This window comes from Cyprinus carpio, chromosome A25 (assembly GCF_018340385.1).
Source record: "Cyprinus carpio isolate SPL01 chromosome A25, ASM1834038v1, whole genome shotgun sequence".
Classification (NCBI taxonomy): Eukaryota; Metazoa; Chordata; class Actinopteri; order Cypriniformes; family Cyprinidae; genus Cyprinus; species Cyprinus carpio.
In genome coordinates, this window is record NC_056596.1 from 19,845,735 (window position 1) to 19,989,913 (window position 144,179).

Genomic DNA, 144,179 nt, shown 5'->3' on the forward strand with positions numbered 1-144,179 from the left:
GGTCATAGAATGCGTAAATACGTTGATGGTCACAATAGTGACCGCTGGGATAACAGTGAATTTAGGTATAGCCTACAATATAAACCTAATTTCAGTTGTTAGTGAACGTTGCGCTAAAATGTTGCAATGACAAAATATTGCACTAAATTAAAAGTTCAAATGTTACAAATTATTTACAATACTGACGTTGTAATACTGGTAGCAGTTGTATAAAAAATTGATGATATATTTTACAATAAAGTAACAATTTTGAAATGCGTTGATGGTCAGGCATGGGCAGTATTTCAGATACATGTATTTAAAATACGTATATGAAATACAAAATAAGTAAAAAATCAAATGTAATTTGTATTCAAATACATTTAAGATCAGTAGTTTTGTATTTTCAAAAGACATAAAATACTTTGTGCCAGTCATCCTCTTTATCAGGGTGCTGATTTCATGCATCAACTAGTTCATCACATCCCAACATTCATCACGTGAGCTGCAGCTGTACAGCTCCATTCAGCACTGAGTGAGTGACTTTTCTGGGATGAGAGAAGGTGAGGATGTCATGGTCAGTTGTACTTGTTGATTAAAGTTAAAATAGTGCATCATTCAGATTTGCCTTCAGTTAACATGAAAGAATAGCACCAACAAGGGAAAAAAATAGAGTTAGCCAATCAGTTTTTATAGATATTCGGTTGTTGTTCTTTATCAACTAGCTTGTCAAATGTGTTTAAAGCATTACTGCATGTTAGGCCTGGGTTATATGACAATACATATCATGGTGATGATATAAAGCGAGTGAGTGAAGTGAAGTGTGGCCAAGTATGGTGACCCATACTGGGAATTTGTGCTCTGCATTTAACCCATCCACGTGCAATTGTTAATGTTGTGCAGTTTTTTGTGCGCACTAGGAGATGGAGTAGAATGCAGACAAGTAGGCCTACACTTTTGACTTAAAGGCCTTTTCACACGGGACGCGGCAAGCGGTGGAATCACCACCCAGCTTCCACTTGCTCTCGTAGTGGAAGCGGTTTGTACAGATGAAGCCTTGTTCATACTTTCTCCTGCCTCTACGCCGTGAACGTGCTGATTGCACTTCTCTCTAAACGGTTGTGGCTTTTTTGAGACTTGCTTGACACTTTTTACACTTGCTTGTGACATTAGAACAAAACATAGGCTGCTGTATGAATATGATAAAATATATAACACTAAATTGAACAATACTGATTATTGATTATAATACTGATACAAACACTGATGAATGGTACACCACAAAACATCTTCAGCATTTGGTTTTATTGTTCATAAAAATTAAAAAAATTAAAAAAAACTTTGAGCAAATATAATTAAATGTTATTTAAATGAATTCTAATTTAAATAATAAAATGTACATTTTAGATAAACTTTTTAATTTGAATAAACTTTATATAAAACAAAATTTCCTACAGGTCAGGGGAAGGAAAGAGGTATGTAAAATGGAAACTGAAGTTTCTAAGCAGTTGTACACATCTAATTATTATTATTATTATTATTATTATTTTCATTCAGAATAGGTCCAGCCTATAGGGATGCCTACATTGGATAGGGTCGCCGTGATTTTGCCAAGTAAGACAACATCTTTTGATGATCCTGGATCAACATTACTGTACAAAAATATAGACTTAACCCAATCCCTACCCCTGTACATAACCCTACCCATAATTTATTCCTAAAATCAGTGGGAAATGATAGCTGATTAACAAGAGTGTAGAAGCACCTAACCCTGATTGTAAACCTAAAACAGTTTGTAAACCTGAAAAGTTATATCTCAGTTCTGATTGGTTGATTGGAATGTTGATCCAGGAACATGTTGTACTTGGTGAAATCATGCTCGCCATTGGATGGCCAGTTTCACATGTATTTCGTGTATTTTCAAAATACAAAATATTGTATTTGTATTTAAATACATTTTTCCACACAGTATTTTGTATTTTTATTTTAAATACATTTTCATGTATGTATGCCCTTCTCTGTTGAAGGTTGTATTTATTTTTTTTTTTTTTGTCTTTTATCTCAGTATTCTTGAGTGTTGTATAAGGATTTTTAGGCATAATAGTAACCCTAGAATGTGATCAAACAATTTAAAATAGCTGGGCTGAGATATATAACAACTCATAAAACACACAGTTTCACACACTTTTCTCCAAAATAAATAAATAAAATAAAAAATAATTATTGATTATTTCAAAGAGTAGCTAATGACACATCATTTGGTTATTTTCATGTCTGGAAAAAATGTGGGATTAAACGGGTTAAAGCAGGAGTGTCCTGTCCTGCTCCTGGAGGGCCACTGTCCTGAAGTGTTCAGCTCCAACCCCAATTAAACACACCTGAACAAAAGTTATCAAGCTCTTACTACGCATACTACAAACTTCCAGGCAGGTGTGTCAAGGCAAGTTGGAGCTAAACTCTGCAGGACACCGGCCCTCCAGGACCAAGTTTGGACAGCCCTGGGTTAAGGGTGAGTGTTAAACTCAGCAGGACAATGAACCTTCGGGACTGGAGTTAAAATAGGGGCTCTGATCACCATCATCAATGGATGGGTAAAATAAAGGGCTGTGGCATTTTCAAAGTACATGTACAGTCATAAGAGGTACAGCTTTTTCTGAATTAGACTTGACACCTGAAACACAACCAAAGGCATTGACAGAAAACAGAACAATGTTCCTAGTCAAGAATAGTCTCATAATTAGGGAAGTTAAGTAGAATTTATTCCCATAAATACATTTGCAGCACAAATACAAATGCAAAATAAAGATGAACTGAGCGCTGATGAACTGAATATATGAAATGAATCTCTTAAAACAGCCTTTTTTAGAAGCAGCTTATTTTCAAGTTAAACCACAAGTTTATCAGACACTTGTAACTAACAGCTTTTGGTTGTCTATTTGATTATTTGCTGACAGCACAAACCAGCAGTTTTCCTCACATTCTGGGAAAACATGAATAGGGAAAAGCATAAGTAAGCCTGGGCCTAAGGGCACACACCCAAACCCCCTGCCAAAGTGATTATTTTCTTATTTGCAATGTGACTTGAACAACTGCATTGATTTTTCGTTAATGCTTGTTTTTTATAATAACATGTCATTTGTTCTGATCCTCTTACAGACTGGCTGATCATTTTACTCGTCATTTTGGCCGTTTTTTTCATTCTGTTTGTCTGTGTTATGGTAGCCAACAGAAAAAGGTATGTTGTTTTAATGCAGATATTACAGCCCACAGTGTGTTGCCTACTTGTGTTATGTATTGCTAATAATTCTGGCCACTGTGTGCAAGTGTGAATCTTGAATGTGTATAAAGGAATGTTTGATTGACACAGCTATCATAAAATAAAGTTGCTAAAACAGTTGCTATTAAGTCATACCGACTGGTTTTAGAAAACATAATTTAATCGCTGTCATGCAGATGAAAATATGCTACTATTAATAAGATTTTCCATATGGAGATATGGATTTGTTTTTTTGAACTTAGTTTTGTGGGTTTAATAAGGATTAGTGTGTGTTAGTTTTGAAATTGTTGATTTTTGTGTATGGAACAGGCTAAATGTCTTTAAATCAAGTGCGCTTAAATAAATGAGCTCCAAAAGAATAAATAGACAGTAGTGTCAACAGCTAGATTTAAAAAATAAAGAAACACAGGAATAAACTATATGTTTGGTTTACACTTTCTAACTTTAAAACTATTGGATTTATAAAATAGCTGCCAGTAATTTATTAGGTAGGTTCACAGTGTTATTGTGTTTTAGTGAATGTGCACATTTTTTTCTATAGATGGTGTGGCAAGAAACAGACTCTGATTATTACAAAAGAGAGCAGAAGTGAAGAAAATGCTGCAGCAGCTTCATTGATTAAGGAGCAGGAGATGGTCAAACTCGTGAACACTGAGAAGATCGGAGAGGACTCAGAGTGTATCAGCATCAGTCCAGAGAAGTGAACAGAGACAACCCAGAAGGCATGAAAGGAGAACACAAGCAGTTTTACGCTGACAACTTACAATACCGAGGAATATGCCTCCATTAATGCTGAACTAATGCACAGACAATCTTTAGATAATGTATGATTTATGACGATCTAAGCCATACATTAACAATTACATCAGCATATGATAAAGTGTATGATTAATAGATTAATACATATAGGAATTGCTATTAATTAAATGTGTCATCATGGATTAATTCACTATCAACTTCTAGCATTAACTAATAGTGTAAATCAATGTGTTAATTACCAAAGCCATGTATTCCAATTTCCAGTTGTCTCATTTAAAAAAATTGTTAGCAAATAGTTTGCTTATCATTATGTCATGACTTAGTGAGACACTTGACTATTAACGCTGTTAACTAATTATTAAGTAATATGCTCCTATGGTTATGATTTTAATCAATTTGCCCATCCTTCAAACACATTATTTGACATTACAATCACTGCACAACTGCAGGGCACAAGATTTATTTAATTTTTTTCCCTGTGTAACCTTGAATTGTATTTTTTATTTATTTAGATAAAAAAAATCACAATGCTTGATTAAAAAAAAAAAAAAAAAAAAAAAAAAAAAAAAAAAAAAAAAAACTAACTAATATAAAGTTCAAACATTAAAGAAGTGAACTGTCAGTAATTAAGAAAAAGAAAGAAAAAATCAACAACAAATAAACAAAAGAAAGGTTTGAGAAAGGACTTCTTACCTGTTCTCTCACATCTTCTACAGTAGTTTCCCTTCATGAGCAACACTTTTACCTGCTACTTACCACCATCTAGACTTCTCTCAACCATTTATGTTCGTATGCTAATTAGGGAAGTCATAACAATAATATCTTCACAAATTATTAGATAATGATTTATTAAATCAGACAGCTGGAAGTTAAAATACATGGCTTTGAAACATTTTGGTAATTCATTCACACTGTTAATAGTAGATGTTGATCCATGATGACATTTAATTAACAGCAATTCATATATGACTTAATCTATTAATCAGATAAACTATTAATTGATGATGCGGCAATAATTAAAGAATAACTTAATTTCTCATGAGTCATACATTAAATGTGCATTAGTTCAGCATGAATTAATGCATGTAAGTGCACACCTATTGTAAAGTGTTGCCAGTTTTACATCATGAGAACATGAGCAGAGAAAGAGATCTACGTACAAGAAAACAGAAGAAATAAGATGGACATAGATTTGAAACAAATCAAAAGGAGGTTATGGATGTATGTCCATTCTGAGTTTTTAATAGCAACCTACTGTATGTGTGTGTGTGTGTGTGTGTGTGTGTGTGTGTGTGTGTGTGTGTGTGTGTGTGTGTGTGTGTGAATGTGAGGCATCAAGAGAGCAAACACATCTATGTTGTACTTTATTGTTTCATCATTCTCCATCTATGTTTGCTTATTTCTTAATATTAATTTTATATTAAAATATTAAATAACTAGTTCATTTTAATTTTATACTAGAGTTTGTGTAAACTAGTAGCTTTCCAGTTCCTTTGCTTGGTATAACACTGGTTAAATCAGTGCTGGTCGGATAAGTCGAATGATCATTGAGAAAGAAGCAACTAAGATTATTCAATAAAGTCGTTACCATCACTTGGTCTACTTTCTGCTCGTCCTTTCCCTTCTCTTCCATTCTTCTTCCATTACTGCAAGAGTAAAGTTAACATGACAATCAGCTTCACACTGGCATAAAGTTGGCTTGACGTTGGGCGCTCTATATTCGCAAATCTAGGGACCGTCTCTAAAGTTACATGCGAAGCTACTATACACTTCTCTAAACCTCAATAGCATGCAAGGAGAATGACTAACAGTCATGAAAAACAACTGTTAAATGTTCACCCAGGTGTCAACTATAATGCACACCTTTTATATTTTTTGATAATTATTAAAATAAACTCTAAATCATATGGAAAACAATTGCTACTTTTCAATACCGAATGGACTTAAATACAAATTTGAAGCTCAATAGCATTTGAACAGAATGACTCACTTTCATAAAACATACTGTAAAGTGTTCATCTAGGTGTCAACTATAATGCACACCATTCATATTTTTCATAATTATTCAAATAAACTGTAAATCAAATGTAAAATATTGCTAATTTTCATTACTGAATGGGCTCAAATTTAAAATATGCCATAATTTGAAGCTCAATAGCATTTTTGAACAGAATTAATTACATTCATAAAACATACTGTAAAGTGTTCATCTAGGTGTCAACTATAATGCACATCTTTTATATATTTCATAATTAATCAAATAAACTGTAAATCAAATGTAAAATATTGCTACATTTCATTACCGAATGGGCTTAAATGTAAATATGCCATATTAGCAATATTTTACATATGATTTACAGTTTATTTGAATAATTATGAAAATATGAAAGGTGAATTATAGTGACACCTAGATGTTAACAGTTTTTTGTTTCATGACTTTTTAGGGTATTCTCCTTGACAATGCTATTTTAGAGAAGTATAGTAGTCATATGTAACTTTAGAGCATTCGGTCCCTGATTTGCGAATATTGAGCTTTAACGTCAAGCCAACTATGGCCATATGTACATTTTAATGCCATATCAAAATATGAAAAGTAGAGAAGTCTTGTCCAGAGGTCCATAAAAATCAATAATCAGAAAGTGCTGCAATATAGCCGGATGACACATGGATGTTTAACAGTTAACAGTCTGTTTTCATAGACAATTTTAGTCAGTTCTCAGCTTGCAATGCTATGTGAGACGTTAGAGAAGTGTATAGTACTTTCGCATGTAACTTCCCCTAGAGACGGTCCCTAGATTTGCTGGAAGAAATATCGAACCAACAATTCCAACGTCAGCCAACTGCTTATGCCAGTTGTGTTCACTGCTTTGAATCTTGCACAGATACTGGCAAAAATGTAATTCTGACAGAGTGCAGAGAGTAATTCAAGTCTTGTAAAGAACTAAATTTCCAGATTCCTTGTCAAGAATCAGAATCAGAAAGAGCTTTATTGCCGAGTATGCTTACACATACAAGGATTTTGTTTTAGTGACATGATTTAGATGTGATGATTGTCTGAAGCCTGTATAGAATCATGAATTGGTTTGGGTTTTATTGTTGTGTGTGGTCTGTATAGAATCACGGCAATTCATTAGCTGATACAGTAATCCCATTCCAGCTCTCAGCAACTGTTTTCCTGAAAAGCTGTTTTCCTTTTGGTTTAGTTTTGAGTTGATTTTTTATAATTTTATTGAAACAGCAGTTCCCTTTCGATTTCATTTAGAATTCAGACTATATAATATTATTGAAACAGCAGTTCCCTTTCGAATGGGAGCTCAAGCTGCGTCCCCTAGAGGGCACTATGGAGAAAGAGGGCACTATGGAGAATGCCTCCAGCATGACTGTGTTTGTGAATAGTGAGTCTGAAGCATATGAATGAACTTGACATGAGTGCTCGTGGGATTTTGTAAGTTGTTTTGACTTTTATTCATTCGCAGAATATGAATTCTTGATATCAACAATTCAATTTTCACTAGTAAAAATGTTAATTCTTGATATCAGCAATGTTGCATCACTTACAGTAATCAAATTCTTGATATCAGAAACTAAATTTCAACTAGTAAAAAATATTATTCTTGATATAAAGAATTCAAATCCTGGGAATGGCAATAGGCAAGCTGTTTTGACTTTTATTCATTCGCAGGATATGAAGTTGTGATAGCATGAATTCAGTTTTCACTAGTTAAAATGCTAATTCTTGACATCAGGAATTGGATTTTTACAAGTTATAATGGCACGGAATTACATATCCACTAGTAAAAATGTTGATATCAACAATGACGTCATCACTCACAGAATACGAGTTCCTTATATGAAGATATAAAATGTGGTGTTATCTCTCAGAGTATGAGTTTTTTTTATGTGGAGTTTTGTTTTTAATTTTGTAAAATATATTATTTTTATATCTATTTTTGTTTTCTATAAAAAAAAGGGGGGTGCCCATATCTGCCCCTTCCTGTGATTTCATTGTCTAATTGTATTTTCACTAGTTAAATGTCACCATATCTTTCCTTGATTTCAACAATTGATTGTAATATGATTGTGATTGTTACTAGTAAGAAAGCCATTTTAGATATTAGAAAATATATTGATATCAGGAACACATTTTCAGATGTCAGAAATAACAAATCTAACATACTGAAATACATTTACAGATATCAAAAATTTCAAACATTTCAACTAGTAACAACTTAATTCCTGATATCAGGAATTCACATTTTTACTAGTAACAAAGTAATTATTGATATCAACAAAGGCAGTTGATATCTGAAACTGACCTTGCAACTACTGAAAATAGAATTACTGATATCTTAATATTTTAACGAGTAGACATTAGAAGACATTAGAACATTAGAAGACGACCTTCACCGCTGGCTCATTTACCACTTTCCATCCAGGGCAGAAATAAACTACTTATTCTCAATGATCCCAACCCAACCTACTCTCACTTGGTTCAAATCTTTAGACTCCATCATCACCCGATTCTACTGGAAAAATAAACCACCACGAATAAAATTAAGCACTTTACAAAAACCCAAATCTTTAGGAGGCTAAGAAGCCCCACATTTTTACCATAACTCACTAGCAAACCAACTTCAATACATATATAACCGGACTCACCCCACTCAGTCACACATCATATGGCTAGATATAGAACAATCACTATGCGAAAACTTGCACGTCAGACATCCCATTTCTCAGTCAGTCCAATAAACACCACCCATGCTTCAAAGCCTTGACAATAGCGTCGGCTGGTGGATCACCAAATCACAAACTCCAATCAGGCTCCATCTAACCTCACCCCATTTTGGAACAACCCTGACTTCACAAGCAACAAAAAAAACAAACAAAAAAAAAACTAAATTTCCATAGATGGGCAGAAAAGGGCATCACACATATTAATCACATTTTTCAGTATAACAATCTGGTCTCATTTTCCTACTTACTCCAGGAGTACGGTATCAGAAGCAATCAATATTTGAACTATTTGCAACTCAAATCCACTGTTTCATCTCAAATCAACACATGAACCATTAATCTTCACCTTCCTCCCGCAGTAGCAGATTTAGTTAATATATACTCCCCGAAAAAAAGACTTTCCAAAATATACAATATTATAACCAATTCAAATAAAACAATAACTTTACCAACAATCAAACGTGAAGAAGATCTTTCTATTGCTCCTGAAAATGCCAACCTTCAGCTCATACAGTATAAGACTCTTCACAGAACACACTACACTGGGGAAAGGATGTCTAAAATGGGATTCATTATTATCAATGGGATTATTATTATTATTATTATTATTATCATTATAATTATTATTATCATCATTAATACCATATAAACATTGAGCTGATGTTGATGGGAGGATATTTTGTATAAGGACAGTAAAGGTTTAATGAAGAGCATAACACTAAATATATATACTTAAAATATATAAATATAACTAAATCAAATCTGCACCCAACATATACCACAGATGTTTTTAATGCATCGCATGCAGATTTTAATGCACCACACCCTTCTTTTAATGCACCACCTCAGCTTAGGCATACATACATATACATATAGTAATTTTAGCGTGAATGTGAAAAAAAAGCAAAGGAAGAAAAAAACAAACAAACAAACAACAACAACAAAAAAAAAAACATGCACACTGATACAGAAGCTAGGATAGCTGTGGCATGTGATGGGTATGTGTTATTATTACATTATTATTATTATTATTACTTTTATTATTATTGATATTGCTGTTTCCGTCATCACAATGTGTTATTGTTATCATCACCATCTTTAGTATTATTATTATTATTATCTTTATGCATGCTAGCACTACTTAAATACTACTACTATTCTTCAGATTTTCATTGCTTATTTCCCCCTCCCATTTCTATTATCATTGCTGTTCTACTGCTGTTTTCGTGTTTTGTGTTCACCTAATGTTGTATGTTTTGCACTCTTAATAAAAAAATGTTAAATGCAGTGATGTTCTTTTAAATATAAATATATATATATATATATATATATATATATATATATATATATATAAATTTATATATATTAACAAGTAAAAATATTTTTACATGTAACAAAATATATGGTAATGAGTTTATGAATATTACTGAGATCTGGGTTTTACTTAGTTTCATTCAGTTTCTTTTTATTTGCCACCAGGTCCTTCAGATAATTAAATGAAAATGTATCATTTATTTTATCATTGTCATGAATGTAAAAAAATAACCTTTTTTCATATGTTTGTTTTTTGGTTTCATTACACTCTTGATGTCACATCGGATGACCAACAAATTGGGATCTTGCTTAGAGAGACCAATCCATGTAGAGTGTAAACTATATGAGCCAATGCACCTTGGCATGCGATTATTGCATCCAGCTTCCGCTGATCACAGCGTGAGTATAAGTAGGCAGCAGTAGCAGCGCATATTCAGCTTTTCGCTTCAGGGCATAGTGGTACAGTATCATCATTCTGCTCTTGACCTTCTGCTTGATGAGTGATCTGCAGATCGAGTACATGCACACTCTTCAGAAGCTCTTGTGCTGGTGGTATGGTGCTTCAACGGCTGTGGTTCTTCTTGTGTCGAGTAGTTTGCACACATCAGGCTCCACTACCCCCTGTTTGTGTTGCAGGCGGCCATCTCCCCTGTGCACTTCAGCACACTAAAAGAGTGAGTTCTAAAAGAGCATTTAGGGGTGGAACGTCTTTTCAAATATGACCTAACATCCGTGCGTTTCTGGAAGCAGTCACTACCTGTCGCCAGGTGATGGTCACGATCGCTGCCTCTCACGTTTGGGCATTAAGCATGCTGAGGTGACTTTCGTGGACGAGTCATGCTCCCATTGCGGGAAAATGACCGTCTCTGAGTTGCAGACCAGGCTCTGTTTCCTGCAAAGGGGCAGGGTACCCGTGCCTCTGCCTAGATCTAAGGTTCCCCTTGACAGCAGTGGTCGGTTGCAATGCAGTTGTGTCCTAATACCATTGCCACCTGGTGGGGCAAGCCCTCGATCCCCTCCCGGGTCTGTAGGTACTCGTCGGCCCTGACCGGCAGTGCTTATGTGGCCTGCGGAAAAGCTGCCTCTGCCCTACATGCCATGGCGTTGTTGCAGGTTCATCAGGCCAAGGCACTGAAGGACCTGCATGAGGGTAGTTCTCAAAGAACTCCGTACTGCTACTGACCTCGCGCTACGAGCGAAGTAGGTCACTGCGTGGTCTCTGGGCCATGCAATGTCCACTATGGTGGTCCAGGAGCACCATCTCTGGCTGTGTCTGGCTGACATGAGGGAAACTGACAAGACTCTGTTTTTAAATGCCCCGTGTCTGAGACCGGCCTCTTCGGTGACGCAGTGGAGAATTTAGCCCAGCAGTTCTCCGCCGCACAGAAGCAGATTTAGGCCATCAAACAAATCCTGCCCCGGCATGCAGCTGCTGCCTCCACCCGGCCACCAGCAGCAGTGCCTCAGTCTATTCGTCGGCAAGGGCGGCCCCCTGCCGCCGCCCTCGCACCGCGCAGCAAAAGCAACAGCCTCCAGCAAAGCAGCGCCGTGGAGCCGGTTACAGAGCAGCTGCCCCGCCCATCCAGGCCCCCAGCATACCTGGTGGCAATCGCAAGAGCAAGCGGCCCTGAGACAAGCGACCCAGAGATGGAGGGAACTGCTCTTTGGGAGATGGTGAATGCACCCCTCCCCCAGGGGAGGACCAGGCGGAGAGTCTTTTGTTTCTTTTTTACCTGCCACTAACTTCACGGTCAGTGGTACCCAAAACCTCGACAAAAGAGCAATTTCTTCTATTTCTGGGTCCCCAGAGAGGACGGGGAGTTTGGCAATCAAACGTACTACTCACACACCCTCTGCCCCAACGCAGGTAAGTGTTCAGATCGGCAACAAGACGCCCGGGCCAGGACTCTGCTTTCGTCCTCGCTGCCCCACTGCAGGTACGTCGGTGGTTCCGTTGGTTGCCATTGTACGGTTTCTAGGAGCCTGGCTAGTGCTTTCCACTAGCGCCGGGCCCTCACTCGATAAATCCGTGAGAACCGGTAGAGGGTTGGGTTCCATATGTAGAGACCTAAGTGGATCCCATATGTGTAAAATCCACGGTATAGCCTCAGAGTCCGTGTTTCCCAGGCAGACTTTCTGCTATTTTCCAAGAGGGTAACAATCACCTCTAATCTTCCATATGCACCTAAACGGTTGTTCGTATGTGTAAGTGTTTCCGAAACCTCCTTCGGGAAGGATGGTGCTTCCGCACCGCCCCCTTCCAAAGTTGTACGGGTAAGTTTTTCCAGTGTTATCCAGTCTTATTGAGTGGGTAGTGCCATAGCAGCAGTAGTTGGTCTTCTTGTGGTAAGCACTGATCTACGCCAAAAAGGGCGCAGGAGGCTTCCACAGGACACTGGAAGGGGCAGTACCTGTGGCCCTTTGGTAGGGGTCCCAATTCGTCGGCCATTCAACGTGACGTTGAGACCGACTGAAAGGGAACGTCTATGTGCATTGGCTCGTTTAGTTTACACTCAAAGTGGATTGGTCTCTGTTGTAGCATTTGGACCAATCAGACACACAACTATTTGTTACATTTAACAAATAATATCTAACGCCTCCTCATCTAACCAAAGGGTCTATGGACCCTTCCCCCAAAAGGAAGCTATCACCTCAAAATGGACAGAACAGGCCCTTTGGTTCCCTAGCAACCAAAGGCACACTATCTGATAACACTAAGTTTACGACACCCAAAAATGTGGCTAAGCCACTCTTAACTCAAGTCTCTCAGAAACAAACACATAATGCACATAAAAAGGGACTCTTCTCCAATTAATTCATAGAAAAACATTTCTTTGAATTAATTCACATATACTTTATGGCATTGTGTATACTGTTACTGTTCTTGTATATTGTGTTTTGTGTATTGTATATGTTTTATACATGCTTATGATGGATCACTAGTTAATATAACCTCATCTATATGATGTTTGGTATCTATGAGTTCATATTTTCATGATCTAAATGAGAGTGTATATTATATGTTGATGCCTATGCAACACATTAGTTTTATAAGAATCTTAAAGATTCATCTCTTGAACCCCCCCCCCCCCAATCTAATTTCATATGCAAGACAACAGACTAGCGACAAAGGGTTGTTCATTCATCAAGATACTCTGATTCGAACTGGTCTCATCAATCCACTTCAGCAGAGACCAACTGGAGCCCCAAAGTGCATCAGGACTTTTTATCAAACAGGCGAGACTTGCAAGTATCAAACTTAGTCTTATTAATTGATACATTAAGGTATCATATGCACCTTTTACAAAGGTGTGTTTGAACTAAGAAACTGATGTTTCCTTCAGGCTGTAGATCTGCTGAATATCAAATTGTACCATAGCTTCATGTCTTTATTTCTCTTCTCTTTACTGCTTAAGCTTTAACCCTTTTTCCTATGCTAACTGTGTGCATGTGTGTGTGTGTGTGTGTGTGTGTGTGTGTTAAACTAGTTTAAGTGTTTATGTAGTTAATAAAGTCTTATTTGTATCACACCTGAGGTTGTTCATAGTTTGCTCATAACTGAAGTCCCTAATCATGCAGATTTTTGCTACATGCTTTGAGTAGTATTGTACAGTAAGAAAGTTATTTTCTTTAACCAGGAAATTAACATTTTTAGAATTGACAGACTGTTGACACTGAGAGGTCAAATAAATACTTACAGCGGATCTAAATATTTATAATTACTCATAACTGGTTATGATTGATTATTCATATTTCCCCTTTGACCTGATTCGTTACATAATTGATGGAGAAGAATGCGGGCATGATAAAACAAAGGTTATGAGCTTAAAACACTGTCAACCTAAAAGTGTGTGCTTGATAGTCCAGGGAAGAAAATGGCATGACTTGAGATACTCATTTGTGTCCCTATTTGCTGGCTTGTTTAAATGCAGATAAAGTAGGGGCTTGAATTGGTATCACTATTATGATTGAAAGAGTCTTTATGCATTTCATGCTTAATGGTATCAGTGTAAGGTTAATCTGATTTTAGCGAAGAAACCCTAATTTTAGTATTAAAGTGTAAATCTGTCCTGACGAAGAAACCTCAGCTCAGCAGTCCAAACTGTACCATAATGCATTAATCTGCTTTAGTGAAGAAATCACAAAATTGCAGTATCGTTTAAACTGTTTCTGACGAAGAAATGTCAGTACAGTGTTATATAAAGTTAGATTTGAGTGATGCTCCTCTTTCTACAGCATCAAGGCCTTATAGATTATAATTAGATCGATGCAATTCATCTACACTTTGACTGTATGTATACAAGCCTAGCAGCCTGGTGGTCATTACTGTGTTTCACTCGCTGAGTGAAACTAAATTTGTAATACTGTACTTCAGTATTCATTTCTGAGACACACATAACTACATATATGTTTAAACCGGCTTTAACGTACAGCAAACCTGTTTTGTTATTCTTTAAACAAGTGCAAGAAGTTTATTGTGAAATTAGAGACGCACTCACAGAAGTGATTATTTAATGCAACATGTCTTAAAGGACTGAACGCACCACATTTTAAAACTGTGGGCAACTTCTTTGAAATAGGCAGACACTAAACTGTTTGAATTGCACTAGCATGCATTGGTTACCATGACAACTTGTCATAGCAAGTGCTAACTCCACATAGCACACACGTCACCTGGTGGTGCCATGTTGTAAACAGACCACCTTAAAAAGACTTAGCATTGTTTCATCTTAGGCTAAGCTACCGAATAGCTTTAACAATTAGGGGTTAACATCCTTTACTTGAAGCTTTTAAATACAGCATGTGTGTATACAGTGTGAAGTCATTTGAATTTAACCTAATCCCTGGTTTCTGATTTTTCACTTTCTCTATTCTCTGTTTCCCTCTCTTCAATTCTTCTCAGCTAATGTAACAAACTCAGATATATGTTTCCTGAATGCTATTGCTCAGTTATAGTTAATTAAATCTAAATTTAATTACATTTAACTGTTTATCTAGAGAAGAATTATTAAGTTATTGGGGGGTTTTAATAGCACAGTGAATAACGCTACAACGGGCGGGGCACACACATGGTATGGTCTAAGCATGGGAGCTGAACACGCAGCATCTGTGACCAACCATGGTGTGTTGCCCAACACACATCTTGCAGTTAATCACTAGTGCTACTGATTGTTCCTAATAATCAGATTGATTACCCTGTTTTAATAATAGCAGTCAGCTATTTTTAAATCCATTTACATTCTATACCCCCTTTTGTTCCATTTTGGTTTGATGTTCTCTCTGAACCTCAAAAAGAAGCAGAGACAATTTTATTTCTGATTTGTTTATTTTCAACATGTGCTCTAATTTTATGACCCTGTTACACAAGTCACCTAGACCAATACTAGGGCATAATTATAGTCCTGAGCACCAAGTAATAACCATAATCTGAATAGGATTGCTCTCCTCTTCCTTTTCCCTCCTCTACTTCACTTCGTCAGAGATTGAGCCTGTTGTGAACTATCAGTAAGTTCTGAGTGATAATTTGACAATAAGAACAGTCTTAAGTCATCAATTAGAACTCTGCTTATGCCCCTTTCAGCAAACATATGCTGACCCAAACCTATCTTAGCATTCTGCTATCCACAGCTAAAATAATAACAGAATACTTCACCAGCAAACCACACCTGGCAAAACCTAGCTGTAAAACCTAGCTCCACATTCTGTTTGATCTTGTATTAGTCTCTCGCCCCTTACTCTTAACATGAGTTTACCAAGATGTTGCAGATGCTCAGTCTAAATGCCCAGACGGCAGACCAAAAGGACTGCCCAGGCGTTGTGAGGAACACCCATCTACCAAGGGCTGCAGACAACTGACTGCATCAGAGCCGTAAGCAACAAGAAAACAAGGGTACTACTGACTCATGACTCAAGCCAGAGTTATGACTACAAAGAGATCACCAAGATTAGTCTGAAACAGGAGGTAAAGGATCTCAAGCAACAGATCACAGATCCCACAAGGACCCCTGCGGAATAGAGTTACAGGAGGAAACCAACAGACTTCAAAAGGCTCTGACAGCTGAACAACAAGAGCAGCTGGAAAAGGCAGCCAGAAAGGACCTGCAAAAGCTGGACAAAACTCAAGACGAACTTGACCTGTCCAGAGAGAACTCAGGTACTCTTATAGGCTGCAAAAGGAACCACAGTAGGAGAGATACCCTACTCCCTCACCCTCACTCAGCAGTGCAAATTTCCTCAGGCTTGCTACGAGGGATGAGCAAAACTATGAGGGATGAGGTAGCACTTTCTGCTTAACAACTTAGCAGACAGAACCATAATACCTCCAGCAACCACAGAGAGGAGGGGGTCCCTTCCAAGCATCCCTGCAGCAGTGCATGATGTGACCCCCAGAGACTTTGACAAGCTAGCCAGAAACATACCAGCATTCACATAACCAGGAAAATAATAGTTTTCCTACTTTATGTAGTACTAGCAGTAATTTAGAATGGTGGCATCATTGTAAACATTGCTTGCAAGCAGACCCAGTAATCAATCTTATGCGTCTGTCTCATAAGTTTTAATAACTTCCTATACATGGGCGCAAAAGCTTCTGATCAAAATCAGATGAAACTATAGCTTGAAAGTGCCTTCCTACAAGCAGTAGAAAGTTTTCAGTGCTATAATGTGTTTAAATCGGACGATAAGAAACTTACCTGATTTTAGCGAAGAAACCCTGATTTCTGTTGTTAGTAGAGGGTATGACTTTTCTGACGAAGAAATCTCAGATTAGTAGCCCATATAACTGGTACCAGAATAAATCAGTCTGATCTTGGGCGAAGAAATCCCCGCTTTCAGCACTGTTATAGGTGATCTGAGCGATGCTCCTCATTTCACCGATTTAAGGCCTTATTATGTGTTACGTATCATTGTATTCATAGTGACCCGCTCATGTGAAAATTAATGGTGTTATTCTAGCGTAGCTAACTATGAATTGACCATTGCCTGTGAAGTGAACATGCTGTTTTGGTTTGTGAATGAGTTGCATGTGACGTCATGAATGAGCCCACCTCATCTGACATCATGTGAGTTTCCTATGCACGCTGACACCACAGACCAATCGCTGCTCCGCTTGGGCTGTGATGTGAGCTTGCATTGGTCTCCTAGCAACATGTGACCCCTGAAGTGTGAGCAGACTCTTCTGGGTTAATCTGATAACAGCACTCACTTTACAGGCCTTTGTGTAAACAAAGAACTTCGTGTAGCCAAAGCCAACTCTTTTAGCAGCCATACAGGCTAAGCTAAGCCCTTTACCTCAACTGCTAGCTGTCAGCATCTGACTGACACTTAGATAGGTGTGTGTGTAAAGTGTAACTCTCAAAACACTCCTCTCTATCTTTCTCTCTCTCTCTCTCTCTCTCTCTCTCTCTCACTCTTGGTTTCACTTCCTGTTTGTGCTAACACCTGTTAGACTCAGATTTGCCCCTCATCACATATGTTGGTTCTGTTTGTGTTATTTTTATTTTGACTTTATTCTACCTCTCTGTCATTCCATTTCATTTATTTACTTTTTAGCTTGAAGGTACAGATTCAGCTAAGATGATTCTAATTAAATCTGAGATTTAATTAAATCAATTTGTTTATTTTTAGTATTTCTTTTATTCTCCTAAAGCTATTAGGACATTTTAATTTCAACTTTTCCTTATTTTAGTTATCTGACCATCACCATCTTCCCTCTCGGTATAGGTTAGAGCAGTTCTAGCAACTGTTGTCCCCTTAATGAGTTGTACAGGTTTTAGTAGCCTAATTCCTGCCGATTACCTCCCTTTCACCAGGCCCCTGAGCAGACTAGAAACACTTCTTATTGTTTCTGTTTATTACCTTGAGGTGTTTGATGTGTCCTAGCTAGCGCAGCTAACGGTCTCCCTAGGTTTCATGACCATGCTACATTCCTTTGAACAAGTGATAACTGCTTAGTCATATCTCCTAGCTTTAACTAAATAAGGAAAGCCCTTTCATTTTCCCTCTGTCTCTTTCTGATTTTATTTCAGTTTTGTTTTATTTGATACCTTCATAGTGACCAAACCTGTGAACTATCAGTGCTTTGAGTAATAGTTTGACCACATGTATGGCCCGGTCATTACATGACCCCTGCTTACAGCCACATCAACAAAGTTACTCAAACTCTCTCTTTGTGTTCACAAACACAAAAACACAGCAACCTACCTCACTAGCTGCCCCTCACCAGCTATTTACCTTACGTGGCCTATGCAGCATCCCCATACAGATAGCTTTACACCTCTGTACGTACGTGCATTTGCCTTCTGTCTCTCTCTATCTCTGGTGTTCCCACAAGTGTGCCAGTATGTCGCAGACATTTCACAGACATCCAGCCCTGCCAGCTCAACAGGACCACCTGGAAACCCAGCAGAGAACTGTGATGGACATCCTTTAGCCCAAAGCAGCCAACAACCTGCAATGGAAAGACTGTGACAAGTGGATGCTCAATTGGTGAATGGAGAGAAAGGAGGGAAAGGAGGTTAAGGAATTTCGCAACAGAAGGAAATCACCAGTCTTCAGGAGGCTCTAACAGCTGCTGGACACCAAGCGAAGCTGGAAAAAGCCATTAGACAGGACTTGGAAAGAGAACTGTTTCACACAGAGACACTGTTAAAAACAGCGTATGTGGAACTTACTGAGAGAGACACCAGAGCTGAGGCCTTAGAAGGCCATCTGCATGCAGCCAGAGCTGAAGTTCAAACCCTGACTCAGCAATTCTGCAACATTAAAGAGGAGCTTGACATGGTTCAGAGAACTAAAACAGTCTTGCAGACTGCGCATGGACTCACGTGAAAGACAGCCTGCTGAACATCACACCGCCAGCAGTGCAAGCCCCCTCACCCCGTACAGAGCTGCGAAGGGGGGAACCGAAGCCTTCTGCTGGACACTTCTGCTGGACAAGTTTTCTCCCTTAAAACTCTGCAGGTGCAGAATAAAAACTGAATTCAGGCGAACCGAAACAATGTCTGTGAATGCCACCTGAATGCAGCCCGAGCTGGAATCCAAGTCCTTGCTCAGCAACAGAAACCCTGAGGACATCAAAGGAATTGATCCTGAGAGTGGCCTCACCAGCAGCTTAAACAAGCGTTCATAAAGGAATTCTCAGACCCAGAGTCTGAACATGGACTGATCATTGCCCTAGACACCAAACAGGGCAAGCATGAAAATCCCCATGCTTACTACCACAGACTTCGACGAGCTTTTTTCGGAGCTCGCAATTACCCTGGCATGGAGGAGGACACCAGCTTCAAGAGCCTTTTCCTCCAAAACCTCCATCCTATTGTAAGTCACCATTTAGGCATTATGGCCTGTCACACAATGCCTATTCAACAATTGCGTGACCTGACATAGAAGGCCTTTAACAAGCACAAGGCCTCCACCAAAGGTGTGTGTAAGACCCCACTGATTCTGAACTACACATCCCAGAATCCAAAGCAGACACCAGAAGGCACCCAGCATTGCCATAATGCAAGGCCCTTCTGCAGAAAGCTGCTAGCCAGCGGAGGACCGAGCCATCACCATGACAACAGACCCAGGTTCCAGACCAATCCCTGGGAGAAGCCATGGAAAAGGGCATCCTCATCCTGCAAACACCACAAAATATCCAACAGCAGTCCACCACAACATCCTCCTCCACACCCTTCACACAGGTGCCGAACGGAGGCTACACAAGAACAGCTGAGTTACTTACGCCTACTTCTGAGTAACAGGAGCTGCTGACACTAGCAAAAGAGCTCTTTGAACAAAACTCAACTGAGTACTAGGAAGGACAAACTTCTGACTCCTTGCCTGACGCAACACAGCATCAGACCCCTCCAAGGGAGGAGCATCCATTGAAACCAGTCGGCACCCCAGAAGCAGCCAGACACATTGGATGGATCGACGACAAACAACCATCTTACCTAGACCAACTCACTTCAGGATGACAGGTGACACAGCATTGACATCGGCCGCATAGGCTCAAGGACCCACACCTTGCTACAGCATACATCACCACTGCGCACCACCTGACAGCATCCACTACGGCCACTCCTGGAGGCACCAACAGCCAGAGAGCCACCACTGTCTCCCAGCCGTGAGTGGCAGGTGCGTGTCCAATTTCTCTGCACCTTTGACGTCACTCGCTGTTGTCTATTGGACGGACAACAACGTTCGAAAGGGGGGAATTACAGTATGTAGCATTTGGACCAATCAGACACACAACTATTTGTTACATTTAACAAATAATATCTAACGCCTCCTCATCTAACCAAAGGGTCTATGGACCCCTTCCCCCAAAAGGAAGCTATCACCTCAAAATGGACAGAACAGGCCTCTGGTTCCCTAGCAACCAAAGGCATACTATCTGATAACACTAGGTTTACGACACCCAAAAATGTGGCTAAGCCACTCTTAACTCAAGTCTCTCAGAAACAAACACATAATGCACATAAAAAGGGACTCTTCTCCAATTAATTCATAGAAAAACATTTCTTTGAATTAATTCACATATACTGTATGGCATTGTGTATACTGTTACTGTTCTTGTATATGGTTTTTTGTGTATTGTATATGTTTTATATATGCTTATGATGGATCACTAGTTAATATAACCTAATCTATATGATGTTTGGTATCTATGAGTTCGTATTTTCATGATCTAAATGAGAGTGTATATTATATGTTGATGCCTATGCAACACATTAGTTTTATAAGAATCTTAAAGATTCTTCTCTTGAACCCCCCCAATCTAATTTCATATGCAAGACACCAGACTAGAGACAAAGAGTTGTTAAACTTCCCTCCAAAAGGTACCATTCCTCATTGGCTCACTCAAATCCTGAGGGTGTGACATCAACCCCCTATATAGATCACTGATCACCAGATCAGGCGTCTCTTCTAGATTCAGGAATTCCAGGAGAAGATGCTGAGCTAAGAGCTCTCAAAACCACGCTAAGCTTGTGCCAGGCTTCGGCCTTGACTATTCATTCATCAAGATACTCTGATTCAATTCAATTCAATTCTATTCAAGTTTATTTGTATAGCGCTTTTTACGATACAAATCATTGCAAAGCAACTTTACAGAAAATTAAGTTTCTACAATATTTAGTAGTAGCTTATCAGTGGTGACTGTCAGTTCATGTGCATATGGCAGAAATGTTCAGAAAAAATCAATAAAAGACATAAACAAACAGACGATTAACACTATTAACAGCAATTATGCAATCAAACTTATAGCAAAATGTGGTAGTTCTGTATGTTGTCTCTGGGTTAGCATCATCTGAGGTCCTCTGAGGGGTTGGCATCATCTCTTCTCAGGTGTTCAGGATCCATACTGGAGCTTGTGTAAATCCTAGTTACCACGGGATGTAAATCCCGTGGCAAAAGAGAGAAACAAATAGAGACATAATTAGCGTAGCTGCTGTTCCAGCGAAGTAAAATTAATTAGTTTAACCCAAGCTAAAGAATAATAATGCGCATTTGATCAGATATAACTGCAGTCCAAAATTATGAGATGCATTATTTGAATGCTTGGCCAATGAGGTGTGTTTTTAATCTAGATTTAAACAGAGGAAGTGTGTTTGAACCCCGAACATTATCAGGAAGGCTATTCCAGAGTTTGGGAGCCAAATGCGAAAAAAAGATCTAATACCTTTTTTAATGGACTTTGCTATCCTAGGTACTATCAAAAGTCCAGCATTTTGTGACCTTAGGGAGCGTGATGGGTTGTAGCGTGGTAGAAGACTAGTTAGGTACGCAGGAGCTAAGCCATTAAGGGCCTCATAAGTAATTAATTTTTTTTTATTTTGTAACTGATACAGAACTTAATAGGAAGCCAGTGCAGAGACTGTAAAATTGGGGTAATATGATCATATTTTCTTGACCTGGTAAGGACTATAGCCGCTGCATTTTGGACTACCTGTAGCCTGTTTATTGGGGATGCAGGACAACCACCTAGCAGTGCATTACAATAGTCCAGTCTAGAGGTCATGAATGCATGAACTAGCTTTTCTGCATCAGGAACAGGTAACATGTTTCTAAGATGGAAGAATGCTGTTTTTGTAACATGGGAAATATGGTTTTCAAAAGACAAGTTGCTGTCTCATATAACACTCAGATTTTTGACTGTAGAGGAAGTAACAGTACATCCGTCTAATTGCAAATTGTAATCTACGAGATTCTGTGTAATGTTTTCTGGTCCAATAAGTAATATCTCTGTCTTATCTGAATTTAATAGGAGAAAATTATTGGTCATCCGATCTTTTACATTTTTAACACACTCTGTTAGCTTAGATAATTTTGAAGTTTCACCTGGTCTTGTTGAGATATATAGTTGAGTATCATCAGCATAACAGTGGAAACTAATCCCGTAATTTCTAATAATATTACCAAGGGGCAACATGTATATTGAAAATAGCAGAGGACCTAGGACAGATCCTTGTGGCACTCCATATTTTACTGGTGATAAATGAGATGACTCCCCATTTAGATAAACAAAGTGGTAGTGATTTGACAGGTAGGATCTAGACCATCTTAAAGCCTGCCCTTTGATACCTGTATAGTTTTGTAATCTATCTATGAGTATGTCGTGATCTATGGTGTCGAACGCAGCACTAAGATCAAGTAAAACTAGCAATGAGATGCAGTCTTGGTCTGATACAAGAAGCAAGTCATTTGTAATCTGTGCTATGATGGGGCCTGAAACCCGACTGAAATTCTTCATAAAGATCATTTTTTTGCAGGTAGGAGCACAATTGAGCAGACACAACTTTTTCTAAAATTTTAGACATAAATGGAAGATTTGAAATGGGTCTGTAATTTGCCAGTTCACTAGGATCGAGTTGTGGTTTCTTAATAAGAGGCTTAATAACTGCCAACTTGAATGGTTTTGGGACGTGACGTAAAGATAACGATGGTTTTTCTGCTACAGGTAACAACTCTTTCAGTAATTTAGTGGGTACAGGATCTAATAAACATGTTGTTGGTTTAGATGCAGTGATAAGTTTATTTAGCTCTTCCTGTCCTATAGTTGTAAAGCACTGCAGTTTATCTTTGGGTGCGATGGAAAAACTAAAGTATTAGACGCTGTAAAATCTACATTTGTTATTGTATTTCTGATGTTATCTATTTTATCAGTGAATTTATTATTTTTTTTTTTTGTCGAAATTCATAAAGTCATTACTATTTAACTGTTAGTGAATATTTAGATCGGTTGGCGTCTGGTTATTTGTTAATCTAGCAACTATGCTACATAAAATTCTATGAGTTTGTGGATATGCTCGGCCCTGGCAGTTTTTAGAGCCTGTCTATAGCTGGACATACTATTTGAACTGGTCTCATCAATCCACTTCAGCAGCGACCAACTGGAGCCCCAAAGTGCATCAGGACTTTTTATCAAACAGGCGAGACTTGCAAGTATCAAACTTAGTCTTATTAATTGATACATTAAGTATCATATTCACCTTTTACAAAGGTGTGTTTGAACTAAGAAACTGATGTTTCCTTCAGGCTGTAGATCTGCTGAATATCAAATTGTACCATAGCTTCATGTCTTTATTTCTCTTCTCTTTACTGCTTAAGCTTTAACCCTTTTTCCTATGCCAACTGTATGCATGTGTGTGTGTGTGTATGTTAGACTAGTTTAAGTGTTTATGTAGTTAATAAAGTCTTATTTGTATCACACTTGAGGTTGTTCATTGTTTGCTCATAACTGAAGTCCCTAATCATGCAGATTTTTGCTACATGCTCTGAGTAGTATTGTACAGTAAGAAAGTTATTTTCTTTAACCAGGAAATTAACATTTTTAGAATTGACAGACTGTTGACACTGAGAGGTCAAATAAATACTTACAGCGGATCTAAATATTTATAATTACTCATAACTGGTTATGATTGATTATTCATATTTCCCCTTTGAGCTGATTCGTTACACTGTAAGCGAGATCCCAATTCGTCGGTCATCCGACGTGATGTCTCCGTCCCTCCTTCAGGGAACAAGGGTTACAAACTTAACCAAGACGTTCTATTTCATCAAATGAAAAATACAATAAGCCTTAAACCACAATGAAAAATAAAACCCTTTTTTAAACATTAGCTTTTATTTACAGTTACTACTTAATATAAAGTCATGAATGAATGCTTTAGTTGGAAATGTGTCCCTACTAATCCTTTTATCATTAAGTGTTTATTTGGTAATTGTATTTTACTGAGCTTTTGCCCGCAAAACAACACACAATAGAATTGAACAGAGACTAAATGTTATCTCAAAAGAGATAAATAAAACGCTGTTTTATTTTTAAATGTATAGCACTATATTTAATTATGTTTGGAAACTTGCACCTTCACCTTCAGTATCCATGACTGAGGTGAGACCCTTGAGAAAGGCTCCAAACCCCCGACTGCTCCCTGGGTGCTGCTGCACCACTCTGGGTGTGTGTTCACTACTGTCACACCGTGAACATGTCAGCACACGTTTTTTTCTGTTTAACACTGTAAAGCTGCTTTGTCACTTCATAAGGGACATAAGCACTTAAATTATGCATATATCCAAAAGGAATTCACGATATCTGAAATAACAATTTTTACTAGTGAAAATTTAATTTGAACATGTAAGAATTAAATTACAGATATAAAGAAGTATGTTTATTACAAGTTGTAATTTCATAGTTGATATCATAAACGTATTTCTGCAAGTGATTGTCATTTTTCATGCTGAAATACATTTATCTTGATTTAGCTAGGCAGTAGGAAATACTTTGATAAATGGTTGAGCAACTGAAACATATCTCTTTCAAAATTTGAAGCAGTTAATGGTACTGAAGCAATTTAAAAATAGTTTACCCAAACATATTGCAGTGCATCTGAATGAGCAGGAAGTAACTGAAGTTTGTGCAGCAGCAGAAATGGCAGATAATTATGTCTTAGTGCATCAGGAGCTTTGAAGAGCAGTGAAGCAACTGGGTCCTCCAAGGCAATTTGAGGAAAGTTTTACAGAAGAGTTGCTTGATGAAGTGGTGGAAATAGCAGATGAAGAATTCAAATGTTCACATTTTTTAAAAATATTGATTGAAAATGTTTTTTTTTTTAATATATATTATATTATATTACATTATAATAAATAATTGACCTAAAAAAGGTAATTTATGAGCAATAATTGTTAATTTTTTTTAATTATATTGAATGTATCTAAACTGAAATGTGCAACATTTAGTTACATCAAGGGTCAAATCAAATCAAAAATACCATATTAAAATTAAAAGTTACACACTTTTTGTGTGTGCACGCTCTACAGGTCTGGTATAAATAATGTTTTTGCTCAGACCAAAATGTACTCCCAATAGAGAAAAGTTTTGTTCAGCAAAAAAAAAAAACAAATAAAAAATACAGGAATGGCTTGAAAACTCTTTCCCTGTAGCTTTTGTTTCTTGATGTGACCCTCAGAGTTCTGTTCTTGGCCCACTGCTCTTTATTTCTTATGATGCAAACACATGCTTAGTCACATTATTCACTGACATAGACTCCCTTTAACTTTAATTGCTTATGCACACTACATTATTACACACCACTGTATTAAATACCCTGTCACGTCAATAATAAAAAAAGACTTTAATTAGTTATGAATCAACATTTATTAGTTATAATAACTGTATGTACACCAATGGTACAACACATATTGATATGCATGAATACACTTTTATTTCACAGCTATGAAACAGGAAATCATTTATTTTACCACTTTCATTTTGAATATAGTTTCCTCTCCGTTTACATAAAAAATCACATCACAAAAAGGGTGAGAGAAAAGAGGAGCAGATGAGTTTACATATAAGATCAGTGTAAGAAATACAGACCATCTATTAATGATGGTTTCAGATGTAATCAATCGAGAAAGAATAATAAACCTGGGTTATTCTAGAAAAAAATGTTTCACAATTGCCTGAAATTTTTGTGTGTGTGTGTGTCTGTGTGCGGTTTTAAAAATATATCAGAAACATTGAAAAGAAACATTGGAAAGTCAAGGACAAGACAGACAGCATGGGACTGAGAAATGTTTTACAGATACTGTGGATGTGGCTCAACAGAGACTTGTGTGTGCTTTATATCATCAAGTATACTCAAATTCACATTCCAGCATATCTTATCATAACTTTAAGATGTTACATATTTTTGATGTACATATAACATAAACATATGTAAGACTATCACATTAAGACAATATTTTATTGTATAACATCTTCAAAAATATAGCCTGAATATTTTGAGATGCTATAAATAATACACAAATATCTTCTTTTTGAGTCTGATGTTAGATTACATAGAAATGTAGGGACACATAAATGTATGTAGGGAAAAACATTCCAAACATAGATCAGATAGAATAATTGATATGAAATTGCTGAGAGAGCAAATCTGAATTAAACTCAAGCAAAGTACTACCTTTCTATACTTTTCACTATAGTATTATCTTATGCAGCACAGAGAGGGTATTCATTTCTATAGGATTACAAAAACACTTAATTAAAACTGTCACATCAATTAAACACCATCTCAATGTTACCTACAATCAGTGGCTTCGCTAGGTTTTCTTGGCCCCGTACCCCTGTACAGCACATTTCATTGGGTCAATATCCCTCAGTAGGAATCGTGGACTGTGATCCCCTCAGTGGGGGTGGATTGGGGGGAGGAGGATGAGAGGACGTTGCACTTGGTCCCGCTGTTCCCCCACTAGCGACGCCCCTGCCTTCAATATGTACACAAAGTGTGTGGAGACACTTTAAAATTCATGCTTTTTAAGAAACTGGGGCAAAAACACTAAATGTCCATGCATCTAACAGTGATATAAAACACAAGAGGTGCTCAACGCTCAATGACCAAACAATCTCAACAGTCTCAAACATCTGCCTTTTGATGGGCAACACTCACAACATCTAAAATTCACATTATGTTTCTATATAATGTGGCAACACGAACTTGTGCTCATATGGCATTTATTCTCTTGGCAAGGGTTAAAACACTGGAACATCAAATAGCTGTTTAGTATTCAAGGAATCATAGAGAGATGTCTCAAATTCATTAGACATATTAGGGGTGAAATTCTATTGATAGCTTTGTTTAGCTTTGTCAAATACAGGGTAATGCTTAGAATCATCAAACAAATATACAAATTTAAAAAATAAAGGCAAAAATTAGAATCCTGTGATCAAAGATCACACACGGGGAAGAAGTGTGCTCGTCTGAATGTATCACTCATTTGAAAGAAAAAGTACTTTTTTTTGTCTGAATCTCTGATTGGCATAGTGAGGTATGTGTATTGGTCAGTCTGACAGGAAGTGATGGAAAGTTGGCCTATGAGTGTTTTGCAGCATGGTGAGTCTAAGAAACAGTCATTTGTAATATGAGGGAAAGATGCTGTCAGGGATGAATAAGAGGATAGAACATCCAGAGGTAGCATATTGGATCAGCTCAGTTATAAAATACTCCTCTTTATTGTGCTTTAACCCTTCCATTGTAATACTACTTGGCTTCTTAGTTAAAGTTGTGATTTACAAAAGCTTACAATAAAGTTACAATAGCCTTGGGCCAGTGTCTCTCTGAGGTAAGAAATTCAGCTCATGGCAAATAGATGTCCAAAAAAAAAAATAAAATAAAAAAAAAATTGACATTAGTAGTGAAAGAAATGAAGGCATTAGGTATTTAAAACTGTGTAAACCTCCTTAGATTATAAAAACAGGTAAACAGTTCTCTCCAGCAGGCTAACTGGGCCTTAATACAAATGATCTCTGTCTGCATTAGCAATGTTTTTTGTTTTTTTTTTCCCTGACAAAATAATAAAAAAAGTATATATTTTATATGCCTGAGTATACCTTTGTACCTTTCCAGTGGAAGGAAAAATAGGCTAAATGTATACTGTTTGTGGGCAAAGGCATTTAACTACTTTAGATGGGTTGTGCGCTCTCAACATACTGGACATATTAATAATCATAATGGAGCTGTTAATAATGCCAGTCCAAGTTTAGCACACACCACACCAAAAATCATATAAAAATAATCATGTTATTTTAAAAGATGCACTTCTGGAATCTCAAAAGAATGATGATTTTTAACACTGAAGCCATCACCTGTATGTTCACTGTATGTGTTCAGGCGTTGTTTTGGTTATACAACATAAATAGACAATTTGTGCTTTATAATGAACTAAACGTAAGGCATGCATTGCATATTTCAGTACTTCTGAATGATGCAAAGGGCTCTTGTAAGACCTGAAATGGTATATATAATGGCCTGAATGTGCCTGAAAGGTTTTTGTGCTATTGTGCCACTGATTCACCAACATATATGCAAGAAACACCATATCATCTGTTTCCTTGACAGAATAGAGAAAAAAAAAATAATAACACTCCAGTGAGCACTGTGATAAAAGGAGCTCCAGAGACTTGTGCTTTACCTTCCATCTGTGTGCAGTCGCCTCCGTCCCTACTTTTGTATCCTAGCAACACCATATTACCCTTTTGAGAAGTGGTTGTAAGATTTGTTCGGAGCAAGAGGTGCTACAGTGTTGTGCAAGGTAGTTCAGCTGTCATAGTGTAAGGCGAAGGAACTAGAGGCAGACGAGCAGGTTTCTGTCACTTTCTCATACAAAAAGCAGTGGGCGATTGCTCTGCCAGAAGCTATGTTATCTGTCTGTTCTCCCTCTGAAACATTTTTCACCCCTTTTCAAAATACATATGTTTGGAAGTTTATGTATATATTTATTAGCATCACAAATAATTTATGTAACTGCCTCAATAACATTATGTCAGCTGCATGTGTGAGCTTTTGGCCTCATATTCTTATGTTACATGAGACAATATAATATTGTTAAACATGTTAGAGTAAAGAATAGAAACCATAGAAATAAACTACAAAACCCATTTGTTTTATATGCATGAATATAGGTTGTTTTTCTCTCTCTCTTTTGGGGTTCCGGGGTTTGTGTGCTTGCATTAATCGTTTTTCCAAGGTTCTTCCTCAACGAGTGTGTTCTCCGCAGTTGAGCCATTTGTGGCTGCCAAGGTTACCTGAAAGAGTTATCGACAAATTTGAGGTCATATCCATGTGAATCTTCAACAGTAAATGTAAGATCTCTCTGGAGCTTTGGAGCAAAGAATTCTGATACTTTTAGCAAAAGTACAAATGTAAGAGAAAAGATATTTTGATTTAAAAAATGTAAAAATCGGATGGATGGATGGATGGTTTTATCTCTCAGTTCTGAAAGTGATCCCAATAATGGAACAATTTTGTATTGTTCCTATGTGTTGTTACCATTATTGTTGTGGTGTGGAGTCCACTATATGCTTGTTGTCGTGATGTATTGACAGATAATAAAGTTTCAAGGTCAAAGCATCTACTCCGTTTCAAGTGAGAATACCATCTCAACAGGGGTTTATGAGCACAATTCAATTATAGCACACTAAGCTCTTAAAAACTACAAACAGTGTTAAATAGACTTTCTGGTTACAGTGTCCCAGACACCAATATTTTAACAATTCATAAAAGATCAATTACTCTCAGACCAAGTGAGATTTCATTTGGGAGATTATGGTTAAGACCATGATTTTTCGGTAGTACTACACAGCACACCATGTGCATACAGTAAATTAGCACTGTGTGTTGATTGCTTTTGGGATCTGAACACCCAGATTTTCTTAGAGTTCAATTTTTTAACTTTAACTGGTTAACTAGTTGTAGTTATTTTTACAGGCATCATTCTTGATGTGGATGAGTAAAATTTACTCTAATAAATTTCACAATCGAACCGCCAGTGCTGATGTCATAATGAATGCCTGTGATTAGTGTTTACTTCAGCAAATGATACCAGCCGGGTCTCCTCTCTATGCCCCATTCCTCTGACACTTCTGCTTTTGACCATTTCATTCAGGAAATCCAGTTGTTTAATTTTAATATAAAACATTGCATAGTGATAAATACTTTAGAATTCTGTGCTCCAAGATATATAGACCTTGACACTAAAGCCATTTGTCCATTTACCTGTATGAGATTTTTGCAATGACAATTACACTGCTCTATTACATTCAACTAAACAGTCATTTTTTCCATTAAAAAAATAAATAAAAATAACAAGGTACAACAACAGTACAAGCATTAATTAGTGGTTACTTTGCAAGGCTTCTACAATGGATTGCATTTTTAGATAAAATGGGTTAGTTTTTGTTAAATTACTGTTTGCATCCAGAGCATGCAAGCACAACAGACAGCAGAAAACAGGAGCAGTTCCCTTTAAGTCGGTCACTCTCGACAACACGTCGGATGCTCCGTTTCCCGCAAAGGGGCAGGGTACCCGTGCCTCTGCCTAGATCTAGGGTACCCCCTGGAGGCAACTTGGGCTACTTCTGGCACTGGCCGGAATGGTCTTACGGTGATGGTGAGGAATTCCCCTCCGAGGAACCAACCTCCGAGGGCTCCTCCTTCCGGCGGCACTTCACAGCCAGTGGAGCTGCCAAAAGAACAGGCTGGACCCTCCCGTGGGGTACCACTTGTTTCTTTCGGTGCTCCCCCCGAAGATCGGATGTTGATCACTGCATCATAAGGTGAGCCAGACCTTTTTGGAGAGGATGATTCAGCAGTGCTGCCGCCTTCAGAACGGCCAGCGGTGCCAGATTTGGATCCAGAAAGAATGGCTATGCTTCCCAGGCCGCTGAGAGTGTTGGGCTTGAGTGGAAACTCCACCGCATCCCTAACCCTCAACGCTGGATGATTGGTTTCTCAGGGTGGTTCGTGCTGGTTTTCAGGTCCCCATTCCCAGAGGGCCTTTCTTCCCGGAGGTGCATGATGAGTTCACTGGGTCGTGGAAGGCACCTTTCACTGCCAGAAACCATTGAGATGCTACGTAGACAGGACACAAAGCTTCAGGACCTCAGACCAGCTCTTTGTCTGTCACGGAGGCCGGCAGAAGGGGAATGCCGTCTCGAAGCAGAGGATGGCCCACTGGATAGTGGATGCTTCCTGGCTTATCAGGCACAGGGTGTGCCCTGCCCGTTCAGGTTGCGAGCTCACTCAACTAGAAGTGTAACATTCTCCTGGGCACTGGCATGTGGCGCCTCGCTGGCAGATATTTGTAGAGCTGCAGGCTGGGTGATCCCCAGCATGTTCACTATATTCTATAGCCTTCGTGTGGAGCCTCAAACGGGTAGAAGCACTGAAAGGCCCCAGCTTCAGGTCGGCTTGCTAAAACCACTCCAGAGAGTCCATATCATAGACCCTCCATGAATCCGTGAGAACCGGTAGAGGGCTGGGTTCCATATGTAGAGAACTAAGTGGATCCAATATGTGTAAAGTCCACGGTATAGCCTTAGAGCCTGTGTTTCCCCAGCAGACTGGCTATTTTTCAAGAGGGTTACAATCACCTCATATGGCTAAGTGCTCCCACAACCTCCTTCAGGAAGGATGGTGCTTCCACAACGTTCCTATCCCAAGTGGTATGGGTACATTTTCCCAGTGTTATCCAGTCTTACTGAATGGGTAATGCCATAGCAGCAGTAGCTGGTCTTCTTGTGGTAAGCCCTGGCCTACGCCAAAAAGTAGGGGCGCAGGAGGCTTCCACAGAACACTGGAAGCGGCAGTACCTGTGGCCCTTTTGTAGGGATCTTAATTCGACGGCCATCCGACGTGACGTCTAGAGTGACTGACTGAAAGGGAACGTCTCGGTTACGTATTGTAACCCTCGTTCCCTGAAGGAGGGAACGGAGATGTCACATCCCGTCACCACAGCTTCTTTACCACCGCTGAAGCTGTCATGTCATCTGCTCGGATCCTCAGCGAAAACCTGAATATGCGCTGCACCTTCTGCCTAGTTATATTCACACTGTTATCAGCGGCAGCTGGATGCAATAATTGCATGCCAATGTGCATTAGCTCGCTTAGTTTACACTCAAAGTAGATCAGTCTCTCTAAGCGATATCCCAATAAGTCCGACGTCACGTCTCCATTCCCTCCTTCAGGGAAAGAGGGTTACTATACGTAACCGAGGTGATTTTCTGTCTATTATGCACCAAAAAAAAAAAAAAAACATGAACCATATGGGTCTAACTGTCTGTTTTGTAAAATATTAAAAACTAAAATATGAAGATGTGCCTACTCAGGAAGACGGGTCTTCTCTTTCATTCTTAATTCCCCTTAAGGTTTGTTTAGTCTCAGGCAATGCTTAATTGCTGATGTTCTCAAACTTGATTATCAGTGAATTTATGTAAACTTAATAACTGAATAAATACATCACAGCTGAATAAAGCCTGTTTTCCACCATCAGGCGAAACGTAATTTTTGCCAAACCATGCAACAAAATGGTTGCCAGTTGCCACAATTATCATTTCTTTTTAAGATTAGGATGCTTGTTACTTCAGTGATGCAAGAGTTGAAGGCATGATACTGTGAATAAACCGTGGAGCGTTTGTGTTGTATGGGATGCTCACATCATGTAGAAAGGGAAAGGTTGTCATACTAGCTACAAAGGACACAATATTATATTATGTTTAAATGTGCTAGCCCGTTGATGAAAAAGGCTTGTAGAATAATAATGTAATATACTATAAACACATTATCACGTATGGTTTGCATTCACATCATGCTCAAGTGGAAATGCAATTGGAACCATTCCACACCATGCTCTGAATATTCGGCCTGCTGGTGGAAAGGTGCTTTCATAGGTTTAGCTTGTAGTTTATTATTAAAATCATGGATCTCAACTGAACTTAAACTGCACATTCTGCACATAATACTTAAATAACTGGTGTTGGAAAAAGTACAAATAATAAAGAATTATTTGATTTGATATAGATTTTGATGCACTGATGTTCAAAACATACTATATTATGTTGTAATATGCTCAAAATATGCTCTAAGAAAAGAAGCAAAGAAATATGAGTACATATGCAATTATACTGTAGCTACCATATATGTACATACACACTTAAATGTTTGTGCATATACATATATGCTGACATGCAAAAGATATCAGAAAAGAGACATGCAGGGTTGTGTTATGTAGATGTCTCTACGTCCTTAAGCGTGACTTGTACCTTGCAATCATCTAATAAGACTGAATTTTGAGCAGCATAGACGCACTGGTTGGAGTTGTTTTCATGATGGTTTTTGAGGTCATCATAGTAGGACTGGGTCTTGGTCATCATCTCTATGTCATCAGACTTTGCATGTTGGGCATCCAGAGCATCCAGCTCTGCCTTGGACAGATGGTAGACGATGCCAGCCCCATATGAGTCTCCAACCACATTAACTGAGGTACGGAAACGATCCCTGAGAAAAAAAAAATAAAAAAAATGATGAAATGCTCTTTTCAGCAGTCACATATTTCCTTAACAAGAGAAGGATAATCTTAAACATGACAGTGACAGCTTCAGTGTAGGCTTTTATTTAACATTTACAAGTCCCAGTCTGGATCAAATAAGTCTAGATTCAGAATACTCACAGAAGCCAGTCAACAGCCACCAGCAGACTGATATCTTGAGTAGGAAGTCCAACGGCTGTCAGAATGAGTAACATGGTGACCAGTCCAGCACTGGGGATACTCGCTGCCCCAACACTGGCAAGTGTTGCTGTAAGACTAAATTTTGGGAATGCAAGCACTTATGTTTTATTCATATTTACACATAAAGTAGTAGAAAATAGTAGACAATCTTGTCCAGAGCAACTTAAAGTGAAAATAACAGGCTACTGTTTAAAAAGGACAAGTTACTGAACACCTAAGCTTTGACATCGGGTGGCTTTAAAAGGCTGGGCAACAGCCAGTCGGTTCTCCAATACACCTTAAAATGTATAATAATAGTCTTGTCTTTTTAGAATACAAGATATGTGTTACATCAATTTTGGAAGAACAGTAGTAAAATGAAAATTAAACTGAAATGGACCATCAAACTGTATTTTGCATTGTTATATTCAAAATATATATTATGGAATGTCATTATGTAATTGATTACTTGATTATGATTACTTAGCTAAATTTCTGTTAAATTTAAGTGACAAACAACACTGATCATTATGGCACTGTCAGCATAATATCTAGTATCTAAGTAAAATGTTTGTGTCATGAATATAACCCTAGTTTCCTGAATTAGGGGACGAGACGCTGCGGTATTAACTCATATTTATAAAACTCCACCCAGGAGTGAATACATCTAAAGCCTGTATAGAATAACAACAGTTAATTGACAGATGCTGCTTTAAGCTCCTCTCCTCAGCCCAGTGCCATTTTATTTAGAAGAATAAACCTAGATTGTCACAAGGCACGGCAACTCTTGTAACTTATAAGAGTAGTTCTGATACCTGTCCTGAGGAACTCCAATCACTGCATATTTTGCATGTCTCCCTCATTTAACACACCTGATTCAACTCAACAGCTCATTAGTAGAGTCTGCAAGAGTAAATCTGGGTGTGGCCTATGAGGGAGACATACAAAATTTGCAGTGGTTGGGGGTTCCCATGTTACGGGTGTGAGATCCACTGACTTATAAGGCACTGGATCACCGAAACTATCCAGAGAGACATTCTCAACTTTGAGATAGTCAGACCATTAGCACGGCCCAAGTTGCAAGCAGAAAGTGAGTCTGCTGGCAAAAGTAAACCAGTGTGCATTCACAGAGATGTGGGAGGAAGGAAGCCCTTGCAAGAGTAAGTGCCAATTAAAGGCTGATTTATACTTCTGCGTCGGACATACGCAGTAGCCTCTACGCCGTAGGCTGTGCGTTGGTTTTCATTTATACTTCTGCATTGTTGTCTGCGTTGCATGTTGCTTGTGTTGCCCGCAGTACCACGCCTAAAGCCGAAGAAAAAGCAGCTTGTTGGTGAAGCATCAGCCATGACTATGGCAAATAAATATCAAAGAACAGATCATTTATTTAAAACTACCAAAAAGAGACGACGATGGAACAGGAGAGGATGGCATTCTTTCAATCTCCACATGGACTCGTAACGTACCATGACAACTGTTTGTCACAAACAACAAAATGACATAATGCTACATTTTATAATAAATGATAAGACACTTGTTCTTTGCTTTGTTTTATTTTAAAAAAGAAGGTGTAACATTAAAATTTATTAAAGTGCAAAAAACACACACAAAACAAATATCGTAGCACGTAGCTATGGCGTAGTTTCGACGCAGAAGTATAAATCAGCCTTAAGTGCAATAATACAAATATGTTGTCTGTTTTAATGATCACATGGTAGTCCCAAAGGTCTGGATGACTCTCGATGGCCCCGCACACGGCTGCTTCAGTGCTTGGCTCTCCAGTGTTTGTATCGTTTTTGTTAGTTTTTCCTGTTTTTTGTTTAACAAACACTTAACAAACACGATCAGTTTCAGCAGAACACACCACAAGACTTTTACCGGATTTCAATTATTCAGACGTTTTACTGAACGTTGTTATCGGAGGAGCAGCAGCGCTGATCAAATGCTACAGGACGCGCAGACTGGGAAAGCGAGCGGGAGCGCTTGTCAGACTCAGGAAGCGCGGATTTCAGGACGCGCAGACTGGGAAAGCGAGCGGGAGCGCTTGTCAGAGTGGGACATGCTTTTACATCAATAAACGGTGGTGTACAGATGTAACTGTATTAAAGAAGATGTGCTGCTCAGATCTAGAAGTGCTCTTTGTCAACTGCAAGCCATTCTATTCGCCGCGGGAGTTTCACTCGTTCATTCTGGTGAGTTTACATTCCTCCACAAGTGCACGTGAGCCTGGCTTTAAAGAAACTCGTTGATCAGTTCACAGAGACAGAGCAACAACCTCCGATTTTTATCATTCTTGGGGACTTTAATATAGCAAATCTTTCCTGTGAACTGTCAAAATACAGACAGCATGTTACATGTCCCACCAGAGACCCTAATATATTGGATCACTGTTTACACCACAATAAAGGATGCATATCACTCTGTTCCACGAGCAGCTTTGGGGCTGTCTGATCACTGTCTGGTTCATCTTATACCAACCTACAGGCAGAAACTTAAATCTGCTAAAACCTGTAGTAAGGACTGTGAGAGAGATGGACCAGCGAAACAGAGCAGGATTTACAGGCTTGTTTTGACCTCACTGATTGGAGTGTTTTTGAAGCTGCCACCACCGATCTGGACGAACTCACAGAGACTGAGACATCCTATATTAGTTTTTGTGGGGATATATGCATTCCTACCAGGACTTATTTAACATTTAACAATGATAAGCCATGGTTGACAGCAAAACTCAGACATCTTCGTCAGGCCAAAGAGGATGCCTACAGAAATGGGGAAAGAGTCTTGTACAATCAGGCCAGGAACACACTGAACAAAGAGATTAGAGCGGCTAAAAAGACCTACGCTAAGAAATTGGAAGACCAGTTTACTTCCAACGACTCAACTTCAGTGTGGAGAGGACTGAGAGCCATCACTAACTACAAGACACCACCCCCCTGCACTGAGGCTAATCAATGACTTGCTAACAACCTGAATGAGTTTTATTGTAGATTTGAAACCCCCAATACCCATTCTGACCATCTCTCTACACAACCATTAATACCTCCTGCAATACCCCTCTCCGAATCTCCTGCTCTTCAAATCTGTGAAGATGATGTGCGCCAGGTCTTCAGGAAGAACAAAAGAAGAAAAAACACCAGGCCCAGATGGCGTTACATCAGCCTGTCTGAAAAACCTGTGCTGACCAGCTGGCCCCCATCTTTTCACAGATCTTCAACAGATCTCTGGAGTTGTGTGAAGTGCCTTCCTGCTTCAAACGCTCCACCATCATCCCTGTTCCAAAGAAACCCAAGATAACAGGACTTAATGACTTCATACCTGTGGCTCTAACGTCTGTCGTCATGAAGTCGTTTGAAAAACTGGTTCTGGCTTATCTGAAGGACATCACTGGACCCTTACTGGACCCCTGCCAGTTTGCTTACTGAGCAAACAGGTCATCAGCATGGGATTGCACTTCATCCTGCAACATCTGGACAAAACAGGGACTTATGTGAGGATCCTGTTTGTGGACTTTAGCTCAGCTTTCAACACCATCATCCTAACAGCCCTCCAGACCAAACTGACCCAGCTCTCTGTTCCTAGCTCTATCTGTCAGTGGATCACCAGCTGTCTGACAGATAGTGAGACTGGGGAAATTCATGTCCAACAGCTGCTCCACCAACACTGGTGCCCCTCAGGGATGTGTTCTCTCCCCACTGCTCTTCTCGCTTTACACCAACGACTGCACCTCTAAAGACCCTTCTGTCAAGCTCCTGAAGTTTGCAGACGACACTACAGTCATCTGCCTCATCCAGGACGGTAACAAGTCTGCTTACAGACAAGAGGTTGAGCAGCTGGCTGTCTGGTGCAGTCTTAACAACCTGGAGCTGAACACGCTCAAAACAGTGGAGATGATCGTGGACTTCAGAAGAAACCCCCCTGCATTCCCCCACTCACAATCATGAACAGCACTGTGGCTGCAGTGGAGTCATTCAGATTCCTGGGAACCACCATCTCTCAGGACCTGAAGTGGGACAATCACATTGACTCCATTGTGTGAAAAAGGCCCAACAAAGGTTGTACTTCCTTCGCCAGCTGAGGAAGTTTAACCTGCCACAGGAGCTGCTGAAACAGTTCTACTCCGCCATCATTGAGTTTGTCCTGTGCACTTCAATAACTGTCTGGTTTGGTTCAGCTACAAAATCAGACATCATAAAACTACAGAGAATGGTTCGGACTGCTGAAAGGATTATTGGTACTCCCCTGCCCACCCTTCAAGAACTGTATACATCCAGAGTGAGGGAAAGGGCTCAGGAAATCACTCTGGATCCCTCACATCCAAGTTACCCCATCTTTGAACTTTTGCCATCTGGCCTGCGCTTCAGAGCCGCAAATACCAGGACAGTCAGGCACAGGAACAGTTTCTTCCCCCAGGCAATATACCTCATGAACTGTTAAATGTTCCCCACTTATGCAATAAAAATGTGCAATATCCTGATATTTATTTGTTACCCCTCCATCCTAGTACATCCCTGCATCTTACTCAATCCTATTCCATTATCATTTATAGCACAATTGTTTATACACTTATTTATTAGCAAAGGTTTATTTTTATTTTTTTGACTGTGTGTTGTCTCTGTGTACTGGAAGCTTATGTCACTAAAACAAATTCCTTGTATGCAAGCATACTTGGCAATAAAGGTCTTTCTGATTCTGATTTCTGAAAATGGCTTAAGCCAGCAGATTATCATTATCTCCAGGCAATTTATGTGCCACATGATATGATCACCCCTCCAAACTCCACATGCCAGACACCCTTTACAAGCATTTCCCAACACAATAATGAGGTGTCTATTGTGATCATTTTGCCATGACTATTTCTGCCTCTTTAAGTCAATAACTGGGGATGCATATGCACATAAATCTGAGTCTGCAGTGTGTATGCCAAAAGTGAAGGACTCCCTGGCTGTTCCACCATCAAACCAGCCTCACATGGATTAGATTCAATGGTATAATTACTGGAATGAGACCCAACAGTGCATGACACAGACCTACAAAATCTTTAGTCAACATTATGCAACTGCACATCCTGAGTGTGAAGTCCAGCAGATGTAAGTGCAGGATTGGCTACAATCAGTTATCCTTTCTTTCTGGGAAGAAGGCACTTCCTCTCCCTGTGGCTCTTTTCTCCAACAAAGAATGAGTACCTGACCAATATTGGAATGACTGATTGTGTGACATGCATATTTGGTAGCCCAAAGTGACAAATCAATAATAGCAAAAGTAAACAGAGACACATTCAAACTGAAAGAGATTGCATTGTGAGATTTCAGAGTTCTAGAACTCCCCATGTGCAAACCCCTTAGAAAATACACCACACAGAGTCTGGGAAGAGTGAGAGACTGACTCTTTATAGCCTTGAGCTCAGCATCAGATTCCTAAAACTCTAGCTCATGCAGTGCCTCATACATTCCAAAAGTAGAGTGATAGAGGATAGCCAATTGCCCTTCTTTCTTCGAAAAGAAAATGAGTCTCACTGAAGCACTTTCATTTTTAAATAATTAAATGGATTTGGTGTTGGCAGTGTTACAATTTAAATTTTTGTTGGAAGGCTTAATTCCCAGATAGCAAGGTGACACTGATATCAAAACTGTTGGGTCAACATTGAAATTTTGATGAAAGAGGTCTTGTTTGAATAATCACGTTACATATTTCACACAACTTCTCTGGTACAATTTAAAAAAAATGTTGCATCTACTTTAGACTGTAGTTGCATCTACAGTCTATTGCACAGACAGGATTGGAAGAGAGCTGAACTGGATGATGACATCACTGAATCATCAATGTGGTGAATTTAGTTGGAGGGTTACTCTGTTATTGTCTTCTTGCATTATTGACAAACTATTTTCCTATTTGACATTGTGAAGCTGCTTTGACACAGCCAGTGTTGTATAAAGCGCTATTCAAATAAAAGTGACTTGACTTGTTTTCCTATTTGACATTGTGAAGCTGCTTTGACACAGAGTCACACTTTATACATAGCCCATGTCTTACTCAATGCTTGCAGAGCACCTTCCGTTCTTTCCTTTTGTTTGTAGTAAAGTCAGATTTATTGCTTTGTCAGGTAATAATTAATTTTCCTCAATCAGTATTAAACGTGATGAATGTAACTGATGTCAATTCAGTTTAATCTGTTCTCACTTAAACACAATCACAAAAAACTACATCTTGTGTTTATGAGATAGTGAAAGACGAGGCTATTTTGTGATATTTAAGGAGTCTACATAAGTTGAATCTGCAGCTTATTATTTTATTTATAGACTAATGTTCACATCTTATACTTTTTTGCAGAGATTAGAGTTCACATATCCAACACACGTGCCTGAAAGTTTTCAGTGATCCTAAAGATCTTAATTAGCAGTTGTGTTTAATTAGGGCTGGAGATAAATTCAGCTGAAAAGATTGGACACCTCTGACATTGTGCTTCTATTTACAAATGTTATGTGTAGAAACCATATTGATATTGAAGTGTTAATAGATTTGAGATAAATAGATTAAATGAATAGATTTTAAAGATGCTCAATTAATAGAATGTTTTTGTTTGTGTGTGTTTGTGTGTGTGTGTTGAGCTATTTAAAAGTGGTTCATATTGTGTTTAACAGATTAAACTGAATGGTTTCAATGCATTGTCCTTGTCACACACACATATAGTAATGCTCAGTACGGTCACACTGTTTATCTGTTATTCAAGAAACTTCTGAAAAGTTTAAAAAATAATTTTTTAAAAATTAAAAAAAAAAAATTTAAAATGAAAATCAAATAGGCCTATTGTTTTTTATCGTGTCTTCTAAAAATGTGTATTTACTGTACTGTACATAATGCATTAAGGGGGGGGGGGGGGGGGTTGGCACAGTAGTTAACCAGAAAAATTAAAATGGCACGTCATGCTGAAAAGGTTGCCGACCCCTGTGTTAAACAGAGGTCATGTCTCTTTGTGTTCACTAAAAATTCCATGGCACTTCTCGTAAAGAAGTTTTTTTTAATGATGTCCTGGCCAAATTCCCTCCTAATCATTCCTATCCACTGAAATGGCTCTAACAGTCTCTCTCTCCTCTTCATCTGTGGCTGGTGTATGGTGAGTGCACTGGTACAGTTTTCTGTAGCTGCTGTCACATCATCCCTATTCAAATAAAAGTGACTTGACTTTTGAGGAGAGACCCCTTATATGATTTTAAAGCGCTTTGGGTGTACAGCAATACACAATAAATTGTTATATAAATCCCTCATTAATTAATTCCACACTGGCTTCTGCTTGCTATCATGGATCAAAGTGTGTACGGTTCAACAAGACCATTAAAGTGCAGCATTATATACATTTACCGTCTAAGTTTTCACTTGTGAAGACACACAGATGTTCCAAGTATAATAAATCCACTCAACATGGGTGGCTAAAATATGATGAAACAAAGTCACTTTCAGGGAAAGTCTGTTCACTCACCGGCCATATTTGCAATGCCTCTGGTCAGTTCTTCCAAGACCAAGTCCTATCTAAATGAATGGGGAAATCCTGAAATCTCAAAGACTGCCCTCACAAATAAATTACATATTTCAAATCAGCAACAAAATCTGAAATGAACTGCCCCATGAATGTTGTTTCTTATGCTCAAATAGCATTTAAAAAGCTTATTATTCAGCTTATTATAAGCTTATGGCTGCGCATGCACATTGGCTAGTCTAGCCTCAGGTTTCTATGGGAACCAGAGCTTTTAACGGCCGTTGCAGTGACGCAATGATTTTACCAATCAGCGTTTGGCTCCTTTCATTTAGAATATTGGGACGAATTGGGATATCGCTTTGATAGACCAATCTACTTCGAGTGTAAACTAAATGAGCCAATGCACACTGGCATGCAATTCCTGAATCCAGCTGCCGCTGATCTCAGCATGAGTATAATAAGGCAGCAGGTGCAATGAATACCAGCTTTTTGCTTCGGAGCCGAGTGACAGTATCGTTCTGCTCAACTGTGTCTAGTCTAGAACTACGAGTTCAGCATGCTCTCGGAAGCTTCGTGTGTTGGTGAGACGGCGCTTCAGCGGTGGTCGTTCCCGAGTTGAGTAGGTTACGGACTTCAGACTGCACTACCTCCTTTCAAGTTGCAAGTGTCCAATTCCCCTGTGCGCCTCAGCACTTAAAGAGCAAATTTCTCTAAATGAGCTCCGTGGGTGCGTCTTTATAAAGACGACGGATTGTCCTTATAAGGATGCCGTTTCACCCGTGCGTTTTTGTGTGCGGTCGTTACCTGGCACCGGGTGATGGTCACGATCGCTGCCTCATGTGTCTGGGCATCAAGCACGCTGAGGTGGCTTTTGTGGATGAGTCATGTACAGTAAACTGTCTTTGTATGTCTATAGTCTATGGATGAAACCAGTGATTCAAAGCAAATAAAGCATGGGCAGAAAAAGACTGGCACGAGCATGTCCTTTTGAGGCAGCATTGACACTATGTCTCAGCGGGCAGTGTTACTGCCACCAGCCAGAGAATTGTAGTTGTTATTTATAGCAAACACCATTTCTCTCCCAATGGGAGGTGTTTTGATGGGTTCTGGTATTGGTTTAATGTTTAATGTAATTGTGAAAGGAAACTTTAAGCCTAGTTCACACTACACGACTTTAAACATTGGCATGTCGCTGTGCTGTTCAGACTACATGACTTGCTGTCTGTCTTGAAGTCACTGAGGTGTTCACACTATGTGACACTTCGTAAATGATCCACAACTAGGTCACACACTACACGATCTGACAACAATTCTGTTACACAACAACTCTATCCGGTCCCCAAACCACATTTGGGAAACACACGGGAATGACATGAAACAACACGTTAAACATCAGGACTTGTTCATTTGAAAATGGTGGTTGGAAATAAATGAGCAAAATGCCTTGCTCTCTCATTAGCTGTAGCTCGTCGCGACACCTGACACCACAGGATGTCGATTGAGCTTGGTAGTTTTATATAGATTTGGCAAGTTGTTTGCTTGCCTCTTAGATGTGTTGTTCAATAGTTCACACATAAAGACTGCAGAGCACTGATTTGCCCCTGATCACAGCCCAACCTGTCGGTGAGCTTGTTATCTTGCAATTTGGGGTTAAATCAGGGTTAAAATCCTGTAGTTTGATCTTGGCATTAGGCATCTCAGATAAACTTCTGATGATACAATTTCAACTGACATAAAAACCATTACAAGAAATATGAAACTTTGGTAGAATTCTTTGATGTGAATCGCTCACATTGTCCATAAGTGGTTGTAAGAATGCCATTTTTACAGTTCCAGCAAAATTATAACCACTGCTTGTTTCATTTACTTACAAAAGCTCTTTAACTGTAGCATGGGATGTCCAATCCTGCTCCTGAAGGACCAATGTTATGCAGACTTTAGCTCCGACACCGTGGTCTGGAAGTTTTAGTGAGTCTGAAGACCTTGACTAGCTGCTTCAGGAGCAGGTTTGGAGAAATGTTTACATCATATAGTATCTGTGCCAGGTTATACACCTATTTAATGTGTCCGCAATCAAAATCTGTATTATTTGATAGCAGGCTACATTTTATTAACTTATTTATTGCTTTATTCAAAAAAGCAATAATTGGTGCTATGCCACTGCAGCGGATGGGAAATAAATGACAGCTAATTAAAAAATTAATTTGGTAACACTTTATAATTAACTGTTATTAGTAAAACAGATAATTCATAATTTATAAAGCATTAATAGACATTAATAAGCAGTTTATAAATACAGATATAAATGCTTTATTCTTGATTTAAAAGCATATCTATAATGTTGTCATACTTATTCATGATCAATTTATCATTTCTCAATGAAGTATAGCATTATTTACAAACCAGTTTATTTAGGAGTTGCCAGTGATTCATAAGATCACAAGAAATTGTAAGTAAATGTAGTAAATTCAGGTAGTTATAAAGCATTTAGTAGTGGTCAGTTAACTATGTATGTGAGCTAATCTAAAGTGAGGACTAGTTATGCCTTGTAAAGCATTTATAAAGGATATTTTAAAAGCTCAGTTATCTTCTAAACAGAAAAAGGAACAAAAACACAACACAGTGATACAGAACATAGAAATATTAACAGCCTTTAAATCTCATTTATAAAAGCTTTACAAGGCATAAATAGTCCTCACTTTAGATGAGCTCACAAAAAATAGTTAACTAACTACATATGTTTTATTACCTGAATTAACCCTGAATTACAGTAGAAATACATGTTAATAAACCATTTATTAACACTCTAAGTAACTATTACTATATGTCTGAATAATAAGATGTATGAATTCACATTTAAATAGTTTATTGATCATTTACTTACAATTTCTAAGTTATCTTATGAACCACTGACAACTCCTAATAACTGGTGTGTTAATAATATACTTCATTTAGAAATGATAAATTGACCATTAATAAAGTATGAAAAAACAATTATTAAATACATTATAGATATGCTTTTAAATCAAGTATAAAGCATTTATATCTGTATTTATAAACTGCTTATTAATGTCTACTAATGCTTTATAAATGATGAATTAACTGTTTCCTAATGCTTAACTAATGATTAATAGCGTGCAGTTATTATAAAGTGTTACCTTAAATTTTATTTGATTACATATGATGGATAATTTAGTTTCTTAATTAGTAAGCCCACTTATTAGAAGGTAATAGAAAAGTTAAAGTTGTAATTAAAAATTGTATATCATTGATCATAATTACCTACAAAAAAAACAGGAAAATATGCTTAATATAAGATTTATGCTTGGCTCCACCTCTCCCTAACATTTAGTTGGTGCACAGCACATGAATTAATTAGGTGGATGTTAGTTCATAATATATATATATATATATATATATATATATATATATATATATATATATATATATATATATATTTTAAATATTCTGTCTTACCTGACAGTGATGATTTGACCTGGATCTAAATCAATTCCGTTCATCTGGGCGATGAAAATGGCAGCTACAGCTTCATAGAGGGCTGTTCCGTCCATGTTAATTGTTGCTCCAACAGGAAGCACAAAACGTGTAACTCTCTTGTCAATACCAAGGTTTTCCTCAAGACAACGGAACGTTACGGGCAGAGTGCCAGCACTAGAAGAAGAAAAGGAAAACATATTATTCTTACTCAGATAATAAATTATGCTTGTGGTTATGTTGTAATAATTAGCCGTTTTTGACTTTTCGGGTGCTTTCACACCTGAAGATCAATTACTTTGTTCCGAAACAGGGATTAAAATTATTACAATGTTGCTTTTTATTCTTTGTGCGGTTCACTTTCACACGGCAAAGCTTCTAAACAGACCAAAATTGTTAATACAAGTCACGTGCAAGCAAACTGTCCTCTCATTGGTCAAAGTTCCACGGTTTATTTTCCAGAATTCCGCTCATAGCTGTCATCCGTCAAGATGGAACGACAACAGCTTCGAGGGCTTATTGTTTTTTTTTTTGTTTTTTTTGTAGCTGTCATTATATTAATTTTTCATTTTGAACAGGAGTCCAGGATTCGTCGGGAAAACATATTTAAAATGTGTCAAACAGTTACTACGAAGAAGAGCAATAAGACGACATTATAAAATGAAAAGGCATGCTTTTATTTTGAATGGCGAAGACGTGCTCACCCACAGATATCGCCTGCGTCCCAATGTGCATACTATCCATCCTAAATTCTGTGTGATATTAGTAATTTTCAATACTATTTAGGAACTTACGTAATTACCCATTATACATTGGATATAGCCTGGTTCGTTGGTCTGTTGGATCGGCTTGCTTTCTAACTACAACGGAACTGCTCCAGAGTTCGTTTTCAATCGTGCCGAGACCACCTCGTTCAGGCGATCTCGGACCGATTGTTTTGGCGTGGATCCAAGTGTGATTGCTGTGTTCACATATGCCTAGGGTCCGAAACAACGGGCCAGGTGTGAAAGCACCCTTTGTAATATTTTTTTTTTTAAATATATTTACTTATAATAGCAATTTATAAACTTTATTTCACAGGTATATACAGTGGGTATAGAAAAGAATCACCCCCCTTTACAATAATCACATTTTGTTGCATTACAGCCTGAATTGAAGATGGACACAGTTTTTGTTTTATCCAGCTATATTTACTTAGAGCAACTTATAACATCCAATTGAAAAATAAAACACCAACATCTTAGAAAAATAAATAAATAAAATAAATAGAAAAACAGAATCACTGAATTGGAAAAAGGATCACCCTCCTCCTAGAAATGACTTGTAAACTCAATCAGGTGTAGCTGATCACCTTATCAATGGCACACAAAGCCATATGACTTTCAACTGTGATTTGCTGTGCTCATTTTCATCAGCTTAGCATGAAAAGAGCTTTCCTGGAGCATTTCAGTCCTTGGTAGTGCAACTGAAGCAAACAATCAACCGCAAGGAACTGTCAAAAGATCTCCAAGATAAAGTTGTGGACAGGTACAAGTCAGGAGATAGATACAAAACTTTTTTTTTTTTTTTAAAGCCTTTATCAATGCCTACAGAAGCACAGTGAAGTCTATTATTAAGAAGTGGAAGGTATTTGGTACAACACAGGTTCAGGATCCCAGGATCAGGACATCGCTCTAAACTGGAAGAAAGAGCCAGGAGGAAACTGGTCAGAGAGGCGACCAAGAAGCTGACAGCAACTCTGAAGCACCTGCGGGAATTTAAGACAAATGATGTTTTATTAACAAAGTTTGGTAGGAGCATGTTCAGATAATTAACCCGGCCATTTCTTTATCACCAATTACACCATCTATCCTATCAGCTCGAGAACTTCTATAAATAGCCCAAGCCATCTTACCTTCATTCTGTCTACAGTATTTCAGCATTCAGTTGGCTCCTTTTGCCATTTTTATCACAATCCCAATTTTTCCTGTCCAATGAGGAGACCTATACTGGGGATTTTATCCGGATTCTCCTCTGCAATTCTCCTCCGAGCACAAGTTTTCACTGTGGCTGCTGCTCTGCTCGACCAGCCACACGCGTTAAAGTGAATAGCAGATAACTGCACAATTAACGTTACCGGTATAACATAGATGTCTATTGGTACAATATGTGTCACATGATTAAATATGCACCATAGTTTTCAAAAGCCTCTGTTTTCACAGTCCATACTACAACGTGAAAACAGCATTTTCAAATTTATCTGCTCTGGAGAGTGTTTCAAAAGCTCTGTTTTCCTGGACTCCTTGTCTTAGTGTGGATGGAATGCCAAAACGAGAGGAAAAATGCGTTTTCAACAGAAACGTATTAGCTTGGACAAGATCTGAGAAATTGACAAATCTAAGAACAAAAGTGCTAAGTCTTCAACACTACAGGCTACCCAGGCATTTTAGCTTGTCCCGCCAAATGCCACAAACCCTTCCGCTTTCCCACAGCCTACAGCTACAGCAGCCGAAGCAAGCACAAAGCTGCTTCCACTTGCAACACAGACCCTCAGATCTCAGCATTTTTCCTCCCACTACTAATAACCCCTTTTCCCTTTTTAAGTTGCCTCCAGCTCCCGTAGCAGACACAAGCCTGAGGCTGCCTCCACTTGCAACTCAGACCAACACAGCTCTTTCTTTTCCTCCATTTTTGCTCTGCTCTTAAGTTTTGGGGGGTTATCAACGCTCCTTTCTGGTGGCTGTCCCGTGCTAATTGCATCTTTTGGTGGAATTGCTCTGGGTCTGGGCTAAATGCAGAGCTCAGACCACTCTCCTCGGACAGGGGGAGTACTCCGAGTTCGGGAGGAATTACCAAGCTTGGAGTCCTATCCCCAGACAGCACGCCAAAAAATATGCATACCATTCATCCTGTTTTATTATCTGTAAGGCGATCTCGTGAAATTATGTTTTATTAACAAAGCTCGGGAGGAGCATGTTCAGATCATTAACCCGGCCAATTCATCATCAGCAATTACATCATCTATCCTACCAGCTCAAGAGAGAACTACTATAATTAGCCCAAGCCATCTTACCTTTATTCTCTCTACAGTATTTCAGCATCCCTCCACCATCCTGACTCCTCACCCGTTTCTACCACAGCATGGTGGGGGGGGCGTTCTGGGTCCGGGCTAAATGCAAAGCTCAGACCCCTCTCCCCGGGCAGGGGGAGTACCCCTGGGTTCGGGAGGAATTACAGAGCTCGGAGCAGTCTCCCCGGACAGCATGCCAAATATGCATAACATTCATCCTGCTTTATTATCTGTAAGGCGAACTCGTGAAACAGTGGTCATTGTGTGCATGTGACTACAATATCACAGATTCTCCACAAATGTGGCTTTTATGGGAGTGTTGAAGAAAAAAGCCGCTCCTCAAGCAAGGCCACATGCAGTCACCACTAAGCTTTGCCAAAACACACCTTGAAGATTCTGAGGCAGATGAGATTACAAATTGAATTATTTGGCCTCAGCACCAAATGATATGTTTGGTGGAAATCTAATACAACTTATCATCCAAATAACAGCATTCCTCCAGTAAAGCATGGAGGTGGTAATATCCTGTTATGGGGTGTTTCTCTGCAGCAGGGACTGGAGCACCCCTATTAAACATTGTATAGATTTAGAAATATTGCTTATTACTTATAAAGCCCTGAGTGGCTTACCACCTTAGTATTTGAATAAGCTCTTTTTGTATTATAGTCCTCCACATCCGCTGTGTTCTCAAAACTCTGGCAATTTGATAATGCCTAGAATTTTAAAATCAACTTCGGGTGGGAGATCCTTTTCCTATTTAGCACCAAAAATCTGGAATAACCTACTTAACATTGTTTGGGAGGCAGACACACTCTGTCAGTTTAAATCTACATTAAAGACCCATCTCTTTAACCTGGCTTACACAAAACACACTAACACATTTCTAATATTAAAATCCATTAAATGATTTTTAGGATGCATTAATTGGGTCAACCAGAACCAAGAACACTTCCCATAACACCCATTGTACTATCTACATCGTTAGAAATATGGGATCTACAATAATATTAGTCTGTTCACTGGTCACTGTAGCCACCAGATCCAGTCTTTATCCAAATCAGATGGTCACTGCAGTCACCTGGATCCAATACATATCCAGCCCAAATGATGGATCAGCACCTAGAGATGACCTCTACAGCCCTGAATGTCAGAGGAAATCAGGACAACTAGATGCGCCCCAGAGACAGATCCCAGTGAAAACATTTTCTCCTAGATGGCCACTGGGACAAGACCACAGGAACCAGATGAGTCTTCTGCACAATGTGACTTTGCTGCAGCTTGGAATTGAACTGCTGGTTTCAACTGTCCAGAGGAGAACTGGCCCCCCGACTGAACTTGGTTTCTCCCACGTTTTTTTCTCCATTCTGTCGCCGATGGAGTTTCGGTTCCTTGCTGCTGTCCCCTCTACCTTGCTTGGGTGGGGACACTTAATATCCAGTGATATCATCGACTTGATTGCACAGATACTATTTAAACTTTTTAAAACTATTTAAAATTTATTTTGTGGGGAAGTCGTGGCCTAATGGTTAGAGAGTCTGACTCCCAATCGAAGGGTTGTGAGTTCGAGTCTCGGGCCGGCAGGAATTGTGGGTGGGGGGAGTGCATGTACAGTTCTCTCTCCACCTTCAATACCATGAAACCTTGCAAGGCATCGAACCCCCAACTGCTCCCCCGGGCGCCGCAGCATAAAAAATGGCTGCCCACTGCTCCGGGGTGTGTGTTCACATCACTGCTCTGTGTGTGTGCACTTCGGAGGGGGGAAATGCAGAGCACGGATTCTGAGATGGGGTCACCATACTTGGCTGAATGTCACGTCACTTTTTTTTTTTTTTTAATGTGTGATTGGCTGGATGATGACATCACTGAATTTAATGATGAACTGCCTTTAACTGAATATTGAGTGTTTACTATTGTCATTTTGCATTATTGACACACTATTTTCCTATTTGATACTGTAAAGTGCTTTGACACAATCTGTATTGTTAAAAGCACTAAATAAATAAAGATGACTTGACTTGACTCAACAGGATAGAAGGAGAAAGAGATGGGGCAAAATACCATCAAATTCTTGAGAAAAATCTGCTGCCCTCTGCCAGAAAGTTGTCAATGGGAAGAAGGTTTACCTTCTAACATGACAATGAGCCAAAGCACACAGCAGAACTGAGCATACAGCGGTTGAAGGAGATAAAGGTGAATGTCCTTGCATGGCCTAGTCAGAGCCCAGACTTAAAACCCACTGAAAATCTGTGGAGTAACTTGAAGACTACAATCCACAAACACTCACTAACAGATTGAACAGCAGTTCTGTAAATAAGAGTGAGCAAATATTGCAAAGTCTAGATGTAAGAAGTTAGTAGAGACAAATCCCAGCAGACTAAAGGCTGTAATAAAAGCAAAGGGTACGTTAACAAAATACTGACACATGGGAGTGATCCTTTTTCCAACACAGTGATTCTGTTTTTGTATTTTTTTTTTTATGACATGTTGGTGTTGGACGTCATAAGTTACACTGAGTAAATACAGCTGGATAAGACAAAAACTGTGTCCGTCTTCTTTTCAGGCTGCAACGCAACAAAATGTGATTATTTTAAAGGGGGTGGGGTGGTGGGGGGGGGGGGCAGAGTCTAAATCAAATATGGTGACAGGTCTATAGTACCAAACCAGACTGCTTCTTATGTGTCTTGTGACTTAATGTCATGATGACGTGACACAAGAACCAATGAGATATGATGTTATTGATGTGTCACTATATTTGATTGGGGCTGGAGTTGTGTGAATTAGTTTTATGCTACTCTCAAAGTGATACATACTATGTGTATTGTGAGAAGCCCTAACACACACACAAAAAAAAAAAAAAATCAATCAGGCCGTATAATATTACATTTCAATAACATTTAAAAAAGTATGGCTACAAAGAATTAATATATAATTTATATAATTTGCAAAGGTAATGTAGTGTCATTTCATACCTAGAGGCTGTGCCCAGAGCTGTGATCCAGGCCTGGAAGATACCCATGAAAAACGAGAAGGGGTTTTTCCGTACAATTGCGAAGTAGATGCATGGCAGGAATATGGCACCATGGATAATCAGACCAATAATAACTGTCACCATGTACATCCCCAGCTGCCTGGCCACCACCTCCAGATCTTTAATAGAGATAATCTTTCCACAGATCAAGCAGGCGATGCCAAAGGGAGAGTACCTATAAAGTCAGTCCATAATGTGAGTCCATCGGTATAAAACGTAACATTACTGGACTTTGTACTATGGCTAGAGACCATAAAAAGTACAACTGACCACATGATCATGATAACTAGCTTCATCACAATCTCATTGAGTATGCTGAAGAAGTCGATCATGAGCCTAGCTTTCTCTCCCATCTTGCCCATACAAATACCAAAGGCAATGAAGAATCCAATAAGACCTGTAATGAAAGACAAACATAATCAATCAATCAATCAATCAACGAAAAGGGAAGGAATTCTTACAAGGAATTATAGATATCTGAGAGTATGGTTGCCCTACCCAGCACATTCATTCCACTCTTGAACTGTAGAGATTTCTTGTCTTTGAAAATAGGGGGTGGTTTGGTGGCATTTGACAGATAGTCAGTGCTGTTGGTGTCATCGAAATCAGGCTGAACTTCTACTTTCTTCACAACAGTCTGGATCTGTGAATTTCAACATCACCTCAATCAATTCACCAATTTATTACACCAACTTATTATACATTTTCCTCTTCATGTCAGATGTCTTTAACTGCAATGCACATTATTAAATTAAACATTTAATATTTATATAATTTCATGCATTTACTGTTGATTGATTGATTAGGAATGATTCATTTACTGTTGATTGATTGATTAGGAATGATTCATTAATTGCGGTAATTAATTCTGCATTTAACCCATCCGAATTAATGAACACACACACACACTGTAAGCTGAACACAACCCCTAAATTCCACCAACCTAAATTATATTATAAATATAATTTCAGAATTGAATCACCAAAATAATGGTTAAATAACTTATTTATTTTTTGTTATATTTTTTGTATTTTTCATATTTTAAATACAATTTAATTTATATTTTTAATATAATTTTTATGATATAAGTGAAATGATAAAATTGGAATTTTAAAATGAGTTATTAAAAACAGTATAACTGTAAGCCAGCCTAAATTGATAGATAGACTGATTGATTTTTACATTTAAAATATTATAAAAACTTTCAGTTTAAGTAAATTTGTAATGATATCCACCTAAACCCATTATAATGTCAGATTAAGCTGTGTTTTTTATAGTGTGTTTGGTGATGTTTCTGTTTGTCAGTAATTCCTGATTCAGTGATACTAAATTTCTCCAAATCTGTCCTGATAAAGAAACAAACTGACTTTAATTGACAAACACTGTAATGCTAACCAAAAGATATACAGAACATTAGCACAGCTTCTTGAGGGAAAAAGGATGCTACCTTAATAATTTTTACCATGTTAAACAGCAAAAAATTGTTATATAAAAATAACAGAAATGTATATGTATTTACACAATATTTATCAATTTGTAGTTAAAAACTCCTGATATAAAGTGAGCCTGAAAGTTCCCTATGGAAGCACATACGGCTTTGCACATGCGTCCCGTCTTACCTGCTGGAAGCAAGCCTGTACCAAGTTCTCAGGGAAGAGGTTTCTGATAAGGTCAAAAAAGGCATCAAGACTGGAAACCTCATCATTCTCAGCTCCTTCTCCTAGATTCTCCTTGAGTTTAGGATTTCCGGGGTGGATGAGGAGCACCAGGATAACCCCCAGCACAGCAGCAATGATAGTAGTGGTCATGTAATAAATCATAGCTCTGGAACCCAGACGTCCACTTGACTTTGCATCCAGACCAGAAAGACCTGGTTAGGGAAAGTGGCATATTCTTTTACATGATCATTCTGTCATATTCACAACTCAGATATTGTTTTTTCAGTGCCATTACGTATTTTGATATACAGTTTTTGCTAATCTAGCTCAGTCAGATTGCTGTGAACACTGAATTGTGTATATATGATATTACTACAGTATATAATCATAATGCATTTAAACAGCAAGAATGATAGTATGACCCTTGCCATCCAAAACCAAAATGAATCTCAAATAGATTTAAAACATTTTTTTTTTTTTGTACACTTTTGTGTTACATTTCAGTGAATTGGCATGAGGTACAATTTAAGTTTGTGGTTACTTCTACACAGCAGACATGTTGATACATTCTGTGTTTGCTTTGCAGATGTTTGTGGCTTGATGGGATTATTTGTACTTTGCTGTCTGGCATTGACTTGACAGCACCTCTGACTGCAATACACAGAAGCTGCCGCTCACATGATTATACAAGTTATCCTGCACTAGCACTGCCAAAATTCAGTGTGGAGAAATAAGGTAACCCCTCTCCGGCAACACTTTATAAGTTTTAAAAAAATACTTACAAATCATTAAGACACTATTAGTTTATATAGACTCTATACAAAATAATGTGTTCTTCATTCATTATCACTGTAATTAACACTATTATTATGGTTTAATTAGCTCAAAGTAAATGAATTGTTAAATGGTAATAGGGAGTGAGTAGTTCTCACTTAGATTCGGTCACAGAAAATGGAAAATGTCATAAAATAACTGCTTTAAACCGACCTTTGTTGAACATTAATTGCATTCATATTCACTGTCCCTTAACTCTTCATAGGTATAATGTTTTTTATACTGTACAAACTGTATATTCTGTCCCTTAACCCTAACCCTACCCATCACAGCAAACTCTCTCTCTTTGTCCAAATGTAAAGCACAACCAACGACCTTTCTTGACACAAAACCTAATGACTGAAAAGACCATTTAAATGCAGCAAAGAACTACAAAGCAGAAGCAACAGCAAACATTATCTGTTAGAACATAAAAAATATGGAACACAGTTCTTCTCACATCACTCTACATCAGAAGATTTTTGGCTTAATTAAATTAAAGGCATAAGCCTTATTAAAAGCTTATTAAAAGATGAGGTTTGTGTTACCTGTGATTAAGCTGGAGATGATTAAGGGAAGGATGAGCATTTTTAGCATCCTCATTAGAATATCTCCAGGGAAGGCAATTACCATGACAATGTTGTCATCGATCGGAGACGCCACACGCAGCAGCATACCAGAAACAGCTCCCAAAATCACACCTATGAAAGGAAAATATTCCTGAACATACTTTAAATGTATATATAAATATATGGCCATATGTGATTCCAAACAAATAAATCACACTACCCAGTTCCTCTGGGTCATAGGTAGGGAACAAAATTAGGCAGTCTTTAAATTAATGTGGAAAAAATTGAAAGCATGAATAGTTGCAAAACAAGTGCAATAAAGTGGAGTTGGCTGAATTATACAAAAAAAAGTGTTTTATTGAGAATGCAGGTCCAGACAGTCAGATGTACCATCATGTATGGGACATTTCCAGATATTGTGTTGTGGAACCATATCTGTGTCAAGTGAAGGCTCTGGAACAGAGGCATTCCATCCCTGGGCACAGTGCACTCTTCAGCCCTACTATCACAGCATCCATCCCAGCCACCACCTACCTAACAGTCTCTATGACACTAATGCATCCCTGCTAAGGAACTTTACTTTCTGAGTTTAGAATCCTAAAAAGAAGCTTGTTTTTTATATCCTGAAACACACACATAATCACACATGCATCACACTGTTATCCACACCATCTAAAGACTCCAGAGGAATATATTCACCAAGTACTTCAACAATGCAATATAAAGATGACCTCCTCTGTTTTCACTCTGTATTCAACAGTGCTTCAGAAATATTAATTCCCCACAATTTATCATGCTTATTTGAAGGAAGTTAAATAGTACAATGAATAAATATTAAAATTTACTGTCAGCTGCTCTCTACTGAGCCTTTAATGTCCAGATAGCAGTTATTCAGCAGTAGCCCATGCTATGTGTGCTGTGTTTTTTTCTCTGTCTGCTCTTCCCTTTCCTCACTGTGGATGGCTGAAGAACACTCACCCATCACAGTCAGCGTGAGCAGCAGGTTCTTGCGCATCTTCTGGCATATTGTGCCCCATTTGGAGTTTGGCCTCGCCTCAATGGGTTCCAGGTGGCTTTCGTGCATCCTTACCTCCACGTGCTTCGGCATGTTTCCGGAACTACAGAGAGAAACAGACAAAAGAGTAAATAAGTAAATTCATGGCATGAACAAGTGATCAGTGTGTCTCAATGTTGTGTAGCAAGACTCTCAGTGTGTGCTAGCACCGCCAATCATTCGAGGCATCTGCAGGTTCAAAATGCGGATCTGTGCATTTCATAAAGGTGTGAGAGTCAGTCAGAACAGAAGGATGCAAAACTGACAGGCTTTGCTGCCAAAAGTCAATCTGAGAAATGGCTTGTGCTTCAGCACAATCTAAATATGAAGATCTGCAGCCTTCATATCTGTCACAACAAACCAATCCTGACACGATATACTTCTGCATTAGCTTTCTGAAAGGACATGTTATCAATATTTAAAACTTAAATATCTTAGGTCCAGAATAGAAGGCATACCGTAATCATTTTTGGACACTAGATAAATTAAAAAGTGCACTCTCTCTGAAGAGGGCAACTCTTCTATTGCCCTTTCCAGAAGAGAATGGATTTCCTAGTGGAAAAGTGGTTTTCTGACCAGACATTACTGTATGAATTACCCCTTTGATTTGGTTCACTTGAACAGAATGATGTAACCATGATTTACAGTTTAAATCACCGAGTCTGACGCATTCTCTGACTACTGCCAAGCGGACAGACAAGGGAATCAATGTGAGGAGATCCACACTGCTGAAGGAGCGAACAAGGTCTTTAATCCTCACAAATCATCACAGATGATAAACTGCATACAAATTTATTCCTCTTCATGTCGTAGGACAACAGGCTGAGAAAAACTGTGCACTGAAGAAAGAAAAAGCTGAAACAATAGCACCACGTCTTCGCTAATAAGGAGACTACGACTTAGCTTCTTATGAATGTTCATTTTGTGTAATCAGTCAATGCAAAAAAAAGCAAATAATCAAGTTTTTTTCAGCTTGCTAGTCGTTAAAAAAGCAATAAATAAATAAATAAAAATCCATAATACATTTTAATGATACACTGTATATTATTATTAGTGTAGCTAAACACTATTGCTATAACATTTAATGTACTTCAATAGGGTTCTCAGATCCAAAATCAAGCTAATTATGTCAGTGGACATGCAGAGTTTATGTCAGATATTAGCAGTTTCGAATGAGCTCTACATATTTCTTAAAATCCTGTTTAATCCACATACTGAAATCTAAGCAAATACATTTTGAAATAAATGAACAAACAAACAAACAAACTCATAATTGGTCCTGAAAATGGTACAAACATGAAAAAAATAATAATAATTATAAAAACATGTAGACCTAGCAAATGCATTAGCACTGCTTCTTCTCACAGACACAAACTCTGATGTTCATGTTGGCTGATCATGTGTGATCTGATGTAATTACACATTTTTAATTGGTTGCGTGTTAAAAGGAACTGGCAGCATGGGCATATGTGTTTGTTTTAATGAGACAATGCTGGTTTCCCTACGGGAAGATCTCCTCGTCAGCCTCAAGGAACACAGATGGAGATCATGAAGTTTTGTTATTTTTGGTGTGGAATAATTAGACTGACTAAGTCAAGCTAAGAACCCACTGAACGTCATTTAAAAAATTTGCATCATGCTGGAAATGCCTGGACTATGGACTATAAACGAGGATGTTTCACAGGGTTGTCACATTAGAAAATGATTGTGTTGATGGCAAGTCTGAGACAGACAGATAAATGGATGCTGAAAGGGTTAAGGTTATGTGAAATACAGTAATCTATATTTATCCATTATGATTAACAGTTGTTTGGCTAATTATTAAAAATATATCATCAAAACTGAAATGCTTAACAGAATGTGAATTATTTATTAAAATTTATTACAAATATAATCATTGCAAGGAATAAAACTTCAATTACACCTGTGTGGCTTATTCATTGAGATTAATCCTACATGCAAGCCTCATTCGTACCAGCCCTCTGAGGAGCAGCAGGACATGGGACAGAGGACGACTGTCCATTGGGCACACAAGGACAATCCTCACTCTGATGCACACTATTTTTTTTGTTTTTTTGTGAAGCTGAGGAGAAAGAGCACACAAACTGCTTGAGCATATAACACTAGCGATGTGCATGTGTGAAAGGAGTAGTTCAGTTCTGTCATAATTTGCTCACCCTCCACTTGTTCCAAACCTGTATGAGTTTATTTCTTCTGTTGAACACAAAGAAAATATTTTGAAAAATGCTGGAAACCAAACAGTTGAGGGGCACCATTGACTTCCATAGTAGGAAAAAAAATGCTAAGGAAGTCAATGGTACCCATCTGGACTAGAGTTTTTCAATAGGGTCTGGCTGCAGACATGCACTTGCACTCTAAGACACCTGCGCTTCTGCAAGTGACATCACTTGCAATCTTTTTTTTTTATTTTTTTTATTGAATCTCTCAACATTTTACAACAGTAGCCAGGTGGTTAAGACAAGAAAAAATAAACAAATTTACAATGTCACTTGCAATGGTCACTTGCACTCTCCGGTACCCGCGACGACACAAAACGAGTGTGTTGCCAATGGAGATGAGACACTGTGGCGGTTCAAACGATTAAATCTAATTTAGTAACATAACATTCAGGGTCCACCCAGTCACCTGTAGGAAAAAAAGACAAGACCCACAAATTTGTGGCCACAGAACAGCAGAAAATGAACATAATTCATCATAAAAAAGACGTCACTCGCAGAAGCGCAGGTGTCTGAGAGTTCAAGTCTGATGCTGTGTCCCAATTTGCATATTAGCTATCCTAAATAGTATTAGAAAATAGAATAAGTATGTTCCAAATCGTAGTATGTTGAAATTAGTCAGAATCAGAAAGAGTTTTATTGCCAATTGTGTTTACACACACAAGGAATTTGACTTGGTGTCAAAGGCTTCCAGTACAGAAAGTCCAAACACAGTGCAGACATGCATTTATATATAAGGTAATAAAACACTAATAATAAAGAGAATAGACAATAAGTTATAAATAAGAATATAGTAATAAAATATAGAGAAAAATATGTATGTAAGTATGTTATGTGTTGTTCAGGTGGGATATGGACTGGGGAAAAAACTGTTCTTGTGTCTGGCCGTTTTGGTGCACAGTGCTCTGTAGCGCCAGCCAGAGGGCAACAGTTCAAAAAAGGAGTGTGCTGGGTGTGTGGGTTCCATAGTGATTTTACCAGCCCTTTTCCTCACTCTGAAAGTGTAAAGATCTTGAAGGGTGGGCAGGGGGGGCACCAGTAATCCTCTCAGCAGCCCTGACTGTCCATTGTAGTCTCCTGATGTCTGATTTGCGACAGGTCTGTAGTAGTTAAGTCCAGTGATTTGGGTTTTTTTGGGGACCGGGATGAATCAGCAGGGAACTTCACGCAGCTCCAGTGATCTGTTGAAGATCTGTGTAAGGATGGGGGCCAGTTGGTCAGCGCAGACTTTTAGACAGGCAGGTGAAACACCATCTGGGCCTTAAGCTTTCTTAGGCAGGGAGGGGAGTTGCTGGAGGGGTAGGTGAGTGTGTGAAGTGCAGATCAGAGCAGGTGTGGGGTGAGAGACTGGGCTTTTAGAATTGGCAGTAAAACACATTCAGATCGTCAGCCAGTTGCTGATTCTCCACAGACTTTTGGGGTGGTGTCTTGTACTTAGTGATGTTCCTCAGACCAATCCATACTGGCGCCGGGTCGTTAGCTGAAAACTGTTTTTTCAGCTTTTTTGTGTGTGTTTTGTTTTATTAGCCACTTTAAACTCTTTTGTCAGTCTGTTACTGGCCTGGTTTTACAAGATTTAATCCCCACTTCTGTAAGAATCCTCTTTGGCATGACAAAGCTGTTTGAGTTTCCCAGTAAACCATGGTTTATCATTATTGAATGATAAGAATGTCCTGGTGGGGATGCACATATCCTCACAGAAATTGATGTATGAAGTTACAGTTTCTGTTAGCTCGTTCAGGGGCGCGTTTTCCGTACAACGACGTAACTCGCTGATTAACCTCCATAGTACGATGCATCGTTATGGAAACAAACTAGCTAGTCATGACTGTTTCCTGAAACCATGGTACCTGTGTTGCAGATCCATCATTCAAACTATGTTGGTTTGAGCTGTCGTTCTTCTTCTTCTTCGATCTAATGGCTGACTGGAGCCATTAGCACATACCGCCACCTACAGTAATTTGGTTTATTTTCTCTTTTCTTTGACTCGAATTCCTACGCTTTTGAAATGACGTTACGTAGGAGTCAAGTAATAATGCATCATTCATTTGTTCAGAAATACAAAAAAAAATGAAAAAAAGAAAAACTGTGATGTAGTGTTGTGGACACCTGTTTCTTATTTTGCTCAATTTTTCCTATTTAAGTCTACTTGCCATTCAGCCATGTGTTAATGAAAATGACATGAAAACCCCAATTTCAAAGCATGAAATTGCATGAACAAGTGGAGGGACTTCGCAAGTGTGACAAAACGCAGGGCTGCAGCATGTAAGAGCGAAGCAAACAAGACTTTTCCTCCCTACAGAGGAAAAGAAAGTTTTGGCCATCCTGGGGCCTGTTGCATTGGAAGGATCCTTGGAGGTATAAAGGTGCTGGTCATATAATTAGAATATCATCAAAAAGTTGATTTATTTCACTAATTCCATTCAAAAAGTGAAACTTGTATATTATATTCATTCATTACACACAGACTGATATATTTCAAATGTTTATTTCTTTTAATTTTGATGATTATAACTGACAACAAAGGAAAATCCCAAATCTCAGTATCTCAGAAAATTAGAATATTGTGAAAAGGTTCAATACTGAAGACACCTGGTGCCACACTCTAATCAGTTAATTAACTCAAAACACCTGCAAAGGCCTTTAAATGGTCTCTCAGTCTATTTCTGTAGGCTACACAATCATGGGGAAGACCGCTGACTTGACAGTTGTCCAAAAGACGACCATTGACACCTTGCAGCTGGAGTCAGTGTTTCAAGAACCACTACACACAGACGTATGCAAGACATGGGTTTCAGCTGTCGCATTCCTTGTGTCAAGCCACTCTTGAACAACAGACAGCATCAGAAGCGTCTCGACTGGACTGCTGCTGAGTGGTCCAAAGTTATGTTCTCTGATGAAAGTAAATTTAGCATTTCCTTCGAAATCAGGGTCCCAGAGTCTGGAGGAAGAGAGGAGAGGCACACAATCCACGTTGTTTGAGGTCCAGTGTAAAGTTTCCCCAGTCAGTGATGGTTTGGGGTGCCATGTCATCTGCTGGTGTTGGTCCACTGTGTTTTCTGAGGTCCAAGGTCAACACAGCCATATACCAGGAAGTTTTAGAGCACTTCTGTCACAGTGTCTGTTCTGTGTCTCCCTGGGTGGCCACTAGAGGTCTCACTTCCCCTGATTGTCACCCCCTTCTGAACTACATTTCCCACTAGCCTTATCTGTTCATCACTGTTCATTGTGTTCAGCTGTCACCCACTTACCTTGTTTGCACCTGTCTATAAATACCCTGGTTGTTTCTGTCATTGTTACGGAGTCCTTGTTGAATGTCACCCTGCGTTTTCCTGGTTCCCTGGTGGATGTTCGTGTTTCATGTTTTGGACTGTTTATGTTTGGTTTTGACCCCTGCCTGGACTGTTTATGATTTTGGATTGCCCCAATAAAACATACTGCATTTGGATTTACCTGTCGGTGTGCGTTTCGTGACAGAAGGACTCCGTCAAACCTAGATCCAGCGATATGTTTTTTGAGGATTTCCCCAGCCAGCCATCGAGCGGGAGAGAGGGAGTGAGTTTGAGGGAACCCGCCTGGTTGTTTTCCGTGGGACCCGGGAAGGTCGCAGAGGAGTGAGTGGTCGAGAGGAGGTCCGGCATCGCTCTCCACCATGGGCCCCCCGTCGACCCTGGGCTCGTGAGGGACGGATCGGAGCCGCCGTCTCTCCATCACGAACGGAGAAGGAGGAGGAAGCACACGTCCGCTGAGACTGTGTCTGCGGAGAAGAGGGCGACGGAAACGGTTTTGGATTATTTTGATATGCTGTCCAAAATCCTAGACGTTCCCAAGGGTGTTAACGTCACATCGGCTGAGCCAGCGCCACAGCACAAGATGGCCGCCAGCCCTGCGCCACAGCACAAGAGGGCCGCCAGCCCATCGCCACAGCACAAGAGGGCCGCCAGCCCAGCGCCACAGCACAAGATGGCCGCCAGCCCAGCGCCACAGCACAAGATGGCCGCCAGCCCAGCGCCACAGCACAAGATGGCCGCCAGCCCAGCGCCACAGCACAAGATGGCCGCCAGCCCAGCGCTACAGCCCAAGATGGCCGCGGAGACATTATTGAGTTACTTTTCCAGGATGTGCCAGATCCCAGAGATTCCCAGGAGTATTCACATCACGGCCGCTGAGCCAGCGCCAATGCCCAAGATGGCCACCAGTTCAGCACCACAGCACAAGATGGCTGCCAGCCCAGCGCCATTGCACAGGATGGCTGCCAGCTCAGCGTGCCCAGCGCCACAGCACAAGACGGCCGCCAGCCCAGCACCACAGCACAAGATGGTTGACTCAACGCCTGAGTCTTCCGTGAAGGAGCCACCGGCACGCCATCATAGAGGCCGCAGGAGGAGGAGACAGGCGTCAGCCGTTCCTCAAAGTCCGGAGGACGTTTCCCGAGCAGGCCGCTGCCGTCCAGGAGGACGTTCCCGAGCAGGCCGCTGCCGTCCAGGAGGACGTTTTTCCCGAGCAGGCCGCTGCCGTCCAGGAGGACGTTCCCGAGCAGGCCGCTGCCGTCCAGGAGGACGTTCCCGAGCAGGCCGCTACCGTCCAGGAGGACGTTCCCGAGCAGGCCGCTGTCGTCCAGGTGGACGTGCCCAAGGTTCCCGAGGCGGTGCCCGATGCCGAGGCGGTGCCCGATGCCGAGGCGGTGCCCGATGCCGAGGCGGTGCCTGATGCGGTGGCCGAGGTGGTTTCCCGATGCAATGTCCGAGGCCGAGGCGGTGCCCGAGGCGGTGCCCGATGCCGAGGCGGTGCCCGATGCGGTGGCCGAGGTGGTTCCCGATGCAATGTCCGAGGCCGAGGCGGTGCCCGAGGCGGTGCCCGATGCCGAGGCGGTGCCCGATGCGGTGGCCGAGGTGGTTCCCGATGCAATGTCCGATGCCGAGGCGGTGCCCGATGCCGAGGCGGTGGCCGATGCCGAGGCGGTGCCCGAGGCGGTGCCCGATGCCGAGGCGGTGCCCGAGGCGGTGCCCGAGGCGGTCCCCGATGCAGAGCGGTGCCCGATGCCAAGGCGGTGGCCTGATGCGGTGGCCGAGGTGGTTCCCGATGCAGAGGCCGAGGCGGTTCCCGATGCAGAGGCCGAGGCGGTGCCCGATGCAGAGGCCGAGGCGGTGCCCGATGCCGAGGCGGTGGCCGTTGCCGATGCGGTGCCCGAGGCGGTGCCCGATGCCGAGGCGGTGCCCGATGCCGAGGCGGTGCCCGATGCCGAGGCGGGGCCTGATGCGGTGGCCGAGGTGGTTCCCGATGCAGAGGCCGAGGCGGTTCCCGATGCAGAGGCCGAGGCGGTGCCCGATGCCGAGGCGGTGCCCGATGCCGAGGCGGTGCCCGATGCCGAGGCGGTGCCCGATGCCGAGGCGGTGCCTGATGCGGTGGCCGAGGTGGTTCCCGATGCAATGACCGATGCCGAGGCGATGCCCGATGCCGAGGCGGTGCCCGTTGCCGAGGCGGTGCCCGATGCCGAGGCGGTGCCCGAGGCGGTGCCCGATGCCGAGGCGGTGCCCGAGGCGGTGCCCGATGCCGAGGCGGTGCCCGAGGCGGTCCCCGATGCAATGACCGAGGCGGTGCCCGAGGCGGTGGTCGAGGCAGTTCCCGATGCAATGCCCGAGGCCGAGGCGGGGTGCCCGATGCCGAGACGGTGCCCGATGCCGAGGCGGTGCCCGATGTGGTGCCAGAGACGGTGCCAGAGACGGTTCCCGATGTAAGGCCCGAGGCTGAGGCGGTGCCCGAGGTCGAGGCGGTGCCCGATGCAATGGCCGAGGCGGTGCCCGATGCGGAGGCCGTTCCCGATGCGGTGCCCGAGGCAGGGTCCGAGGCCATTCCCGATGCGGTGCCCCGAGGCGCTGTCCGTTGCGGTGCCCGAGATGGTTCCCGAGGTCGTGGCACTTCACGTCTCCACGTCCGTTGCGGTGCCTGAGATGGTTCCCGAGGCCGTCCAGAGCACCTTCACGTCTCCACAGGCCGTCCAGAGCACCTTCACGTCTCCACTGGGACACCAGAAGGGCAGGTTCCGCTCTGGTCGCTCAAGTGGCGAGTTCCTCCCTGGCCGTCTGCACAACTAAGATGGACTGATCCTCCGTGGCCACCTGAACTGCCGGTCCCTCGGGGTCCCCCTGAACTTTCGGGGCCACCTGAACTGCCTGGTCCCTCGTGGTCCCCTGAACTTTTGGGTCAACCCTGGCCCCCTGAACTGTCTGATCCACCTTGGCTGCCGGTGGAGCCATTACGGCCGGTCCCTGTTCTCCTACACGGGCCTGGCCCGCCATCCCTCCCCCTGTTCTACCTCCACCAGTCCACCTCCCTCCTGGTCTTTTTGATTTGTTTTTTTTTTGATCTGGGGAGCATCTGGAAGCTGCTCCTTAGAGGGGGGGCTAATGTCACAGTGTCTGTTCTGTGTCTCCCTGGGTGGCCACTAGAGGTCTCACTTCCCCTGATTGTCACCCCCGCTTCTGAACTACATTTCCCACTAGCCTTATCTGTTCATCACTGTTCATTGTGTTCAGCTGTCACCACTTACCTTGTTTGCACCTGTCTATAAATACCCTGGTTGTTTCTGTCATTGTTACGGAGTCCTTGTTGAATGTCACCCTGCGTTTTCCTGGTTCCCCTGGTGGATGTTCGTGTTTCATGTTTTGGACTGTTTATGTTTGGTTTTGACCCCTGCCTGGACTGTTTATGATTTTGGATTGCCCCAATAAAACATACTGCATTTGGATCTACCTGTCGGTGTGCGTTTCGTGACAACTTCATGCTTCCTGCTGCTGACCAACTTTATGGAGATGCAGATTTCATTTTCCAACAGGACTTGGCACCTGCACACAGTGCGAAAGCTACCAGTACCTGGTTTAAGGACCATGGTATCCCTGTTCTTAATTGGCCAGCAAACTAGCCTGACCTTAAAGAAAATCTATGGGGTATTGTGAAGAGGAAGATGCGATATGCCAGACCCAAGAATGCAGAAGAGCTGAAGGCCACTATCAGAGCAACCTGGGCTCTCATACCACCTGAGCAGTGCCACAGACTGATCGACTCCATGCCACGCCGCATCGCTGCAGTAATTGAGGCAAAAGGAGCCCCAACTAAGTATTGAGTGCTGTAAATGCCCTTTACTTTTCATGTTCATACTTTTCAGTTGGCCAAGATTTCTAAAAGTAATATTCTAATTTTCTGAGATACTGAATTTGGGATTTTCCTTAGTTGTCAGTTATAATCATCAAAATTAAAAGAAATAAACATTTGAATATATATCAGTCTGTGTGTAATGGATGAATATAATAAAGTTTCACTTTTTGAATGGAATTAGTGAAATAAATCAACTTTTTGATGATATTCTAATTATATGACCAGCACCTGCAGATACATGTGCATCAACCAGGCCTTTGCCTTCAAAGTTCAGGCCTCCAACATCAGGCCCTATCCACCCTGGGCCTCTAACATCAGGCCCTCTTCAGTCTGGCCCTTCAACATCAGGCCCCCTCCTGCCTGAGCCTCTGACATCAGGCTTCACATTTTCATAAGTAGAAACAATGCCTTAAGTTCAGTTGTTAGCTACACTGCATTATTATGCTGTTGGAAATTTTATGGAGGTGGTGGGTGATGGCCTGGGGCTCAGCAAATCTTCAGTCAGCAAAACTGTGACAGCAGTAACACTTTTGCTGTTACAGCTTATGAAGAACATCCTGATTTCCCCCCAAACTCCTGAAGAAATCCAGCTGGGCAATCAACAGTATTGACAACATCTCCAGAGTTACTGGCATCACTGATGGCACCCTTATCCCAGTGTCAATCCTTGTGGTAAATGAGCCCTTGTACATTTACAGTAAGGGATATCCAGCCATTAATGTTCAAATAGTGTGTGATCACAAGGGGATGTTCAGTGACATTGTAACAAAATGGCTTGGAAGCACACATGACTCTTTTGTGTGGGCCACTTCTGCAGTTTGCCAGGTGGCTGAAGAGGGTGGCTTTGGTGATAGCTGGCTGCTGGGAGAGAGTGGATATCTTCTTCGCCCATTCCTCCTGTCACCTGTGCAGCATCCAGCCACCATTGCAGTTTAAACCATTTGTTTAATCTGACATAACATCCGTTAAATATTTTGTTTATTTGCCAATATGCCCCCTGTCCCGCAGACTTAAATGAACACTTAAAAAATACTTTTGCAAACAGTGTATATACACTGTGTAAAATATATATATATATATATATATATATATGCATATATATATATATATATATATATATATATACATACATACATACATACATACATATATATATATATATTATATATATATATTAATGTGTGTGTGTTTATATATATATATATATATATATATATATACATACACACACACACACACATTTGTAGAGAATATTCTATATTCTAAATCTGTAAAAACAACAAAATCACTCACTTATTTATAGGTACATGCTGTTCCTTTATTTTGGTACATTCATTTAAAATACTGTGATTTGAGTGTTAACGTTTAATATAAGTGAGAACCTCTAACATGATTTTTTGTGAATATTGTTTTTTGAGAATTTTGTTTTTATGTATGTTTTTTTATGTTTGTTTTAAAATATTAACTTTACAAACTCACCTTTTCTTCGCACAAACGAAACGAAGGCTGTGTTTAATTCTTTAAGAGGGCACTTCGAAGGGAGAATAATTGCGAGGACCATGCTGCTATGTAGTTTCAAACTGAATTTGTGATAAAAAAAAAATATTTAATGGTGAATTAGGTAAGATCTATGCACCACAACTTTCTTCCAAATCACTCAAAGTGGATGGTGAAATCTTCAAAAGGAACAGGGCATAGGGTCAGTAACTCTGAATAGAACACACCCCAGGTGCGGCGCAATCAATGACGTCGACACAGCAAACTAACAACGACCTATGCCTCTAACATGGTGAAGAGCTGTCGTTCCAACGACACAAGTTTGCGATGCAGTTTGCGAATGTTCGTTGGAACTATGGTTTCAGGGAAACACAGAATCGTTGAACTATGTTGGTAACGACAGAACTTGCGACCACAGATGCTTTTGGGAAACGCACCCCAGATCGGTGGCTGCAGCTTCAAAAACACTCAGTGCAGTTGAAGCAGGCTTGTAAATCCCTCTCTGCTTAATTAGTCCATCTCTTTACAGTCCTTAGTACAGGTTTATCTGATTTTAGCTTCTGCCTGTAGGTTGATATAAGATGAACTAGGCAGTGATCAGAGAGTCCCAAAGCTGCCCGTGGGACAGAGTGATAAGCATCCTTTATTGTGGTGTAACAGTGACTGTCTCTGGTGAGACATGTAATGTGTTGTTTGTATTTTGGCAGTTCACGGGAGAGATTTAAAATTAAAATTAAAATCCCCAAGAATGATTAAAAGAGAGTCTGGGTACTGTTGCTCCATTTCAGTTATTAGTTCAGCCAGCTGTTACAGTGCTGTACTCACATACACGTCTGGAGGAACGTACACATTCATGAGAATAAACAAGGAAAACTCCCGCGGCGAGTAGAAAGGTTTACAATTTATGAAGAGCACCTATAAATTAGGAGAGCACATCTTCTTGTTGTTCTTGTTGTTACATCTGAACTCCAACCATCATTAATGTAGAAACATAGTCCACCGCCTTTTTCCCCCATTAACTCTGCTCTGAACAGCAGGAAGCCCAGCAGATGAAGCATGTTTTCTGGAATGGCTTCACTCAGCCAGGTTTCAGTGAAGCACAATGTAGCAGAATTTGAAAAGTCCTTATTTGTGCAGATGAGGAGAAGAAGTTCATTCATTTTGTTAGGAAGGGATCGGAGATGAATACTTGAAAGCACTGTTCAGAAGCCATGCTCACAGAGCTTAACCATCGGTGTGACTTGCTTCCCCCATTTCCATCTAAGCATGCGTCTGAACAGGACTGCTGCCCCTCTGAGTAGAACATCCAACAAAGCATCTGAATAATCAAAAACTGGAAAAATTTTGTCTGGTGTGTGTTGCCTTAAGTCCAGTAGTTTGTCTCTGGTAAAACTGATAGTAAAAGAATGACTTAACACAGAACAAACAAACTGAAACAGCAAAATAATGGGAGAGCTCCACACCATGGCAGCCATGCACGGCACCGTCTTGATGATAGTACAGTAGGTGGCCAACCAAAATGATCATTCTGCCGCCGCGAGTGCCGCTGCTGCCGCGTCTGCAAAGTGCATTTGCAGCTTTTGACCGCTGAGTGGTGCTTTAACCACAAGTTATCAAACAAGCTTTGTCTCACCGATGTGTTACATTTGACGGCTGCAGTCGGGGAAAATGAAAGAAAAACACTGTAGTTTAAATATTTAATATTCACAGATGAAAGTTTATTACTTGAAGTTATGTGCGTTTCTTAGAACGAATTCGAGCAGGATAAATGTCAAGCCTATGAGCTTGTGCTTATATTTTCTCTAAGCTACACAGTATTACACCATATTTTAGATTTGACACATTTAATAGGTGTTCAGTATTATTTATATAATATGAATTATGTGTTATATTATTCTAAAGAAATTGTAGTTTACTTTGCATCGAAGCATTAAAAGTGGTAGCCTATTTTAGTGAGCTAGGCTACATGGATTAATATGCAAAATTTCAATATTCTCACATATTAGGCCTATATTTTAATTTATATATTTAAAATTCCTTTAATAAAACAACATACATATTTTGTCATGCACTACTTTGTCATTCGTTACCTGTCCTTTATTTTGACAGATAACTTCTTGGAAAAAATATATTGTCTGTTCACTGATTAATAAATTGTTGCGTGTTTTATAAATTATTTCCTTTATTTTAGTAAAACGTGAGACACTGTATAATTTCACTCCCATTATTTAGGCCTAATTAAAACAAGAAACGAATAAATTAAACCTGGACGATTTAGCTAAATCCCTGAAACTCTAAAGAATGGACTGATTTATAAAACGTCCTCACGATTAAACTCAAGTTCTCTCATTACAATCAAAATGCACATGTAAAAAAAGAGCTTCATTCATTGACAACTTCAGTGATTTTAAAGGGAGCCTTCTTTACTTGCTTTCATATAATTTAAGTAAAGTAAAAATAAATAAATAAATAAATAAATAAATTGCAGCCGCATTTAATTGCAGGTGTATCATATTCCTTAAAATATCAGAGTGCAAGAATTGTGCGGTGCGCATGATGCTGAGTGCACGCAAAGCATTTATACTTATTTGTCAACATATTTTATCTTCATTACAAATCTTGTTTGGTTTTATTTTGGATAATTGCATGTAAAAAATGATTTACTTTGTAATGCATATGCAAAATGTGAATTATTGTTCATATTCAAGTGTTTGTGCGAAAATTATTAATGCACATGCATGACAGGGAGGCGCCCTCTCGATCACTTGAATTTTTCCCTGATAAAAAAAACTTCAAATTGGGGTGTCTCACATACATAAGAAATATAGCTACAGAAAGCTTGAAATTTCTACTTTTAAACGAATCAATTCAAAATGAAAGAATTATGTAATCTGTGAAGGTTGTATTTCTCTTTAAAGGTGCGTCCATGTGGAGAGAGTCAGCACCTTGAATTTCATCTTGCAGCCGACATTTGTTTATTAATAAATAATTAAAATGTCTCCTTTTTCAAAATTATTAGGCTACTTCTGTCTGTGCTTTGTGGCAAACTTAATGCATGTGCTTGAGCGCGGAATATATTAAGGCTCATTATGGATGTACATATAGATGTAAATTTTATATAAACCTGCGATTAGTTGAATAATGACAAATGAACGACTAGTAACTAAAAGAATCTTACATGGGGTCGGACCTATTAAATACCCTCATGACATCTTTGTTAAAGTTTTTAAAGCATTTTATACGCATTTGCATAAATTCTGCTTTCAAAACGGTCTGTAATGGAGAGATGCCTTAACACTGATTTTTCCTCTGAAACACAAAAAAAACGAAAATCGAAATAAAATTGATATTTTATGTTTTGAGAATGGCCAACCCTTCTTTGTAGATATTGTTGCTTCTGGTTTGTGCATTGTAAATCACAGAAAGTCTACAGAATATATTGTCTCCCTCCCAAAAACAGTTTTTTTGTCACATCTGTAACTCATGTGTATTTCCCAAATCTAAACTGTTACATGTTCATAGATGGATACTTTACTGATGTCTGGACTCTGTGTGGGATAAAAAAAAAAAAAAGATGGTTCAATATATTGGTAATGAATAGGCTACATTCTGTGAGAATTTATATTTCACACTCTAAAAAATGGACGCAACAAAATAAAATTAAGGCTACAGTTTTTTTTTGTTTTTGTTTTTTGAGTTAAGACAACTTCCTCTGAAATTAAGTTATGATAACTTATAAACTATATTGCTATACAGTAGTCAAAATTTGAAGTGGATCAAAACCTTTCTTCAAAGTTGTCCTAAAACCAAAATGACGAGGCATTTGTCTTTGCAAACCTGCTCTGCGAGTTTGAAACCCTCATAAGACACTGTCCATATGCAAGATCAAGAGATTAACACCTTTATTTCAACCCCAACAACCTATAGGCTACAGAACTACCCCAAAAAACCCCAACCCCCTCCAGCTGAACTGAATTCGGTCTGTTTTTTGGCTGCGAGGAACAGTGTGTTGTCATGTTACTGGGTTGAAACATGCCTGCACTCACAGCAGCCGTACTCTTTGTATTCATTATTTTCTCGCAGCCCATATTATTTTTTTATTCAGACCATAATAATAACAAATTATCAATTGATAATTAATCATTATTTTTGCGAAAATCATTGTTATTTGTGATCGTAGGCGTTTGAGGAAGGCTTTAAGACCAAGCGGAATCCTCCGTCTGCTGCTCCCGCTTCACAGCGAGCTCGACTTGCGCTAACTGCACCCTTCACCATCAGCAAGTTTTGATTTTACAAAATCAGTTGAGACGAATACAACTTATTGATCATGAGCCCAACATTTAGCAAGGCAAGAAAACATTCAGCCTACCTGAAGGAAAACGTATTCCATTGTAAATTAATGCTATTAAATAGAGAGAGAGAAAAAAGAAAAAAAAATGACTGTAGGCTATTCTTACACTTGGACCTCATTATATTGAAGTACAAATCCAAACACCAGTAGCAGCCTACACTCTCTAAGTGTTCTTTCATTGAAAAGTATGCATTTTGTTTATTCACAGGCTATATGGTTGAAATAATATTTTAGGTGAAAAGGTGAAGGTGAAGTGACATACAGCCAAGTATGGTGACCCATACTCAGAAATCGTGCTCTGCATTTAACCCATCCAAAGTGCACGCACACAGCAGTGAACACACACACACTGTGAATGCACACCCAGAGCAGTGGGCAGCCATTTATGCTGCGGTGCCCGGGGAGCAGTTGGGGGTTCGGTGCCTTGCTCAAGGGCACCTCAGTCGTGGGATTTAAGAGCATGATTGTTGTAGTATAAAATTTGGGGTTTTGAGTGAAAGTGTCTAGAAACTAGGACATTAGTTTTAGTTGTAAACTATAAGTGCCATTGTTTAAAAAATGCTTTATTGACTAATGTTTTATAGACCTTCAGTTGTTATGCTTTAAAATCCCACGCCATTTGTAATTTCACAGTATTTTCACCTCCTAAATTACTACCCCAATTCTATAATGGTAAAATTTACTATTATTTACCATTATTTATTTATTTATTTTTTTAGAATAATTGTAGCCTACATAAATGTTTTTTTATGACATTATTATTATTATTATTATTATTATTATTTAGAATAATTGTAGCCTACATAAATGGGTGAAGCAAAACAAATATGATAACTTTTTAACTGCAGGCAGATATAGGCCTATAATTTTACAAATACATTATCATTACAAATATTTGGATTGTCCCTTATTCTTTCCCTTATTTTCTTAAAGAATAAACACTTCAAGAACAAACATTATAAATAAAGAATAATAGAAATAATCTCAATTAGCCCTTATTTTCCATTTCTGAAGTTAATTGGCAACTCTACTGATGATGTAATTATATTTTGCCTCCCCTGACAGTGGCACCTTGCTCAAAAAAAAAAAATATATAAAAAAAAAAATTGGTTGTAGGAGATATGTGAGCGAATAATAGATTTAAAAAAGAAAAAAGTGGGTGCTTGGTTTCCGAGATGGAAAACGAATACAGCTCGTAAAAAATATGATGAAAAAGTCATGATAACATATTATTAATTCATAGAAATAATGTAAGCAATTAAAACCTTTTTTTATACTAGATTCAACTTGAATTTCAATACTATTAAACTGTCTTTAAAATCTCAAGGAGTTTATAAGTTGAAACGGTAAAATGTCACAGTGCATGTTAAATAGCCTAAATGAACTTGTAACTTATATAGTATCCGAAGACCTTGATTGCATGTTAGCATAAAACTAACAATATAATTAGATTTATTTTAAATGAACAATTCCTGTATAAAATGGGACAGCAATATTTATATCAAACATTTTTAAATCGTCAAATAAATCGTAAAAAAATTAATTAATAATTTAAAGCGAAACATAAGGTAAGGTTGGGCTCTCTCATTCGGGACAAATCCAAACGTTTCCTTATTCATGATGTTGTCCATTTGAAACTTAACTATTATTCATTAGGTAAAATAGGCTTTGTAGTTCACGCGTGTTTCAGTATCGACGGAAAAAAATCACAATGAACAGAAATATGCCAAAATGGACCGCTGCTCACGCTTTATGGCACAGTGAACGGCTGCACTGTTTCCAAGAATATATATATATATGTATATGTATATATATAGGCATATTATGTAATGACTGTTTAATAACAATAGCATCCATAAGAGCCTTTGTGTAAAGGTCTTTCTTTTAATTTTTGATGTGTAGACTGTAGTCTAAAACTATCCCACGTTTTGAAATTAACTCACTGTAAATTTTTAAATGTTTTTTAAGGATGTTACAATTTTATATTATAATGTTATTGTTGTTTTACTTCGTCCTTTCTCGTTTACAAACCAACATTTTACAATTACATTCAGTTCGCAATCTGTCTCTTTGCGCAACCTGGCGGAAGTTTCGTGAAGGATTTTAACAAGCGACTGACTTGCAGTTAACGCCGCGGTGGTATTACCCATTCTGGTTGTCCACCTACTGCATGCCATCATAGTATGTCAAACATTCCTGGATGGTCTATTTCCAGTCAGAATTCAAAGTGCAGATTGATGCACACTCTAATGCCTAATATTTTCCACAACCCATTGCACATTGGACGAGGATTCGTTTAGAACTACAAACACGCATTTAAAAATAGTAAAAAAAATACAAACATGGCGGATATACCGACAGACAGATAGATTAAAGGGTTTGAGTGATAAATAATATCTAACCTGATGAAAAAATATTTATGTAATGTTATCAGTGTTATATTTCATCTGCAGCAACATTGTGAACTTTTATAAAGATACGTTTGGTCATTAACTTTAAATGCATTATTATGCAAACACATTAGCAGAATTCTTGGGATGAAAGATCCGCGACTGACAGATCAACGCGCCTCTTCTTTTCTCTCCAATATAGGAAATTAAATAAAATGAAATGTGGATGATGTTAACTGTTTAAACGATGACAGGATGCATGTAACTAAGAAACAGAGCGTCCATTAAAGACAAAGTTATGATTTATTATTTTGTAGTTTGTGATTGTGTTTTTTTATTATTCTTATACATAAGTGTGTACTTTTTCTTCACAAAAAGAGTACATACTTTTAGGGCATAGTGTTCATAGGCAAATTGGGACGCAGCATGAGAGTGCAAGTGCACAAGCCAAATCCATGTCACACCCCTTCTGACCACCCCCTCACTCCACTGACTCCCAGTCAAAACCTTCTCTCTGTTCCTCTCCGGTGGAATGAGCTGCCACCTCTACCCAAACTTCTCAGACCATCACAACTTTCAATAAACAGGTGTCCCTTCTGACAATACTTAACAACTCAACAACCTTAAACCAATGCAACCTTAAACACATACACAAAATCCTCCTTTTTATGCCCTGCATTTCTCCTGTGCTCTTGAAATCACTTTTCATCAATGAAAAAAAAAAAGGCAGAAAAAAGTAGTGACAATATATATATATATTTTTTTACAATATATAATTATATAGACGGCAAATAGCAGCACCAAAGTAGTCCAAATGATGACGTGTTACATTCAGAGTGCTCACTGGCAGTATCCAATGGTTCCGTGTAAGGTACAGAGTACAACTGCAGTTGTTTATCGCTAAATCTTATCCTGATCCACTCTATGAAGGTACACATATCTCATTCAAAAGCACACATCACCCAAAACACAGCGTGTCACAAGCTATGATGACTGACTCAACATTTAATAGCACTGATGTAAAACCTTTATCATAACACTTACACTTTTTTTTTTTTTTTTGTAATTATATCTGTAATTGTGTCAGATTATTTGGAAGAGCATGTCATTTTCTCGAAGTGTATTTTGTTTTCATTAAGTTTATTATTGTGCAGTTGAAACAAACATAACCATCCACATGATCCATGCAAGAAGAAAACAGGACTCCACAGACCAGACAACCTTCTTCCACTGCTCCAAGATCCAGTTCCTCTGTCCAGTCTGCACCTACACAGGCCCAGATGCTATGCAGTGTGTGCTGTGAACATTGCCTCTTTTTGCTATCATTAAAACCCACAGACCTTCTATTGGTTTGGTCCAGACAGAATAGTACAGCAAAAGCCTTATGAACTTATTACACAGTTGTTGTTAAACAATTTTGCCCTGGCCAAAGTCACTCAGATCTTAATTCCTGCCCATTTCTACTGCACCAACACACTGACTACATGAACTGGTTGTTCTAACTTATAAATTACAAATTCTAAATTAGCCAGTTCTAAAGTATAAGTTCTAAATTATCAGCATGCTGATATAGAGTGATATCCAGTGTTGGGCAGTAACTGTAATTTGATTACTGATTATTGAGTAATTTAATGTGTTATAATTTTCAAAATAGTAATTAGAGTATAGTTACAAGCCAAGGTCTCGATACGTTACTGCTGTGTTACATTACAGAATGCATTGTTTTATAATTTAGATATTATAAAAAGGATGTAGCATATGCACTGTCCAGTCAAGTGCCAGTGGAATAGAGACCTGCTCCCACGAGACCCGACGCAACAGAGCGCGGCGCGAGACAACACTTGATAGGCGAGTGCAGAGACTTGTGTGTGTGTGTGGGATGCGGGAGAATGAAATGATTCATGGGACTCTCACAAAATAGAAATATCTAAACATAAAAATATCTAAAACAAATAATTTATATATCTATTGCACAAAAGCAACATGAACTAATATAAAATATAAAGGATTAACAGGTGCAAGCAGAGTTTCTATTTAGGCTATAACACGTGTTTGCAGCGTTGAGCAATATAGTGCTGAAATTTGCGTGCTCACGAATCCTCTCAATGTAACACACGAATTGTAGACATTATGAAAGATTCCTTATGCATATTTTTTTTGTGTTATAACAGAGATTTGTGAGATTGTGATGAACTGAGATGTCTTTTAGAGATTATAAATGCAGCACTCTTTGCTGGCATTCTGCCAAACCATGCACAGAGCAGCCACCTGCTTCAGTTAAAAATAACCGTGTTCTGTCAATGATGCTTTAATAACAACTATTTATCGGGAGCGTGTATGCTGGGATTTCATAAATTTCATGGAGGAAAAAGTAACATAACTAATAATGTAACTAATTACTAATTACTTTTGAAATAAAGTCATCAGAACAGTAACATGATTACTTTTAAAAGGAGTAATCAGTAATTTGATTAAATTTTCAGAGTAACTTGCCCAATACTGGTGATATCACACGGCTACTTGTGAATGCTAACCTCCTTTTTGCACTGTTGAGTTAAAAATATTAGACATTTGATCGGTTACACTGACTGTGTGGATGGATTGCATGAGTTTGATTAAATGTCACAGACTGACTAATTATCATATACTACATGAGTGCTTTGCTGCACACCAACATGTTAAATGTGATGGTCATTATTAAGAGTTGACACTTACAACGGATTCATGTTTAACATGGACGGTTAAACATTTGCTTGCATCCAATGCAAATTTACATTATTTTTTAACCAGCACATTATGTAATTACAACTCTCTAATTCTTTTTTTTTTCTTTACAGATTTTACAGCCTACATTATACTCAAGGGCAGCACTGGGCAAATGAAACTTCATTGAAATACCACTTCATATTCAGACAAAGTTCTATCATTGCACTATTACTACTAATGCAGTATCCTGACTTGCTGCATCAATGCCAGTTATGTGAGCTTTTTCATTCATGGCAAAACATTGCAGGAGGTGATGTAGGCAGCCCAAGGTATGAGCTACAAAACATGTTTTTTTTTTTTTTCTCTTTTTTAATGCTTTAAAGCGTCCATTGTGAGGGATATGTCTTTTGCTTTTTGACAGACAGTTTATGTTTTTTGATGCTTTAAAGCGTCCATTGTGAGGGATATGTCTTTTGCTCTTTTCTCTTTTTTAATGCTTTAAAGCGTCCATTGTGAGGGATATGTCTTTTGCTTTTTTGACAGACAGTCAAGCCACAGATGGATATACTCATGTTTTTAACCACATAATGTTTATTTTATGTTCCATATGTAGTACCAAATGACATTTATAACTTGTAAAAATACATAGCTGTAATCACTGAGAGAATAACCTTTCAAGCATACTTTGACAGTGTTTTAATTTTATTCTTCTCCCAGTTCTGCCAGCCACTTTCACCTCTTTTAGGAGAAGTGAAAGAATTTATGCATTGTGAATGTGATAAGTCTCACTCCCAGACTGTGCTGCAACATAAAGAAACATGGCTGTCTCCTCAGCTCATTATAATTCACAGATAATATAATATGACCACTATAAAATTATTAAAAACATAATATACATTTACTTACACATATTTAGAATCTCCCAGTTCTGCCAGCCACTTTCACGTCTTTAAGGAGTAGTGAAAGAATATCAGAATATCTAGTTAATGGGTACCCTTGCCATTACATGCATATTGATAACTGCGTCAATTGATTTAAATAGTGAAATCAATCCATGTGATAATAGCAGAAGAATATGTGTTCCCTAATCTAAAGTGTTACTATGGGGTGGTGTATCAGGTAAAACTGCAACTGAAATATTAAAATTCTCTACCTATGATAATTTACCAACTATAAATAATGGCAATTATGCCAATCCGATCAGCATATTCTAATCAGATATGAGTTTTTTAAGTGACTGAAATATTAAAATTCTCTACCTATGACAATTTACCAACAGAAGTTTAAAAAGAAGAGAACAGAAGGCAAGCTGGCAGTGTTTCAGGATGACTAATGTACATGCGAGTACGAGGGACTGAGAGACAACAATAAACAGAGAGAGATTCTTTCAAAGTCTTTATCATCCACTGTGACATTTTTGGAGCGCTGAAAAGTGTTGGGACATTGGCAATAATAATATAAACCTGCCAAAGTTCACTCTGAAGGCATTGTTCAGGTTGTTTGTTATGCATTTAGTGTGTGTGTGTGTGTGTGTGTGTGTTTGAGAGAGAGAGAGAGAGAGTCTGATGCTCAGCAGGCCCCGACTGGCCATCGGGAGAACCGGGAGAATTTCCGGTGGCCTGGCAGGTGATTTGGCCTGCTGCCCTGTATTTATTATTATTATTATTATTGCCTGTGGAATGTACAAAAGAATTCACCATTCGATAATAAAGATATTGTATATGTTAGTCTTTATTGTTGATTCAAATAAATTGAATTTCTTTTATAGTAATCAATGCGAGAGACTTTAATGAATAGGTTTTTATTTATTGGTTAAGTAAGTTATTTAATTTCTGTAGAAGTATTGTTCATGCTTAGTTCATGTTAATTAATGTAGTTAACTAATGGTAACTAATGAACATTATAATAAAGTGTTACCCTATTCTATACTATAGTTACTACACAAATCCCAAAGGTTTAAACATGGTATTTGTGGTAAAACAATGGTTATACAAATAGTAATTAATCTGACTAAATAAATAAATAAATAAAATAAAAACATGGTTACTATGCTTTTACTATAAAAAATATGGTTAATTAGGGAAAAATATAACTCATGATAATGTAATAAGTTCAGTATTAGGATTTTTCTATAAAGATATTGTCATGATTATTGTACTAATTTTGACTTTCAGGCAATTTAAATAATATATAGTTTTGTTCAATCTAATGCATTTAAGTCATTATAATATAAACAATAACAAATGGTAGTAATGTAATATTTTAAATGTAACTAAAATAAATTTGATCCAATGTCATTAAAATTAAAATTAATTAAAAATAAATAAATATTATGTGCAAACAAATTACATTGAGGTGGTTGTTTTGTGTCATGGGGGGGGAGAGTTTTGTTTTTATAAGTGTTTTTGTGAAAGTGTGAGGTGTAAGAGAGAGAGATATGATGTAAGGTGAAGATGAGACTGAAAAGGAAAATGGAAGTGAAGGTGCAGTTCAAGAGAGAACCTTTTAATTATTTTGCTTGGCCTTTTTTAATGTGTAATGGTGATGGCCATACAAAAAACATTGTTGTCCACGGTTTCAAAATTTGCTGTGGGTGTATGGGATGGCTTGGGCGAGTGTGAGATTTCCTGGCATGGAATTTTGTCACAGTCCGGCCCTGCTGCTCAGACATACACGACTACAGTCAAATACATAGGTACATGAATATTTGACAAATTCATGGCTATGAATCACTGTGAAAATATTGTGACATGATATGTTTAATTTAAGGTCATTTTATTTTGATGTTTTAAGTTCATTTTATAAAAGTATATTTTGTTAAATACAAAAATATTTAACAGAAAGTCTAGTAATCACTGCGTAAGGTTAGCAACAGGACCCGCTCAACACACACACACACACACACACACACACACACACACAGACACCAAATAAATATCTGACCACACCACGTCCCTTGATTTTTTACTTTTTATTTATTTTTAATTGTCCACTTGAATTATGTAACTTTTGTGCTTTCCTGATTCCTTAGTCCAAGCTTTCAGAAACAGACATTTTACTGTGAGTAATTACTGCTGCAATCAAAGTGTTAATGTGGATGCTTACATATATCTATACAGTAGGACAAGATTTATAGAAAAAAAGGCCAAAATAACAAATACTCCAAAATTACACAGTGTGAAACTTCAGGCAAATGTCCATATCATTTTAACAATGCACAGCAGCGACCATCCAGCCGCTGGACAAAATGTGAAAACAACAACAGGCTCAGATCTGCCATGTTTAGTCACTGTGAACTAGAGCTAAACTCTTGTGAATGGAGCTTTAGGGCTGCCCTCTCATACAAAAAACTACAAACAAACAACATCACAGAAGACACCATATATATATATATATATAGTATATATATATATATATATATATATATATATATATAATATATATAATATATATATATATATATATATATAAATTGAAAAATTAATTAACAAATGTAATGCTGGATGACATTAGAGAAACAGAAGATAAATATACTATATGTGACCCTGGACCACAAAACCTTGTCTTAAGTGTCAGTTTTCCAAAATTTAGATTTATATTTGGCTGAGATACAACTATTTGAAAATCTAAAATCTGAGGGTGCAAAAAAATCTAAATATTGAGAAAATCGCCTTTAAATTTGTCTAAATGAAGTTCTTAGTAATGCATATTACTAATCAAAACTGAAGCTTTGATATATTTAAGGTAGGAAATTTACAAAATATCTTCATGGAACATGACCTTTACTTAAAGTGCTCCTATTATGCCTTTTCAAATATTACCTTTCATGCACTGTGTCATGTAGCTGTATGTGAACATAAACTGCCTGCAAATTTGTGAAGCAGACAGTGCATGATAGATAAAGTTATTGTCTATCAAAAAAAGAGTCAGCTCGCAATCGCCTAAACGAGTCGTCAGGAATTCAAATCTTGTTCTGTTACGGCTCTACGTCACAAAGTAACACATTTGCATAATGTCTGCCCACATTCTATGTCACCAACTTGCCCGCCCAAAACAGTAAAATTTCCATATGGTTATCATCATGTCGAGAAATGGCTGTGAGAGTAAATTTGTTTTATCACATCTTATCATTACCACAAACTTTTTAACACTTGACACCTACCACTGAGAAACGTACTGCTCCAGTCGTGCTTGCAAATCAGTCTCTTGTCGATCAGTTCAACCGTTTCATCACCAGACTCCAGCTTGAATTGGTAAGATAAATAGAGGAACAGAGGAATCGGTAGAGGAACACTTTTCCAACTCTGACTAAAGGTGGATGTGGAATGTTATCCAGGCCATCAGTGACTACAAGCCAAGCAACTCTACTCCAACGGTCACAGACGTCTCCTTCCTTAACGAGCTAAATTATTTTATGCTCGCTTCAACAGCAACAGCAAGGAGACGGCCACCAAGATCACACTCTCAGCAGACCACCAACCCCTCAAACTCACCTCCACAGATGTCTACACTGCATTGAGCCGGATCAATGCACGCATTATGCTCGCTTCGGCGGCCCGGATGGCATTCCTGGACGTGTGCTTAGGGCATGTGCAGAGCAGCTTGCAAGGGTCTTCACAGACAGACAGACACAGACAGACTGTGCCAGTGCCGAAACACTCCTCCCCGATGTGCCTGAATGACTACAGCCCCGTAGCACTCATACCTATTGTTATGAAGTGCTTTGAGCGACTGGTCCTAGCACAGCTCAAGGACTGCCTCCCACCCACACTGGACCCACACCAATTTGCCTACCATAGCAATAGGTGCACAGAGGATACAGTATGCACAGTGCTGCACTCTGTTCTCACACACTTGGACAATAACAACACATATGTACGGATGTTGACTTCAGCTTAGCATTAACACTGTCATTCCCTCCAAGCTGACCACAAAACTTGGAGACCTGGACATTTACACCTCCCTCTGCAACTGGATTATGGACTTTCTGACCAACAGACCTCAGCATGTTAGATCAGGGCACACCTGCTCCACCACCATCACACTCAACAACGGCATACCACAGGGCTGTGTGCTGAGCCCATTCCTCCACTCCCTCCTCACCCACGACTGCAAGCCTGTGCATGGATCCAACTCCATCATTAAGTTTGCAGTTGACACTACGGTGATTGGCCTCATCAGAGACAACGACGAGACTGCCTACAGGGAAGAGGTACAGCACCTGGCCACATGGTGCGCTGACAATAACCTGCTCCTTAACACCAGTAAGACAAAGGAGCTCATTGTGGACTTCAGAAAGAAGAAAGGAAGCATGCATGACCGCATCCACATTAACGGGATGGTTGTTGAATGTGTCTCCAGCTTCAAGTTCCTGGGAACCACCATCTCGAAGCCTGTCCTAGACTACAGACACCTCCAGCCTGGTCAAGAAGGTTCACCAGCACCTCTTCTTCCTCAGAACACTGAAGAAGAACCAGCTGTGAACTTTTACCGGTGTGCGATCGAGAGCATCCTGACCAGTTGTATCACAGTCTGGTATGGGAACTGCTCAGCTGCTGACCGCAAAGCACTGCAGAGGGTGGTGAAAACCATCCAATGCATCACAGGGACAACACTTCCTGCTATTGAGGACATCCAGAGGAAACGCTGTCTACGTCGAGCTCGCAGCATTCTTAAGGACTCCTCTCACCCTGACCACAGACTGTTTAACCTCCTGCCCTCCGGGAGGTGCTTCAGAGGCCTCCGGACAAGGACCAGCAGACTCAGGAACAACTTTTTCCCTACAGCTGTCTCCTTACTGAATTCTGCTTTCCCCCTATATCCACCCCCCCCAATTCTGCTTTTCCCCCTATACCCCCCCCCCCCCCCGGCCTAAACACTAATCATCACTACATCTGGTTTACAAACAAACAAAAAACAGTTCACTTGTTATTACTTGCACTACTGTCTGTTCATCCAGAATACTGAATGATCATTTGCACACTGAAATATTTTTCTATACACGTTTTTACTGTCCATTGCACTAGTATAAATGATGTTCATATGTTCATAGTTTTTGCTTATAGTGTACATACACATTACATAATCCATCTGTATAGTATGTTCATAGTACACCTATCTTTATATCATGCTGATAGTATTTAAAAATCAATCTGTAAATTATGTCCATAGTACTGCCTTATCTGTATATTTATTGAACGTTTGTAACATATTGTAGACACTGTATATCCTGTACTTACTGCTAATTGCACTTCTGGTTAGATGCTAACTGCATTTAGTTGCCTTGTACCTTACATGTGCAATGATGGCATTTTTCCTATGTATTGACAAGTCTCCAGGGCTGTCATTCCAATGGGCAATGGGCGTTTCGTTTCCAACACACGCTGTACACGGTAGACCAATCCAGAGCCAATCTCTCTACGGCTCTGGACCAATCACAAAGAACTACGCCATCTGACCGATCACAGCAGTGAGGGCTCACGGAAAGGAGGGGTTTAGAGAGACTGATTCTTTGAACTGCTTTGAACAAGTCGTTTACGAATCATTTAGAAATTAGGTAAAATTAAATCATACAGTTCTCGTGAAAACCAACGTTCGTTAACAGGAGCAAAGGAAGCAAAGTTTCCTTACTTTAGCAAAGGAAAACCAGTTTCCTCTTAGCTTTATCAAAATCCTCCAACATTCTTCTTTACAAATCCTTGTTTTGTACTTCTAATTAGCGACCATTGTTTTGTTTTGATCTCTCCGGTGCGTTTCTGCATGTGTCACTTCTGACCGGTGCAAAGATGAACTCATATGTCATCCGCCCGGAACTGATACCGTTTACAACAGTGAGCGCAAGCTAGATTTAAGTGATTATTATGTTTAAATATGGTTATTTTTCTTACCAAAACACATTGATTCGCTACAGGAGTACTTTGGGTGAACTAACCCTTTAAGTACCCAAACCAGAACACCAGATAAATATGACTTCTTGACAGTTTCACTTCTTCCACTTTTAGGATTTCACAGACTCCCTTGAGTTTAAATTCCTCACCAGGCATCATTTGGAAGCTGACATGGGTGGGCTGAAGAGTGTGTGTATGTGTGTACATATCTGTATGTGTGTGTGTTTGATGTGACTCAATGCAATGCCAAAGGAGGCCAGTGAAAGGTATTCACTCTATTTGTTTCTCTCCAACTTGGCCAGGACCATGTGAAGTTTCCCGGCTACCCATCTGAGGGCTTTTGTCCTACCCGCAAAAGTGGCAGTGCCCCCCTCTAACTCCCCCGGGCAAAGATTTGGGTTTAATCTGGCATGGAAAGGGGTGAGGAGGATGCCAGCTCCATTCAGCCTGCTGATGTCATGCATATGCCCACCGTGGGAGAGCAGCGGATGGACTTGGAGGGGGGCAAAGACCCATTCTCCTCTCACTCAATCCGCTCTCTATTGGGAGGAATCACTCTTTCAGGAATAGCAGCCCGCTGTGAGGCACAACTGATGGCGATTATCACAATTTTATTCAACCTTCCAGAGGAGAAGATTCTCTCTCGGACTCTCTTTCTTCTTGTTTCTCTCTCTGACAGCTATTACAACCTTTTGGCCCTTCTTCAATCAAGCACACACACACATTGCTCACATCAACAGTTTATAACATAATAAATGGATAAAACTTGAGGTAAATATAGATTAAATATACTGAAACACCTAAAATAAAAAGAAAACATCATCACAGCAATATATAATAAATCAGTAATCTAATGAATTGATTTGTACAATATATTTGTGTGCATTAGACTAGAAATCTCCTATGCAGACTATGCAGATGTCTTTGCTGTAAATGTAGCAATCCAAGTATGATATATTAGATCAGCACTGATATTATCAAACCTTACTGCAAAGTTCACACGATCAGCCATTATTGTAGGTTATGTTCCAGAATCTGCATGGAAAAGTGTGATCTTACTGTGAAATCTCTGTTCAACAAATGTAATTGCATGATGAAATTATTGGCACATTCAAGATATTTTAAGAAGCAATTTCTTATGCACAACCATCAAGACGTCTGAGAAGGCTGACAGCTTAAAGCTCAAATCATTTTTAGCTGACCTATAATACTTATTTTATTATATAATTATTGTAAACATTATCAAGAGAATATTAGCTTATTTTCTGGAAATCTCACCAAGAAATTTGAGACATTATAAATATTGCAACTAAATTCATCATACTCAATCATTCCAGATTTACTTTTCATAATTAATTGTGGTCAAGATTGCAGAAATAGCACATCTATCATTATCATAGTGTCCAAAACGGGTTAAAGTCACGAGTCACGACTGTGGTGACATAATCTCTTACACAAACACACACACACACATACACACTTGCCTTGTTTGGGGTCAAGACTCGGGGCAACAGTGAATGTCAAATCCGGAGGACGCACACATATATTCCCATCAGGTCAAAACAAATAGCAAGGACAAATTAGCATTTGAGTTTTAAGGACTGAAGCACACTAACAATGCAATTCAAAAACAAATTAACTAGATTCTGTCTTACAACATACAAATTCAAAGCATACTGACCAATTAAGTGGTAAGGTAAAAATCTAGCAGGGAAAGTAAGCATGACTGAGCTTTATCAATCACAAGAATATTCTGGATTATTACATGTCTCGCTCATGATCCTTACTATTTGCCTTACTCGTCGGTAAGTTTGCATATATTAATACATTTATTAATACAGTAAAGCTGATAATAGTTCAAGTACACAAATAATTTGAGACAAAATGAATATTTAAAGGATTTAAATTAAAATTTTCACTGAATTCATTTTAAATTAAAAATAAATAAATAAATTATCTTGTCTATCTTATCTGACACACTTCAGTTCAGTTTCAGAGCAGTGAGCATCAACTACTAATGTATGCATTTCTCCACATACAAAACATAATTAAATAACAGTTTTATTGTTATTCAGCACCAACCATCCGCATCATATTCCAGCTTTTGTAGGAGCTGTGAGGTAAAATATAAGCACATGACTGACCCATATGTGCGCTCTATCAGTGTGCATGGGCGCACTCTCATTGTGCACGAAAACACATTCTTCCTGTAAAGAGCGAGTGATTAGGGAATTGTGTGTTGTGCACAGGTTTCAGATGTGATCTGTAATGATGTATTCACAGATCATTCTGGTTGAAGGGTTACCAGGCTCCCATTCATCTATACTGAGCGCACAGAGGGGCACTGCAGGGGCCAAGGGCCATTACAGTCTCTCCCTCTCTCTCTCTTAGTTTTTTCACATGCTTTGTCTTTCAATTTCTCACTTACTTTCTTTGATTTTATGCTTTATGTCTTCGTTTCTTCTGTTGTAACTCGTGTGCACTTGCTTGTGTGTTTTCTCAGATTCCACAAAGCTTTTCTAGAGGAATATCCCAGGATCTATTCAATCTAATGTTTATGGAGATGATTTGTGCCAGGAGTGCTAGCAAAAATAGTTCCCTCATGTATGTGAATTTAGAAACATTTGTACAGTAAATATTCTTTTAACGGAAGTCTAGCATGCACTATGAATAAATGGTTCAAGTACGCAACTAAAGTTTGACAGTAACACAAAGGTTAGCATGCTACTGCTTTGAAAGTATCAATTACCAACCCAGTCTGTGTAAAGTTTTGTTCAATCTCATTACACCAGTAGTGCATAACCAGAAGAACATAGACCACTAGTGCAATAATAGAATAGACTAACTGAAATAAGCACAAATGTCAGTGCATGTCAAAACATCTTCAGGACCCAAAAATGTCTCTGTCTCCTGAAGGTTGAAACCTGTCTTACTTGCTTAGACTCAGTTTGTAAGGGGATTGACTGTAAAGATGTTTCCTGAAATCTGTAATCATTCTGTGAAGTTTATTAAATTCTATGATGATTATGTTAAATTACGCTTCTAATCAGAGCAACCATAACCAGGGTATAATATGTGGAATACTGCGATTTTAATTCAGGTACATTTAAACTTTAATCAAATTTCTTCTACTCGGACTAAAATGTGTGTACTAGTGGATGATGGCTCAAGCCAGGTTCGAAACACTGGTGTAGAAGATGACAGGATCTGAGGAGTTCATTCTGACTTTGCATCACATAAACATGAGTAAAGATAATGTACAATCAACAGATCATTATCATAAAATACAGGGTCATATGAGTTTATTTTGAGATCATATCCAGTTGATTGCACATTATACATTATATGCCTATTACACATCTACCCACCCAATAAATATTTGAACATGAATTATTGATTTGAGCTAAATTAGTTCATAATATCTGCTATAAATCAAAGCTTTTACTAAGAAAAACATGTTTCTAAAATGCATGCTAGGGGGAGGGGTTGAAACTCATGGTACATCGCAACTTTAGAGACTGAATTACTATAGAATATGTGTCATTGTTGTATCACACCCCAGAATATCATCCCACACCACACTGAGCCTTTCCCAACACTTGTCTTTGGTATAATTTGGCCAAGCTGATCTGCTTCTTCCCTGTTATTTTACTACCCTGTGGTTTTATCCATTAATCAATCTAAGATGAAAACTGCATGTAAACAGAACTGAAGAGGTTTGCGCATGTCATCATTTAAACATCATAATTGGATTAAGTCCATGATTCTTAGCAATATTGTCATTATTGGTGTGTGTGTGTGTAAAGGTATCCGGCGAGCTGGAGCAGCTCTATTGAGCGCTGAGCTCAGTTAGCATGAAACGCCGTGCATCTGTTATCTGACTGTAGTGAAGAAGAGCAGCATTTGATCATCTCAGTCTGAACCTCAGAGGAGTTCATTAAATCAAGCACCCATCCCCCACATGTCCACACAGAGAGAACCAGAGAAAACAAAGCGGACAAGCAGGGAAAAGACGATAGTGAATACTGACAAACCTTCACTTCTGCTTGTAACACACACTTGCACTCACACATAGCACATCCAATCACAACCACCAGCATTCAGCAAAACAAAGAGATTGTGAAAGAAATAATGGGACAGAAGATAGATTGTCCTTCACTAATTGTGAACAAACAACCAATCTTTAGCTAATTTCTCATAGCCTTTGCCTCCTACAGCCTAAATTAAAAACACTTTGTTTCAAGCAAGTCAGTTCGCTTGGTGGCCATTTTGGGTCATGCTATTTTGAGTCATGCAAGTACACTTCCTGTCAAACTGAATGGGGGAATACTAAAATCTACAGATTTCTCCAGTTTTGTAGATCAAAAACTGAGAGCTAGTTTCAAGTTAAGACCTGGCGATGAAATGGGTGACTGGATTTTATTTGAAAGGCAGGACTTGCTTCACTGGAGCCATAGACTTTACAGTTATACCCATTTATTGTAATACCAGCAAATCAAATCACCTTTATTTATATAGCACTTTTAACAATACCAATTGTGACAAAGCAACTTTATAGTATTAAATAGGAAAATAGTGTGTCACTAATGCATAATGACAATATAAAAAATCCTTCCATCTCAGATATATAACATTACAACTACAGCTGTAAAATGAAATAGCAACACTGAATATTTCTCTTCTCATGCCAGTCAAACTGTCATTATCAAATTGCATATACACATTAGTGTCTTCTGCATTACCAAAAAAAAAAAAAGAAACCACATTTTTGGCAGGTAAGTTTTTCATTTTTTTAAATCAGAGTTTTTTTTTTTTTTTTCCTACAGTGAAAAGATTATTATGGTCTGATCATGGATACAAACTGAGTTGTTTTCATTATTTAATTTGGCTTCTTAAAACTAACATTTTATAGGACAAACTAGAGAGTGTGATAATTTGTGTCTGCCACCCCTGTGAAAATAAAATCACAAAGTCACAAAAATACTGCAAAAATACTGCTATCTCTGTGAAAATATCTCATTAAAATGGTATGATAGAGATTTCAACCCTGTACCTAAGTGATGAACTGGCAGTGTTACAACTTACTCTTTGTCACAACCATCCTCAGTCTCCTCAATATTTTAAATATTTTATACTACTTAAAAAAAATTACAATTCAGTTCATTTTAGCATTTTAAATTGATTATCTGTCAAAGAAAATCATTCATGATTTAGAATTCAGAATTAATCAAAAACGGACATGAATCGGCAGAACTTTTAATCAATGTTTTGAAAAAATTACTGAATATATCCATCTTTTTAAACATATAGATTAAATACACATCACGAAGTTCGATTAATTACTTTGCATTTATTTTAATGATATATACTTTTTTTATTATTAAATATTGTATTTAAGGAAAGATTATTCAAGGCAAAGATATTGCTATTTAACATTTAGGGTAATGATTTCTGTACTGAGCTTGGTTAGAAGAGTTAGCAATATAATATAATATATATATATATATATATATATATATATATATATATATATATAATATAAAATGTATTCACGAGTTCTGTTGGAGGCTTGGTTGAATGTACAAGATATGTTTTGGCATGTTTATTTACAGGATATAGGAACGTTTGGCCGACCCTTTGTTAACACATTAATGGATTCCCGAGGCATCTCATTTTATTAAATGTTTTTTTTTTATAAAAATTTTTTTAAAGCACATTTTATTATCTCCTCTCATATCCATAATGTTTTGTATATAATGTTTCTGACTGAAAAGGGGACATCAACATATACTGGTAAATATAAAATTTGCAGCATTTAGTGCTTAATTATTTTAGATTTATTACAATTCTGATAACATTTATTCTTGAAGTTTTTTTACATTTTACTTTACAAACTTTACAGACTACAACTAATTTTTTAGTTGTTTTGAAGTAAGGTATAATGAATATCCAGTCAAAATGAACCCCAACAGGGTGATCAGGACTTGTAAGGAGTTTATTTTGCAATGTCAACCGGCTCGATGTATATTGTCCCGCTTATTACACAGTTACTGGGCATATGAGTAAATATAGATGAAGTATTGATTTGAGTTGAAATATTTTATTATAGACCTCTTATCATGACCTCCAGCAGCATCTGCAAAACAAAACGCTGGATCTGAAAGGCGCCAACTTGCAAATCCCTCCTTCTCAGGAACGATTCAAAGGTTCTCTCAGAGACAAAGAAATTGTCTACTGTAAGTGCTAAGCTCTATGTTGTTGAGCTGCTATGCTATTCCAAGGAGAAACAAAGTAGTTCTGAAAGAAGCAAATTTGGGGAGTTTGGAAACAGCAACAATGACCACAAGCTTAGTGCCCCCCATTTTCAGCAACAACTTCAGAACCTTCTCTTCATTGATCTTCCATTTGCGAGTTCCAAACTAGTTAGGATCGTCTCCCACAACTCCAGAATCGTATTGTCAGAGAACCTTCTCCTGCATGTTCCAGGCTGTCTGGATCTTCTGTACAGACTTCAGCACCTTCACCTATAAGGCTCCTCTGTTTTCGTATTTCCAAACCCAGGACCTTCTCTATGTTCAGGAGTTCATTGCTCACCAGTGCTTTGTGTTCAAGACTGTGAAACGGATCCAACTCCTTTCTTCCTGAGCCACTTCCTGCAGCATGGCTCAGGACAATAAGTGGAAGATGTCACAGCCCAGACTCAGCACATGACCAGGGGGAATATCACTCTTTCTAAATTTCTTTCCGCAGATCGTTGGCATTAGTGTTTATTGTCAGTATATGATTATCTAATTTTCATTAGATTTTATATAGCTGATGCTAGTGTTGTCAAAAGACCCAGTACTTTTTTTTAAGTACCGGTGGTACCGAGTACCCGGTCAACCCGGTTCTTGGTGCGCTATCTAAAAGGTGCGCAGATGCACTCTCTTCATAAAAGCACTGAGATAAGGCAACCTCAAAAGGAGGAAACACACCAAACTAACAAAACACTTTAAAGACAGACACCCAGATCAAATTAAAGAGTTCAAGCAGGTGAGTTTCATAGTGTTTCCCATACATTGGGAAATATCAAAACTGATCGCAACAAACAGATTTTCTAAAAGGCATTGACTTTGTTGAATAAACATGAGCACTGCACGTGTCAAAGTCTAAACCCAGTGCGGGTGTTTTTATATCACTGTATTTCTGAAGAAAACCGACTGTCTTCAGAAAATGATGGATGTCATCTTGCCTGTAATGCCTAAGCAGCGTTTGTGAGCTTTATTGATCACAGCCGTTACCGGGGAAACCTCTCTCTCTTGCGCACTCTACAAGCACCTCCTGCTGGCAGAGAATGAATCTGTATATGCAGCTGTGGGAAACACTGCTTCTGTTATGAATACTATGAAATATTTTAATTTGAATGTTGGATTGAAATGCAGGCTGTTATTAGAGTAGTTATTCTTTAGCATAAGCGTGGCTAACGTTAATATAATGAGCATTAGAATTAAGTTTCTTTATTAACTATTTAATGCTCCTATAACTTTTATTAGGGTAAAAAAACTGGATGACATGATGAGATTTACTATTTTTACACACCAGAGGCTTTTTAATGAATTGTGAATCTAAAATATACACGTGTTAGAGAATGTACAAATGGTCATTTTTTTTTAGCTAACTTAGTTGTTATTCTTGGCTTTAAAATTCAAAATCCCTTTAAAATTAAATATGTACACAGATTGGATTAAATGAAAGTATAGTCAAATGTTTTAATTAGCATGTTTTTGTGTTTTGCTTTGGTACCGAAATTGGTACCAAGAACCGTGGATTTTCACTGGTATTGGTACCGAATACTGAAATTTTGGTACCGTGACAACACTAGCTGATGCCAGTTAATAACAAATAATCTATCTGTTTATTTGTTGAATTCAGAATAAGGTATATCCTATTAGCTCCAAAGGAACTACAATTTATCTTTCCATAAGATAATGTGTAACATTCATAGAAACTCAATCACTTGCATTTATCAATCTTTTGCACTTTATCCATTCATTGTACCCATTTAGTAGTTTTTAGTTACTCTTGACTATTCTTTTGTTAATAAAAATCATTTTATTACATTTGTGTCTTCCTTGTGTTGATAATTCAGTAAGAGGCTCTACAAGTTAACAATATCTCTCAAATCCTTCAGATTGGTCAGCATATAACGTACTCCAATTTAGGTAATTCTTATTTATTCAACAATCTTCTTTGATTTCTCTTTACTGTCAATGTGAAATTCCTATCTGATGCCCCATAAAATAGTATGACCCAAACCTAATATTAATATTTAAGCCCAAATCCATTACACTGGTGGTGCTACTTTGATACTTTGAGGAGCTTGCTGAGGTTTCCATTTCTTTTCTGCCATACTTCTGGTTTGTGATTGTAGCTCCGTGTAGCTTCGCTTTTCTGTTGAATCTCTATCTAACTATCTCTCTCTGTGATCAGCCAAAATCATCACAATTAAAAGAACCAAAGACTTAAACTACTTCAGTCTGTGTGCATTGAATTTATTTAATACATGAGTTTCACAATTTGAGTTGAATTACTGAAATAAATGAACTTTTCCATGACATAATATATTGAGATGCACCTGTAAATACAATTTAAATTCACGTCTCACACACTTCAGTGCACTTTGAATGGAACATATATGTTCGCTTCAAACTGGAATCATGGCGGAATGTCTTGTGATGTCCACTTCGCAGGGCACTTACTTTCGAATAGAGCTAACATCTGAAGCGATGAGAGAGACATACAAAATGTGCAGAGCAGGGGAGGCGCAAGGAATGGAATTGAGAACCGCTGATCTAAACCAACAACATGTATGTTAGACCCTATTCCATCTAAGCTCCTAAAATAGGTGCTTCCAGAAGTCATAGATCCTCTTCTGACTATTATTAATTCATCATTGTCATAAGGATATGTCCCTAAAACCTTCAAATTGGCTGTTATTAAGCCTCTACATAAAAAAACACAACTTGACCCCAAAGAATTAGTTAATTATAGACCGATCTCGAATCTCCCTTTTCTGTCCAAGATACTAGAAAAAGGTAGTATCCTTACAATTATGTTCCTTCTTAGAGAAAAATGGCATCTGTGAGGATTTCCAGTCAGGATTTAGACCGTATCATAGTACTGAGACTGCTCTCCTTAGAGTTACAAATGACCTGCTCTTATCATCTGATCGTGGTTGTATCTCTATTAGTGCTATTGGATCTTAGTGCTGCGTTCGACACTATTAACCACAACATTCTTTTGCATAGACTAGAAAACTTTATTGGCATTAATGGAAGTGCATTAGCATGGTTTAAAATCATACTTATATGACCGCCATCATTTCATAGCAGTGAATGAAGAGGTATCATATCGATCACAAGAACAGTATGGAGTACCTCAAGGCTCAGTACTAGGGCCTGTTACTCTTCACGCTTTACATGTTACCCTTGGGAGATATCATCAGGAAACACAGTGTTAGCTTTCACTGTTATGCTGATGATACTCAGTGAGCTCTATATATTTTTTTGCGGCCTGGTGAAACATACCAATTTAAAAAACTAGCGTAATCCGTGGTCGATATAAAAAACTGGATGATGAGTAATTTCATACTGCTAAATTCTGTAAAAAAACAGAGGTGTTAATTATAGGGCCTAAAAACTCTGCATGTAATAACCTAGAACACTGTCTAAGACTTGATGGCTGCTCTGTCAATTCTTCGTCATCAGTTAGGAACCTAGGTGTGCTATTTGATAGCAAACTTTCCTTAGAAAACCATGTTTCTAGCATTTGTAAAACTGCATTTTTTCCATCTCAAAAATATATCTAAATTATGACCTATGCTCTCAATGTCAAATGCAGAAATGTTAATCCATGCGTTTATGACCTCAAGGTTAGATTATTGTAATGCTTTGTTGGGTGGTTGTTCTGCACTCTTAACAAAAAAACTCCAGCTGGTCCAAAATGCAGCAGCTAGAGTTCTTACTAGAACCAGGAAGTATGACCATATTAGCCTGGTTCTGTCAACACTGCACTGGCTCCCTATTAAACATTTTATAGATTTTAAAATCTTGCTTATTACTTATAAAGCCCTGAATGGTTTAGCACCTCAGTATTTGAATGAGCTCTTGTTACATTATAGTCCTCCGTGTCCGCTCCGTTCTCAAAACTTTGGCAATTTGATAATACCTAGAATATCAAAATCAACTGCTGGTGGCAGATCCTTTTCCTATTTAGCGCCCCAAACTCTGGAATAATCGGGAGGCAGACATACGCTTGCAGTTTAAATCTAGATTAAAGACCCATCTCTTTAACCTGGCTTACACATAACACACTAACACATTTCTGACATTCAAATTCGTTAAATGATTGTTAGGCTGCATTAATTAGGTCAGCTGGAACCGGGAACACTTCCCATAACACCCGATGTACTTGCTACAACATTAGAAAAATGGCATCTACGCTTTTATTGGTCTGTTTCTCTCTTATTCAGAGGTCACCGTAGCCACCAGATCCAGTCTGTATCCAGATCCGATGGTCACTGCAGTCACCCGGATCCAGTACGTATCCAGACCAGATGGTGGATCAGCACCCAGAGAGGACCTCTACAGCCCTGAATGTCAGACCAGGACAACTAGATGAACCCCAGAGACAGATCCCCCGTGAAGACCTTTGTCTCCTAGATGGCCACCGGGACAAGACCACAGGAACCAGTTGAGTCCTCTGCACAATGTGACTTTGCTGCAGCCTGGAATTGAACTGCTGGTTTTGTCTGGCCAGAGGAGGACTGACCCCGACTGAGCCTGGTTTCTCCCAATGTTTTTTCTCCATTCTGTCACCGATGGAGTTTTGGTTCCTTGCCACTGTTGCCTATGGCTTGCTTAGTTGGGGACACTTCATTTTCAGATATATCGTTGACTTGATTGCACAGATACTATTTAAACTGAAATGAGCTGGATGATGACATCACTGAATTTAATGATGAACTGCCTTTAACTGAAAAAATGAGTGTTTACTATTGTCATTTTGCATTATTGACACACTATTCTCCTAATTAATGAAATTTTATACATGAGGCCCCTGGTCTTATTGTAATGGAACAGCTAACCAATCAAATTATTGTGATATTTTGTAGTAAAAAAGTGTAAGAAGGGAACAGATAATTTTGAAAAGTGTAAAAAGGCTACTGATATTTATGTTATATGCATGTATATCTGAAAGATTTTGATGACTAAATGGATCTATTTGCATCTGATGGTTCACACAATGACTCACACAAAGCTCATCAGTTTTGATCAGCAAGACATGCATTTAGTTATTATGCAAACCATAGACAGTTTTACTTACTCTTTCGCACACATATGCGGAAACATTTTTCAGAAATCTGAATTTATTCTGAAAAAAAAACATTGACAGTTGAACCAAAGCAATTAAGAAAATCTGTATTTTCTTGGATGATGGCTTCACACATTTTGATGAAAATCAAGTGTGGGTGATCTACTAACAACACAGGCGCTTTATAAAGTTCCAAATGTAGGTTTGGGAGGAGCTTAATCATTCAGTCCTGTCATTCATCATTACGAGCACATAAGCAGCAGTCATTGCGCCATCCCAGCAACAATTCTTCCGGCATCCCTCCACCTCCTCATCTCCTCCTCTATTTCTGTTATTCTCCCTCTATATAGTACTGCAATCGGGGGTTGAACACTGAGCTCAAGCTGAGCCTTGGGTTCGAGCCTCCGTCGAGGACAGCAAGCCAAGTTCGTCTACCAGTACCCATCAGGACTGGATGGGTGCATTAAATAATGGCACAACAACAATAATATTTACTATAGCAAATTTTAGTAAATTATATTGCATGATTTATTTAAATACTCTGCTCCCATAAATTTTGCTTCAGAAAGGGAAACTCCTACGAGTGCACATGCCACAAAAATAACTGTGCCCTTGCCTTTTCTGTGCCCATCTTTCATCAATCTTAATAGTAATTTTTTAATGCCAAAAGAGGGTTTGTGCAGTTGCAAGCTGTTAGTAAATCTGGCCCTAAATGTCATGGTAAAGTTTACACTCATCTAAAATGGTCATGCCTCCCATTTTCTACTTTGTGTTTTCATCTGGGTGAACCATTTTGTGATATTATAAGAACACAGATATTGATATATTTGTAAAATATTACATTTTGTAAGTTTTAAAAACAGACAAATATTTTTGAGCATGTAAAAATAGTGCAAGTCAAAATAACCTTTCAAGTGTAAGTTTATTAAGTTTGTTATATTTGTAGATTTTTTGATTTTGTAAGTTACCTTTATAATGTTACCTAGATTGTTATGTAGATAGATAGATAGATAGATCTTAATTAAGCAGTGCATGCGTGCTGAGCCAAGTTTCCCCACAAAAGGCCTCTGTGTGGAGTCGTCCATTCAAACACAAGCAGCTAGCATCATGCCAAGTACTGAGAAATAATGGAGCAGTTTAGAGTCTCCATCCCTGTTCACAGGCTCCCTGAGCTGGGAAAATGTTAGTGCAGCGTTCAGGAGGGGCTTTTAATTGTTTTCTCATCTCTCTTTTACATTGGCTTTCAAAAGGCTCAGAGCTGACAAACAGGCAATGAACGGGACTGTTTTGTGTTCCGTTGGCCACAGCCGGAGGTAAACACAACGCACCCCTGTGTTCCCCCAGGGGTGCTTTGGAAAGGGGGAGAAACAGACAGAGATGGAGGCCCTCCGGAAGCTGACGGAGAAGGGCATAGGGTGCCATTATGAGAGCTGGCATTGTGTGTGCTGCTGAGATTCTCATGCGTGTCCGTTAAAGAGAAGGCGAGGGTGATAAAGCTCTCTCAGATGAAGTGAGTAACTGCTCTGCACTCCCACACATTCACTTATTTACATGCTCAAGAGTGAAATTAATGCCCTGCGATCTTCGACAGTGCACACAAAGATGCTCACAAAGCTACCTTAAGGGCCTATTAGAGACTCTATTGGAAAAATGGTGGCTTTGAGGTGAGGAGAGGGTTCGTGCTTCTGGGGTTGGGGAGGGGCAGGATGGGACTGGATATGACTGCCAACAAGTGTTGAGGAGAGAAAAAAACAGCCCTCTTTCTTCCAATTTGTGATATATGGACCAGAATGTTAATCTTTTTTTCTAATTGCTACACAGTGTATAAACTGTAGCATCGACACACTGATTCACATTGTTTGTTTCTGGGAAGTGTGTTGAAGAAGGTGTGACCAACTTTACAGAACACAACACTGGGTACTTCTGCAGATGATTGTTTCTGTTCATTCGCTCACAAATATTTTAATTCAGGGAGCTCACAGTTCCTCTGGCAGACTGCTGAGCCAGACAAGTCAACAGTCCCGTCCCTCACGCAGACCTGGAATTCACAGGTGGATCACTCACAACAATCACAATTATCAAATGATGTATGAGAACCGCTGTATCCCTCTTGGTTATGGCTGTACACATGAACCTGAACGGAACAGGTCTGATTTACCTAGTCCGTATTTGATCATCCTGCAACCCTACATAAGATAATATGTGTAGATGGATATTTGATCATGAGCTTTTATAATAAAAACAAGATTGCATATAAACAAATCATTTCATTTCTGATGAAAGCACGCAGTGATGTAGTTAAACACAGTGGAACGCCACACAGATAGATATCTAGTGTCCTGGAATCCAGCTCTGAGGCTAATGTATTGTGAGGGGAAATCCTCTGATTTTAGCACTTCAGAAGACAAGAGATCTGACAGCTAAATGAGCAAGACACCATCTTTACTCATTGTCATGACCAAATTTATTTGAAGTCTACAAAGGCTATGGAGAAATGGAGATGGGGAGGAGAGAGGGAAAAAAGGAGTGATAAAGAGCGCAGAGAGAAAGAAGTTGGATGGCACTTTGGCAGCACAGGCGTGTTCCCAGGAGGATTACTCAAGCCTAAAAACACACACATGCTCACACACACATGCTCTCTCTCACACACCCACACATTTATTTGTCTCTCTGCCTTTTTTCCCTTTATGTTTTCACTTCTAACACTCCTTAAGCTGTTTTAAATTTCTCTCACACCATCTATCCACTATTTTTCAGCATCCTGCTTTTCACTTTAATTAGTCTCATTTTTTTCCTTTTCAGTAGTCTTCTGTGAGCCAACAAATGTTCAGTAATAGAAATGTGTTCAAAATGCATGTGAGTAGGTTACGATGCTCATAGTATCCAAAAACACAAGCCTACCCCAATTACTCAGGGTTCACCTTCATTCATTTCTCCTCTTCATCCTCCCCACTGTGCAATAAAGCATGTGCAATACCCAACTATCCAACTATGCTATTGATTTTATATATTTACATTTAGCTTTTATCCAAAGCAACTTACAAATGAGGACAATAGAAGCAATCAAAACTAACAAAAGAGCAATGATATGCAAGTGCAATAACAAGTATCAGTTAGCTTAACGCAATACACGTTGCAAGTTTTTTTTTATTTTATTTTAAATCATATAATAAATAAAAAGAAAACAGAAAGAATAGAAAAAGAATAGAGCAAGCTAGTGTTAGAGTCTTTTTTGCTTTTATTAATTGTATAATAAATAAAAAGAAAACAAACAGATAGAATAGAAAAAGATTAGAGAAGCAAGTATTATTTTTCTTTTAAGAAAACAAGCTGTTATTAAATAAATAGAGTGCAAGTCTAAAAGGGGAAAGTTTATTTTTATTTTTATAAAGAATATATATATATAACTGATGAAAGATTTTGATCCATCAAATATATACTACTGTACATGTATGTATGTATATATATAATATATATGATAAAAGATTTTGATCCACTTATAATATGTATATATATATGTACATGTATGTATATGTGAATATCTTACACTCACATATAACTGATAAAAGATTTTGATCCACTTCAAATGTTGACTACTGTACATGTATGTATGTGTTATATATTGTTTTTACATATTTATTTTTGCTCACTTATTTATTATTACTTATTATTACTTGTCAACCTGTCTGTGCACTGGAAGCTTCTGTCACCAAGACAAATTCCTTGTGTGTGTAAGCACACTTGGCAATAAAGCTCTTTCTGATTCCTTTATATACATTCACATATACATATACATTCCATACAATAAAACTGAATATAACTCCCACGTTCAAAACAGACATACCTTTTTTAATATCCAGTTACACTTCTATGAAGAGGAATTTACAGCATGCTCTATTTCCCTGGGGTTCTACTTTACATTGATTTTGACTGAGCACACCAACCCCCAGCCTTAATTTCACCCCATCACACCTGCCTTCACGGCTAGCCTTTGACTCAAGGATCTGATATGACATGAGTGGGGGAGGATATCACAGAAGGGTCTCCATCTGACACAGAATACTTCATAATCCACCACTGTATTCCAAATTCCAAATCAAAGTATGCAAAAAAAACAGCAAAAATAATCTCTCCTCTTTTTAAGCTTCAATAAAGGTCAATTCCCAGTTGTTTTAACCTCTTTGTGTAGCGTAAAGGTTTGAATAAGAATAGATTCAAAGGTGATGCTATTACTGCACAAACACATTTGTGCGCACATTATGCGTCTATGCTCTCTCTCTCTCTCTCTCTCACACACACACACACACACACACACACACACACACACACACACACATACGCACAGGTCCCTTAACACAACCAAAGGGGGACTTGTAATTTTGCCACTCAGGAGCCTTTTGAACTCCAACAGATTGAACATAATGGATTATCTGCATGAAGGCTCTCACACATCTCTTAACATCACATATTAGTCAAGCAGTCCTAGCCAGAAATTTAATAATTAAATACATAAATAAATACTCACACCTAAGGATCCCAGATCCCACTGAAAATGTATGAAATTTCTATTTTTTTTCTTTCTTTTTATTATTACTACTTTGTTGTACTATGATTCGAAGAGTTGAAAGACTAATATCTCTTGATTCTTTTGAGTAAACAGCGCATATGATAACAGGTGAATGTACATGAGCTTAACGCTCTTACAGCTCAAAGAAAAATTCAGTTGCTGATTTAAAAGTTTTTGTCATTGTGTGCTTCGACCAGTTCATACAGTCATGCAGAAAGAAAGAAAGAAAGAAAGAAAGAAAGAAAGAAAGAAAGAAAGATCCCTCCAGCAATTTCAAACACATTACATTTATCATATTAGTAAAGCTTAATGCAAGTATGAATCTATGACATTTATAATCTGTTACTATGGATCCATGGATGAGAAAACACACACACGTGCAAACTAACCTGTCAACCTGGAGGATTCAGGAACGGGTAATCGTTGGTGTTTTCTCTAGCCTTTGCTCTGGTTCTCTCATGCACTGTGTTGAGATGTGACGCGTTGGTAGCGCGCAGCGGAAAGAGGCGCGCGTTCAGCGTTCTGTTTGGATAATCCGGTGTTCCAAGCACATCTACAATCACAGTGAAGGAAGACTACCTCAGTGAGAACACAGGCGATGTTTACACTCTTGCTGCCCCGCCTCACATCAACCATTCCTCCTATCTTCACACTCTAAAGTGGGCTACCTTTGAGTAATTCTACTCACATTCATTACATAAATTGACGTTCGCGAATTGTTTTATAATTGACACGTACCACAGTAAACTGACGTTTCATGTAAAACAGCAACCCTTACGAAAATGTATTTTGGTGTATTTATTACCATTTGTATAACCATAGTTTTACTACTGATACCATGGTTAAACCATGGGTAGTGTAGCAAAGCCATGGTTAATTTGTGTTTACTATGGTTTAACTAAAGTAACCATGGTTTTTGGTTTTATTTGTAGTAAAACCATGGTTAATTTTCGTCAGGGTTGGGTGTGCGTTTAGGAATGTTTGGTCCGATATGGAAGAATGGAAAGAGAGCAGAAAAGAAAGCGAGGCAAGAAGAATGTGTCGAGTGATGAAAGGATGAGGAGAAACAAAGCACTCTTACGCCAATTGGTAACGTAGCCTATTTGTATGAATTTGTGAAACCTCATTCATACCTTTTCCTGGATCTGCTCTCGATCCACCGATGGTTAGGTTTGAACTGGAGTCTCTTGCCTTTGTTCTGGAAATATGCATTTTTATACGAATCACAGATTTATACGTAATCGCCACCAACTGGCAAATTTGCAAAGTACGTTAGTTACAAAAATAAATAAATACCATTAAGAACCATATTAGTGGAATTTGAAAATAAGCTTGTAGCACTGCTGCTGAGTGCTCACATTTTTTTTCCCTCAAACGGAATTTGTGACTAGATGTTGTTCTAATTATGCAAATATCAACACAACACAAACAACCTTTCAAATAACACAATATACTAAACTAATAATTAAACACCAGTCAATTAAATGCAATTATATCTGGATTAGTTTAATGTGTTATTTATAGATAGTAACAGAATATCTAGTCATAAATTCTCTTTAAGAAAAAAGGTGAGCAGTGCTGCAAGATCCTGTGATTAAAACCGGACTTTAGAGCAGGGGTCCTCAACTCTGGCCCTCAAGATCCACTTTTCTGCAGAGTTTAGCTCCAACCCTAATCAAACACACCTCAAAAAGCTACTCAAGGTCTTTAGGATTACTACAAAATTGCAGGTAGGTGCGTTTAATCCAGGTTGAAGCTAATCTCTGCAGAAAAATGCATCTTGAGATTCCACACATTAGTATCTAGATTTCACACATTAGTATCTTAAGGTACTGTAGATAGGTTTGACATCCAACTAAATCTACAGCATGACTCTAATTTTAGAAAGTAATTATTATTATTATTATCGGCATATTCCATTTGTTTTGCATTAACTGTGGTATAGTCATGTATATTGTAAACAAAAAGATCTAGAACATCAGTCCTCTTCATTCAATTTCAGACAGTATTGTTCTTTGGCATTGCTACAGAGGTGATCTTTAACATAAGAAAATTGGATAGTGATGATAACTTTAAGCTCAGAGGTTATATTAAGCACGTCCACTTCATAAAGCTCCCATATATATATATATATATATATATATATATATATATATATATATATATATATATATATATATATATTAGATAGATAGATAGCAATAAGACACAAAATACTGAAAAATATCTATTTTGTTGTAGTCTGTGTGTGAGAGAGAAAGAGAGAGAGAAGTGCAATGACCTTTTATAATATACTGCTTATTGACTGCAGTGTAGTGAGAAGAGGTCAATCCTCTAACCTCTGAGTGCCAATATGAAAAGTAATTCATTTGTTAAAGATGCATTACAGCCCAATAATGAATGAATGAATAAATAAATCCATACTTAATCATGTAAATAATTGTTATCATGATTAATTGCATAAAAATGTATAATCAAAACTAAATCCTCATACTGAATTTTCAAATTAATTTTTAATGTGAAAACAAAGAAAGTATTTCAAATGTTTGTTTAAAATGTTTGTTGCCATCTTTTTTTGTTTAACAAGTATTATCCTGTGAAGGCCAGTATCACTGATACCAATACTGATACAGATGCCTCTATCTTTTAGTTTTAATGAAAGCACATAAACCCATTACAGTAGGTCTAAATTACACATTTGTTGTGCCTTTTATTTTGTGTGTTTGATAATATTTCAGTCAATATTATCTGTTCATGCTGCCAGTTAATTTTGACCTTAAAGTTTATTTTGTGTATTCATTTTACAATAAATAAGTAATAAAATGACAAGGTAAAACATTTAGAATCAATATTTATTTATTTTACCTCATATTCAAACTTCTTTCCAGACTTGCATCTGCATGTAACTATGTAATCAAGCACGTAACCGACAGGATCAAAAATTGGTAGGTCATGTCCTCAGACCGTGGGTCTGATTGGGCAGTTTGCTTTAGGGCCTTTCGCACCACTTTAGTACCAGAACTAAATGGACAGTACTAAATGTCTGGGACGATTTTGCACGAACAGTTTCCCAGTACCATTTAAAGGGTTGCATTCGCACCGACAGTGTGTTCTAGGACGTGACGTTAGCCGGTTGACAGCGATGTCATTTGTGCGCGACTTTTAACAATGTTAACAAAGAAGAACAGCGTTAACAATAGGAGGATGGAGGACACAGTGATCGGAGCTGTGTTTTTGTTGTTTTTTGTTGCGGGTTTCATAATAATGGACATGGAATGTCGACGTATACGTAAAGTGATTGAAAGAACGGAAAGGAGGACTAAGAATCTCCAACCACAACTGGCAGTGCTACATTTGCTACAAGTGACTTACATCACGGGTAATACCAGTTGTGCTGGTTAGACCCTGCTCTGGAGTAGGAGCTAATTTGGTTCTCCAAAGAGGCAGTCCGGTACTAAAATCGCTCCCAGTTCCTGCAGTGCGAAAACACCCAAAAGTGTTTCACAATTAGTTCTGGTACTATGAAAAGGTTCCTGTGGTGTGAAAGGCCCTTTTGAGTGAAGTAACTCAGTGCCTCTATTGGTTGCCTCTGTCTCCTTCATCACCTCTGGGCATGGATGCTTTTCCACCAATAAGTCTGCTTCTGGCAGTTCTTACAAGAGTGTGAGAAGACCTGAAGCTCCTCTTCTGCTGGTACTACTGTATAGCACTGGTTTGATCAGTTTCACATTTGGTTCTCAGATCTGGTGTCTCTGGCGGGGAAGTTTCCCTTGGAGATCCCAATCAGAGTAAATCTACTTGGAGGCTCTAGGACCTGTGTGGCCTCCTCAACCGGAAATGTGAAAACTCTGGGTTTGGCCCAGAAAGGTTCTCCATGAGAGTCATTATATCCAAGAACCAAATATGTGACCTGCTAAACTGGTGATTCCAGCAGAAGATGCACTTTATCTTTTCAATTATCCTCAGGTCAGAGTTTCAGGATGTCAGTATTTTCCAAAAACAAAGGAAAACATTTCTTCATGTTTTTAAATTAAAACTATTCTCTCTCTCTCTCTCATGTTTTTTACTGAGCAGGTCTCAGTGATGAATATGAGTGGATAGTAATGGTGTTGAGGTCTGTTTAATTTATTCAGTTCTCCTGAAATCATTAAGAATAGCAGATTAAAGTAGACTCTGATGTTGCCACAAATCTCTGTGCAGAATATGTCAAACTGAAGGCCATGAATGAGAGGAGCAATGGGCATATCATCCGAGACCTTTTGATTTCTGTCTGTTACAGACTTAGCGAGTTATATGAATGTGTTCCTTGTTTGTTTTTCCCTACTTATTGTGCTCTGTTCTCTTGTGTCTTTGTCAGTTGTCAAAGTTTTGCTTCCTGTTTTTTTGCCTGATTTAGTTGCTTATTCAGTATTTCTACTTTAGTTTCTTGTAGGCATGTGTTTGATTCTTTACTCCAGTTTTTGTGTATCCTTGTCAGATTTACTCCTTTTTTTCTTCTTTTGATTTAGTTGCTTATCAAAGACTTCAATGGTAGTTTTTATGTAATTTACTTTATTACTACCTAGATGTAACATAGCGAAGCGTGATAACTGAGTTGAGGATCCAAATGCAAGGCATTATTAAGAGCATAGTCAAAACAGTCAGTGTCAAAACACCAGCAAATGACATTGGCAGAGGCAAGGCAAGGCAAAAAGAGTAAACCAAACAACAGGCAATGGTCAGTGCAGGCAGCAAACAATAACAATAATAATAATAAAAAAAACCTTGACAGTCCTAGGCAAAACACAGGCAAGGAAAAAACAAGGACCCAGGGAAACATGGGAAAACACAGAAACTAGGAATATGCTACAGGCTAACAATCAACAAACAATACTCAGCAATGTGAGTGTGTGGATTTTAAATACTGTAGTCCTCCTGTAATGTAAGGTGTCAACTGATAATGAGTTCCTGGGCAGAGGGAAACTGGGAAATGGAGTCCGGGGTGAATGGTAACGTAAGAGATGGAGTGCCCTCTAGCGGAGCTCATGGGCACTCCAGCTGGCAATCGTAACACCAAGATTTGTCTTGCAGAATTGTGTTTTTATTTTAATTTGTACTCTAGTCATTTTTAAAGTTCTTTATTATTTTCCTGTTTTGTTTATTCTCTTGCTGTCTCTCTATGTTCTCATCTCTGATGTGATTTTGGTTTTTGTGATCAATTTTTTTATTTATTTTTATACATCAAACATCACAAAAACAACAACAACAGACATCATCTATATATTCTGAACCATTACACATGCTCCTTGAATAACTCTGAAACATACAAGACGATGAGCCAAGTTTTCAGAGGTTAAACTGAGGTTAGACCACAGCCTCTCCCAAGTCGACAGATAAATCAAGGTCAGATAATTCCCGATTCCAAACAATTTTGACAGAAAAAAGCATTGTAATGCTATCAACAATTCCACCACACACAGAGGAAACAGATGTTCGACCAGATGATGGCGCAATCTGCTCCAGGTGTTTGAAATTTAGCAGACGCTTTTATCCAAAGCGACTTACAAATGAGAACAGTAGAAACAATCAGATCAACAAGAGAACAACAACGGTATACAAGTGCTATGACTCAGTTAGTCTAGTACAGAACACGTAGCCAGGGTTTTTTAAATTTATTTATTTATTTATTTATTTTTTTAAGATTTATTTATTTATTTATTTGTTTTTTTAAGTGATTGTATTAGTTGGTTAAGTGCAGGCGAAAAAGATGAGTCTTTAGATGTTTTTTGAAAATGAGTAAAGACTCAGCTGTTCGCATTGAGATCGGGAGGTCATTCCACCAGCTGGGCGCAGTCCAGGAAAAAGTCCGTGAGAGTGATTTTGAACCTCTTTGGGATAGCACCACAAGGCGTCGTTCACTTACAGAGCGCAAACTTCTGGAGGGTGCATAAGATTGAACTAGTGAGTTTCGGTAAGTTGGCGCCGTGCCAGTGGTCGTTTTGTAGGCAAGCATCAGTACCTTGAATTTAATGCGAGCGGCTACTGGTAGCCAGTGTAACCTGATGAGGAGAGAAGTAACATGAGCTGTTTTTGGCTCATTGAAGACAACCCTCGCTGCTGCATTATGGGTCAGTTGCAGAGGCTTGATAGTACATGCAGGAAGGCCCGCCAGGAGAGCATTACAATAGTCCATTCTGGAGAGAACAAGAGCTTGGACAAGAAGTTGGGTGGCTTGCTCTGACAGGAAGGGTCTAATCTTCCTAATGTTGTATAAGGCAAATCTGCAGGACCGGGTCATTGTAGCAATATGGTCTGTGAAGCTTAACTGATGATCCATCACAACTCCTAGGTTTCTGGCTGTCCTGGAAGGAGTTATGGTTGACGAACCCAGCTGTATAGAGAAGTTGTGATGAAACGAAGGGTTAGCTGGAACCACTAGCAGTTCAGTCTTAGTAAGGTTGAGCTGAAGGTGATGGTCATTCATCCAGCTAGAAATGTCACTCAGACAGACTGAAATGCGAGCAACTAGCGTCGGGTCATCTGGTTGGAATGAGAAGTAGAGTTGAGTGTCATCAGCGTAGCAGTGATAGGAAAAGCCATGCTTCTGAATTACAGATTCTAATGACCTTTGAAGTACTCATGATGGAGTAGATAGAAAGTGGTTCGAAATTTACTATCAGGATTATAGAATATTTGACAAAGTGAGCAGAGCGAAGGACCGTATGTGCACCGCCGTCAAAGGGTCACATGACCGTGATGTAATTTTGTTTGAGTTTTGTTGATTTGTCTTGTTCAGCCTTACAGTCCTGCCTACAACCTGAAACATCCCTGCTAGCTGATTTCCTTTGCCTGCTGATTAGACCAGTTCAACGCCTGTGAGCCAAAAGCATCACATCTCTGGTTCACTGTACCCTTGTCTGTGTAACACCAACTCAGAATGACTGGGGTTTAGATCCATCTGCAGCTTTAACAATATGTATGTATAATGTAGCCCATTTATATACAATGTAAAATATTCAGCCTATGGTAAAACCAGTGAGCTCCAATCAGACTGATTCTGTTGGCTCCATCTGCCCGTTGGATTGAGAATGATACCCTGAAGTGACTGGTGACTGGTATTAACATTTAGTTGACTGAAGAAGGCTGACCATATCAGCGGACCAGGTCCCCGGTCGGAGACTATATCCTCAAGTAATCCGTAAAGCAAAACACATACACAGCAAAATCAGCAGTGCTAATTCAACACCTACAGAGTTAAATTCAACACTTTAAAAGTCTCTATATTGGTCCACACTAGATCGAGTTAAAACTACACTTTTCAAAGTGTTAAATATTTAACACTTTGACAGAGTTGCAGCAACTCTCTAAAAAGTTAACATTTAACACTAGTCAACACTGGTTAGTGTTGAATTTACCCAACACCAGTGCGTAGTGTAAAAATTGAACACCAAATGTGTGTTTTTCTTTCAACACTACAGAGTTGTTGCCATATTAACACTACATAGGTTGTAAAGTTTAACATAAAATGCAACTCTTTTCTAATTTGTGATTTGTAATACTATTGGGAATCAATTTACCCCACCCCAAATGCAACTCATTAAAATAATTTACAAAAAAAGACAAAAACAGGGAGATTGTAGTTCAAGTGAAACTGTTATATTAAATAAAGCACACCATCCACAACAAAGCATTGGGCTTTACATTAACAATGGACAACCAATCCTCTAGCACAGGTCACACAAAATGGCAATGTGGCACTACATATGTTTTTTCATCCATCTCATTAGAAAAACTGCTTGTCATACGGTCTGTAATAAATCAACTCATCAATAGAAATAACAGAAAAGGAATCAGCTCTCTCCTCAATACAATATCCATTAAAGTGGGTCATCAAAATAAAGTGTGTCAACTCTGCATGTCAAAATAAAAGCTTGATTTAACATAAAATGCAACTCTTTTCTAATTTGTGATTTGTAATACTATTGGGAATTTGTTTTACAATTAAAATATACCAATTTGATACTCAGTTCCAAAGTTTTTCACCCAATTAGTAGTTGACACATCAGAAAATGCATTCACATGAAACTTAGCACTTAAATTCTCCAAGTTATCGATCATTTCTTTCCTCACTGGACCAAACTCAAATCTCTGAAAATTAAAATTCTCCCAGTGATAAGCTAACTGTCTCTGGTGTTGTTTTACCAAGGTTTTTGTGATATTTTGAAAATTTTTAACAGATCGTTTAAAAACATTATGTTTGGCCTCAAACCTCATGCACCATACATGAAGAAGTGGACCTATTTTACGAATGCACCTTGGATAATGGATCATAAAATTATGCTTTGGAATTAATCTTCTGTCAGGAAACAAGGATCTGAACAGCTTGTGGTGATCATTAATCAAATGCTTCAAATAACACGTCAAACCATTAGTAACAACTGGTGAAAACACTATATTCACTATCTTAATCAAGAGGAGGAGCAAGTTCCAGTGACTGTTATTTCTTTCAATTACATCACCAAAAATCAGGGGAGCATTTCGCACAAGACACCATGACTGAATTGCATTCAATCCAAGATCTTTACTACCCTCATCCATTTTCAACCCACTTGGCCTGTTTTTTCGCTCAATATAACCGTAGTTGAAACTTTGGATCCTCTGTGACAATGTTTCTAAAGACAGATTCTTGTTATTGACCAGGTATTGAAATACTAGTTTCAATTCGTACTGCACTACACCTTCAAGTAAATCATGCATGATGTCTACTGCATAGTTATCAGAGATGTGGTAAAAACATAGTGTATTGAGCAAGCATGTCTTCTTGACACCAAATGTTGATGCCAACATAGGATTTTCCTGTAGAGATGCACAATGTTCTGCATGCATTTCTTTTGTACGGAAAATCAAGCAAGGGTTATCTTCAGTGAAGACAGATTGTAACTCTTCCTTTGTAGTTAAACAAAATCTACAGAAATATGTTGCACTGAAGGATTCAATCAAACCAAACAATCTGTGCAAACCTAGATTATCACCTGTTACTTGAATAACAGTCCCTCGCAATGGTGAGTCTGAGAAAGGTACCTCTATTCCTTCCATTTCTAGTGTTTTAACATCATCAATGAAAGGCTTTAGTATTTCATCAAAACCATATTTCCTCAGGTCTTGTGAATTGAAAAGTGCCGCAACATGAATATTCATCAAAATAGAATTACATTTTGGGGGCATGTTCCTCAATATAAAGTAAATGCAACCAAGCTTGTGTATCCCTTTCTTTGAACCCAAGGGATTTGCCGTCTCAAAATCATCGTAATAAAGCTGAATCTGTAGAGCATGTTTTTGCTGGGAAAACAAATCATTACTTTTGAAGTATGAACCATCACATATATCTTTATAAACACCTTCTTTATGTTGCTTGACTTACAGGAAACTTTCACATAATTCACTATTCTTAAACATAGATTTCAGGGTTCCCAAGATGGGTACATACACAAATTTATCTGTTACAGGGATCTGATTGTAAACTCCTGTTATCCGATCTCTTCACAAATCAAAACGCACCCCAAGAACATACTCTACAGGTTCAACTATTTCCCACTTTTCCTCAAAGAACTTCTGTCGTTTGGCTGCTGTATTTAAGACTAAGAAAGGATTTTCCAATTGATCAAAACAATTTTCCACCTTTTCTTCCAAATCGGTTGCTTGAATCTCTGAAGAAGTACAGCTGAGAACAGCTTCTCTTGTTTGCTCATGAATGTCCCTACCATTGCTTGGACAGTGCTCTCAGCAACACCTGATGCTTGCAATTGTGCTACAACAGATCCACACAGGTTTAACAAATGATGCTTGTCAACAGAGGTCCGGCTAGTTACTGGAGTGTCTGTACAGAATGCCTGAGAACTTGAAGGCTCATCACCTTCACTTTGAGCGTCCACATTGTCAATAGTATTTGGTGAACAAGTGGCCCTGTGCAAATGAACGAGGTGTTTATTTGGTGAACAAGTGTCCTTGTGCAAACGAACAAGGTGTTTTATGAACCCTGAATACGTACAAAATGATAACATCCCGGTTGTCCACATTTCAAACGTAATGTCTTTCCTGGATATAATCCATGGCGAAGTCTCAAATGCTGACAAAGCAATGCAGAACTTTTCTGGTGTGCCTTACAAATAAAACATATCAGCATATTTGCAAACAAGGACGTGTATCAGCTCAAATATTAGTGTGAAACAGCCTTGCTCTGAGTTCCTTTACTCTGGGACTTTCCTTGGTACTTCCCAAATCGATGTTAAAGGGGGGGTGAAATGCTTTTTCATGCATACTGTTTTTTACACTGTTAAAGAGTTGGATTCCCATGCTAAACATGGACAAAGTTTCAAAAATTAAGTTGTACGTTCCCTGCATTTCGAAGATGCTTGTTTTACAAACAAGTCCCAGTTTGACGCCGGATTTGCAAAGCGTTTATTTCTTAAGGATGATGCAGTCCCAACGAAAAAGGGGTCACGATCGTGTGTTGGAACCGCAGGCGGTGAGTAAAACTGCTTCAAATATCTCTCTGTTGTTAACTTAGCTATCGGCGCGTAAACAACATGCGATGTATGGTGTGTGTGTATATTTAAATACATTTGTTTAGCTGGCCACTGTAGGTTTCTGTTTGTTTATTGTTAAACCACTCCAAACAACAATACACAATGCATGTGAAAAAATGTCAATGGAAAAATAAATGAATTATTTAATAATAAATCACAAAGCGTGCTTCTTTATTGAAATGCGCTACTATTCCATAGTTTTTCTATGAAAATATTAGTCTGATGTGCAAAACGGTTCCGCGTGTGTACTGATAAGTCACATACAATAATCCATAAATCAATTCATGTCCTTATAAACCACGAGTAAACACACAAATGTTGTAAAAGTAGCGCATGTGATTCTTTAGCTCCGCCCACACGTCACGCCTCCAGCCGCTCGTGTTTTTCCGAAAAAAAATCGGTACAGACTATCTTTCTCTTATAAATATACTAAAACTAAAGACTTTTTGGAGATATGAAGGATGCAGTACTACTCTATAGGTACTCAAGATTAACAGGAGATTGAGTGAGAATGAGCATTTCACCCCCCCCCTTTAAACACTGTGGTTTGGATGAATGTGTAGAAGCTGTTGAGGGATTCATGGTAGTTAACACTGAAGATGAAGTGTGCCTTGAAAAGCTCATCGAAAGCTGCCAGGGATGTTTGCGCCTTGCAAGGGATGGCCTTCTGGTCAACGATGACATAGAACCTCTGAATGTTGTTCTTCTGTTCACCAACACAGAGGAGGAAGGGCTGTCCTGGTTCCAAGCTCCCTAGGAAGGCCTCAACACTGGTTCCAATCTGTGACAAACACAGAGACAGAAAATATTAATTTAAGTTATGCAACACAAGCAACGGCAGTATGAGAACAAGTGGATGAAAAATATTAAACACAAAATACATTAAGATATCTCGCCACATGGTTGACAACTTGATATGAGCTAATCTTAGCACTCTTCTTGTGGCCTTTTGACGTAGGGGGGAGCAGGTGAACCAGCAGTAGAAAGCTTGACAGGTCACTGTCCCAGCCTAGGAGCAAAGTAGAATTAAGTGTAAGATGTTCAGAAACATTTCTATCTTAAAATATTATTTAAAAATGACAGATTATGCCAAAGACAATACTTAAGGTAAGAAGATAAGAATCTGTTGTGTAAATGTTTTAAAGGCAGAATGAGGCACACTTACCAGACTCATTTGAGTTTTGCTGCGCAGACAAGAGTTCTTCAACATGCTCATTAGAAGTCCGGTTCTTGCAGTCTGCCAGGAGCCTGGGTTTGAAGTACGTCGGCCATTTTGCCAAAAATCTGCCAGAAACCTCTTCTCCAAACATCATGGTAAAATCTGGTCAATCTACAGAAGAAACACCTTAAAGTCCTTGATACTGAAAGAATATTGAGTCATAATTGTTCACTTCAAAAATACGCTGATCAAACAAAGGTATGTCTTTCTTACCAAGCCGGGGATGTCGAGAAACCGCGGGAACACATCCAAGACTGTTGCAGAGTTTTGCTGATCCTGAACTAGCGTCTGGCGGTATTGAAATGTTGCCATCATCTTATCTTTGACAACTGACACATCAGTTGAATGTTTCAATAAGGATATTGCCTCACGGCATTCCTCGCCGAACAGTTGCTTGTCAGCCAGGAGAAATCCCTCTTGCTCTTTGGACCATACGTAGTGCTGGTGGAGCATCTCCGAGATTGAACTGCAGTGTTGCGCTGGATGGTCTTTATCCTCCAGGCCAAGTAGCCAGACCCACTTTCTGCATCATAGTAGTGTTCCTGTAAAACCCAAAAAGAACAAAAGTATGCAACACAGGGGTCACATCACCACATGGCAACATAAGAAGAAATTAAGAACATACACATTCTCACATTCTTCATATATTGCAATATAAGCCATTAATTAAAAAAAAAAAACTTACATATCCGTTTCCAGAGTATGGATCACTAAGGTTGGGAAATAGAGTGGTGATGCCAACAGCATATTTTGTTCGCACATGGGTTGGTGGTATTCTCCTTTAAAGTAGAAAATATATTATTGTTCAAGCTTTTTCCCCCTTCAAGAGGGATAAAAATATGGACTTAATGCCTATCAAACAAAACAGTAACACTTTACTTAAAGGGGTGTGTTTATGACAACTGTGTTTATGACAACTGTCATTAAATGTCATTAGCTCAATTATGACATTTTTAATGCAAATATGACATTGTTTGAGATGTCTTTGTTATGACATTTGCATTAAAAATGTCATAATTGAGTGAATACTTAATTACAGTTGTCATAAACATGCATAAAACCTCATGACATGTGACATGTCATGATTATGAAGGTGATGTCAGTCTTATGCACACCCCTTCAAGTAAAGTGTTACCAACATGGTATACTTACCCATGTACTTCCATCATGTCTGCAACCAGGAGGTTTACCATTTGTCGCCGTGTAGCATCCGTCAATGTCTTTGTTTTGTCATACTCGTGCAAGATTTTTTCTCCCCCCGGCTTAGACTGGAGAACGTTTCTCACCATCTAAAACATGAAGAAGAATCACAAAGGTAGTCATCATGTTAGACATTCCTGCAATAAAACCACAGCTCTTCTACAGAATCTTTGTGTTTGAGGAATAATAACTAATTTCATTTATTACTGAAATTCCCCAATACCTAATTTGCTGATTCCCGCTGAATGTGGGTTCTTTTATATACATTGTTTCTATCATGAATCACTGTTGCATCTGATGAATCAGACGCCACAGAGGATGACGTGTCGGACACAAGCAACTCTGACGTAGAATGTGAGAGATCTTGATTAAGCACAACTGAAAGACATTTAAAAGAAACATACAAGCTCGAGAACCTCTAACAACTTATTTTAGGCTTGACAACCAAACGGTCTAGCATATTAGGGCACAACAGGCTAGTTCAGCTTTAATTGAACTTTGAAAAACAAACACTCTAACGGAGCAAAGTCTTACCTGTTGACTTTTCTGTGGACACATGAATGATAAGATTCCCTGCTTTTAAAAGCTCCTCATACACATCCGCATCCACTTCTGTCCCAGAATCATCTGTGACATGCAGCTCGGTCTGCAATGGAAGACCTAACTTTTCTATGACTGAGAGAATATTAGATTTAGGAAAATAAAGAAAAACAGTGCATTTCCCCCATTATTAGTAGTATTAAAAAATGTTAACAATTGTAGTATTCTGAGCAGTGTCAGGTGTTTTTTCTTTTTTCTGCATTTTAGATTCTATATTTGGACTGCTTGACAAGAAATTATTACTGCCCAGCACAATAAACACAACTTGGTGGCTGGGGCAATATAACCAGATTACAGTCCCATTGTAAATGGAAAATAAATTTTAGAAACTGATGACTTCCAATGTAATGAAGTGATGAAAACCTTTCTGAAGAAATGTATTGTAGTCTTCATAGCCCTCTTCAGTTTGGGCAACTTTAACATACTTCTGAGTTTTTAGATGAATACATTTACATTATTAAAAAGTCCATAGAAAACTTTGTGTGTGTATGCACTAACACTTAGTATCATGTAGTTGTAAATATATGGGTGCTGGAAGTTCGGCAACAGTTTGATGTCCCTTGACCAGTCGCTCTGCTCGTAAGGATCAAGTCCTTTGATTCCCTTTATTTTCTCGTCATATCTCGCCTTGCATTAGGATTTAGTTTTAGGCGGTATGGTCCGACAATGTTTTCTTTAGTCCGCTGCATTTTGTACGATTATATTCTGTTTTTCACGCTAATTTTTCATTATTTTCATGCCAGAACACTAGCCTGCTATGCCAGCTAAACCTCCCCCATGTAAACTGGCCAAACATACCCATAATTCTTTGCGTTCTGATGACGTTGCCGCCCAGTTGGTCACATGTCTTAGCGATCTCTATTAATTTTTTGTGTTCTGATGTGGTTGAATATTAGTTGTTGAAGTGTGTCAGATTTCTAGCTGGTTAGTAGGTCAATAACGTGACTCAAACTTACCAGGTTGTATACAATCTCCTCACTAATCCTCTTCCAAGAGAGGTGATTTTTGTTCCTGTCTCAAAGCACGAATGAGGCGTATTCACGTCTACCGCGCCGCGCTCATTTTACCCGCCCAAAGCTAGAAAAGTTAACGTTACACACTTCCGAACATGTGCACCTGATTTAGTTCAGCTAACGTTAAAGTTAGCTATAACGTTAGCTGAAACCCTCACATAAAACGTGTTGCAACTATTTATATTGACCGTTAAGGTGCCTTCGTCCAGCTGTAGAAATGATTAGGTGCAACATATAAGGTTACACCAAGCACGTTAAACATGTTAATTTATATTTGAAATACAACACGAAGTTACAAACAGCTAACGTTAATGTCACCATAACATATCCTTATCCTGAAAAGAAAATGCAAAAGTTACTTCGATCTAATTTGACTAACGTTAATGGACCAATTTAACTTACTGGTTGTTCTGATTTCCCAATAAGAAAATTATAACTGTATTTGTTCCATACATTGAGCGTTACGTGAAATTGTACACATAAGCTATCCTTTTGAGCGTGGGTAATAACTGTTGCATGGTGAACTGATTAGCTAGCACTATCAAACTAACTAGAATATTAAGTATTAGCTAACTTAATGTTACCTGTCGAAAAAAATAGGCCCACCACTACAAATATAATTAAATAAACATAAGTTACTGGTTTAAATTTACTTACTTGTGAATGCTCCCACTCACGAGCGTGTCCAGTCCGATCCAGTCGAGTGAAAAAAAAGCTGTCTGGTTTCCCGCCTCACTGCAGGCAAGTAACGGAAATGATAGACTTCAGGCGGTAACACTAGCTTTTGAGTTTAAATCAACACTGTAGAGTTAAACCATCAATATGGCATTTAACTCCCAGTGACAACACCAACTCTTTTTGAGAAATAACTCTCTTGTAGTAAAATTAGATTCAAAAAGAGTTGAAATGACTCTACATTTTTACTCTCAACTCTAACACTGAAAATCTAACACTTTTGATTTTGCTGTGTAGTTAGTTTAAATGACTCTACATTTTTACTCTCAACTCTAACACTGAAAATCTAACACTTTTGATTTTGCTGTGTAGTCCTTTGTTCATCTTTGGAACACAAATGATTGTTTATTTTGATGTAATTGTTTATCTTTATGTCACTGATTTTTTTTGATGAAATCCGAGAACGGTTTATGGCTCAGAAAGATAGTAAGGACATTGTTAAAATAGTCCATGTGTCATCAGTGGTTCAACTATAATGTTATGAAGCTACGAGAATACCTTTTGTGTGCAAAGAAAACAAAAAATAACTTTATCCAACAATTAGTTTTCTTCCATGTCAGTCTCTTCCAGTTCAGAGGATCAAAACAAAAAAGCAGTCAGAACAGGAGTAGAAAACACTCAGTAATGTCACCTGAAGCAAAACAAGGCTTTGCATTGAGCAGAGTTAGCTTGTAGTGTAACCGTGCATTCCAAACGGGATATATCACCCTCTAAAGGATACTTCGGAGTGTAAAAAATCATGGCCACCATACTGAAGGGTCGTTCCAAATCAAAGTGCTCAAAACTGACCACTTCAAGGGGCCCTTCGGAATTAAGGATTTCAAAGGGTACAACTGATGGACACTTTGGGATCCCATGATCCTTTGCGCAGATTCTTTGCATGATGACGTAGGGATGTGAACAGTTGTTTGGTCCCCTACACCCTTCAACCCTTCAAGGCTCTCACTCCGGAGGGTAAAACCTTTGAAGGGATTAGGGCATAGGGGTAATGGGAAACGTAGTTGAGAAAAGGAGAAATGATTATTCTGGTAAGGGAGCCCTCTGGTGGTGATTGAGAGTAGTTTCAGGGGTAGTATTTTTAATATTCTTGTCTCCACCATTACTTTCTGGTGCTTCCATTGCTTCTCCAGAGATTTAGAATGTTGATCTTCCTCAACCTGCCTGTCTTCATTTCCTGTGCCCTTCCCTGTTGATTGACTGTTTCATGATTTATCTACTTGTCTTGTCTGTTGTTTTATCAGATTTGGTCACTGTTCATTCTGCGTCAGGATTCTATGTGTTGTGCTTTTGGTCTTGTGCTGTATCACTTGGCACTTTCTTGTGTTAAACAGTAAAGCTAAAAAGAGTCCTGCTGAATTTAATTACCATTTATCAGTCAGGTATAAAAAGTCTTAGTATACCATGGCATCCCTCATTTGAAAGCCGAAGAGTGTAAAGACCAACGACTCTACCTGTGCAACTCCACTGAGCAAGGATACAGGCAAGGGACATAAGTTTTGCTTCTTATTCATCCTCTTTCCTACAACTGGTTTCACTTCTGTTTCAGTTTTAATGACCAATCTTTACTATGTGTTAACAAATCCCTACAATTACTATCACTTGTAAACCACACATAGCACAGTGTATGCAGCACACTCCTGACAACCTGCACATTTTGTCTGTGTCCGCTAATACACAACTTTCCTTTCCTATTGGTCTTTGGAATTGCCAGTCTGCCGTAAATAAAGCAGATTTCATTACAACTATTACTAGTCATTCAAGGCTCAACCCCATGGCCCTGACAGAGAACTGAAAGAGGTGGAGGTACTGGTCTGCTTAAATGATTGGAAATGTAATCCTTTACCATCCCTGGGTATTAGCAGCTCTTTTGAATCACATTCAGTTACTAAACAACTACTTAAAATCCATTTTGTAGTTGTTTATCGACCCCCAGGTCCGCTAGGTAACTTCTTGGAGGAGTTAGATGTGTTTCTCTCAACCTTCCCTGAGAATGATACTCCTCTGGTTATGCTTGGAGACTTCAACATCCACCAAGATAAACCTCAGGGTGCAGATTTCCACACTCCACTTGCCTCTTTAAATCTCATGCAAGTGTTAACTGTGGTTACTCACTAGTCAGGTGACCAATTAGATCTTATTTACACATGGTTACTCCATTGCTCAACTTGGATTACTTACTCCTTACTCTTAACCTCAACATGGTTCCTGTCACAACACATAGTCCTCCACATGTCACCTTTCATCATAACCCATGCTCATTCTCACTGCTATAATTTCATTGTCACTTCCTACCCCTAAACATTTCTCATCACTTGATGCTAACAGTCTAAAGTCTTGTTTAGACACAGTCTGCCTCCTCTTTTCCAGGGCAGCCCATGCCACCCCTTCTGACCCCTTGGCTATCTGATGTTCTCTGCGAGCATCATTCGGTGACTCCTGTCTTCCTTCTCTGCTAATGTCTCCAGTGCTAAAAGGACATTTTAACAGAACAAAATTAGCAATTCGTCTAACTCTCGAAAGCTCTTTAAAACATTTTCCTCCCTCCTTTGTCTTCCTTCTCCTCCTAAAAAAATAAAATTACAACCACCAGTGCACAATTCTCCACACCACAAACTGACAAACACATCTTACCAGTAAACATATACTTCTTCTCTCCACTCTCCGAGGCAGGAGTCTCCAAACTCATCCTTTCCAATCATACTACTAGTCTGCTTGATCCTGTTCCATCTCATCACCCAGCACATTTAGAAATCTACAGACTGGTATCCCTTCTTCCAAACAGTGCAAAAACATTTGAACAAGTTGTGTTCAACCAAGTCTCTGCCTTTCTTACACAAAACAAACTCCTGGACAGCAACCAGTATGGTTCCAGAAGTGGACATTCATCTGAGACTTAACCCCTAAGACTGGCAAGAGCAGCTTTCAGATCTTCATTACTTATCTTGCTGGATCTGTCTGCTGTCTTTGACACTGTTAACTACCAGATCCTCCTGTCAACCCTCATGACGAAGGGCATCTCAGGAACCACACTCCAGTGGTTTGAGTCTTACCTCCCAGATAGGTCCCTCAAGGTATCTTGAGTGAGGTTTCCAATTCGCAAAATCTGGCTACTGGGGTGCCTCAGGGCTCAGTTCTTGGACCATTTTTCTTCTCTGTCCACATGGCATCAAAAGGTTCTGTCATTCAGAAACATGGCTTTTCATATCACTGTTATGCTGATTGTGCTTAACTCATCTCTCATTTCATCCTCATGATCCGACGATAGCTGGTTGCATCTCAGCATGTCTAACAGACATTTTTTGCTGGATGAAATATCATCCCCTTCACTTCAACCTTGCCAAGACAGAACAGCTTGTGATTTCAACCAACCCATCACTTCATCACAATTTCTCCATCCAACTAGGTGTACCAAAACACCTATTGCGGACAGGCAGGAGCCTTGGCATTCTGATTAATGATAATCTAAATTTCACAGACCACATTGTTAGAACTGCCCAGCCCCACAGATTTGCCTTATACAACATTAGAACAGGTTTCTGTTTAAAACATGTTTAACATGTTTCTGCTACACAACTCCTTGTTCAAGCTGTTGTTCTGTCCAGGCTGGACTAATGCAATGCTCTCTTGGCAGGTCTTCCAGCAACTTCTGTGAAACTTCTGCAAATAATCCAGAATGAGGCTGCAAGATTAGTTTTTAACGAGTCAAAAAGAGCATGTAACACCTCTGTTAAGCAATTTTTACTGGCTACCAATAGGTGCTCATATAAACTTCAAGGAATTGATATTTGCCTACAAAACAACCACCTGCTCTGCACCCCTTTACCTAAATTTACTTCTTCAGACTTATGTGCCCTCCAAAAGTTTGCTTTCTGCAATTGAATGGCACATTATAATACTTTCCCAAAGAGGCACAAATTCACAGACTTTTACCTTAACTGTTCCCTGCTGGTGGAATGACCTCCCCAACTCAGTCCAAGCAGCGGAGTCAAGTCAAGTCACCTTTATTTATATACCACTTTATACAATACAGATTGTCAAAGCAGCTTTACAGGGTTAAACAGGACACACATTTGCTGATAATGCAAAAGGACACTAGAAAACAGTCAGTTCTTCAGTTAAAGTCAGTTCATGATGATGCTGACGGTGATGTCATCCTTTATGTTATTTATTTATTTCAGGTTTATTTGACAGGGACAATGCACATAAATAATACATAAATGTACAATGTGCCAGAATTAGCCAGAAGGCAATTTTGCATCTGCAGTCCCTGGACTGATGGTAAAATTGTCACCCTAAAAAAAATAAAAAATAATAATCAATACATAATACTTACATACTCTAAAATACATATACCATTCACACTATTCCTAAAAAATACCCATTTGCTTGAAAGTTATACTATACACAGAACCAACAAATCAATACCAGCTCACTCATACACAAAATCCAACTGTCAAACAAAATGACAATGTATCAATAATATCATAATAGCAATATAGTTAAGGCAAGTCAAGTCACTTTTATTGTCACATCACCACAGCACATGTGCCTTGGTGAGTGAAATTCTTGGGAGCGTGTTCCAGAAATTGCAGAAACAATTTACATATAACCATACAGACTTCAACAGATGACAATATGCAATATGCACATACATATAGTCAGTACACACAGCGTACTATTAGACATACAGTTAGCACTACACATTATATGCAATATGTATATATATACAATTAGCACTACACGTTATACACTATACACAGTATGTACACATTCTACATTATGTAGACATATATACACATAAAAATATGCTAAGGTGCAACAGATTATACATGAACTGGACACAAAATGTCATGGATCTGCATTGGATGGTATCCAGTGGTAGCAGGTAGATTATTGTATTAAATGCAGTGTGTACAGTAGGTGGACAACCAGAATGGGTATTACCGCCGCCGCAGGGCTGCAGCGTTAACTGCAAGTCAGTCGCGTGTTAAAATCATTTGCGAAACTACGGCCAGGTGGCACAAAGGGACGGATTGCGAACTGAATGTAATTGTAAAATGTTGGTTTGTTAATGGAGATGAAAGGAGGAAGTAAAACTACAATAACATTATAATATAACATTGTAACATCCTTAAAAACCATTAAAAATTTTACAGTGAGTTAATTTCAAAACGTGGGATAGACTTAGGCTCATTTCAGTTCATTCTTGGTTTAAAAAAAAAAAGTCTTCAGGTTCCATATGCAGAGTGAAATGAGAACGGTCCAGCATTTAGAAATAATTCTTATTAACTCTGTTATTATTTTTATTTTTCTAACTGCCAACACTTTGCATTTTTGAATTATGCCTTATGTGTGACCAAAAATTAAATATTATTTGTTTCAGCTGTTTGATCGCGGTGGTGCCAACACTTTGCATTTTTGAAGAAACAGTGCAGCCGTTAACTGTGACATCCGGCGCGAGCAGCGGTCCACTTTGGCATATTTCTGTTCATTATGATTTTTTTCCGTCGAATACTAAAACAGACGTGAACTACAAAGCCTATTTTCAAATGGGCAACATCACGAATATGGAAATGTTTGGATTTCTCCAGAATGAGAGAGGCCAACCTTACCTTATGTTTCCTTTAAATTATTATTTTTTTTTTTTTTATAACTAAGCATCATACACTTACCTAAAGGATTATTAGGAACACCTGTTCAATTTCTCATTAATGCAATTATCTAATTAACCAACCACATGGCAGTTGCTTCAATGCATTTAGGGGTGTGGTCCTGGTCAAGACATTCTCCTGAACTCCAAACTGAATGTCAGAATGGGAAAGACCTTTTCTGCGTTTTGCGTTCAAAGGACGGGCATGTCAGTACAAGGTCCTGCCCTTCTGGCTGTCCCTGCCTCCCCTTGTCTTCACGAAAGTCGCTCTTGTTTCCCTTAGAGAGCAGGGTGTTCGCATTCTCAACTATCTTGAAGATTGGCTGATACTAGCACAATCTCGGGATCAGTTGTGCGAGCACAGGGACCTGGTGCTCTGGCACATCAGTCTGTTGGGCCTTCAGGTCAGCTGGGGAAAGAGCAAACTCTCGCCGATGCAGAGGATCTCTTTTGTCGGTATGGAGTTGGATTCGGTCGAACAGACAGCACGCCTTACAGAGGAACGTGCGCGGTCGGTGCTAGCCTGCTTGAATACGTTTGAGGGCAGGACAGCGGTCCCACTGAAATTTTTCAGAGGCTCGGGCAGGACAGCAGTCCCACTGAAATTCTTACACCGCTCGGCCTGTAACGTATGAGACTGCTCCAGCACTGGCCAAGTCCCGAGTTGGCCGTGGAAGCACGGCACTCACCTGGTCCAATTAACACCGGCCTGTCGCCAAACCCTCACCCCATGGTCAGATCTTGCATTTCTCCAGGCAGGGGTGCCCCTAGAGCAGATCTCCTGTGCTGTGGTTTACACGGATGCCTCCACCACCGGCTGGGGGGCCACGTACAACGGGCATGCAGTCTCAGGGGTTTGGACGGGCCCGCAGCTGCAGTGGCACATCAGTTGCCTAGAGTTGTTAGCAGTGCACCTTGCCTTGAACCGACTTACGAGGCAAGCATGTGCTGGTCCGAACAGAAAACACAGCAACTGTTGCGTACATCAACCGACAAGGTGGTCTGCGCTTCTGTCACATGTCACAACTCACCCACCACCTCCTCCTTTGGAGTTGGAAGGTTCTGAGGTCACTTCATGCTGTTCACATTCCAGGCCTGCTTAACCATACAGCTGATGAGGTGTCTTGAGCAGTGCTCCCGGGAGAATGGTGACTCCATCCCCTGACGGTCCAGCTGATTTGGAGACGGTTCCGAGCTGCTCAGGTAGACCTGTTTGCTTCTCCAGAGACCTCTCACTGTCAGTTGTTCTACTCCCTGACTGAGGGAACTCTCGGCACAGACGCACTGGCAAACAGCTGCAACACACCTACGCAAATATGCATTTCCCCCAGTGAGCCTTCTCACGCATACACTGTGCAAAGTCTGGGAGGACGAGGAGCAAGTCTTGCTAGTGGCGCCGTATTGGCCCACTCGGACCTGGTTCCCCGAACTAGTGCTCCTTGTGACAACCCCTCCTTGGCCGTTTCCTCTGAGGAAGGATCTACTGACTCAGAGACGGGGCAACGTTTGGCACCCGCGTCCAGACCTTTGGAAACTCCATGTCTGGTCCCTGGATGGGACACGGAGGTTCTGGGTGACCTACCCCAGGAGGTAGTGAACACCATCACTTCGGCAAGAGCACCGTCTATGAGCACGCTTACGCCTTGAAGTGGAACCTGTTTTTCGAGTGGTGTTTTTTTCGCCGAGAAGACCCCGGAAGATGCCCAATTGAGGTCGTGCTTTCCTTTCTGCAGCAAGGGCTGGAGCGAAGGCTGTCTCCCTCCACCCTCAAAGTCCAGGTTGCCGCTATTGCTGCATACCATGATCCCCTGAAAGGGAAATCTTTACGTAAGCATGACCGCGTCATCAGGTTTTTTATACCCTCTTGGGACCTGACTCTAGTGCTAAAATCACTACAGCAGGGCCCATTCGAGCCTTTGAATTCAGCTTAGCTAAAGTTTCTTTCATTGAAAACTCTGCTCCTGCTTGCACTGGCCTCCATCAAGAAGGTAGGGGACCTGCACGCATTTTTGGTCAACGATTCATGCCTAGAGTTTGGGCCGGCTGACTCCCAGGTAATCCTGAGGCCCCGGCTCGGCTACATGCCCAAGGTTCCCACTACACCCTTCAAAGACCAAGTGGTGAACCTGCAAGCGCTGCTCCTGGAGGAGGCAGACCCAGCCCTGGCTTTGATCTGTCCCGTCCGAGCATTGAGATGCTACGTAGAATGGACACAAAGCTTCAGGACAGGGCTCAGCGAAAACCTGGTATGCATTGCACCATTGCACCTGCTGCCTTACCAGCTGGATGCAATAATTGCATGCCAATGTGCATTGGCTCGTTTAGTTTACACTCGAAGTAGATTGGTCTATCGAAGCGATATCCCAATTAGTCGGCTCGACGAGACGTCTCTGTTCCCTCCTTTAGGGAACGAGGGTTACCATACGTAACTGAGACGTTTCAACTTATAAACTCGTTAAGATTTTAAACTCTGTTTAATAGTATTGAGATTCAAGTTGAATCTAGTATAAAAAAGGTTTTAACTGCTTAAATTATTTCTATGCATTAATATGGTAGCATGACTATTTCATCATTTCATTTTTTACGAGCTGTATTCGTTTTCCTGAAACCAAGCACCCACTTTTTTTCTTTTTTAAATCTATTAATCGCTGGCATATCTCCTACAATGGGTTTTTTTTTTTTTTTTTTTTTTTTTTTTTTTGGGACAAGGTTTCATTTCTGTCAGCAGGTTTCACTGTCAGGGGAGTCAAAAGATAATTACATCATCATTATAGTTGCCAGTTAACTTCAGAAATGGAAAATAAGGGCTAATTGAGATTCTTTCTTTTATTCTTTATTTATAATGTTTATTCTTGTAGAGAAAATAAGGTACAGAATAAGGGATGATCCAAATATTTGTAATGATAATATATTTTTAATAATATAGGCCTATATCTGCCTGCAGTTAAAAGGTTTTCATATTTGTTTTGCTTCAACAATTTATGTAGGCTACAGTTATTCTAAAAATAAATAAATAAATAATGTCATAAAAAATGCCATCGGCATGAGTAAATTTTACCATTATAGAATTGGGGTAGTAATTTAGGATGTGAAAATACTGTGAAATTACAAATGGCATGGGATTTTAAAGCATAACAACTGAAGGTCTATGAAATGTTAGTCAATAAAGCATTTTTTTAATGGCATGGGCACTTATAGTTTTTCAACTAAAATATTATTTCAAACATATAGCCTGTGAATAAACAAAAAACATACTTTTCAATGAAAGAACACTTAGAGAGTGTAGGTTGCTTCAGGTGTTTGGATTTGTACTTCAATATAATGAGCTCCAAGTTTAAGAATAGCCTACACTATTTTTTTTTTTAACTCTCTATTTAACAGCATGAACTTACAATGAAATCCGTCTTCCTTCAAGTAGACTGAATGTTTTCCTCCCTTGCTAAATGTTGGGTTCATGATCAATGAGTTGTATTCGCTCAAACTGATTTTGTAAAATCAAAACTTGCGGTTGGTGAAGCTGGGTCAGTTAGCGCGAATCTCTCGCTGTGAAGCGGTAGCAGCTGGCAGAGGATTCCACTTGGTCTTAAAGCCTTCCTCAAACACCTACGTTCATAAATAACAATGATTTTCACAAAAATAATGATTCATTATCAATTGATAATTTGTTATTATTATGTTCTTGTGAAAATAATAATATGGGCTGCGAGAAAATAATGAATACAAAGAGTAGGGCTGCTGTGAGTGCAGGCATGTTTCAACCCAGTAACATGACAACACACCATTCCTTGCAGCCAAAAAACAAACCGAATTCAGTTCAGCTGGAGGGGGTTGGGGTTTGTTCTGTATAGCTTGGTGGGGTCGAAATAAAGGTGTGAATTTCTTGCTCTTTCATATGGACAGTGTATTAGGAGGGTTTCAAACTTGCAGAGCAGGTTTAGATAGGAAAATTGCCTTGTCATATTGGTTTTAGGAAAACTTTGAAGAAAGGTTTTGATCCACTTCAAATGTTGAAAAATTAGTGTTAAGGCATCTCTCCATTACGGACCGTTCAGAAAGCAGAATTTATGCAAATGCATATAAAATGCTTTAAAAACTTTAACAGAGATGTCTAGAGGGTATTTAATAGGTCTGCCCCCACGTAAGATTTTTCTAGTTACTAGTCGTTCATTTGTCATTATTCAACTAATCGCAGGTTTATATTAAATTTACATCTATAATCCATAATGAGCCTTAACCCTCTGGAGTCTAAGGGTATTTTTGGGGCCTTGAGAAGTTTTGTCATGCCCTGACATTTGTGCTTTTTTCAGTTTCTTATAAATATCTAAATGGCTAAAGTCTAATCTCACTGTAATCAGCACAAACTAGGCTATAATAATATGTGAGCAGCATGTATGTACATGATTGTGTTTTTGAGAAAAAAAATGTTATGCGTGGTTAGTGAAAAACTAAAAATGTTAAATCACTTGAATAAGGCAATAAAACACATACAGAACATTGGTTCCCGGGACTTTTGAGAACTGGAGCTTGTAGCCTAGAATTTTTTTTTCTAAATGATGTGAAAATCATCTGTTTACTCACTTAAAGAAAACAATATATTGATTTAAATTTTCTAAGACACTTTTTGTTGGTAAAAGTCATATGCGAGTAGGCGTCAACTATCATGAATTCACACCTGAGAAGACAAAGACCCGCATAATGAGCTGCATAATGAGCCATTCAGTCAGCTGTGTGAGACTGAGAGGGATGAGTTACAAGAAATAATGTGAGGACAAAATAAATGTATACAATTTTATGTTTGTAGTTTATTTAGAATATATTTAATTATCCCACAATATAATTTAATACTCACTTGTGAGTGCAGTTAAACAGTTTATTAGGAACAATCAAAGCTGACTTTCAAACTGAATTTTTTGCATCATTACTCCAGTCACACAATCCTTCAGAAATCCTTTTAACAATATTATTTTCTACAAAAAAACATTTATTGTTATTATTATTATTATTATTATTATTATTAATGTTGAAAAGAGCTGAGAATATTTTTTCAGGTTTTTTTAGGGGGGATAAATTGAAAGAATAGCATTGTTTGTTACATTTGTTACAGTTACATTTATTGGTACATTTATATTATTTACATCAAGCTTTTGAATGGTAAAGTAGTGTATATTGTTATTGAAACTTCATGATATTTCTATGGGATCAGAATCCCGCCAAATGTATTGCAGTCATAGATCGAAAAATAATAAGCATAAATAAAATATTTAAAAACACATGTAAAATAATAACCGCACAAAACTGAAAAAACAAATGCATTTTTTTTTTTTTAAATAAACAACGCGGTCATTGATCGTAAAATAATAAGCGTGAATCAAACATGTAAACACATTTAAAAATTATATTGCACAAAACTGAAACATGAATTCAAAATTTTCCAAATCGCAAACAAAATCAGGTTTCCTGCTCATGTTATTTTTTTGTGTGCTTATGGTCTTTTCCCCTTTGCTCTTGTTTCCACGTTCTGCGCTTGCGTTTCTAAATGTTGCAGTTAGAGTTTCATGTAAATCAGGGCGGGCTTCAGCGTCACCATTGGGCCACAAGTTCTAGATTGACAGCTGCTCCTCTAGCCAATCAGTCCAAGGGGGAGTTGACGTCACTCCGATGCGACTCGTGGCTGCTGTGGTGGCAGGTTTGTGAAGCAGAGCTTGTGAGTGGAGTGGAGCGGGAGCGAGCGGGGAGCGCGAGCGGGCAGGTCTTAGCGCAGAGCGGCATTTTTAAAAGGACAGAGCGTCGCTCTATTTCCTGCTCCTATTTCGCTCCGCTCACCACCCCAGAATCCATCTGTCTTTTACTGTCATCAACAGACTATTTTCATTCAAAACTTGGCTCAATAATGGAGTTCAAAAAGTACTTCAAAAAAGAAAACGAGAAATCATACAGGTGTACTATTAAAAAACGAACTAACAGTGATTTATTTATATAATTAGGCCCCATTAATTCGTTTAATTTTACAGCAGTTTTTTGTACAATTGATATAAGCCAATTTAAAATTTAATCCTGTGCGCTTCGCAAAAGTTCATTTATAAGAATGTTGGCCTAATAGTTAATTTACTTTTTAAACGTTTATGTATATTTTTGTTTATATAATTTTTATTTATATTATTAGGCCCATTTTATTCGTTTAATTTTACAGGAATTTTTGTGACTAATTTGTCATTTGTAATTTGAAATAAAACATTTCTATTTGAAAAATGTTGTTGTTGCTCATTAGTTCTTTAGGAGGTAAGGCTGTGGTCTAAGCTAAAAGTCATATATAGATTTTTTTTTCTTTTTTGGAGCGAGCGGGGGGCGATTTGAGTGGAGCGCGAAGCAAACTGCGTTGAGCGCTGAGCGATAATGAGCGGAGCGGCCTGATGTAGCTTTGAGCGGGGGAGCAGAGGGGTGAACAGTTCCGTGAGCGATGAGCGGAGATTCTCACCGCTCCACTCCGCTCACATGCTCTGGTGTGAAGTAGAGGGTGACACGGGAGTGGATTTTCAAATCTCTCCCGTCCCACTCCCCGCAAAGCAAAAAGATACCATCCCGTCCCAATCACACAAAAAATACTGGGGGAAAATCCCGTCCCGTTTCAATCCCGGAAGAATGACTCACGTTCCCTCCCACTATGTTGTATTTCTTTTTGGCTGGAATCTGTCACAAAAAAAATAAAAATAAAATACAGTACAGATCACAGCATGCCCACTTTAGTTAAATAAAAATTCAAACTGTAGTTTTTTTGTTATTTTATTGAACTGAAAGCCATCTTAATGCACATTGTGCATTGCACACACATTAAATTTAATGTAAAACATCCATGCTAACACACACGTTTTCTATTTTATTTATTTTTTTTTCATTTGAGCGTAGACATTTCACTGTCTATAGATTTATTTTTCATACACAGAGTTTCGAAGTTTCTCGCTCAAGTTCACATGACCGAGACGACAGAAACCGCATCGTTTGCTTTAATTATTTTACAGAAGCACGTTCCGTTGTTATTCAAAGTGCACACAATTGAACGTATACGGATTCGAAAGATTTATTACTTTTATCTGTATGAACAAAGATTACGGAGTATTTTAAGAGCCGATTCCCGGTCCCGCCCACTCCCGCTGACATCTTTTCCTGTGCCGTCCCAATCCCGTGATTAATAGTGTGAAGATCTAGTGTGAGAATGGATAACCAGTGTCAGAAGGCAAATCCTGGACGATCTCAGGTAATAAGCCATAAATATTTTGTTAGTGGGTGATAGAAACATTCCCTTTGTGTGTTATGATATTTTCTGCAAGCTCTATGTGCCATAAATATTTTGTTATTTGGTTATTTAAAAGTTGTCTTTTTGTTTTGTTTTATTTTGTGATACTTTATATTTTAGGCATTGTAGGGCTGCATGATAAATTGCATGCGATATGCGCGTCTTGTCAGTAAAGGCGGTGTCCTGACATTTCCTACCAGGGTTTACTGCGCATGCGCACATCAATATCGCGCCCTTTTTCTCGTGCTAAACAATGATTTTTAATGTATATGCATTACTGTAAGGGTAGGTTTAGGGTTGGGGTAGGTGTAAACTTTAATAAAAACACAATCTAATTGTAAGAAAGCAATATTTAATGTTGGTTTCCTGTAGCTGTATCCCTTCAAGCTACAACCACAAATATAACACATAAAATACTGTATTTGCATTCCGGTTCTGTAATCAGCGGTAATTCTCCATCACCTGCGCGCTTTCACATGGAGCAGCATAACGGCTAATAAATGCTGCTCCATGAAAGTGCGCAGGTGATGGAGATTTACCGCTGAATACAGAACCGGCTTTACTGACAAGCTGCGCATGAAATATCGCGTGCGATTTATAGTGCAGCCCTGCTGCCTAAAATATAAAGTATTGCTCACTAAACCAAACTAACAAGACACGTGTTAGGCGGGCTACATATCGGCCTACTCGGACAACATAGAGCTTGCAGAAAATATCATAACACACAAAGGGAATGTTTCTGTCACCCATTAACAAAATATTTATGGCTAATTACCTGAGATCGTCCGGGATTTGCCTGCTGACGCTGGTTATCCAGCTTCACACACCTGCCACAGCAGCCAGGAGTCGCATTGGAGTGATGTCAACTCCCCCTTGGACTGATTGGCTAGAGGAGCAGCTGTCAATCTAGAACTTGTGGCCCAATGGTGACGCTGAAGCCCCCCCCTGATTTACATGAAACTCTAACTGCAACATTTAGAAACGCAAGCGCAGAACGTGGAAACAAGAGCAAAGGGGAAAAGACAATAAGCACACAAAAAAATAACATATGAGCAGGAAACCTGATTTTGTTTGCGATTTGGGAAAATTTTAAATTCATGTTTCAGTTTTGTGCAAAATAATTTTAAATGTGTTTACATTTTTGATTCACGCTTATTATTTTTCGATCAATGACCGCGTGTTTGTTATTTAAAAAAAAAATTGCATTTGTTTTTCAGTTTTGTGCGTTATTATTTTACATGTGTTTTTAAATATTTTATTTATGCTTATTATTTTTCGATCTATGACTGCAATACATTTGGCGGGATTCTGATCCCATATATTTCACTTGATTGTACAGTTAGTCAGGAAGTATAGTTTGGAAAAAGTCTTTGGAAAAAGTCTTTGGAAAAAGTCTAACTAGTAAAATGTTTACACGTTATGTGAAAACTAGTACAAGTATATAAATAAATAAAAAGAGACTTACTCATGTTTATGATCTCTGCTGAATAAAGTGCTTCATTCTTCTTTTCTGAGGAAATCCAAATCTCAAATCCTCAACCACATCATCACATCTTTTTGGGGTGAATTATGTCTTATTCCTCTCATCGCGAAGCAAACAGTAATATTAAAAATCTTGAAGAACAGTCTCGCTGCGTTGTCTTCTGTTGTGTGGGCGTATTCAAGCCGCGCACTTCAGTGAAACATTATAATTTGAATAGCGCGCTCGGCGCGTGGGCGTGGTCGCATTAGAAGATAATGAAGGGAGACGTGAAAAACGGACATCGCGTTGTTTTCATATGGATTACTTTATCACAGAATATTTGTTTTCGGCAGCAATTATTTAGTTTAAAAGTAGACATGTCAGGCTTTCTATAGATATCTCTCTCATGTCTCTGTGTTGAGTATTCGCGGAGTTACAGTTCATTTTAATGACGTGTTTGTAAATGAAGATAAGCGCAGACAAAGGCTGCAGACAGCACTCCTGGTTTGTTATCTTTTATTTTACTAAGTGCACAAAGTTTTGTTGTTATTATGTCTGTATACAAAAAAAAGTAGACCCTTTACAGATTCGATTGATGTATTGCTCTTATCTGCAGGGTTGCCAACTCTCACGCATCTGGCGTGACACTCACGCTTTCAGCATCAATCTCACGCTCTCACGCACACGCAAGAAATGTCACGCCAAAATCCATTTTTCTCCCCTCTCAATCCGTTAATTTTTGTTGTTGATGACTAGACCACAGCGTATTAATGACAGGAGAGGAGTTTAATGACCACAGCTGTTACATCTTCCTACAACGTTCTCACTGCAGTATTCTCTGATCGCTGATTGACTAAAAACCTTGCACCTGATATGTCAGTTGCGTGTGAGAAGTTCAGAGAGAGTTCGGAGCATAGGTTTGGAGTCCGCACGTGTGAAAGTTTGGAAGACAATCAAGGAAAGCAAATAATAAAATTGTGAGCCTTGTCACTGCAAACGTACTTGCCTAATCAGTCTGTGTGCCGAGACTAAGTTACAGACTTCAACTATAGTTGCAAATGTTGTCTGACGTGCGTTATGATGTGGGCTAGCTAAATTGCTCAATAAAAATAGTCTTATGTAGGGTCCGAAATTAACACCCGCCAAGCGCCAAATGCGGGTAGATTTTCCATTTGGCGAGTAAATCTCAAAATGCTATCGCACGAGCAGAGAGAGAGAGAGAGAGAGAGAGAGAGAGAGAGAGAGAGAGAGAGAGAGAGAGAGAGAGAGAGGCCGCACGCGCACTCAATATTCAGAGCGACCAAAGCGTCAAGCTTCCCCGTACTTTTTGACAAGCGTCTTTGACAAAGCGACCAGAGCTTCTTTGCAGCTCAAGTCGGCGGCGGTGTGTACGTACAGTTAACGCTCTATTTGTTGACGGCGCTGAGGAAAAATTATATGTGAAGCTCCTGCCACTGGAAGAAGCGGTTCGCCACCGCCACCCATTTGTGGCCGCGCACCCATCAAAGCCGTGCAGAACGTCTTCAGCACTCGCGGATCCTGCACACTCCGCCGCTGACCAGGCTGAAAGATGGAGATGATGGAGAGGAGAAGAATCAAGAAGAGCTTCAGCAGGTAAGCTAGTCACATAATTTGACTAGCTTTATACAAAGTAAACAAGGACTGACATTGATTTTTAAAATTAGGGTTACCAAACATTTTCTCCGCGCACACGCGCAAACTGAAATTTTAGTCTCACTCCAGCCAAAGTCCCAAAGTTGGCAACCCTGTATCTGTACGATCAAAACTTAAGGTGTAATTTAAGTTCTTTTCGGGGTTATCAGGAGAAAATACCCCAAAACGCGTATACGCGTTAATCGACTCCAGAGGGTTAACAAACACGATCAGTTTCACCAGGGAAGAACTGCTGAACATTCAGCAGAACACACCACAAGATCTTTTACCGGATTTCAATTATTCAGACATTTTACTGAACGTTGTTGTCGGCGGAGCAGCGGCGCTGATCAAATGCTACAGGAAGCGCTGACGGGGACAGTGAGCTGGAGCGCTTGTCGGACTCAGGAAGCACGACAAATGCTTCAGGACACGCAGACGGGAAAAGCGAGCCGGAGCCCTTTCATACTCAGGAAACGCGTAACTCCTTCTGCTCTCTTGGACAAATAAGGATTTCTCACACTCTGCTGCTCTGTGTTTCACGGAAACCTGGCTGAATGACGCCATATCGGACAGCGCGCTCCATCTGCCGGGCTTTCAGCTGTTTAGAGCAGATCGCAAAGCAGAATCAATGGGGAAATCGTGCGGCGGTGGGACATGCTTTTACATCAATGAACAGTGGTGTACAGATGTAACTGTGTTAAAGAAAATGTGCTGCTCAGATCTAGAAGTGCTCTTTGTCAAGTGCAAGCCATTCTATTCGCCGCGGGAGTTTCACTCGTTCATTCTGGTGAGTGTTTATATTCCTCCACAAGCGCACGTAAGCCTGGCTTTACAGAAACTCGCTGATCAGATCACAGAGACAGAACAACAACACCCGGACTCCGTCTTTATCATTCTTGGGGACTTTAATAAAGCCAATCTCTCCCGTGAACTTCCAAAATACAGACAGCATGTTACATGTCCCAACAGAGACAGTAACATATTGGATCACTGTTACAACACAATAAAGGATGCATATCACTCTGTTCCAGAAGTAGCTTTGGGGCTGTCTGATCACTGTCTGGTTCATTTTATACCGACCTACAAGCAGAAACTTAAATCTGTTAAACCTGTAGTATGAACTGTGAAGAGATGGACCAGCAAAACAGAGCAGGATTTACAAACTTGTTTTGACCTCACTGATTGGAGTGTTTTTGAAGCTGCTACCACCGATCTGGACGAACTCACAGAGCCTGTGACATCCTATATTAGTTTTTGTGAGGATATATGCATTCCTACCAGGACTTATATAACATTCAATAATGATAAGCCATGGTTTACAGCAAAACTCAGACATCTTCGTCAGGCCAAAGAGGATTCCTACAGAAATGGGGACAGAGTCTTGTACAATCAGGCCAGGAACACACTGAACAAAGAGATCAGAGCGGCTAAAAAGACCTACGCAAAAAGTTGGAAGACCAGTTTACTTCCAACGACTCAACTTCAGTGTGGAGAGGACTGAGAGCCATCCCTGACTACAAGACACCATCCCCCTGCACTGAGGCTAATCAACAACTTGTTAACGACCTGAATGAGTTTTATTGTAGATTTGAAACCCCCAACACCCCATGCTGACCATCTCTCTACACAACCGTTAACACCTCCTGCAATCCCCCTCTCCACACCTCCTGCTCTTCAAATCTGTGAAGATGATGTGCGCCAGGTCTTCAGGAAGAACAAAAGAAGAAAAGCACAAGGCCCAGATGGCGTTACACCAGCCTGTTTGAAAACCTGTGCTGACCAGTTGGCCCCCATCTTTTGACATCTTTTTGGACCCTTACTGGACCCCTGCAGTTTGCTTACCGAGCAAACAGATCCGTGGATGATGCAATCAACATGGGATTGCAATTCCTTCCTGCAACATCTGGACAAAACAGGGACTTATGTGAGGATCCTGTTTGTGGACTTCAGTTTGGCTTTCAACACAATAATCCCAACAGTCCTCCAGACCAAACTGATCCAGCTCTCTGTTCCTAGCTCTATCTGTCAGTGGATCACCAGCTTTCTGACAGATAGGCAACAGCTAGTGAGACTGGGGAAATTCATGTCAAACAGCCACTCCACCAACACTGGTGCCCCTCAGGGATGTGTTTTCTTCCCCACTGCTCTTCTCGCTGTACACCAACGACTGCACCTCTAAAGACCCCTCTGTCAAGCTCCTGAAGTTTGCAGACGACACTACAGTCATCGGACTCATCCAGGACGGTGACGAGTCAGCTTACAGACAAGAGGTTGAGCAGCTGGCTGTCTGGTGCAGACTTAACAACCTGGAGCTGAACATGCTCAAAACAGTGGAGATGATCGTGGACTTCAGAAGAAACCCCCCTGCACTCCCCCCACTCACCATCATGAACAGCACTGTGGCTGCAGTGGAGTCATTCAGATTCCTGGGAAGCACCATCTCTCAGGACCTGAAGTGGGACAATCACATTGACTCCATTGTGAAAAAAGCCCAACAAAGGTTGTACTTCCTTCGCCAGCTGAAGAAGTTTAACCTGCCACAGGAGCTGGTGAAACAGTTCTACTCAGCCGTCATTGAGTCTGTACTGTGCACTTCAATAACTGTCTGGTTTGGTTCAGCTACAAAATCAGACATCAGAAGACTACAGAGAATGGTTCGGACTGCTGAAGAGATTATTTGTACTCCCCTGCCCACCCTTCAAGAACTGTATACATCCAGAGTGAGGAAAAGGGCTCAGAAAATCACTCTGGATCCCTCACATCCAAGTTACCCCATCTTTGAACTTTTGCCATCTGGCCGGCGCTTCAGAGCCGCAAATACCAGGACAGTCAGGAACAAGAACAGTTTTTTCCCCAAGCAATAAACCTCATGAACAGTTAAATGTTCCCCACTTATGCAATACAAATGTGCAATATCCTTATATTTATTTGTTACCCCTTCATCCTAGTACATCCCTGCATTTTACTCAATCCTATTCCATTATCATTTATAGCACAAATGTTTATACACTTATTTATCTGCAAAGGTTTTTTTTTTTTTTTTTTTTTTTTGACTGTGTGTTGTTGTCTCTGTGTACTGGAAGCTTATGTCACTAAAACAAATTCATCGTATGGGCAAGCATACTTGGCAATAGAGCTCTTTCTGATTCTGATTCTGACATATGATAAATGCAGGAAAAAAGTTAGGCTGAGAGTGAAGATTTTAGAATTAGAGACACGCATCCAAACTTTAAATGAGGATAGTAAGAATGTGAGGGCCTTAGATATGGCTTTATATGTCTCTCTTAGTTAACACACCTGATTCATATAACCAGCTTGTTAGAATAGAGCTCCTTGCATGAACTGCGTTCCAATTGATATGATCCCTGCATCGTGTTCATTGCTCCCTACTCCCTAAGCACTAAGCAGGGGAAATCTGTTGACGTTTACTTCACTTCCGAACATTCATTGATGGATTTGCGCTGCTGCCTGCAGAGTCTTCACACATAGATGAGTGTGACATCATATACCTCTGTAAATAAATACAATTTAAATTAATGTCTCGCACACTTTAATGTGCAACAAGACAAAAACAAAATAACCCATTATAAACGAGGCATTTGTTGCATCCAGTGGGGACATAATTACTGATTATAATGACTTATACTGTTTTTTTTTTTACACGTTGTGTTGCGTATAGCGCCGCGTAAACATAAAACCATGTCTGCATTTGTGATTAGAGAAACAACAAACGCTACTCTACACTGCACACATCAGTGGTAAATTCTTTAAATATGTAAACGTACTTCGTACTTAAAGACTGTGAGTCAGAAGCGGCAGACTGTCCTTGCAAAGTTGTAACTGCCCCACTTTAGAAACACACACCGGCATTGTAGGTTACTCTCAAGGGAAACAGTCCTCGTCCTCCATAAAATGCGCTGCACACATCTGAATATTTGGGTTGAATACAGCAGTGTTGTCGATACAACTTAACCACTGATTTCTAGTTGTGTCCTCTTTTGGAAGGCAAAATAAAGTAGCTTGGCTTTCACAACCAAACACAGCATCTCCACAACATGGCACCGACTGCAACAGTGAGAATAAAAGTTAAGCCTTCTTTCTTTGCGTGAACATTTGGGAGGTGTTATACAAATCTTCTCACATCGTGACATAGACGTGGGGGCATGTTAGAATGAGCTGTTTTAGGTAGGCGTGGTTGACTCTTAACTTTTATAAAGAATATCTTTTTGGATTTGAGACTTTAGTCTTTGCAACTCTACAGACCTTCTTTATGCACCAAGCTTGTAACACTCCAAAGAGAAAAGAAAAATTGAAATAGCATCATATGACCTAAAAAAAAAAAAAAAAAAATCATGATTTACTCACCTCAGAATATATATATATATATATATATATATATATATATATATATATAATATATATATATATATATATATATATAGTTAATACAGAAAAATAATCGTTTTAATAAGTAAAGATTCTGAAAGTATTTAAGGAGATCCCATAATAATTTAATATATATTTACAGTAGTAACAAAAAATATATTTTATTATATGATATGATTAATATCATGTTTATATATGATGGTTTAATTCTAACCATGGTGATTATATCTAATATGGACACCCAACATAATATATGATATTTACCATCTGAATTTAACCATGTCATGTCAACAAATGGAAAAGTCAGCCATCTATTAATTATCATGTTAATTACTGTGCGCCTTTAGCCCCAACAGCTGGGGTGCTTTTTACCCCAAATACCATATATTTACATATTCTTTCGTTATTTAAAACTGTTGCTTTAATTATCTTAAAACTGAAAATCATAAAGAAGACCTTTGTCTGAAAATATATGCATTAATTTTAGCGATTCTTATTTGCTGTTTAAATCTACAACATAAAAAAACGTAAAATATTAGATCAAGTAAGTACAGAATCAACTTTGCACTGCTGTGCAGGATCATGTCAAGGATCAGACAAAAATATATGTGCATCTTGAAAAGCAGATGTTTTGGAACGCGCTACACCACGTTTTTGTGCCATCTGGTGGTTTCATGAAAATAATATCAAAGGTGCCTTTTACCCCAAGGCACCTTTAGCCCCATTGTACCCTATAATTCATTTGAAGTAATGGTGCTCCTAGAGAAATAAGATTTAGGGAATTGAGAGAAATAAGTATAATGATAAATTCCCTGTGACATTTTTACTGGCTACTGCATACAGGCTACTAGGGCACCATATAGACTTTATCAAAAAATTTGCTGATTTTCTATCTGAGCTAGTGCTGGCTGCAGATAACGTTTTAAATGTTGGCGATTTTAAAATTCATGTAGATAATTAAAAAATTGCATTGGGATCAGCATTTATTGACATTCTAAATTCTATTAGGGTTGGACAACATGTGTCAGGGCCTACTCATTGTCATAATCATACTTTAATTCTATCACATGGAATTGATGTCAATGGCATTGTAATTCTGCAGTAGAGCGATGATATCTCAGATCATTATCTAGTCTTGTGTATACTCCATATAGCAAAAGCTGCAAATTCAACTCCTGGTTACACATATGGTAGACCCATTAATTCTACCACAAAAGACTGCTTTGCAAATAATCTTCCAAATTTGTCTCAATTCCTCAGCATATCCAATAGTTCAGAAAAAATTGCGCTGGTGCCTCACGTGCACATATTCATTGGAAACAGCGCAGCTGTTCACTGTGTCATCTGGCGCGAGCAGCGGTCCACTTTGGCATATTTTTGTTCATTATGATTTTTTTCTGTTGAATACTGAAACACGCGTGAACTACAAAGCCTATTTTCAACTGGGAAACATCACGAATATGAATTTCTCCAGAATGAGAGAACCCAACCTTACCTTATGTTTCCTTTTAAATTATTATTATTATTATTTTTATAACTAAGCATCATATACTACAATTATATTTATCCATTAGAATTATAAATTTTTAATTATAGTTCTGTTCTGATAAGTTTGTTAAATGTAAAGGATTTGTTGTAAAGTGAGGGGAACTAAAATATCCTGTTGGCGCCTATAACATTATTAGGCCTGCCATTATAATTTCTGAATGTAATAAAATGCAACTTATACATGACTTTTTTTTTCATCTCACAAAAAGAAAAACATTCGGCAAACGAAAATAGGCGATTAATAGGTGTTTATTTTTATTTTTTTTCATTGCATCTGAAAATGACTTTGTGCATCACATTCACTTCGCGTGCTCTGGAGCAGAACCTGCCTCCCGCGATGCTCAGCTGTGGAGGATTTAAAAATGTTTGATATAAAAAGGTTGCTGTCCCATTTTATATAGGAATTGTTCATTTAAAAAAAGAAAAAAAATCAAATTATATTGTTAGTTTTATGCTAATATGCAATCAAGGTCTTCAGGTACTATATAAGATACAAGTTCATTTAGGCTAACATGCACTGTGACATTTTACTGTTTCAACTTATAAACTTCTTGAGATTTTAAAGTCAGTTTAATAGTATTGAAATTCAAGTTGAATCTAGTATAAAAAAGATTTTTATTGCTTAAATTATTTCTATGAATTAATAATATGTTATCATGACTTTTTCATCATATCATTTTTTACGAGCTGTATTCGTTTTCCGAAACCAAGCACCCACTTTTTTCTTTTTTAAATCTATTAATCGCTCGCATATCTCCTACAACGGGGAAGTTTTTTATCTCTTTTTATTTTATTTTTTTTGAGCAAGGTGACACTGTCAGGGAGTCAAAAGATAATTATAATTATAATTATAAGATAATTATATCTGCCTGCAGTTAAAAAGTTATTATATTTGTTTTGCTTCAACAATTTATGTAGGCTACAGTTATTCTAAAAAAATAAAATAAAAATAAATAATCTAATAAAAAAAAAAAGCCATCGGCATGAGTAAATTTTACCATTATAGAATTGGGGTAGTAATTTAGGTAATTTAGAAAATACTGTGAAATTACAAATGGCATGGAATTTTAAAGCATAACAACTGAAGGTCTATGAAATGTTAGTCAATAAAGCATTTTTTTAAACAATGGCACTTAAAGTTTAAACTAAAATATTATTTCAACCATATAGCCTGTGAATAAATAAAATGCATACTTTTCAATGAAAGAACACTTAGAGAGTGTAGGTTGCTTCTGGTGTTTGGATTTGTACTTTAATATAATGAGCTCCAAGTTTAAGGATAGCCTACACTTTTTTTTTTTAACTCTCTCTTCTACAAAGAGTAGGGCTGATGTGAGTGCAGGCATGTTTCAACCCAGTAACATGACAAAACACCATTCCTCGCAGCCAAAAAAACAGACCGAATTCAGTTCAGCTGGAGGGGGTTGGGGTTTTTTGGGGGTAGTTCTGTATAGCTTGTAATGAAGATATATATATTTGTTTAGATAATTGCATTAATGAGAAATTTGACCAGAAGCAAGAATATCTGCAGAGAAGGCTTGGCTATTCTCAAAACATAAAATATCAATTTTATTTTTCAATTTTCGTTTTTGTGTTTCAGAGGAAAAATCAGTGTTAAGGTATCTCTCCATTACAGTCCGCCGTTATGGACCAATTTATGCAAACGCATATAAAATGCTTTAAAAACTTTAACAGAGATGTCTAGAGGGAATTTAATAGGTCTGCCCCCACGTAAAGATTTTTCTAGTTTACTAGTCGTTCATTTGTCATTATTCAACTAATCGCAGGTTTATATTAATTTACATCTATAATCCATAATGAGCTTTAATATATTCTGCGCTCAAGCACATGCATTAAGTTTGCCACAAAGCACAGGCAGAAGTAGCTCATTAATTGTGAAAAAGGAGACATTTTAATTATTTATTAATAAACAAATGTTTTCTTGTCGGCTGCAAGATGAAATTCACAGTACTGACTCTCTCCACGTGGACGCGCCTTTAGAGAGAAATGCAACCTTCACAGATAACATAATGCTTTCGTTTTGAATCGATTCCTTTAAAAGTAGACATTTCAATCTTTCTGTAGATATATTTCTCATGTATGTGAGACACCCCAATTTTAAGTTAATTCATCATCAGGAAAAAAAATTAAGTGATCGAGATGGCGCCTCCCTGTCATGCATGCGCATTAATAATTTTCACACAAACACTTGAATATGAATAATAATTCACATTTTGCATATGCATTACAAAGTAAATAATTTTTACATGCAATTATCCAAAATAAAACCAAATAAGATTTGTAATGAAGATAAAATATGTAGACAAATTAGACAAATTATTGATCAGTCCATTCTTTAGAGTTTCAATGATTTAGCTAAATCGTGCAGGTTTAATTTATTCGTTTCTTGTTTTAATTAGGCCTAAACAATGGGAGCGAAATTATACAGTGCCTCACGTTTTACTAAAATAAAGAAAATAATTTATAAAACACGCAACAATTTCTTAATCAGTGTACAGACAGGTATTTATCTATATTTTCCAAGAAGTTATCTGTCAAAATAAAGGACAGGTAACAAATAACAAAGTAATGCGTGACAAAAATGCATGCTGTTTTATTGAAGGAATATTAAAATATAAATTAAAATATAGGCCTAATATGTAAGAATATTGACATTTTGCGTAGAAATCCATGCAGCCTAGCTCACTAAAATAGACCAATTTTTTAATGCTTCGATGCAAAGTAAACCACAATTTCTTTAGAATAATATAACACATAATTCATATTATAGAAATAATACTGCACACCTATTAAATGTGTCAAATCTAAAATATGGTGTAATACTGTGCAGCTTAGAGAAAATATAAGCACAGGCTCATAGGGTTGACGTTCATCCTGCTTGAATTCATTCTAAGAAATGCCTATAACTTCATAAGTACTAAACTCTCATCTATGAATATTAAATATTTTAACTACAGTGTTTTTCTTTAATTTTCCCCAACTGCAGCCGTCAAATGTAACACATCAGTAGGTGCATTTACATGGACACTTTTTGCTTCCATCGGAATGAATTCATTCTGATTGACGAATCCGAACGTAGTGTTTACATGAACGCTAAATAAAGTGATCCGGTTGATATGCGCGTTTATGTCACAAGCTTCTGATCGGATTTACTCTTTTGACATGTGCAACACTACATGAATATACAGAGTTTACCGCTGCTGTCGCATACTGTTTCAAAAAGCACACATGATATTTATCTACTTCAGGTCCTAATTAGACGACAACCAGCACATGAACTGTTGTGCTGCTTAACGTTACTTTAAAATAAATAAATAAATAAATAAAACTTGTACAAGTGCCCCTTCCCGCACCCAAAACTAATTGTCTGTTGATGAGAGTCTTAAACAAGGACTGGTGGGATGTGGTCCTGTTCCACTTCACATACGCTGAGTGAAAGGGGAGTTTTACAATGACAGGACACTTATTTATGACACTTTATTCGCCTGGAAGAACACCTCGTTCCGCTCGTCATACGTCATTACGCTAGTTCTACATCACTGCGCAGTACTTTCCGGTTTCAGTTTTTAATCCGATCAAGTGTTTACATGTCCTCTCGCTCGGATTACAAAAGGAATAAACCACCCCTTACAATCCGATCGAAATTTTAATCGGATCTGGCCAGTTCAATCCGATTGCCGTGTTTACATGTGACTTTTTTATTCTGATTGTGCTTCTAGTCCTATTACGATCGGCTTAGTAGTGTCCATGTAAACGCAGCTAGTGAGGCAAAGCTGACGTCTATTTGTGAAAATGTGCTTTGATGCGCTTGTTTGATAACTTGTGGTTAAAGCGCCACTCAGCGGTCAAAAGCTGCAAATGCACTTTGCAGACATGGCGACGGCATGCGCGGTAGTAGAACCATCATTTTGGTTGGCCACCTACTGTATAATGAGCAGACTCACACCCTAAAGAGAGCAGCCCAGAAAATGGAGTGCAACTGGAAGAAAAACAAAACTAGAAGTATTTCAAATTGCACGAAGTTAAGTTCTTCTACTTACATAAAAGCTTAAAAACTGCTAGATCTGTTAACTTTCCATCTCTTTTGGAAGATAACAAACACAACCCCAGGTATTTATTTAATACCATGGCTACATTAACGAAAAATAAAGCTTCAGCAGGCACAGACATTTCCCAACAGCACAGCAGTAATGACATAATGAACTTATTTAATTTCAAGATCGATTTTATTAGAGATAAAATTATAACCATGCAGCTATCAACTACAGTATCACTTCAGATAATGCACTATAGATCCCCTGAGGAACAATTCCACTCATTCATTGCTATAGTAGAGGAAGAATTGTATAAACATATTAAATCATCTAAAAAACAACAACGTATGTTAGACCCTATACAATCTAAGCTACTAAAAGTGGTGCTTCTTTAGACCCTATATCATCTTATATATTTTATTATTTAATATTTGTCATTAGGATATATCCAAAACATTCAAACAAGCTGTTATTAAGCCTCTCATTAAAAAACAACTTTATTCAATTGCTGTAAATAGTGTTAATCGTCTGTTTGTTTACGTCTTTTATTGATTTTCCTGAACATTTCTGCCGTATGCACATAAACTGACAGTCATCACTGATAAGCTACTACTAAATATGTAGAAACTTAATTTTCTGTAAAGTTGCTTTGCAATGATTTGTATCGTAAAAAGCGCTATACAAATAAACTTGAATTGAATTGAATTAAATTATTCAGGAAAATTAGTTAATTTCAGACAGATCTCAAATCTCCCTTTTCCGTTACTAGAAAAGGGATTCTCCTCACAACTATGTGTTTTCTTAGAGAAAAATGGTATCTTGAGGATTTTCAGTCAGGATTTATACCGTATAATAGCACTGAGACTGCTCTCATCAAAGGTACAAATGACCTGCTCTTATCATCTGACCGTGGTTGTATCTCGCTATTAGTGCCACTGGATATTAGTGCTGCATTTGACAATATTGACCACAACATTCTTTTGAATAGACTAGAAAATTAGGATGGCATTAGTGGAATTGCATTGTCATGGTTCAAATCACAGACTGTAAAAAAAAATTACGCGTCTCCACTTCCTTCCGCTAGAGTCTACACAGTGGTGTCGTGAGTTGGAGCTGCAGTATCAAAATCCCAGCCAAACTCCTGCAGACCCAATCAACCATAACGACACGCCCTGTTTTATAGCATCAAATTACTAGCTTAATTCAAACTTATCACAAAAACGAACAATTTAACATATATCAGCATGTTAACAACTACCATAAAAGTCCCGTTCGTTTACATGGAGAGGGCAGGGTTTATGACCTGTACTGCAGCCAGTAACCAGGGGGCAATCAAAGAGCCTGCAGCTTCACTTTTCAAGACTTGTGAGGCACACCCAGTTCAAATCATACTTCTCTTATGTATTTGCACTATTGAACGATTGATAGGCTGCACAAATAGGGTCAATTGAAACCTGGAACACTCCCCATAGCACCTTATGTACTTCTCCAGTACGTATCCAGATCAAATGGTCACTACAGTCATCTGGATCCAGTCCATATCCAGTCCAGATGGTGGATCAGCACCTAGAGATGACCTCTATAGCCCTCAGTTGTCAGCAGAGACCATGTCAACTAGACGAGCCCTAGAGACAGGCGAAGACCTCGCCATCGGCACAAGACCACGAGAACCAGATGAGTTCTCTGCTAAATCTGACTTGCGTTGTAGCTTGGAATTAAACCGCATCATGCTGGTTTCATCTGGCCAGATGAGAACTGACCTCCTGACTGAGCCTGGTTTCTCCCAAAGTTTTTTTTTCTCCATTTCTGTCACTTCTCCCAAAGTTTTTTTTTCTCCAGTTCTGTCACCTGAGATAGAGATTTCACTGTCGCCTTTTGGGTTGCTTAGCCGGGGTTTGAAAGATGCTCTATTTGAAGAGAACTGAACTGAGATAGATGATTGTCCAGCTGATTGTTGTGTCAACCAGGATGAGTGTGGATGATTATATATGATTATATATACAGATCTTTGTCTTATCAGTCCAAATCATACTTATCTGACTGTCATTAATTCGTAACAGTGAATGAAGAGGTATCATATCATTCACAAGTGCAGTATGGAGTACCACAAAGCTCAGTTCTAGGACCCTTGCTTTTCACACTTTACATGTTACCCTTGGGAGAGATCATCAAGAAACATGGTGTTAGCTTTCACTGCTATGGTGATGACACTCAGCTCTATATTTCTTCACAGCCCAATGAAACACACCAATTCGCAAATTTAACGGAATGCATAGCTGATATAAAAAAACCCTGGATGATTAGTAATTTCTTACTGCTAAATTCTAAAAAAAAAAAAAACATAGGTTTTAATTATTGGACCAAAAACCTCTGCATGTAATATTCTAGAACACTGTCTAACACTTGAAGGCTGTGCTGTCAATTCTTCGTCATCAGTTAGGAACCTAGCTGTGCTATTTGATAGAATATTTCCTTTGAAAGTCACATTTCTAGCATTTATCTAATTTAAATGTATCTAAATTATGACCTATGCTCTCAATGTCAAATGCAGAAAAGTTAATTCATGCTATGCTCTCAATGTCAAATGCAGAAAAGTTAATTCTGATGGGTGGTTGCTCTGTGTGCTTAACAAACAAACTACAGATGGTCCAAAATGAAGCAGCTAGAGTTTTTACTAGAACCAGGAAGTATGGTCATATTAGCCTCATTCTGTCAACTCTACATTGGCTCCCTATTAAACACTGTATACTGTACATTTTAAAATCTTGCTAATTACTTATAAATCCCTAAATGGTTTAGCTCCGAGTAAACTTTGCAGTTTTTCATTTGTGTTACTTGTTTTTTTTTTTGTCCTACGTGTTGGATGTTGTATGTATAACTGTCTATGACAGACACACGCTTTTAAACATAGGTTCCTTATTCGCGTAACGCAGTCCGGACTTTGAGTTCTTGAACGCCGGCGCTTTGTTTACAAACACCGCATCAGAGCCCTTTGTCTGGGCTGCATGGTTGCGACCGAGGAAAGGGGGAAGAGAGCCGGCGTCCTTGTCAGACTCAGACGTTGTCCCCTCCGACCTCCTCTCCCAAACATTTTGCTGGCTAACGTTCAGTCACTGAACAACAAACTCTGTGAACTGCGGGCATGTATATCATACCAATGAGAAACAAGGGACTGCTGCATTATTTGCCTCACAGAAACCTGGATGTCTGCAGCGGTTCCAGACTCAGCCATCAAGCTTATGGGGTTCTCCGTGCACCGCTCCGACAGAACAAAAGAGCTCACAGGGAAAAGCAAAGGTGGGGGCGTTTGTTTCTTTATCAACAACTTGTGGTGTGATGAAAGGAACCTGCATTCTTATAAATTCTTCTGCTCCCCTGATCTGGAATTTCATATGCTTCTGTGTCGACCATTCTGGCTACGTAGGGAATTTACAGCGGTCATTATCACAGCTGTTTAAATTACCCCTCAAGCAACACAGACCAGGCGCTCAAGGAACTGTATGGGAATATCAGTGAGCAGGAAGCCGTGTACCCAGATGCTGGTCAGACAAATCAGACACTATACTACAGGACTGTTTTGATCACATGGACTGGGACATGTTCCGGGCAGCGTCTGATGACGACATAGTGGCGTACTCAGAAACTATAACTTGTTTCATCAGGAAGTGTGTAGAAGATGTAGTGCCGACAAAAACAATCCACATCTACCCCATCCAAAAACCATGGATTAATAGCGATGTTCGAGCAGCCTTGTCAGCACAGACATCCGCTTTTAAATCCGGAAACACTGATGATCGCAAACATACCAGTTACGATCTCAGGAAATCTATCAAAGGCGCAAAAAGACAATGTTAAAACAAAGTTGAAGAACAATTCAACACCAACGATGCAAGAAGCATGTGGCAGGGCATCAATAACATCACAGATTTTAAAAGGAATAAACCAGCTACTGTGAACATTGCCGCCTCTCTACTGGATGAGCTTAATAAATTTTATGCTCGTTTTGAGGCTCACAACACCGCCCACACAGAGAGTGCTTCCGCGGCTGCTGCAGAAGAGGTGAGTGCACTCTCCATCTCTGTTGGGGATGTAACCCAAACCTTCCATTGGGTGAATATCCACAAGGCTGAGGGTCCTGATGTCATCCCAGGCCGTGTACTCCAAGCATGTGCATTCCAACTAGCCGGAGTTTTCACAGCTCATTCAGCAAGTGTTTTCAGAGACTCGTCAGAGACTACATCTGCTCTGTGCTGCCTGCCTTACTAGATCCACTACAATTTGCATATCGCAGGAACTGTTCTTCAGACTCTGAGACTAAACAGATCTCTGTGCAGCTGGATCCTGGACTTCCTGACAGGCAAAAGTCAGGTTATCAGAATGGGCAATAACACTTCATTCCTGCTGACCCTCAACACTAGTGCTCCTGTACTCCCTGTACACACATGACTGTACATCCACACATAGCTCCAACGTCATCATCAAATTCGCTGACGACACAACGGTGATAGGCCTGATCACCAACAATGATGAGATGGCCTACAGAGAGGAGGTGACCACCCTGACTAAATGGTGTCAGGAGGACCATCTCTCACTCAACATCGACAAGACCAAGGAGCTGGTGGTGGATTTCAGAAGACAGAGCAGAGAACACACACCCATCAACAAGACACCTGTGGAGCAGGTAAACAGCTTTAAGTTCCTCAACGTTAACATCAGTGGGGAACTCACCTGGTCTACACACACTGATGCAGTGCTGAAGAAGCCACATCAACGCCTCTTCTTCCTGAGACGGCTGAGGAAGTTTGGAATGAGCCCCAGCATCCTCAGAACATTCTACACCTGCACTATAGAGAGCATCTTGACGGTCACTGCCTGGTTTGGAAACAGCACCACTGGCAACCGCAAAGCTCTGCAAAGGGTCA

General features: G+C 38.8%; 2 protein-coding genes across 6 annotated transcripts in view; one reads left to right on the forward strand and one right to left on the reverse strand.

The window, feature by feature from the left end:
• cd44b (CD44 molecule (Indian blood group) b) overlaps positions 1-5,608 on the forward strand; it is a 16,884-nt gene extending 11,276 nt beyond the window's left edge. Inside the window, exons 7-8 of the mRNA XM_019081727.2 lie at positions 3,136-3,214; positions 3,798-5,608. Coding sequence (XP_018937272.1) covers positions 3,136-3,214; positions 3,798-3,960 — 242 coding nt within the window. The 3' untranslated portion in view covers positions 3,961-5,608. The remainder of the gene's footprint in view (positions 1-3,135; positions 3,215-3,797) is intronic.
• A 23,417-nt stretch (positions 5,609-29,025) lies between these two features.
• LOC109090559 (excitatory amino acid transporter 2-like) lies at positions 29,026-99,128 on the reverse strand. 5 transcript variants are annotated; one of them, XM_042715840.1, is made up of 12 exons: positions 99,011-99,128; positions 98,267-98,430; positions 54,660-54,799; positions 53,661-53,813; positions 52,261-52,511; positions 51,140-51,284; positions 50,912-51,038; positions 50,583-50,816; positions 44,547-44,741; positions 33,560-33,694; positions 33,153-33,387; positions 29,026-29,138 (listed from the first exon to the last, which is right to left on the reverse strand). In XM_042715840.1, exons 3-12 carry the CDS (start codon positions 54,787-54,789, stop codon positions 29,064-29,066), a joined length of 1,680 nt encoding a protein of 559 aa, XP_042571774.1. In that variant the 5' UTR covers positions 54,790-54,799; positions 98,267-98,430; positions 99,011-99,128; the 3' UTR covers positions 29,026-29,063. The 5 variants fall into 5 exon arrangements, with proteins under 5 accessions (XP_042571774.1, XP_042571773.1, XP_042571772.1 ...); XM_042715839.1 differs by lacking the exon at positions 99,011-99,128 and having other exon boundaries at positions 98,267-98,494; XM_042715838.1 differs by lacking the exons at positions 98,267-98,430; positions 99,011-99,128 and adding an exon at positions 79,565-79,616.
• Between the last annotated feature and the right edge of the window lie 45,051 nt (positions 99,129-144,179).

Coding starts and splice junctions, on each gene's coding strand:
- LOC109090559 (XM_042715838.1), bottom strand. CDS start 79,587: ATGCAGTGTAGACATCTGTGGAG. Junction 52,512..53,660: donor CATCTCCAGCTTAATCACAG/GTAACACAAACC, acceptor TTCCCTAACCAG/GTCTTTCTGGTCTGGATGCA. Junction 33,695..44,546: donor GGTCAAATCATCACTGTCAG/GTAAGACAGAAT, acceptor CCCAAAATTTAG/TCTTACAGCAACACTTGCCA.